This window comes from Chiloscyllium punctatum, chromosome 8, assembly GCF_047496795.1.
Source record: "Chiloscyllium punctatum isolate Juve2018m chromosome 8, sChiPun1.3, whole genome shotgun sequence".
Taxonomy (NCBI): Eukaryota; Metazoa; Chordata; class Chondrichthyes; order Orectolobiformes; family Hemiscylliidae; genus Chiloscyllium; species Chiloscyllium punctatum.
Window position 1 is genome coordinate 35541757 of NC_092746.1, and position 121896 is coordinate 35663652.

The window sequence follows — 121896 nt, forward strand, 5'->3', positions numbered from 1 at the left end:
TAACTCTCTAAGGTTGGCACAGATTCAAAAGGAGATTGAACGCAAGCTCCAAAATGACATAATCAAAGCAGGTTTCAGTGGCTCCCCCATAATAATGGTGCCAAAACCAGTTGGTGCCCAAGTTATGTGGGGACTATTGCAAAGTCAATACAGTTACAAAAACTGAATCATATCTGATTCCATATTTGGAAAGCTCTGTTGAAAAGATGGGACAAGCAACTTACATTTCTAATTTGGACTTGCTCAGAGGATTATAGGTATGTACCTTTGTCAAAAAGTTTGAAGGTAATTTCAGCTTACATAATGTCCAATGAACTATATCAGTTCGAAGTAGAGAGTGTGGTGCTGAAAAGGCACACCGGGTTAGGCAGCATCACAGGATCAGGAGTATTGATGTTTCGGGCAAAGTCCTGATGAAGGGCTTTAGCCAGAAACCTTGATTTTCCTACTTCTCGGATGCTGCCTGACCTGCTGTGCTTTTTCCAGCACCACACTCTTGACTCTGATCTCCGGCATTTGCAGTCCTAACTTTGTCCTATATCAGTTCAAAGTCCTGCCATTTTGCATGAAAAATGCGCCAGCCATATTTCAGAGACTAACCGATAAAGTCATTGCCGGATTACCCAACTGTGTCGTATACATAGAGATGACCTGGTGATTTTTAGTCACACGTAGAAGGAACATTTACAGCATTTATCAGACTTGTTCGATCAACTTCGGAAGGCAGGCTTGGTGATAAACCTGGCTAAAAGTGAATTTACCGAAGATCAAATCACCTTCCTGGGCTATGTTATTGGACAGGGATAAATGGCCCCCACAGGATGCAAAAACAAAAATAACTGGGGAGTTTCCCAAACCATCGACAAAAAGAACAGGACTACGGTTCCTGAGATTGAGTGGATTTTATCGAAAGTTCGTACCAAATTTTAGCAATGAATTGCTAAAGGCAGGCAAGAGGTGGACAGCGAACTGTCAGAAGGCATTTGACATCCTGAAAGCTGTGTTAACCACTGCCCTGGTATTAGCCATACCTAATTATGCAAAGCCATTTAAGGTGGCTATCCATGCAAATGATGTGGGTGTCGGTGCTGTGCTCTTGCAAGACGATGACAAGGTGTCAGTGCTGTGCTCTTGCAAGACGATGAGAAGATAAAAAGACCTATCGGGTATTTCTCCAGGAAGCTGAACATTCATCAGCAGAAATACTCGATGGTTGAGAAGGTGACTTTGAGCTTACTGTTGGCATTGCCTTTCAGTGTTTATGTAACCAGTAATATATCTGAGACAATCATATACATTGATCATAAGCCATTGAAGTTTATGGAGAAATTGAAGAAAAAAAAGCTAGACTGTTTAGATGGAGCTTGTTGTTCCAGCCATTCAATTTAAAAATTGTGCATGTGGCTGGATGAGAAAACATGATTGTTGATGTATGGTTGAGATTTGAATGAGAAACTGAGGCATTTGGTGGCAGGAGTACAACAGTTTGAAACAGAATACAGTTGTACATGTTTGGACGTTTATAGTCAATGTATACGTGCTTTCAAATACTAACAATTTAGGATTAAGGGGTTTTAAAATGAAGCCATCTTTGGATATTGATGGTTCATTTTTAAAAAAAAAAATGGGGGGTGGGGGGAGGTGTGAGAAAGCTCCTTCGTTAACAAGGTTATGTTGTCCTTGGCTTTCTTTCCCCAGTAGTCATAAACAACACAGACTCCAAAACATCTGGGGTGAAAGGGTTTTAGGGCCAATTTATTTATAGCTAACAGATACTGTCACAGGCAGAAGGCTTTCAAGTTATTAAAAAGAACACTTGTACAATGAAAGGGAAGTGGCCAGTTCTCCCAGCTCAGCTTTTCTCTGGGTTGGTTTGGTCTTTTAGCAGCAGTGTGGAAGAAGCTGCTGGACCCAAAGCAGGAGGTCCAGGCTGGTACTCGCACTCTTATTTCTATCCTGTAAGACAGTGTTTGATTTCTACCTTTTGTGCCAAGGGGTGTTTTTAGGGATTGTTGCAAATATTTAGAACAGTATCATCAAATTGGGATGATCTGTTGGGTTTTCAGTGAGGTTACATTATTCAGAAATCTGTTTTCTGTTGTGTGTTTCATTCAGTTAACTTGAAAATAAATTCTGTTTTGTTTAAAACTAAGTGATTTGACCAGCGACATCTCTCAAGTATCCACTTTATGTTGAAAAATGTGGTGCTGGAAAAACACAGCAGGTCAGGCAGCATCCGAGGAGCAGGAGAATTGACGTTTCGGGCATAAGCCCTTCTTCAAGAATGAGGCTGGTGTGCCAAGCGTGCTGAGATAAAAGGTGGGGGGAGGGAATTTGGGGGAGGGGCGCTGGGAATACGATAGGTGGAAGAGGTGAGGGTGATAGGCCGGAGAGGGGGTGGGGGCGGAGAGGTCGGGAAGAAGATTGCAGATCAAGAGGGCGGTGCTGAATCCGAGGGTTGGGACTGAGATAAGGTGGGGGGAGGGGAAATGAGGAAGCTGGAGAAATCTACATTCATTCCATGTGGTTGGAGGGTTCTAGGCAGAAGATGAGGCGCTCTTCCTCGAGGCGTCGTGTGGCCAGTGTCTGGCGATGGAGGAGGCCAAGGACCTGCATGTCCTTGGCGGAGTGGGCGGGGGAGCTAAAGTGTTCAGCCACGGGGCAGTTGGGTTGGGTGGTGTGGGTGTCCCAGAGGTGTTCCCTGAAACGTTCCGCAAGTAGGCAGCCTGTCTCCCCAGTGTAGAGGAGACCACATCGGGTGCAGCGGATACAGTAAATGATGTGTGTCGAGGTGCAGGTGAATTTGCGACAGATATAGAAGGATCCATTGGGACCTTGGAGGGAGGTGAGGGGGGAGATGTGGGCGCAAGTTTTGCACTTCTTGCGGTTGCAGGGGAAGGTGCCGGGAGTGGAGGTTGGGTTGAAGGAGGCTGAGGACCTGACGGAGTCACGGAGGGAGCCGTCTCTCCTGAATGCTGATTGGGTGGAGAGGGAAATATATCCCTGGTGGTGGGGTCTGTCTGGAGGTGGCGGAAATGATGGAGGATGATACAATGTATCCGCAGGTTGGTGGGGTGGAAGGTAAGGACCAGTGGGGTTCTGTCCTGGTGGCGATTGGAGGGGCAGGGTTCAAGGGCAGAGGTGCAGGAAGTGGAGGAGATGCAGTGGAGAGCATCGTCGACCACGACAGAAGGGAAATTGCGGTCTTTGAAGAAGGAGGCCATTCGAGTTGTTCGGTAGTGGAATTGGTCCTCCTGGGAGCAGATGCGGCAGAGGAGGCGGAATTGGGAATATGGGATGGCATTTTTACAGGGGGTAGGGTGGGAGTCAGTTGGTTTGTAGTAAACGTCTGTGTTGAATCGATCGCCCGAGATAGAAATGGAGAGGTAGAGGAAGGGGAGGGAGGAGTCGGAGATGGTCCAGGTAAATTTGAGGTCGGGGTGGAAGGTTAGTAAAGTGGATGAACTGTTCAACCTCTGCGTGGGAGCACGAGGTAGTGCCAATCCACTTTATACCCGCCTAAAGCAACTAGCAAAATTAGCGTCTCTGCTACCTTCTTGAAATGTTTGTTATGGACCAGACCGTCTCTCTCAATCTTCAATTTCATGAAACGTGCCACCTTTTCCAAGGCTTCCATTTAGAATTATTCAGAGGACACTTCTTGCTACAATTAACAAACTCAGTGAATCTTCTTTCTTCAAAAGTGACATTTAAGCAATCTTCACACTGGTGAATTTGTCCATCACACTAATCGCAGGTAGTTGAGGTTCGTTTTATTGCATTCATTCATGCAATGTGCATACCACTGGCTAAGTCAGCACCTATTGGCCATTTGTAACTTCCCCTGTAGGTGGTGATGAACTGTCTTGAACCATTGCAACATTTGGAGTGTAGATACATCCACGTTACTGTTAGGAAGGTGTTCCAGGATACTGACAGCAAAGGAATGGTGGGCTTGTTTCAAGTCAGAATGCTTTACAGCTTGTTGGAAAATTTTCAAATGGTGTTCCTACGATTTTGCCTTTCTTTGTGCAATATAGGCTTTGAAAGGTGCCACTGAAGGAACCTTGGTGAGTGACTTCAATGCATCTTGTCGACAGTTCATATTGCTGTCACTGTACACTAGTGTGGAAGAGATAAATGTAAAAGGCAGTGGGATTGGATGCCAGTCAAGTGGACTGTTTTGTCTGCTGCATGGTTTGGAGCTCTTACTGTGTTGTTAAAGCTATACTCATCTGCAAAGTTCAACTTACTACATCACAGTCCTAACTTGTGCCTTGTACATATTTGGCAGAAACAAAAAGTGAGACTGCAAGTTATCAGACTTCATAGCCTCTGACCAGCTGTTAGAGCCATGGAATCTTTTGGCTGGACCAAGAGTGTTTCTGGTCTATAGTAACTAACTCAGTGACACTAATGCAGTTGAATATTAGAGAGACACATTGTCTCAAAAAAGGGAGAATCTAGTCATTGCCAAGCACTTGCGCAGCATAACTTAGCTCTCACTTCCCAGCACAAGTCTGGATGGTGTCCAGGTCTTGATGGTTATGAATAGAAGCTACTTCAGCTGAAGGGTTACAAATGATGTTGAACATTGCAGTCATAAATTAACATCCTCATTTCTGGATTATTCTTCAAAGAAAGTCATTAAAGCAGCTGATGCTGATTGGATCTAGGACACTACCCTGAGATACTCCTGTAGCTATGTTTTGGGACTGAAATGATTGACAGATCATAAGAATTAGGAGTGGAAACAGACCTTTTGTCCCCTGAAGTCTGCCCTGCTTTTCTTGAAGACCACAGCTAATCCACCCCAGGCCTAAACTCCTCTTCCTTGCCAGGTCCTCAGTCCTCAACTGTCAGATTGTTGACAAATCTGTCTCTCCACCACCCACCACCCCCCACCTTTTAAATACTTTTAATGATCTAGCCTCCACAACTCTGTAGCAGAGAATTTTAGATATTCACGACTCTCTGGGTGAAGAAATTTGTTTACATCTTAATCTGAAATGAATGTTCTCTTATTCTGTAATTATGTTCCTAGTTTGAGATTTCCCCACTAGTCGAAAGTCTTAACATCTACCTTGTCAAGTCTCCTTATGATTTTATGTTACAAGAAGAACATCCTTCATTCTACTAAACTCTACTGGTGAAACTCTTCTTGCCTGAAATATCGATTCTTCTGCTCCCCGAATACTCCCTGACCTGCTGTGTTTTTCCAGCAACACACTGCTTTGAGCCCCAGCATCTGCAGACCTCACTTTACCCTGACTAAACATCTAATCTGACTCTCTTCATACGATCATCTTATTTGATGATTCATGTCTTAAAATTAGTAGTGGCAATAGGTGCACAGAATCATCCCACAAAAATAAAATATCATTGTAAAACCTTAATGTTTTGTGCAGCAGAGTGAACAAAGATTAATCTCAAAAGGGCACGTCTTTAGTTTGTGACATTGCTAGCTCCATAGCAACACGTCATGCTGCTAGGCCTGCTGCTGTAGGAAGAGGTGGAAGTATTCACGGCAGTCTACAAACCAACTAAAAGGCATATTTCTTTGTGCGAGTGGTGACCGTGCTGCTGACTGTATAATCCAGCCCACATTTACTTAAGATCTGATGTCTTAAATTTGACATTTTATTTTGAAATGTTTTATTCCAGGAAGATATTACATATGAACTGACAATCTTTGGTTGACCTTCTGCTTTTAATATTCTATGCCATTGCCATATTTTCTATACCCACTACTTTAGCTGCATTTTCACAGAATTTTCAGATGTTGTGTAAGTTGTTTGTTTTTGTGACCTGGCTTAAATTCTCTTTTACTGCCTTTTGAACATCAACCACTCTCTGTACTTTGACAGGCCTATTACAAACAGGAATTATTCACAACATTAGGATAAGCTACCCAGTGTTAAGGTGGTGTTCAGAAACTCTTCAATACCTTCCAAAAGAAAAACCAAAATCTTCAAAAATATAATTTGTTTGCAGAGACAACTGACAAAAACAGCAGGGAACGTGCCCTGTACTAGAAGGTACAAGACCTCCTGACGTATTTTTTAAAATACAAAAATGTTTATTCAAAAAATTCTAGTGTCAAATTACATATTCACAAACAGTTAATAAACTACAAATGTGGACAAATCAAAAGGCTACAATAGAAGTGTAAAGTTCACAGAATTTGAAAATTATGCTAGAAGATCAAACTTATTTCATTTTAGGCTACAATGCTCCTTTTAAATAGTTTTACTAAGTTATAGCATATAGCCTCCAGAGTGGAATTTCAGAAGCGGGTAATGCTTCAGAGCTCCGTTATTTCACATCAGTTCTTCTACACATAAGGCAGGCTATCCTATAGTTTCCATTTGATTTGGAATCAATCAATCTCTTCTACTGAAACCATAAATGCAAGGGAACAGACCCTCACAAACTAATGTTGTGCTTGGTCAAGCTCCATTGCTAATCGTCTTCACCTTCTGCTGATTCAGATTCTAGAAAGAAAAATCAAATGTATATAGTAGTTAGGTTGATTACTTTAAAAAACAATTTTGTTACATCTTATCCCCACTATTTATAATCTGAAGAGTGAATGAGAAATATTGATTTTGTTTGTAGAGTCTCAACAGCCTCCATCCTACAGAGAAACAGACAGAGGGGAGCCAACAAGCCCAGTCACGACCAACACCCCCCATTGGTCAGGAGGATGGCCCGGTCCTCCCAGACAACTGAGACGGACAGCTCCACCAGTGGTCTGAGCAGAACCTGGGAGGTGGAACGGGCCAGCAAATAGGGATCCCTCTAAGATGACACCAAGCAGCAACTATTATGCAGCCAGGAACAAGCAACAACCCAAGTAGGTGGTCTGGAGCCTGAAGAGCAAAAAAGGTCTCCTGGCACAGGTCCAAGCCCACAGTAGTCTGGGCACCAAGCTGAAGGTTGCCAATGCCATTCTGTGAATCCACAACTGGACACTGAATAAAATGTTACACTTCTCTTCTTGATGTTCAAATATATTTGAAAGTTATTTATCAGTGTAGGAAGTTAGTCATTTAAAAGTACTGCATTTCAACTTATTTGGGACAAGTGGAACATTTTAGTTCGTTTCTAAGGAAGGTCCAACGGAACTTAACTCCAATTTTGATCCAGACATTAATTGAAGACATCCCACAATCAATCAAGATTTATTTGAAAGAAAAGAATTGGTTCATCCTCGCAAGCTAGCAAGATAACAGGTCAGATAATAAGTAAAATCTGAAGAGCTTAGATAAGATTTTCCGAGGCTCCTGAAGTTTCTCCATTCCCACTAGTTTCCCCTGAATCAATTAGCTCCTGTGAAGTGTCTGCCCTGCCCCTTCCATTTCTCCATTCTTTTTTTTTAAAAAAAGGCTGGTTCTCATCAGCATCCACCAATTTTGATAGCATCTCAGTGCTTGCAAAGTTAATGAATTATTTTCCTCCACAGATACTGCCTCACCTGCTGAATACAAACAGCAGTTTTGAAATGTTGAAATTTGAATAAAACTACAGACACAGGTTGCCAACGTAATCATCCTAAAAATTGTTATGAAACAGTGATCCTCTAAGGTCAGTGAAATGGTTTACAAAAAGTCCTCGTTAAATCTCTTGATACTTTGCAGCATGGCAATGACAGTTATATGCTCTTGAACTGATGGAAAGATCAACAGTGAATCTTTGTTTTCAGCAAAGTTTCCATGGCCACACTTTCGGAATGTGGTGTGGCTTTTTTCTCAGTGCTCAGAGACATGTCTGTTCTGAGTAATCTAGATCCCCAATAAAATTTATCCAGAAATTTCTGGAAGTCATATTTAGGGACTGCAGACAAAATTTGTAGAATTTATTAAAGGACCGAATCTTGTAAATTTGTTCTTATGGGGAACAGGAATATGGGATTTGGCCCATTGACCTTACTCAACCTCTCCCCTTACCGAAGGCATGGTGACTTTCAGGTTAACCCACCACCAGTCATCTCTCGAATGAGAAAGCAGCCCTATGGTCTGCTAAGATCATGACAATTTTATCATTCCAAAGAATCATGCTTGATCTACACCAATCCTACACTCCATATCCCTTAATTCTATTAGTATCCAAAAAAATGATCAGTCTTAGTCTTCAACGAGCCTCCACAGCTCTCTGCAGCATAAAATTCTAAAGATTACCTTCTAATCCTCACTCCATACTAATGGATTTTTCAACCATTTCATGAATGCTTTTTGAGAATTTGCAGAACATTATTGGTTTCCTTTCATTAACTTCACTCATTAAAACCTTAAACTCAATAGATATGTCAAACATGATTGTTCTCTCATAAATACAAACTAACCTGTCAGGTCTTGTTGCTAATTTATAGCCCTTGGCAATAGATTTTAATCCTTCCTCTGCTACTGATGTCTAACAAACTGGCCTAAATAGGAACTATTTAGTTTTTTTGTTCTTGAATAATGGGGTTACTTTTGCTCAGTTTCAACCCACAGGAATAGTTCTCTAACCTAATCTGTTCCTCCACTAAAACTTCTGTTTGCTGCCAAGGAATCAGCAATTCCTTTTGCCAAACTTTTCCTTTGCATGCCCTGAAAACCATTTATTATCCTGTGTGTTTTGTTCATTTATCATATTCCATTTTGACATTTACCGATTTCTTTGCTTTCATTTGAATTCTAAACTTCTCCCAATCCTCAGGCTTACTACAATTTTTGACAACATTATCAGCCTCTTTTTTTAAATGCAAGATTACATTAAATTTTTGTAGTAATTCAAACCTCTTTTACAGTGGGGTTTTATTCTGTAAGAGAATATAATATATAATGAGTCAATTCTTTAAACATTTGCAATGCTTATCTACCATGATATCTTTTAATTTAGTTTTCAAATCTGCATTGGACAACTTGATCATTAATTCAGATTTAAGCCCTGTCAATATACTTCACTCTGAAACACTACGACAGTATAGAAAGAGAAGATCTAATGTCTAGAATTTGGCAAACTTGACTTCCAGTTTATACTTATACCGTCTGCATACACTTTTGCAGTTTGAGGTTAGAAAGTGCAATTATGATTGCACAGTAAAAATGATTCAACTCACACCAATGAATAAGCAGTGGCTGAATGTATGTCAAAATAATGATGATTTCAGGCTGCTAATTTGGTTCCAGCTGTTACACACTGCACCCAGCATTAAAGGTTTCTCCCCTTCCAACTCACCATCTGGGAGTTGATACTGAAGTTCAAACAGTCAAGCAATACAAGATTCAGCAACTCTGTCCAAAGATTTTCACTAATGGCAGAATCAGGCATATTTTAAAATGTCATAGCTTTATTGTTTTCACTTAAAGAAAGTCAGAGTAAACTGACTATTTAAAAAGAATAACAGCACTACTTATTTTAACATTGGTATTTGTCAAGGGTATGGAATTTGGTGCAGGGAAGTAGTGATATTCTATGGCCTTGCAAAGACACAGAAATAGACAAATTTTACCTTCTTCAGCATTTTGTAGCCATTCAACAAATTTCTTCATTTGCTCAAGAAACATACTTTTGCCTTTGGGAACATGTGCTTCCTTATACCATTTTAGGATGGCTTCTTCACTCAGGACATCAGCTGTGATTCAAAACAGTTAACACAATGTCAGTAATTTTTAAAATCTCTAGCAAAATAAAAATGCTGCCATTCTCCTTTGATGACAGCTACTGAATTCACACAACACATTAGATGCCAAGTTGATCGTCTCTTCCTAATGGACCAACACAGATGCTGGGTGATATTTAAAGGCTATTGACTCAGCAGAGTGTTCGTAATTGTGCTACTCTAACTGCAACAGCTCTAACAGATGCCCTTGTCATTAATCACTCATCCTGCAAAAGGACTTTTGCTAGGCCACACTAAGTATAGGGAGGATCATGTGGCAGAGATATTGCTCAAGTACCAGATGGTTATAACGCTATTGGTCAGGTTCATACTTTGACCTTGTTTGCTAACCTTGCTTAGAGCGATGAAAGCTCATTAAAATATTTTGATCGGGTCACAGTGACCACTTCAATTTGGATCCATAAAATAGCCTCTTTTAGCTTCTTCAGAAAGCTAACATAACAGGGCATATATAGGTGCTTGCAATCTTATAACACTTGTGAACGGTAGGCAAAGTTTCAAAGGAAGCTGAAAATTTCAGTTCATGGCATCACCTCAACCTGCAACTATTACCAGCTAAAAATGATTCAACTCATACCAATGAATGTAGGTCACAATAAAGAGGATGTTTTCAGACTGCTCGTTTGGATCCAGCTGTTACACACTGCAACCAGCACAAAAAAAGTTTCTTCCTTCCAAACCCACTGTCTGGGAGTTGATATTAAAGTTCGAACAAGATTCAGCAACTCTGTACAAAGATTTTCAGCAGCATATAAACTGCTCCAGAAATAACCTCAGGAGGCAAGTACACATTTTTAAGTGTTATCCTCAAAATGACATTGGTTAATTTTCTACCTTGCCTTTGCCAAAAACTGGAAGGATAGAAAACAATCTTCTCATGGGAAATTTTACCCTTCTACACTCCTTCCTACAACTTCAAAATTTGAGATCTAAGTAGGTATCAGTATTGGTATAGCTGGATCTTTATTAATAATGGAATCTTGTACAATACCAATTTATAGCCACCATTTAATCTTTTAAACAGCAACAACCAAGTGTGACAGGCTTTCACAGGACATTTTCTGGGAATGAATAAAGGTCCCCTGAATGGAATTTTCTGCAACTTAAAACGATGGACTCCTTTTTACAAGGAATGTTGCTTGTACTGACTTCTGCACAGTGCTGTCAGGTAGCCTAACCCCACCATTTGCACAAATCGTCCTTGAATTTTAACAAATTCAATATTTCTTCATAGATAATTACTGGGGAGCAGTTTACTGAAAGAATTATATCACGCAGAAGATTCTCACAGTGCCTTTTATAAACTGACTATAACTTAATTCAAACAACAATTCAATAGGGAAATAAAACTGATTTAGACAACTAACCCTGGCTAATTTTCTAGCACCCATTAATTTGGGTGGGTGGGGGAGGGGAAGGGAGGAGGTAGGAGGAGGAGATGGTGTTAACTATTGAACAGCAACTTAGCTGCAACAGCCATACAGACACTGTAGTTTCAACATCAAGTCAGAGATTGGGAATTCTGTAGTGAGTAACTTGCCTGATTCCCCAGAGTCCATCCTTCTTTTACAAGCCATGTCAAGAAAGTGATATAAAATTCTACATTTGGCTGCAAGAGTGCAGCTCCAAAACCATAATCAGCAGCACATAATCCAAAACAAAGTAATACACTTGGTCATCACCCATCCACTGCCTGAAATACACACTTCAACTACCACTGACAAATAGGAGCAAAAGTGCACTCTCTCTCTAAATTGTACTCAGCAGCTAATTCGACAATGCTCACTTCTGACTAAAGAACCAAAAAACCTAAAACCTTTTTGATGATTTGAAGAACAGGTGTATTTAAAGGCATACCATGAAACAAATTTAAGGGCATTGACAATAATTAAGTGTTATAATGCCACAGTACAAATGCCATTCCAAAATTAATTTTAGGATATTTGAAAAGGGACAGCCTTTCATTTCAGTCCTGCCGGTAGTGATAGGTTGCACACAAGATTATTTTAGGAATGAAATGTGCAACAATTTTGGGGAAATGGGACATCAGTAGACATTGAGAAAGGTAACCGAGAAAGTTTCTCTAGACCAGGTAGAAAATAAATCTTTAGGGTTGCTATTCAACTGCCCTACTGTAAGAACACATTCTTGGTATTGGTCGAGAACAAAGTGAGGATTAGTTTTGATGGGATTCATATATGAATAACCCGTTTACAAGTCGAGAGCTCATGCTTTCATAATGACTTCAGTGATGCACAGGATCAGGGTGATGTCACCCATCTGGTTGTATCCTACCAAGAGTTTCAGTGCAGCCTGAGCCAAAGGCAGGCAAACGGATGGAAAATCTGCAGAGATGAAAACACTTCAACATGTTTCTTGATCTACGTAATCCTTCTAACTCCAGTGAATTATGTAAGATCCTGCAATCAAAGTATTTGAAATGCAATAGTATGATTGCTTTAACACCTTAGTAGAAGTTTCAGCAGGACACCATTATACTCTCTCCTCCTAATGCTATGTTAATGAACATCTGCCATCTGCTCAAATATGATTTTCAGATTTCTATTATGATCTAATGCACTGTTTTGTCCCTTTGTTAAGTCTCTTCACACCACCTCTGCTTGACATCCAATGTATCATACTTTCTTTTGATGATTCCTATACTTCAAATCTCAGAGGTTAACAATTTCAATGCAATGTCTGAAGCTGATGACTTAACCCTCTCAAACGATACCAAAAAGCATTCTCTTGCATTTCCTACATTAAATCAGTGACATGCTTCAATAAATAAATGAGTTGGCTGTAGAGACCTTTAGGACGTTCAGGGGTCATGACTGATATTATACAAATCAAGTGGAAATTAAGCTAAAGTGAAATAGACACTAGTGCAGCATTCCTGAATCTTTAGTGTAGGGTCAATGTTTAATCAGATTCGCCAGAGAATACTGCAAAAAAGAATCCTTACCGTGCAGAAAGAGGCTATTTGCCAATTGAGTCTGCATTGACCTCCCAACTCAGACCCTAGCCTATCACCATAACCCCACATTTACCATGGCTAATCCACCTAGCCTACACAAGTTTGGACTGTGGGGAGAAATCGGAGTCCTGGCAGAAACCCATGCCGGCATGGGGAGAACATGCAAACTCCATAGTTATCCAGGCTGTAATTCAACCTGGGTTCTGGCACTGTGAGGCAGCTGTTCTAACCACTGACCCACTGTGCCACCCGATGCTGGAAAATTAAGGAAATTGTTTGCACTGCATAGATATTGTATTTGTGTGTTCTTTCAATTCTTACATTATAATTTTTTTTAAAAAGTTCAGTTGAATTGTTACCACCTGTGATAGCAACACCTCCCTTTATCTGTCATAACTCTTGCCTTTGTTCATTGATTCCTTCCATTTCCAAAAAGCTTACTTTGTCTCCTTTATGTCAAATACCTGATTTCTCCCATAAACAATTTTTAACTCTGTAGAAAAATAAGTTTGTGCAAATGAGGCCTTCAACACCAATGATTTGTCTTCTATGACCACAAGAGCTCATCTTTGCCAGTTTGTACCTTCCTCCTATAGCATTTCAAATCTAAGCTTAGCTGAAACTAATTATTCATGATTTACCTCAGTAAATCTATTAGTCAGTCATTTGGTGCTACCCACACTTGGCTCCCACATGTAAAAGTAATTAATTTATACAATCTGAAAATAATTGCAAGATGCAAGTTTATGACAGACATTAACTACTCTTAATTAAACTTAAAATATAAGCCATATGTATTAATTTAACTTGGAGCATGTTTTGTAGAGGAATAAAAACCAAAAGTGGCCCTTTGTAGAGTGATATGCTCTTCTTGTCAGATGTGGGAGTTTAGGGAGTTTACGGGTTACTGGGGATTATATCTGCAATAAATGCCATTGGTTATGAATCCTATCAGATCGAATGGATCAGCTGGAGAGGCAGCAAGAGGCAATGAGGAATTTACAAGAGGGATGGGATGTGATGGATGGCAGTTATAGGAAGTGGTGGTGGTGGGGGGGGGGGGGGGGGGTGAGAGGTGGAAGTCTCAGATACAGTCACATAGATGGGTTAACTCTAGGAAAGGTAAGAGGTAGGCAGGAGTCTTCTGGGGCTAACCCCAAAACAAGCATGCAGTTTTGGAAAATGTTGGAGGTGATGGATTCTCAGGGGAACATAGCATGAACAGCCAAGTTTCTGGTATGGAGACTGGCTCTAATGTAATGAGAGGTGAGTTGGGTTCCAAGAGATAGATTGTGTTAGGGGATTCTCTAGTCCGAGGTACAGATAGACACTTCTGCAGCCAGCAGCGAAAAATCAGAATGGTGTGTTGCTTCCCTGGTGCCAGGATCAAGAAAGTCTCAGAGGTGCAGAATGTTCGAGTGGGAGAGAGGCCAGCAAGAGGTCATTTTCCACATTAGAAACAACATAGGAAGGGGAAAGGTTGAGCTTCTGATGGGAGATTACAGAGAGTTAGGCAGAAATTTAAAAAGGAGGTCCTCAAGGGTAGTAATATCTGGATTACTCCTGGTGATATGAGTCAGTGAGGGCAGGAATAGGAGGATAGAGCAGACAAATGCATGGCTGAGGAGCTGGTGTATGGAAGAAAGATTCATATTTTTGGATCATTGGAAGCTGTTTTGGGGTAGAAGTGACCTGTACAAGAAGGATGAATTGCACCTAAATTGGAAGGGGACTAATATACCTGGCAGGGAAATTTGCTAGAACTGCTTGGGAGGATCTAAACTAGTAAGGTGGGGGGTGGGACACAGGGAGATAGTGAGGAAAGAGATCGATCTGAGACGGGTACAGCTGAGAACAGAAGCGAGTCAAAACAGTCAGGGCAGGGACAAAGAGAACAAGGTAGGACTGACACATTAAACTGCATTTATTTCAATGCAAGAGGCCTAGCAGGGAGGGCAGATGAACTCAGGGCATGGTTAAGAACATGGGACTGGGATATCATAGCAATTACAGAAACATGGCTCAGGGATGGGCAGGACTAGCAGCTTAATGTTCCAGATATAAATGCTACAGGAAGGATAGAAAGGGAGGCAAGTTGGGGGGGTGGGGGGGCGGTGGGAGTGGCATTTTTGATAAGGGATAGCATTACAACTGTACTGAGGGAGGATACTTCCAGAAATTCATCCAGGGAAGTTACTTGGGTGAAACTGAGAAATTAAAAAAAAGGATGATCACCTTACTGGGATTGTATTATAGACCCCCTAATAGTCAGAGGAAAATTGAGAAACAAACTTGTAAGGAGATCTCAGCTATCTGTAAGAATAACAGTGTGGTTATGGTAAGGGATTTTAACTTTCCAAACATTGATTGGGACTGCCATAGTGTTGAGAGGGGAATTTGTTAAGTGCGTACAAGAAACTTTTCTGATTCAATATTTGGATGTACCTACGAGAGAAGGTGCAAAACTTGACCTACTCTTGGGAAATAAGGCAGGGCAAGTGACTGAGGTGTCAGTGGGGGAGCACTTTGGGGCCAGCGACCATAATTCTAGTAGTTTCAAAATAGCGATGGAAAAGGATAGACCAGATCTAAAAGTTGAAGTTCTAAATTGGGGAAAGACCAATTTTGATGGTCTTAGGCAACAATTTTCAAAAGCTGATTGGGCGTAGATGTTGGCAGGTAAAGGGTCGGCTGGAAAATAGGAAGCCTTCAGAAATGAGATAACCAGAGTCCAGAGACAGTACGTTCCTGTTAGGGTGAAAGGAAAGGCTGGGAGGTATAGGGAATGCTGGATGACTAAATAAATTGAGGATTTGTTTAAGAAAAAGAAGGAAGCATATGTCAGCTATAGACAGGATAGATCGAGTGAAAGCAGTATGAGTAAACTTGAGAGAAATCAGGTGGGCAAAAAGGGGACATGAGATAGCTTTGGCAAATGGAGTTAAGAAGAATCCAAAGGATTTTTACGTCAAGGACAAAAGATTAGCTAGGGAGAGAATAGGGCCCCTCAAAAGATCAGGTAGGCAAAAGTGAAAACTGCTGATGCTGGAATGATGAAGGGCTTTTGCCCGAAATGTCGATTTTCTGCTCTTCGGATTCTGCCTGACCTGCTGTGCTCTTCCAGCACCACTCTAATCTAGGCCCTCAAAGATCAGCAAGGTGGCCTTTGTGTGGAGCCATAGGAGATGGAGAATATACTAAACAAGTATGTTGTATCAGTATTCACTGTGGAAAAAGACATGGAAGATAGAATGTAAGGAAATAGATGGTGATATCTTGAAAAATATCCATATTACACAGGAGTAAGTGCTAGATGTCTTGAAACGCACAAAAGTGGATAAATCTGATCAGGTGTACCCAAGGACTCTGTGGGAAGCTAGAAAAGTGATTGCTGTGCCTCTTGCTGAGGCATTTGTATCATCGATAGTCACAGGTGAGGTGCCAGAAGACTGGAGGTTGGCGAACGTGGTGCCACTGTTTAAGAAAGGTGGTAAGGACAAGCCAGGGAACTATAGACCAGTGAGCCTGACATTTGTGGTGGGCAAGTTGTTGGAGGGAATCCCGAGGGACAGGATGTATCTGGAAAGGCAAGGACTGATTAGGGATAGCCAACATGGCTTTGTGCATGGGAAACCATGTCTCATAAACTTGATTAAGTTTTTTGAAGTAACAAAGAGGATCGATAAGGGCAGAGTGATAGATGTGATCTATATGGACTTCACTAATGTATTCGACAAGGTTCCCCATGGGAGACTGGTTAGCAAAGTTAGATCTTATGGAATACAGGGAGAACTAATCATTTGGATTCAGAACTAGATCCAAGGTAGAAGACAGAGGGTGGTGGTGGAGGGTTGTTTTTCAGACTGGAGGCCTATGACCAGTGGAGTGCCACAAGGATCGGTGCTGGGTCCACTACTTTTCATCATTTATATAAATGGTTTGTACGGGAGCATAAGAGATACAGTTAGTAAGTTTGCAGAAGACACCAAAATTGGAGGTGTAGCGGACAGCAAAGAAAGTTACCTCAGATTACAACAGGATCTTGACCAGATGGGCCAATGGGCTGAGAAGTGGCAGATGGAATTTAATTTAGATAAATGTAAGGTGCTGCATTTTGGGAAAGCAAACATTGGCCAGACTTATACACTTAATGGTAAGGTCCTAGGGAGTGTTGGTGAACAAAGAGACCTTGGAGTGCAAGTTCATAGCTCCTTGAAAGTGGAGTCGCAGATAGATAGGATAGTGAAGGCAGCATTTGGTATGCTTTCCTTTATTGGTCAGAGTATTGAGTGCAGGAGTTGGGAGGTCATGTTGCGGCTGTACAGGACATTGGTTAGGCCACTGTTGGAATATTGCGTGCAATTCTGGTCTCTTTTCTATTGGAAAGATGTTGTGAAATTGAAAGGGCTCAGAAAAGATTTACAAGGGTGTTGGCAGGGTTGGAGGATTGGAGCTACAGGGAGAGGTTGAATAGGCTACAGCTGTTTTCCCTGGAGTGTTGGAGGCTGAGGGGTGACCTTATAGAGGTTTACAAAATCATGAGATACATGGATAGGATAAATAGGCAAAGTATTTTCCCTGGGGTGGGGGAGTCCAGAACTAGAGGGCAGAGGTCGAGGCTGAGGAGGGAAAGATATAAAAGAGACCTATGGGGCAACTTTTTCATGCAGAGGGTGGCACGTGTATGGAATGAGCTGCCACAGGAAGTAGTGGAGGCTAGTACAATTGCAACATTTAAGAGGGATTTGGAAGGCACTACGAATAGGTAGCTCTTTTAGGGATATGGGCCAGGTGCTGGCAGGTGGGACTAGATTGGGTTGGGATATCTGGTCGGCATGGACAGGTTGCACTGAAGGGTCTGTTTCTGTGCTGTACATCTGTTCAGTACTGTGATAGATTGCTCCTTGATTAAATCTTGCCAATTCAAATCATACCTTTGTAAAAAAGCACAATGATCTTCTGGAAAGCCTTCATGAAATGGATATTGTCATAGCAATATTCCTGAATCTTCTGCAGTAGGGTCAATTCTGACTGACCTTGGGTACTGAATACTGCAAGGAGTGGTGCATATTGCTGAAAATGATTACAAGTGTATTTAGTCATTTGTCAGCTACAGAAAGCTCTCTGTTCGTCTCCACCATTCATTATTACTAAGAAATTCCAACTTTCTCACAAATGTTTTAGATTACTAAGGTAAGTTGCAGTACATTTTTTTCTTCAAATGCTGTTCATATGAGTACTGCAGTAACATATCAGAGATTTGAATATGTCTTGCATGATTTTCGATCCATCATTTGTGTGTGTGTAAAACCAGCAACAGATTCATTGGTTTTCCCAACACATATTCCTGATGTAATGTTCAGAGCACAGCATTGAAGACAAAAATGTACTCATTTTAATTTTAAAAACAGTAATATTGTCAACAATAACATCCATTGTCCAACAGATAATTATTCAAATCCATTCCGAAATGGGTTAAATTGAACACCCTTTCATCGCTGGGGTTTGACTGAAATGCTACTTTGTCAGCTTCCCATGGGGAAACATGCAGAAAACTGGCTTGCATATACCAGCCAGCTGCTAAGTTCAGGTGCCCAGCCTCAAGATAAGGCTTGCAATCATGTACACAATTACAGGGAGCAGGAGACAAAGTCTGGAAAAGGGAGAGGAGCAACTATCCTTATCGTTGCAAGCTGGAAAAGTGGATTGCAACATTTTTAAACTTGGATTTTCAAATCCTTTAACCATAATTTTGAGAATACAATGTTCACAAGTGAGTGTTATCAAGTTTTTGTAAATTATTTAAACAGCTCACGTGTTTTCAAAATTCCACACTCAGTATATTTATGTTTTCTAGCTTCACTAGTCACTTCTAAATCAATTATCACAGTTCATTAAGAATGAAAAACTCTCAAGAATCTACCAGCTCAAGTTCTTACACCCAAATGCTGAAGAGGTTTCATTCTTTGGAGGTAGATACCTTAAGATGTTTCAGAGCTTGTTCTGTGACCAGCTCCTCTTTCTTGTTCCATTCAACGGCATTCATTACACAGGTCCACAGAAGTCCAATTACTGCCTGTTCAGGCAAGTCGTTTCTCTTCATCTCATCTTTGACATACAGGACTATCTGAAGACAATAGGTTGAGGTGAAATGATAAGTGTCTGGCAGTAGCCACTTAGATGGAAAGAGGAAAATCTTTCTCCTGATTCCCTTCCCTGAAAATTTGACTATTTGGTGCAGAACATTTTTCATGCCAGTTCCTCTCTCGAACCCCAACCACACTGATACAACCTTGGACAACACAACTTCAGGATGCATCACAACTGTGCCCAATCAAGTTGCCACATTCACATTTATTGCAAGGATCACTGGGGTTGTTTTTCCCTTCTTTTGCCAAGAAATTCTGATGCCAAATGTCATCCCTCTTGCACCATTCCAATGGAGATCAACTAATTAAGCACCTATCAATTAAACTTAGTTGGACATTAGGAAAACTACTCACTTAAAAAAAAAATTTCAGCTCAAAAAGGGCAAACACACACCATCACCATATATTCTGCACATCCCTTTTTAAGAAAGAAGCATGTAGTTTAATTAATCCACATGTTGTTGCTTGTTTTTCAGCATTCCCTTTAGGGGTTAAGGTACTATGTAGGAAACAATGTAATTTTGACAGCAAGGGTTTGGCTTTGCTTTGCTTTGGGATCGCAGTGCAGCTGACAGACTTGTGCATGTGGTTATGCTCCACAGATATTTTGAAGCTCAATGCCTCAAACTACAGCAACGTCTTAGGTTGCAGCCGAGTTTCCCTGGGCTCTGGAAATCCGGGAGGCAAATAGGACTGAATCCAGCCAGTAAGCATTTTTCCAAAAAGAAAACTTAAATGGGCGGCACGGTGGCACAGTGGTTAGCACTGCTGTCTCACAGCGCCAGAGACCCGGGTTCAATTCCTGCCTCAGAACTGTGTGGAGTTTGCACTTCCTTCCAGTGTCTGCGTGGGTTTCCTCCGGGTGCTCCGGTTTCCTCCCACAGTCCAAAGATGTGCGGGTCAGGTGAATTGGCCATGCTAAATTGCCCGTAGTGTTAGGTAAGGGGTAAATGTAGGGGTATGGGTGGGTTGCGCTTCGGCGGGGTGGTGTGGACTTGTTGGGCCGAAGGGCCTGTTTCCACACTAAGTAAATCTAAATATTACTTAGTGCCTTTAACACAACAAGAGATCCCAAATTTCAAAGATGCATTATAAAACAAAACACTGACATATTGACTGAGACACAAATTGTAAACAAAGGGATGGAAGGTCAGAAGAAAGTATGGTAGTTGGAGAGCTGTAAAGAGGGTAGTCCAGGGATGAGCACCCAGGTAACTGAAAGCACAGCCACCAACAGTACACAAAAAAGATAGATTCTGAAAAGGTCAGAATCAGAAAATATATTGCTTCGGGTTGTGGGGTTACTTATGGGTCAGTGAAGTACAAGGACTTCCCCAATTTCTCAAGCAACTCAATCCTGTTCCCATGTTTAAATCTACCTCTGCTATGAGTTGAGCAGAGCTCAAAATTACTCCCACATCCAGCCCGCTACCTAAACTCCCAAGCTCCTTTCCATTTGATTTCATCCCTTAGCTGCAAATCAAATACTCTCGACAAAAAAGGATCCCTTTCCTTTTTTAACGATATCTTCGTTCATCATAGTTCCACTTTTTAAAAAAAAATGACAAGGCTGGTTCTATCAGATTTGGAGCTATGTTTTTGAGATCTAATTATAATATTTACTCTGAATGAGCCAATTATCTGGCAACTAGAATATTGAATTTTTCAAGCCACCTCATGGATAACATACCTCTCTTATGGGGCATTCCTGAGAAAGTTTTTCTTTAAGTTCTTTTTGCAGCTCTTTGCGAGTTCCCAGAGATTGCTGGACTCTGAGAAAGTCAGATAGTTCTTTAAGACCTGCATTTGTGAAGTATGTTGCAAAATGTTCGAAGTTTTGTTTGTTCGCTGGGAAGAGTTCCTGAGATGGAAAAACATGTTACACAATTGTAAAACTGTTCACTGCCCATGGTTCATATTTATTATGGCTGATTATTGAATAAAGTCCAAAATACTTAGTTTCAGACTGTGATTTATTCTAAAATATCAGATTGTGCCAATATCTAAGATATAAAAAAGAAAATCAACGTTTTCAGATAGGTTATTGGAACCTGGTCTTTTCAGCTCCCCTTCCCAAGTGCTGAAGCTGATTGAACTTCGCTAATTTCGGCCAAACGTGATCATTCACCAATTGATCAAAGACCACGACTTCAACCTGGGAGTTTTCGGATACTTATGGCTCAGCTATTCACTGTCTTCACTAGCTGCTGCATTGAAGAATAAGCAATCTTACTTTAATGATCTCTTCCCAATGTTTTAGAGGTTTCAATCTTTAAAAGGAACTCTCAGCAGGCTTTTCACTAGCTTGAATTTAGAATAGAGTCATACAGCCCAGAGACACACCTTTCAAAAACAACCAGTCTATGCAGAACATAATCCCAAACTTAATTAGACCCATCTGCTTGCTCCTGGCCCACATCCCTCCAAACCTTTCTTATTCATATGCTTATCTAAATGTCTTTTAGACATTGTATTTACACTCTCATCCACCACTTCCTCAGCAAGTTCAATCCACACACAAACCACCTGTGTAAAAAAGTTGTCCCTCATGTCTTTTTTAAAATCTTGCTTCTCTCACCTTAAAATTGTGCCCCCTAGTCTTGAAATACCCCATCCTGGGGAAAAGACACCTACCATTAACTCTGTCTACACCTTTCATGAATCCCTTAATTCACCCATTAATATAAGGCTCTTCATTCAATATAGTGGTGGCACGGTGGCACAATGGTTAGCACTGCTACCTCACAGCACCAGAGACCCGGGTTCAATTCCCACCTCAGGCGACTGACTGTGTGGAGTTTGCACATTCTCCCAGTGTCTGCGTGGGTTTCCTCTGGTTTCCTCCCATAGTCCAAAAATGTGCAGGTTAGGTGAATTGACCATGCTAAATTGCCCATAGTGTTAGGTGAAGGGGGAAAATGTAGGGGAATGGGTTTGGGTGGGTGCACTTTGGCGGGTCAGTGTGGACTTGTTGGGCCAAAGGGCCTGTTTCCACACTAAGTAATCTAAATCTAATAGTCAAACTGAGACACACAATTTTAGAAATTATAATCACTTGATTTGGATATTCATGTGCATTTTCAAAATGTAATTAAAATTAAATATTTCAGTAATACTCAAATTATATGGGTATCTGTCTCTGTCTTTGCTAATATGACATGCAGATGTCAACTTTTCTCCACAGTAGTGATTTCTTTTTTTCCTCCCAAACTTCGCTAACATTTTCAGGATTGAATCTCAACCTGGTCTTTCATGAAGGTGCACGAATGCACAGTTCTAAATGCCTGAATCAGATATACTCACCAACAGCCTCTTGTCCAAGTTGGATTTCTTGAGGGATGAGGTAACAGCATTTGCATCTTTTTCTGCCATCCATGCTTTAAAAACCTTTACAGCAAACGATGCAGATATTCCTGTTTTAAAAGGACCAAAAAAAGTTAAGACAACCTTTCCTCAAGACCTGATAAATCAGGAAAATACAGGTTGAAGCAGATGTTCATGGGCGATAATGTCAAATGTGGTTGAGTTGCACTCTCGCCTTAATGACAAGGTTTTGGGTTCAAGTTTCATTTCACACGCTCGAGCATAACATCTTGGTAGGAACCCTAGCACTACACTACAATTTCACAGGATGTCATCTTTCAGATGAAATGTTAAAGCAAAACCCTCTTTGCTTTCCAAGCTGGACATTAAAGATCCCATGTCACTATTTTGAAGAACAGCAGAGATATTGGTCATTCTAAATTACTCTATTCGAACTTGCTGTGGGTAAATGGATGGCCAGATCACAACAGTGACTACACTTCAGAAGTCAGAGTTATCACACAACAGGAGATTATCATTTGGCCCATCAAATCTATGCCGGCTTGCCATAGAGTGATCCAGTCATATCCATTCTCCTGATCAATCCCTATAGTTTTGGAAGTTTATTCCTTTTCAAGGACTCATCCTATTTCCTTTTCAAATCTTATACTGTTTCTCCTTGTACCATCCTCAAGGACAACAAATTCCAAGTCATTATCATTCAGTTTATTGGCTGAAAAGGGCTTTGGGAAATTAAGGTTGTAAATATAAATGTGAGCCGCTTTCTTTCATATTTGACTGAATACGTCGTTTGTTTGTCGCTGTGATAGTTCATTCTCTCTGTTGGAATCAATCTGAACACAATGATTAAGTCCTGCCCGATAAAATTCTGGTATATCATATAGGAAAGGAGTATATTGCTGGAAAAGCACAGCAGCTCAGGTAGCACCTGAAGAGCAGGTGAGTCGACGTTTTGGGCATAAGTCCATCATCAGGAATGATAAAGGTCTTATGGCCAAAACGTCAATTCACCTGCTCCTGGGATGCTGCCTGGCAGGTGAATTGACGTTTTCCAGCACTGCACTCTCAACTGAGCTCCAGCATCTGGAGTCCTCACTTTCTCCTGGGAAAGGAACACGCTCCATCATATAACACTAATGTTTAATTATATCTCAAATCAAAAATAAAAAGTATAAACAATTGGCATTTAGACAGGATTGATGTCAATAATATAAAACTAATTGGCACAGTGGTTAGCACTGCTACCTCACAGCACCAGAGACCCGGGTTCAATTCCCGCCTCAGGCAACTGTCCGTTTGGAGTTTGCACATTCTCCCAGTGTCTGCATGGGTTTCCTCTGGGTGCTCCAGTTTCCTCCCACAGTCCAAAAATGTGCAGATTAGGTGAATTGGTCACACTAAATTGCCCATAGCGTTAGGTGAAGGGGTAAACGTAGGGGAATGGGTCTGGGTGGGTTGCTCTTCGGAGGGGCAATGTGGACTTATTGGGCCGAAGAGCCTGTTTCCACACACTAAGTAATCTAATCGAATTGTGTTTTGCTTGAAAGATTTTTCAATGAAAAAGTGTTACTAATTATAAGAAATGGACTAACTTCCATGCCACATTCCTGGGAGTGTAACTGAAATTTGCTAGTCAAAGAAAGGCATAGGGATTAATTGGAATGCCAGTTAGATCCTGTCTGTAACTCCTCAGTGACTTCAGTAGAGACCACAAGCAAAAGGGGCATGAAACCAATATTGCATCCAATATTGTTAGTTTTCCTACATACAGCTTAGATAAAATTTGCTCCATGTATCAGAATATACAATTATTGAGCAGAAAGTTGGGAAGGGAAAATCGCCAGAAAGTTGGGAAAGTATAGCAATCATAGAAAATATTAGAACCTTTAGCTTTCCCAAATTTCCCCTTAAACTTTAAATAGGGATTTCAGAATCTCACTAATAAGGACATGGGTTAGGCCACTTTTGGAATATTGAGTGCAATTCCAGTCTCCCTCCTCTCTGAAGGATGTTATGAAACTTGAAAGGGTTCAGAAAAGGATGATGCCGGGGGATGATTTGAGCTATAGAGAGAGGCTGAATAGGCTTGGGCTAGCAAGTTTTGAATGTAGGTTTGCTCGCTGAGCTGTAAGGTTCATTTTCAGACATTTCATCACTATACGAGGTAACATCTTCACTGAGCCTGCAGACAAAGCACTGCTGGGGTTTCCTGCTTTCTATTTATGTTCGGGTGTCTTGGAGTTGGTGATGTCGTTTCCAGTTCTTTTTTCCTCGGGGTGGTAAATGGGATCCAAGTCAATGCGTTTGTTGATAGAGTTCCAGTTGGAATGCTATGCTTCTAGGAATTCTCATGCATGTCTGTTTGGCTTGTCCTAGGACAGAGGTCTTGTCCCAGTCGAAGTGGTGTCCTTCCTCATCTGTATGTAGGGATACTAGTGAGAGGAGGTCATGTCGTTTTGTGGCTAGCTGATGTTCATGTATGCTGGTGGTTAGTTTTCTGCTGGTTTGTCTAATGTAGTGTTTGTTACAGTTCTTGCACTGTATTTTGTAAATGACATTAGCTTTGCTTGTTCTCTGTATAAGGTCTTTCAAGTTCATTAACTGCTGTTTTAGTGTGTTGGTGGGTTTGTGGGCTACCATGATGCCAAGGGGTCTGAGTAGTCTGCCAGTCATTTCTGAAATGTCTTTGATGTAGGGGAGAGTGGATAGGGTTTCTGGATGTGTTTTGTCTGCTTGTTTGGGTTTGTTGCTGAGAAATCAGCAGACTGCGTTCATTGGGTGCCCATTCTTTTTGATTATACTGTATGGGTAAGCCTATGCCCTCTAGTTCTGGGGGGAGTCCAGAACTAGAGGACATAGGCTTACGGAGAGAGGGGCAAGATTTAAAAGGGACCCAAGGGGCAATGTTTTCGTGCAGAGGGTGGTGCAAGAATGGAAGTACCAGATGTACTGGTGGCTGGTGCAATTGCAATATTTAAAAAGGAATCTGGATGGGTATATTAATAGGAAGGGTTTAGAGGGATATGGGCCAAATGCTAACAAATGGGACTGGATTAATTTAGGATATCTGGTCAACGTGGACAAATTGGACTGAAGGGTCTGTTTCCACGCTGTACATTTCTATGATTCCAAATGGTCTCTGCCTCATTTCTATGCCACTACCAATTTGTTTCTCTCCAGTGGTTAAATGAGGCAAATTACAGACTTGCAGTTTAGAGCAGGCGACAGCAATTCACTGATAGGCTTGGACAAGCCTGCGGCCAATTTGATCTTCACCACGATATTCCTGCATGCCCCTCCGACAGAATCCTCCTACGCGCTTCATCCACACACCACCAGCCTCACCACATCGCTTTCAGTCCAGCTCCCACACCAGTTCAGCCTTTCAAGACTTAGAAAGGCCCATGACTTGAGGACATCTGCCTTGATGCTTTCGGAGCATGGACATTGATACATCTTATGCATTGAGACAGGATGCACCTTGTGAAATCTGCCTATGTCCCCCTTCCTACCTCGGTCACTGGAACCAATGTGGACCATAACTTCAGACTGCTCACTTCCCATAGAAAGATGGGAATGATGGGCAACCACCGCGTGACACTTTAACCTTGGGACCAGGGAGGCAGTACACCATCCTGGAGTTATATTCACTGTCACAAATGTCTGACAGATTCCTAATGAAATCCCCTATAACTACTGCTCTCTTTCTTTTGTCTGTTCTCCCCGTCCCACCGCATGCAGTGTCACCAGTGGTACTATGGACTTGGCACTGTCTGCACCCGCCAGACGAACTATCACCCTCACCAGTTCAGTATGGAATGCCAACTGGCCAACAGGATGGGAACTCCTCCATCACCAGTACTTTTCTCTAAAATCTGCTTGGTAGCCCCCATTCCACCTCAGCCTGTACACTTCTAAATCGGTGGTGTGATTCCTTCTCAACAGGCGCTATTCACATAATTCTCTGCCTTGTAGATGCGTAGGTGATACCAATTGCTGCTTAAGGAGTGTGCTGCCTCTCTAATGCCAGGGTTAAGGATGCCAGGGAGTGGTTGCAGGTCATACTTTGACTGGAGGGGAGCAGTCAGAGATTGTGGTCCACATTGACATAGGTAGGAAGAGGGATGTAGGCAGATTTCATGGAGTTATGAAATAAATTTTAAAAATCCTCAAGGGAAGTAATCTCAGGATTACTCCATGCCACATGCTAGTAAGCATAAGAACAAGGGAATCAAGCAAATGAACATTTGGCTGGAGAAATGGTGTTGGACAGACAGCACTTCTCAAACATCTAGACGGCACGGTGGCACAGTGGTTAGCACTGCTGCCTCACAGCGCCAGAGACCCGGGTTCAATTCCCGCCTCAGGCGACTGACTGTGTGGAGTTTGCACATTCTCCCCGTGTCTGCGCGGGTTTCCTCCGGGTGCTGCGGTTTCCTCCCACAGTCCAAAGATGTGCAGGTCAGGTGAATTGGCCATGCTAAATTGCCTGTAGTGTAAGGTAAGGGGTAGATGTAGGGGTATGGGTGGGTTGCGCTTCGGCGGGGCGGTGTGGACTTGTTGGGCCGAAGGGCCTGTTTCCACACTAAGTAATCTAAAAAAAAACAGTTCCGGGGCAAGTGGGACCTGCACAAGCTGAACAGGTTACATTTTAACAGGACTCTGACTGCTATCCTTTCAAGGAATTTGCTAATACTGTTGGGATTGGTTCAAACTAGAAAGGCTGCAAGGGACACGAGAAGACAAGAACCAAAAGCCAAACAGAGTCTGCTTTGAATGCGGAATAATGTTGAAAAGACAAACTTTAGGGTACTCTGCCTGAAAGCATACAACATTTGCAACAAGCTAATTTAGCTTTCAAATTTGTTATGATATAATTGCTATTACAGAAACATAGCTGCTTGGCGACCAAGACCAGAAACTGCATGTTCAAGGATTTTCAACCTTTAGGAAAGACAGACAAAAAAGGAAAAGGAAGTGAAGCTGTCCTGATAATAAGGGCTGGGATCAGTACGTTCGTCAGGAAACATTTCAGAATGGAAGAACAATATGTGGAATATGCGGAAGGAAGACAGTATGGAGCAGTAGACATTGGTCGGACTTATTTATAGGTCACTAATATTCATGGCAGTTTAGGGCATGGTATTAAATCAGAAAATGAGAGGAGCATGTAACATGGACTACATAATGATCATAGGTAACTTCAATCTACAAATGGACTACGTAAACCAATTGAGCACGAAAGCGGTGGAGAATGCGTTTCTGGAGTACTTTCAAAGTGGTTCTCCAAAGCAGCATTGATAAGTATGGCATTGGAAAAGCACAACAGGTCAGACAGCATCCAAGGAGCAGGGGAAATCAATGTTTCAGGCATAATCCCTTCAATTTATGCCCAAAATGTCGATTCTCCTGCTCCTTTGATGCTGCCTGACCTGCTGTGCTTTTCTAGCACCATACTTTTCAATTCTGATCTCCAGCATCTGCAGTCCTCACTTCCTCCTAATCTCTCTAACGTAGGATACTGAACAGCCAAATATTGGGGAACTGCATTATAGAGCAATAATTTGGATGTTGCGACCAAACACAACATGCGAACATTTAGAGATGATAGAAAACTAAGCAGGCATGTGTTCTAAAGAAGTTGTCAAATATTTTCAGGTGGATTTGAATAGATATAGAAATCAGAGAAGAACACGATAAATGGGATATAATGTAGGAAAATGAAGTTTCCCACTTCAGTATGGAGAGCAAATGTACCATATTTCCTAAATGGGGAGAGCTTTGAAAGTGTACATGTGAAAAGGGATTTGTGGGTCCTTGTGAGAAGTGACTGAAAGCCAACATGTGAGTGTAGCAAGCAATTAAGAAGGTTAATTGAATATTTGTATCACAAGAGGAACTGATTACAAGTGCTTTGAAGTCTCACTGCAATTCTTTCAGATCATGGTTAGATTACACCTGTAGTACTGTGTGTAGTTTTGGTCTCCTTACCTCAGGAAAGATATTGTTATGTTTGAGGCTGTGCAATAAAGGCTTACCAGGCTTATTCCTGAGATAGCAGGACTGCCTTAAGATAGATTGGGCAAACTGAGCCTGTGTTCTCCAGAATTTCAAAGAAGGAGGTGACCTCACTGAAACTTAAAAAAATGCTTGAAAAGGATCGGTAAGATAGTTACAGATAAGGTGTTTCTCCCTGGTTGGGGAATTTAGAAACAGGAGATTCAATTTAGAAATAAAGGGGAGTAATTTAGGACCAAAATGAGGAGAATTGTTTCTCCAAATGGGCTGTGAAAGCTCAGTCTTTGAGTATGTTTGAAGTCCAGATTGCTAAATGTTTGATCATCAGGTGGCTTAAAGGGGTTATGGAATAAATGCCACTGAAGTGTTCAACCAATGGAACAGGCTCAATGGACTGAATGGCCTAATCCTGTTCCTATATTTTTATTGTGAAATGTCTAATGCTTGTGACAAATATAACCCACAGTCTTGGATTGAGATTCTTGGGAAATTGAAGTATAATGTTGACTACAATATCTAGAAAGTCAAAATAAAAAGTATGGACATTAAATATACAATGAAGGGAGGCCTTTCCTATCAGCACTGGTGAAATTATACTTTTAATGGCAATAAACTATATTTTAGTCTTTGAACGGGACAGAAGCTCAACAAAATTAAAATTTGAAATAATCATTATGATTATTGGTTAATAATGGTCTCCAAGTGACTGTAAAAGACTGCAGTTGAGATTGTGATTCTGGAAAAGCACAGATCAGGCAGCATTCGAGGATCAGGAGACTCAACGAATTGGGCAAAAGGCCTTAATCAGGAATGAGACTGTGGTGCCGAGGGGGTGGGGTGAAGGTAGCTGAGTGCACGATAGGTAGATGGAGGTGGGGTTTTGGTGATAGGTTGGGGATAGGTTGGAGAGAGGGTGGAGCGGATAGGTGAGAAGGAAGATGGACAAGTAGGACAGGTCATGAGGGGGATGCCAAGTTGGAAGGTCAGAACTGGGATAAGACTGCATTTCTTTACACAACTCCATATTTATGACTTTATAGCCCATTTCTGTACAATTCAGGTGATAAAGAAATCACAAAATTACAAATACCATTCTGCTTGGGAAAGATTTAAGTTTTCCTGATTTCAGATGATGACTCAATAAAATGAACACAGGCACGTACTGCAGGGGTGCAGCTTCATAAATAGTTTGTTTAAATGAAAGTATTAAAATAACTTTTCTACAAGCAGAATCTATACATGAATGGAGTTGGAGAATGATTAGAAGTTCTAAATATTTTAGATAAAATAAGTTGTTAAAAACAAGCAATCAAAAAGATCAATTTTATGACCACCTTAACTTCTTTATTTACAATTACCAATACTATAATTCCAATAGGTCAGTAGTAGTAAGAAGCTGGCTGCTGTAACTTTGTTAGCATGCATGGAAGTCCATTTAGTGCTCTTATTTTGAGTTGTACTATTTTTATGTTCATCACCAGACTCCAAACTCAAGTAATTATTTTTCATTTTTAGATACCAACTTTAACTCAAACTACTTTTCGAAAAAAAATGAATGTCTTCCAGTATTACCTTCTTTAACCAAATTATCCGAAAATAGGCTTGTTAAAATCGTAGCTGGGAGTGATCCATTGGCCAAGAGGATGCCAGTAAGCGTTGCCAACTTAGTCTGTTCTGAAGCTGAAAATGCTTTTAGGAATAGCAACAGCTGAGGAAGTATAACAAAAATAGATTTTGTAAATGAAGGCAACAATGAGAAATGTTTGCTATTACATACACAGGGGAGAGGTCACATTGGATTTGGTACTGGGTAACGAATCTCGCCGGGTATTAGATTTGGAAGTAGGTGAGCACTTTAGTGATAGTTATCACAATTGGGTTATGTTTACTTTAGCGATGGAAAGGGATAGGTATACAGTATACCACAGGGCCAGAGATTTGCCGGGGAAAAGGCAACGATGATGCGATTCGGCAAGATTTAGAATACATGGCGGGGGGGGGGGGCAGAGGAAACTGCAGAGGATGGTCACAATTTAAATATGGAGCTTATTCAAGGAACAGCTACTGCATGTCCTTGATAAATATGGCCCTGTCAGGCAGGCAGGAAGTGGTCAAGCAAGGGAGCCGTGGTTTACAAAAGAAGTTGAATCTTGTCAAGGGGAAGGCATCAGCTGATGTTAGGATGAGACATGAAGGCTCAGAGCACTCAAGAGTTACAGGTTAGCCAGGAAAGACCTAAAGATAGAGCCAAGAGGAGCCACGAGGGACATGAGAAGTTGTTGGTAGAGAAGATCAAGGAAAACCCTAAAGCTTTCTATTGGTATATCAGGAAGAAAAGAATGACGAGAGAAAGATTAGGGCCAATCAAGGATAGGAGTGGGAAGTTGTGCATGGAGTCCAATGAGATAGGGGAAGCTCTAAATGAGTTTTTTTCGTCAGTACTCACACAGGAAAAGGACAACATTGTGGAGGAGCATACTGAGAAATAGTTTATTAGACTAGATAGGATTGAGGTTCACAAGGAGATGGTGTTAGCAATTCTGGCAAGTGTGAAAATAGATAAGAACCCTGAGCTGGATGGCATTTATTCTAGGATCCTCTGGGAAGCCAGAGAAGAGATTGTGGAGTCTTTGGTTTTGATCTTTATGTTGTCATTGTCGACAGGAATAGTGCCAGAAGACTGGAGGATAGCAAATGTTGTCCCCTTGTTCAAGAAGGGGAGTAGAAACAACCCTGGTAATTATAGACCTGTGAGAGCCTTACTTCGGTTGTGGGTAACATGTTGGAAAAGGTTATAAGAGATAGGATTTATCATCTAGAGAGGGATAAGTTGATTAGGGATAGTCAACACTGTTTCATGTTGGGTAGGCCATGCCTCACAAACCTTATTGAGTTCTTGGAGATGGTGCTGAAACAGGTGGATGAGGATGAAGTGGTTGATGTGGTGTATATGGATTTCTGTAAGGCATTTGAGAAGGTTCTCCACAGTAGGCTATTGCACAAAATATGGAGGCATGAGATCGAGGGTGATTCAGCAGTTTGGATCAGAAATTGGCTGGCTGTAAGACGATAGAGGGTGGTGGTTGATGGGAAATATTCATCCTGGAGTTCAGTTACTTGTGGTGTACCGCAAGGATTTGTTTTGGGGCCAGTGCTGTTTGTCATTTTTATAAATGACCTGAATGAGGGTACAGAAGGATGGGTTAGTAAATTTGCAGATGACACTAAGGTTGGTGGAGCTGTGGATAGTGTTGAAGGATGTTGCAGGTTACAGAGGAACATAGATAAGCTGCAGAGCTGAGCTGAGAGGTGAAAAATGGAGTTTAATGTGGAAAAATGAGGTGATTCACTTTGGAAGGAGTAACAGGAATGCAGAGTACTGGGCTAATGGGAAGACTCTTGGTAGGGTAGAGGAACAGAGACAGATAGGTGTCCATGTACTTAGAACCCTGAAAGTTACTACCCGGGCCAATAGGGTTATTAAGAAAGCATACGATGTGTTAGCTTTTATTGGTAGAGGGATTGAGTTTCAGAGCCACGAGGTCATGCTGCAGCTGTACAAAACTCTGGTGCGGCTACACTTAGTGCACTGCGTACACTTCTGGTCACTGCATTACAGGAAGGATGTAGAAGCTTTGGAAAGGGCTCCAAGGAGATTTACGAGAATGTTCCTTGATATGGAGGGAAGGTCTTATGAGGAAAGGCTGAAGGACTTGAGGCTGTTTTCATAAGAGAGGTGGTGGTTGAGCAGAAACTTAATTGAGACAGAAGATAATCAGAGGGTTAGATAGGATGGACGATGAGCGCCTTTTTCCTTGGATGGTGATGGCTAGCACAAGGGGACATAGATTTACATTGAGGGGTGATAGATATAGGATAGTCAGAGGTAAAGTTTCTTTACTCAGTAGTAAGGGTGTGGAACACACTGCTTGCAATAGTAGTGGACTCACCAACTTTAAGGGCTTTAAATGGCCATCGGAAAAACATATGGATGAAAATGGAATAGTTTAGGATAGATAGGCTTCAGATTGGTTCCACAGGTCAGTGCAACATCGAGGGCTGAAGGGCTCATATTGTGCTGTTATGTTTTACTTTACACTTATTTTGAACTTCCATATTCATCCATTTATTTTAATCGACAAGACTTCACACTTTCATGCCTATGGATCTTGGATGTGTAGATATAATTAAAATTGAGAATATGAAATAGACTGCTAATTCACTTTCACTTGTTTTACATATTGCAAATTGAAGTCTGCACAATCTACTTTATGATAATGATCTTAGTTAACACAATATAGATTTACTAAGTACTTTTATGACTTTATGCATCCAAATGTACTGCTTTATAACCACCCTTGAAAATGTTATTGCTGTTTCAATATCTTTATTCTCTTTCCAAGTTCTCATATTTAGTCTAAACAATGCTCTCACATGAACATATTCTCCACAAGAGTTCTTACGATCTGAGGCTGTAACTTCACCAGAAAGCTTGTTCACAGCATTGTTTCTGGTGTTCTTTAGAAAGTCTGGCAGAAACTGCCTGGTGGGAATTCCAGCTCAATATCCTTTACAAAAAAAAACTGAGCAAAAAGATGGCCTAAATAAAAATATGCTTTTGCAAAGTAGAGACCTGTATTCAGCTTCCCCTCTGATTTTTTTTTACATTTAGTGCATGATAGCAAGTCCCAGAGTACACTCATTCATACTTAGCTACCTTATTTTGAACCCCTCCCCCACCCCATCTTTGAAGCTAAGGTACTACATTCACTCCAAACACATTTTTGCCCCCTCTCAACAGATACTCTCAAGTCAGTCGCTCTCCCATGTCTTGAAGTCACCTGAAACGGGTTGCAAACTGGTCCATTCCACAATGCTGTCTTCTTCACAAATGAGCTCAGTGAGCAGTGGCAGATTACTGCTCAAAGCTGAACCTTAATCCTGTCCTCACCTGACATCCATGCGTGCAGACTTACAGCAAGTACCACTTGACAGCAATTAAAAGCAAATATCCCGCTCAGTCCAGAGGTTTTGAAACCAACTGTGGTGCCCCAACTGCTAACCCAGTGGAATTCAGCTAACTCAGCAGTGACAGCGGATGGAACCTCAGATATTACAGTTTGCATGATTAGCTCTTTATCAACCTTACAGGCTTGATTAAAAAGTTTCTAGCATTATGATGGATGAACTCAAACTTTATTGTTTTTCAATACGCCAAAGTTGGAAAGAAAGTTGTGACAATTTTTCAGTCTCAGAGTTTGGAGATTATGTGGAGTCTAGCTTGTTTTGCGAGGAAAAAAGTACCTTCTTAATTGAATCTTCAAATGCTTTTTCCAGATATTTGTAGCGCCTGATAAGCTTATTGAAGACCTAAAGGAAAAGCAAAAACAAAAAAAATTAACATCTCTGAACGTTCAGTCCATTGATAAAATTAAATTTATAATTTTTTTGAATCTCAAGATTAAAAACAAAAAGTACCTCGTATTTAACTATATTGTCAGCCCCTATTCCTGTCTAGAAACACCAAGGCAGATTATGTGGAAGATTTTACATTGGTGGATGTGGTTCTCTGACCCTATAAGTGGCACAATTATGGGACAGATTGGAGGAAGTAATGCTCAGCCACAAAATGCAGTACAGTCATACTTCATATCAGCATCAACAATGTTACTGAATGGAAGGAGCTGCAGGCAGCTTTGCAAAAGCATAGATTAAAAGAAGAAAAATCTTTTTCACTAGCCATAGGTGGACTGTGATGGAAGACATCACTCTAAACTGCAATCATGAAACTGTATTTCTGGCAGCACAGACATGACCACTTTCAAACTGACCTGTTGTCCAAACTGGGACGAGGTGACCAAAGTTGAAATGGTAGCTGGCAATCCTGTCTTCTTGTTGACTGGCTCAGTCTCTTCATTGAAATGTCAGTTACGGCCATTTATGAAATAAACTTACTGCACTGGGAGCTGCACTGAATGCAAAATGTTATCTTTTTTAATTAAGAAAAAAAAAGGATAGGTTTGCTTTTATCCCTGAACTAATTCATTACAATAAATGAAGCGACATTTAAGTTGATAAATGGTATTTTTAATGCACGTTGCCTGATAGATGTTATGCTGCAAGGTTTCAGACTGGAATCGGTTGGTATTACCCAAAATAGGTGTTAAGCTGGTGCCTGCTTCACAGCCATGTGCCAAAGCACGTACTCACCTGAGCATAGTTTCGGATGATTTGTTGATCCTCAGTGGCACCAAACACACAGTATTCAGTCACCTTGGTGCTGTCTCCATCATCAATACGTGTTCCGCCTGGGGCTACAAGATGGGAATAAACATTACTTTGTTTCAAGAGTGTCACACACTAATCACTGCCAGTCACATCTTTGAAATTCAGAACAGTATTCAAGTCTCCTTCATATCATAGATTAACTATTTTAAAAAGTTGTGTATTTGAACAATCTTGCATAAACTGTCCAACTGTGTTTCCATTTGGAGTCTTTCCAAATGCTGCACATTTTATAAGGCGGAAAAAATTCAGCAACTAAACTCACCAACATTAGCAGCTTCATCCCAATTTATTCCAGCAATTTGCATTTGTATAGCACTCTTTAAACAGTAAAATGTTCCCAAGTGCTTCCTAGGAGTGTAAACAGACCACAAGAAATGGTACAAAGCTAAAAAGGGTATACCAGAGCAGAACTGTTAACTTAATAGAACGCAGAACAGGCTCTTCAGCCCTCGATGTTGCACCGATCTGTGAACTATTCTCCTATACTATCCCAAAATCATCCATGTGCTTATCTAAGGATTGTTTAAATCTCCCTAATGTGGCTGAGTTGACTACGTTAACAGGTAGGGCATTCCACACCCTTACCACACTCTGCGTAAAGAATCTGCCTCTGATATCTGTCTTAAAATCTATCACCCCTCAATTTGTAGTCATGCCCCCTCGTACACACTGACGTCATCATCCGAGGGAAAAGACTTTCACGGTCCACCCTATCTAATCCTCTGATCATTTTGTATGTCTCTATCAAATCCCCTCTTAGCCTTCTTCTTGCCAATGAGAGCAGGTTCAAGACTCTCAGCCTCCCCCTCCCCCGCCCCCCACACTGCCCACCACTCCACTGACTCTAGTGTCATCTGCAAATTTACTAATCCATCCACCTATGCCTGCGTCTAAAGTCATTTATAATCATAGAAATGGATTTTAAAGGAGCATCTTAAAAAGAGAGGAGGTTTTGAGAAGGCATTCAAGTGTACAGTTGCCTAGGTAACCACACATTGTCACCAATAATGGAGCAAATCTCAGGGAGGAAAAAGGCCAAGATTGCAAGAATGTGCAGACTTGAGCATTGTAGGGCTGACCAAGTTTGAGAGATAGGGAGGTCAAAGGCATGCAGAGATGAGAACACAGGGATGGAAATTTAAACTTCAAAGTGTTGAAAGGCCAGGAAGCAATACTCATCAACAAACAATGGTGACAAGTGAACTTGACTTGTTATGGATATAGACTTGCATTAATTCAAGTTACAGATGATGGGTGGTCAGACAGGAAACATCGAAAAGTTGAGTCTAGAAATAAATGAAGCCAGAGTGAGGATTTTAGCTGAAGAGGACTTTCAGCAATCATGGAGACAAATAATATTACAGAAATGGACATGGGTGGTCTTGTTGATTGACAGGACCGGGAGTTCAAAGATGAGCCAAAAGGTAAAGAAGGAAGACCAAAGTTGTTGACTGTCATTAGGCAAAGGGAAGAATTAGAACAAGTCTCTGACCTTGTACATGGTGCCAGAGCCACAGCCTGACAACACTAAATGCAATGGAAGGATCAATAGGTATCAGATCCTGCACATCTATGCCGCTAACACCATTCCAGCAATTATATTGAAAATGCTCCAGGCTGTGAATGAGAGCTGTTTATCAGCAGTATATGTGCAGAATCTAATATTTTGGTTTTCAATATGTTGTTGTCAAAGACAGCATCTAAGTGAGGGGTCCAATTGGAGAATCAGGGAGCAACGTTCACTCTAAGCTGCACAGTTGCTGCTTCAAGAATCTCTACAGGTCAGTGTGCCAGCACTATTCCTGGTTTCAGAAGTCACTGTCATGCATCAATTTCAAAGAAATGAAAATTAGAGACAATGTATTGGAGAGGTGATTGAGGGAGCAGACATTTTATGGCTACATCTGAACAGTTAGGAACAAAGTGATGGTGGGCAGTCTCACTCAGCTGCAGAATGGAGGTATAATGCAAGAGGGGGATGATATAGTTCGCTAACTCAAAATCCTTAGGTCAAGGATCAGGAAAGTATACCACACTCAGACATGGAAACTCATTTGTTGTTTTGAGTAGAACAATTTCAGTGTTGTGGAAGAGACTGAAGGTACTCAAGATATTTGACATCAGCCAAGATAAAGCATGCCACTTGATTTGCGCAAACATTCACTGCGTCCACCACCGACCCTCAGTAGCAGTAGTGGGTACCACTGACAAGATGCATGCACTAATTCAAAGATCCTTAGACAGCAACTTCCAAACCCTTGGCTACCAATACCGAGAAAGGCAAGGGCAGCAGATACATGGGGACACAACAAGCTATGTATTTCCCTCCAAGTCACTCGCCATCCAGACTTGAAAAAGCTTTCCCTTCCTTCAAAGTCACTGGGTCAAAATGCTGGAACTCCCCTCTCCAACACTGTGTATATACCTAAATCATATCGACTGCAGAGATCAAGGGTGGCAACTCACAATCACCTTCAAGGAATGGTAATAAATGCTGACAGAGACAGAAATGCTCACACTTATGATTGGATTTTTAAAAAAAAATCCATATTGCCAAGAAGATCTAGATTGTAACAGGACTAGAACAGCTTGGCCAGAGGGGCAGCTAGTTCTGGAGCATTTTCAACATAATTACTGGAACGGTGTTAGGGGCATAGATTTGCAGTTTCTTCATATGAAGTGAACTAATGAGAGGTGATGGGGACTTTAGAAGGAAGCCAAAAAGGGATCACTTGCCTCTTCTTCTGTCTAAAGATTGATGCAAATGCTTCAGTCTTGGCTTTGTTTGCTCATTCGGGGCTCCCCTTATATTGAACATGGGGATATTTGTGCAGCCTCCTCTATCTACTCATTGTACAACTGCCCATAACCATCCATGACTGGATGTGGCAGGACTGCAGAGCCTAAATCTGATCAGTTAGTTATGGCATTTCTTAGCCTTTCCCATTGCACGTTCCTTCCATTGTTTGACATGCAAGTAGTTCTGTATTACAGCTGCACGAGGTTGACAAGTTTTAGGTGCTGCGCCTGGAAAGCCTTCTTGCAGTCTTCATTGAAAGATGTTTAATTGTCTGACTTGGTAAAAATGGGAGAGTATGGAATATACTGGGCCATGAGGTCTCAAGTAATAGCTAAATATTCTGCTGATGGCCCACAACATTTCTCAGATGCTTGCTCGAGTTGCTAGATCTGTTCTAAGTCAGTGGTAATGATGGATGTCATTAACGTCAACATCAAGATGGGACTTCATCTACTCAAGAATTTTGCAGCAGTTACTCCAACAGGAATAGCCATGGATTGGTGCTTCTTTAAAAGGTTAGGCTGGTAAGGGCTGAAGAAGGGCTTATGCCCGAAACGTTGATTCTCCTGCTTCTTTGATGCTGCCTGACCTGCTGCGCTTTTCCAGCAACACATTTTAGAGCTCTGATCTCCAGCATCTGCAGTCCTCACTTTCTCCTGGTAAGGACAAGGCCAAGTAAGATTGTCCCCTCACTATCTGACACAGATCCAGTTGAAGAAGGGTGGACATTGAAGACTCCACTCACTCTGTGCCCCTGCCACCATCAGTACTTCTTCCAAGTGGTGCGCAACATTGAGGTGAACGGATTCATCTATTGAGGGAGGAGTGGGAGGTAGGTGTTAATCAGTAGGTTTACTTGCCCAATTTTGAACTGATGGTATGATTCTTCTTGGGATCTGGAGTCAATGTTAAAGACCTCCAGTGCAACTGCCTTTCCATTGTATGCCACTGCATGACCAACGGGCCAGTTCATAATTGAGGATGGTAATAGCTGGGTCTGGATATCATCTGTTGTGTATAAAGCACTGCTGCCTCAGTGCCAGGCACCCAGGCTCGAGTCCACCCTTGGGAGACCATCTGTGCTGAGTTTGGACATTCTGCCTGTGTCTGCACAGGTTTCCTCTGGGTACTCCAGTTTCCTCCCATAGTCTAAAGGTATGCAGGCTAGATGGATTAGCCGTGGGAAATGCAGGGTAACAGGAATGGGGGGGGGGGGGGGGGTGGTGGGGGAAGAGAGATGGGTCTGGGTGGGATGCTCTTCGGAAGGTTAGCAAGTAGGAACTTCGCTGGAACCACTGAGTTGCATTTGTTATTGCTGTTTCTTGTACCTTGTTGAACCATTCAGTTTCAGATCTTTTATTAGACTTTGTAGCTGTTTAGTACAATTGACTGGCCTATTAGGCCATTTCAGATAGGAGGTAGCTGATGAGCAATGAGAGCTGAGGAGCCGAAATGTTTAGAAAACTAGCTCAAAGTCTCAGACAATTGAAGCTGCTTAGAAGGCGCACCTTGCCACAGATTTGAGAAAGTGTCAGTCTCTGAACTACAAGTTTTCCACCCACTGATGCGGCAGGCAGAAACTGTTCATGGTCATTCCTTCCTGGAGGGAGATTGCACAGCCCTTTTAAGAGATGTGTCTGTAACATCAGCAAAGTTCATTACTCAAGCTACCCAATTCGGTAGTGAAAATATCATGTTTCACAATATAAATTTCAAGTTCTGAGAATAAAATGAGGTTGCCATCAGTTTCATTCCAAGGTAGAGATAATTTTTTTATTTTTTGCAATGCTAAAATGGACAGGTAACTCCGTGGGTGAATGTCACACTATTCTCGCTCTTCAGAATGATGAAATACTGTTTTAGGTGAAACACAATACTTGTTCAACTGGTCAAAAACATGGTCATATGTCAGATGAACACACACTACCTACATCGTGACTGCCCTCATTTTGGGCTCCTATCCAATAGCATCACTTTACACATTGCACCAACAGCTCAGTCATTTCTCAAGAATTGATCTTTGCACCCTGCTTGTCCACTTCGCGATTTTCTCACATATTTCTGTTTTTAACTCCTATGTTTGCATGTCCTCCACTACCTCTGTGCTCTCATGATGCTTTTCTGATTTATCTTGGAATAACTGCAATTTCAGCCTGTTAAAGGCAGAAGCCATTACTTTCCCACCAAAAAAATCAAATAGTTAATAATCTGCTTTGTGGTTTTCTACACATTAATCAGCCTAACAAATACCAGAGTGTCATGGGCCCATGTTGAGACAGATGTCTTGAAGTTTATTAACAAAACTAAATATTCACATGACTACAATATCACAGACCCGAGTTCTCTGTTAACTGATGTCATATATTGCATATGGATAGCTGACCATTCATAGACATACACTGACTCCATGACACAGAGGTTGACTGAAGGGGAGGTGGTGACAGTTAAGATTGGAATGTCACATGTCATGCTGTTGTGCAACACAAAGTTACAGCATGATATATGCTTGAAACTGCCATAATACAATCTGCCCCATTTCCTCTTGCCCTGCTTGACGACTCAAACTAAACCAGCATTTATTACCTTGGCATTCTAGAGCCGCAAAGTTTTCAACACCATATCCTTTTTGTAATAAAGGATGCCCATCTCAACATCACCCACCTCTATCCCTTAGCTCAGGAGGCTGTTAAGTCCACACTCATTCAACTTTCAGACACCAAGGTAACTTCACTTCCTGTAAACTTCAACTCATTCAAAAACTTTGTTACCCATATATCTTTTGATCCAGCATGCCCGGTTCCCCTATCATTCCTGTCTTATTTACCTTCAATATTGTCAATTTCTTCAATGTTTTAAAAGTACCACTTCTAATCCTACCCTATTTTGTAAACGCAAATCAAGGTACAACTGGAAGTCCTTTGTCTGGTGCTTCCTGCCCACAGTCTCCATTTCATCTCACCACTAGTGGGCATGCCTTCAGTAGATATAGTTTTACATTCTGAAATTTTCTCCATAAAAAACTCACTCTTTCCATCTGCCATCCTCTTTTAAGATACGTAGTAAAATCCATTTCTGATTACTGTTGTAAGACTAGTAGTAAAAACATAACTAACTTAATCATGCAATGTCAAAATATGGCAATTAATGAAATACATATTAAACTCAACTGTAAGCAAGGAGACTTTAGTATTTTAATATCATGTGACTCTGCTTAGCTTCATTTGGTGGTGAACAAAATGAAGGTAACACATTCGTGGGTTTCACAAATTATAGGACAAATACCAAAAGCCCCTGATTAGCTCATTTCCATTACATAGAGCCACAATGGAACAATGTGCAACCTTCTTTGAGCTTATTAATTCCTTATTGGGCAGCAGAGGAAGGAATCTGGAGAGCTGGGAGAAGAGAAGACAACATACCAGTTTTGTTTTAATGTGAAGTGTCAAAGAGAAACAATTAGTTTTAACTAAATTGAGTCTTCGTATGACTTTGTAACAAGTTTGTAACTGTATAGTCCTTAAAAGTTTTATTCCTCAACAACGTTTCGATTGAATGCATAAGGATGTCTCACGACTTCAGTCTTGACACATTCTGTACAATTTGTTTGTATTAGTACCTTGTAATCATCTGTATGAGTTTCAAAATAGTTTTGAAGTTTTAGGCAACTTTCCCACTATACCTGGTCTTAAAATAAATTAAGAAACTCATTCCAGGCATCCACAACCACAGAGATAAAATTATCACTTAATAAACTGCCCCTAAAAGCAAATGTTTGAGCATTTGATCTAATGGGGATCTTGTGCCAATAAGAAAGAAAAACTAGCAAGTGATGGATTCTTAGCAATGAAGCAAAAAGTCAATGAGCTCAGTATCAATCATGGGGGCCTGAAAACATGTGTCACTATCTTAAATCAATTATCAAATAAGATATCAAAAAAATTCACGTGTCTTAGTAATGAGTCATTACATTAGACATTAAACTAACAATAATGAAGAGAATGGGTGCATGGATAATTGAAACATTAAAGCATCAGGAGATAGTGGGAAATGATATTATTAGCCATCACCCTTAAGAATCAGATTGATCACTTATCCCTGAAATCATTTTGAAATGAATCTTGCCTTACCTAGGCCAATTAGAATGTAATATCGATGATTGTGCTGTGGGTTGTGGCTGGACAGAGCTAACAAGCAATGGTTTAGAGCAATCGAGGTACACACTAAGTTTAAAATTGGAATTAGTGAAGCCTATTCTCCAATCAGAAGATCCCAGAGGTGTTGGAGAGAGACCAGAGACAGAGTACTGACCCCACATCCTAAGTTGCACTGAAAGACAAGAGCATCGTTGGTACGTCGGTAAAATCACTACCCTGCTTTAAAGAGTTATATTATGACTTCAGTAAAGTTTCTTCAGTTACCTCATCAGACTGACTGCTGCCGCCTTAACGATTCAGGTTTCAAATAGACAATCATGGCAAATCATTCAGTTTTCATACACCTCTGAAATGCCTTGGGATATTTTTCTATACTAAATAAATGAAGTTGTTCTTGTGGCAGCTGGGACAGCTTATTTAAAAACTGCTCAACAAAATATTTTCATTTGCTACCAGTATTTTGAATGAATGCTTCGTTGGTTTAAAGCATGACTTCTTTTTAAAAAAAAATCATCTGGGAGTAAAAAATACCCATTAGAACACAAAGTGATTATCAAAACATACGAGCTTTTAGATTCTCGTCTGAATCAGTGAATAAGTCATTGTGGTTTTAGACAAAATCCCTTAACATTTATATTAAAATGACATTTTTCTTTTTGTTACTTACTGGTCTATTAAAGAAAGTTGAATCCATATTTACCGAGCATGCTCCCAGCTATCAATATATCAAACAGTGTGTCTGCATAACGACGGTAATCTAGTCTCGATCCTGTAACATCCAGAAACTTGGAAACCGCTTCAAGGTCATTCCCAGCCTCATTGAGACCTTGAATGATTGTGTCTCTGAAGACTGTTGGTTCGAACTTCTCCTTTTCATCTGCACAAGAGATAGCATTGCAGTCACACACACACCTCCAGTCTTCCTAGATAACAATTATGCAATTTGCACCATACTCAAGTCAGTCTTTTCAAATAGCAGAGACACTTTGTAGCAAGGGTGAATGGATTAGCTGAATGAGTCAGAGGAGTTATTTTTGTGGTGATGTCATGTTGAAAGCAGTAATTTTGGTATCAATTAATTATATACTTTATTAGGTTATTGAACAGTTGAAAGCAAATCTCTAATTGATCATGCAGACAAAAGATTTAAGTGGCATTTCTCTCACATTGTTTTAAGCAACCAGGTTCTTCAGTATTGTAAACTGAAGATAGTTATGCAATTTATTCCACAGATGACATTAGAAGTTCCTTGGATTGTATGTTGCCACCACAAAAATGTCAGTTTATCTGCCAGGAGTGGAACGCCTTTAAATGAATCCATACTATTTCACAAGGAAAACAGCCAGGCGAAAAAGCTTACCCCTTTTCCTGGTTTTGAACCGCTGGCCTGTTAGCACTGGCTTCTGCAACTTACTCATAAACTTTCTGTAGAATTGAAGAATATAAATTAGACACAGTAGAAACCAGAATGAAAACAAAATTTTCATTAATTCATAAACTAACATACAGAATCATTCAGTTGTAAGTTCCCAATCTGACTTGCGGTTCTTGGCAGGAAGCTACCAAATAGAATTCAGGAATCTGGCCACAGAGCAAGAAACTGAAGGAATGTTATCCCTATTTCACACTTTCAGTTGCCACAAAGCAGCTACTGTGTGAAGGTAGCCACAGAAGAATTTTTTTAAATACAAAGTTCTACACTGAAAGCTTTAATTTTACAAAGAAAAATATTTTCTAAAGGAATTGGGCAGCAGGATGACACAGAGATTAGCACTGCTGCCTCAGCGCCAGGAGCCCGGGTTCAACTCCACCCTCACATTCGCCCCACGTCAGTGTGGGTTCCCTCCAGCTGCTCTGGTTTCCTCCCACAGCCAAGTGATGTGCAGGCTAGGTGGATTAGACTTGGGAAATTGCAGGGTTACAGGAATAAGGCAGGGAAGTGGGTCTGTGTGTGATGCTCTACAGAGAATCAGTGTGGACTCAATGGGTTGAATGGCCTGCGTCCACACTGTAGGGATTCTATGATGCTACGACGATATCCTTTAAATCTTGACATCTTGCTATCAGAGAGGCTTCTTGCCCCACTCCTGCCATGTGTCATTCATTTAACATTGACGTTTCATGAGAAGATCTTTGCTCATCTAGAACCATAGATTTCAGAAATCTTTAACAATGCCTGATCAGTTTGACTGATTAATTTATTATCGACACTGCTAATAGTCATCAGTTCAGTTAAAAACATTAAATATCAGGTTACATCAACTAAAACCTTTACTCACTGCTAACACCCTGCAGAACACTAGATCAGCTCTAGACTCCTCACAGATTTAGATTCCTAGAATCCTTGGACAAATACATGACTGGCACAGATTCTATTCGTTATCTGCTGCTGGCTTATTTTCCCAAAAACCACAGGCATTCATAGCTACAGTATACCTTCCTAAATACATCCATCATATTCATTTAAAACAATGAATAACAGCACAGCAGTTCATATATCGTACATCTCTAGTTGTACTTAAAAATTTGGCAGCAATCCTTCTTCTTGATCCACTGCAACTCATGAAACAAAAGTAATCCTATGATACTGTTAAGTCAGAGACTTCGTGGATTTCGGCCTAACAGTATTCCTATGCATCTGATCCCTTGTCCTTCAAAACAGCAGAGGTCACACTGTCAAAAACAGCTTTGGCAATATACTGCAGTGCATCCTGTAGGTAACACATTCTGACCACGGTGCATTGGTGGAGGAGAGATGAGAGACTGAAGTAGATAAATGGGCTGATCATGCAGCTTATGAAGCAGCTGCCACCATCTAGGCAAGTGGACAATATTCCATTAAACTCGAACTTGTGCCTTGAAGGTAGTGGAGAAGCTGCAGCATGTACATAGCTGATCCGGATGATTCGAAACAATTTCTCAATTTACCCTCCTTTGCTGTTCAGACTACACCTGGAGGCTTCATCCTTCAATATTCTCCAGTTGTCACTACTGTATGATTGTTTGGAATTTGTAGATTAAACCTTGTCATTAAGCACAATGGCGGACGCACGTTACCAAAGACCAAATTTTGCCATTCCAAATCAAGCTGGAAATTTTGGCAATCAGGAAGGAAATGACAGCTACATCTAACTGCTGGAGGAAGCAACTTCTCAAATCAATTTCTACCTTATTTTCAGTGCCAGTGGTTTTTGAGAGAACAGAGGAGGTGCCAGGCTTGGAACTAACCGGTGGCTAGGCAGAAATGGGAACTGCAGATGCTGGAGATTAGAGTCAAGATTAGAGCGGTACTGGAAAAGGACAGGTCAGGCAGCATCTGAAGAGCAGGAAATTCGATGCTTTGGGCAAAAACCTAACCTGTGTCTGCTAGGCCAAATCAAACTACAGAAGGGTTCAATAAAAGGCTGCCTTTGAGACATTTTGTAACTTTGGTAGAAGCAGTTGGCCGTTTGGACTCAATCTTTCAGGTATGAAGATGACACACAGCAAGCTGAAGGGACGTCAGGAGAGAATAAACCTTAAGGAGTTCATGGCATGGTACAAATGTCAGAGTCACTTTCCTTGCTTAGAGTAGTAGACAATGAGGAAAGAATAGAAGAGCTATTGAAGGCCTGGGAAAAGACATAAGTGTGGCTGTCCATATGGGGTAAATATTAAGGAAAAAATAATCGTGACATCTTATACAAAGATTGCATTAAACCTCCTGCAATAAGGCTGCACAACAATGTTTTCTGGGGTACTAGATTTGGGAATGGCAGAAAGGAATTTACCAACAGTACAGGTTATGACTGATGATTTATATACTACAGAAACAATTCTACTGTTTTCATATACAGGAAGCTTAAAGAATCCTTTTACAGGTTCCCCTTGTCTTGCTCAGAGGCAGGCCCCCTCCATTCTCATGTAATTCAAAGGTAGGCCATTAACAAACCAAGGCTTGAATAGCAGAAAACAAAATGGCTGCTAGCTGCATTTATGACAAAGGTAGGTTTCTGACTCAGGAGCAAACCCTGCTCGTTTCCCATCTTAGATAGGAAAATCCAGCCCTAAAGTATCCAGATGAAGTCTATGAATTTCCACTTCTGAACACCTCAGAATCTCCACTTTGCAAAATGTCATTTTCCACTTTCAGAGCAAAGCAAATACAGATTTAAAGTAATATTCCATTTTTTAAAAAGTAGACCCTAGTTTGGCATGGTGAATTTTAAATATCCTTACGTGGGAATCAGTATTTGGTACACATCTCATTCTGTTCCTCAAATTTCTCCCTCCCACCTGCAACAGAGTCTTTGCCTGCAAACAACCCCCAAAATGAAACTCTAAATAATTTATGTTCACGATGTAAATTATGTAGCCATTACTAAGGCACATTTCCCACACTTTCTTTTATCACTTAATTATTCCAATCACCATGGACATAAACAATTCCATGCCCCTATTTGAGAGCAGTTGGTTCTCTAAATGTACTGTCTTGGTAGTCTCTCACCTGAAGAGAAGGCAATACGCAGAGTGCTTACCTCTACAATAGCTATTTTAACGCAATATTATTACAATTACACAGGTCTTCCTGGAGATGTTTCCTTGCCTGGTTAGTGCTGGACAACCCAAAGCGTATAAAGAATAGTTTCATCAAGAGTTTCCCCTCTCACTAAAAAGACTTCAGGCCAATCCATATTAAAAAACATGTTCAGAAAGCATTGGACATCTGTGACATTCTGCCACGTTGCTGGAACAAATGAAAACCTTAAAAAAAAACCAACCAACCACCAACATTCGAAACAAAGTTGACAACATTTGTAAATATTTATAAAGATTGATTCACTTCACCTTCCAAAATTTATGGGTCCTTTAAAAATTCCAGGGAAAAGGATCTGAATCATCTATTAGTAAATAATCTCTCTCAAGCTAAATATAGTCGAACAAACAAGAGCAAACACATTATCTCCACCCACCTTCAATGTATTTCATGTATATCACAGTACCTTGGAGTATATTGCTGCTGCACAACAGTTTTCAGAAAGCCATTGTCATGCCTACAGAAAAGCAGTCACTGCACTTCACAAAATACTGCAGTTTATCAAGTGGGGTTATTTGTGCTTTGCTGAGCATTACATAAATTTAAATAGACGTTTGCCAAACACGAGTGCACTTATTTAAGTATCACATCTTGGAGATCCTCAAATTATTATTATTGGCATACCTACAAAAGCAGATTTTGGAAATAGACATTTTTAAATACCACTGCATTCTGCGGAATTCATTGCTGCAGAGTGCAGTGGAGGCCGGGACGCTAAATGTCTTCAAGGCAGAGATTGATAATTCCCCGAGACAACAAGAATCTAAGGGCTACGGGGAGAATGCGGGTAAGTGGAGTTGAAATGCCCATCAGCCATGATTGAATGGCAGAGTGGACTCAATGGGCCGAATGGCCTTACTTCCACTCCTATGTCTTATGGTCTTACGCTTCAAGCTTTTTTGGACTTCACTTTATTATCACTGACCAAACCAAAGTGCCCTGAAATCTGCCCGGCAAGTATTCAGGTTCTTAATATTTACAGGAAAAGTATTTATACCTTCTCAATACAAATGTCACTTCTTGTGTTTACTTATTGTTCCTATATCAGTGGTTTGCAAACTAAAATTTTGAAAGAAAATTTCAAAACAGGATTAAAGACCTTCATCTCATTTCCATCTAAATATTCCACAATTGTGAATCTGATATTGCTGAAAGAGGCACCAACTGGTTTACAAAAGTTTTCACTAACGTCACCACTCTGGCATATTCAAACTTCAATATTTATGTACAAAAAACTAAAAACTTATTTAAAACACTCATTGGGGCAAACTGACAAAATTTTGCTGTGCAATTCAGCTTTTAATAAAGTTGCGATAAAAATTGTGCAGAACTGATCAAGCATAGATCAACTGACATTAAAGAAGACTGTGTACAGACTGTGGATTAACAGTATAAAGTTTTGAATATGTTTGAATAAAAAAGGTCAATTCTAATTACGCAAATCACCATATAGTATGTCAGCAGCCCAGGTAGTAATTCTGTGCCTGACAATTGTGTGCTTACATTTGTTACAAGACAAACGTATCTATTCAATGTAAAAGTACAAATGTGTTTTAATAATGGGTTTAAGAAAACAAGTATTATGCTTGATGAGATGGGTGTGCCAGTTTCTCATTACAATCTTTGTGAGCGAAATGGAGAAGGCAGCAGCACGGACTAAGGAGAATATGAACTGAGCAATAGGAGAGCAAGAGCACACCTCTGACCACCACTCATTTGATTATCCTTGGACACAGCTGCTCAAATGTAAAGTCAGCCTGAATGTCAGACCCCTGTAAATATTTATAGAACCTTTTGAGAAACGTGGAACTAAATATAAAAAGATAGGAGAAACTTACTTTCATTTTGAAAAAAATATATTCTTTCAGGGAGGTGAGCATCACAAGCAAAGCTGACATTCATTGCTCATCCTATTTGTGCCCTTGAACTGAAAGGCTTGCTTAGCCACGTTAAAAGGCGGGTAAACGTCATCCACATTGCTTGGATCCAGAGTCACATGCAGCCAGATGAAAGGCAGCAGACTTCTTTCCCTAAAGGACATTAAACCAGATGGGTATTTACAGCGAATGATTTGTTTATCATAGTCATTACTGACTTTAGCCTTCAATTCCAGATTTTAATTTCCTTTAAATTCCACCAGCTGCCATGGTGAGATTGGAAGCAGTGTCTAGAGAATATTAGCCAAAGCCTTTGAATATGACCAGTGCAGACACAAATTGTTCAACAAGTCCTTTTCTGTGCTTTTTAAAAAATTCATTCATGGGATGAAGTAGTCCCTAGCTAGGTAGCATTATTGTCTAGAGGGCAGTTAAGAGTCAACCACATTGCTGTGGGTCTGGAATCACATGAAGGCTAGACTCGGAGGATGGCAGTTTCCTTCCCTAAGCAACATTAGCAAACCTTTTCCAACTATGGATTCATGGTCCATCATTAGACTCTTAGTTCGAGATTTAAAAAAAAAAATTGGAATTCAAATTCGCCCACCTACCACGGCTGGATTCCAACATGGGTTACCAGAATATTGCTTGGGTTTCTGGATTAACAGTTTAACAATAATACCACTAGGCCATTGCCTCCCCGTAGATCACTAGAATTGATCCATGAGTATCCATGGGGCGGCACGGTGGCTCAGTGGTTAGCATTGCTGCCTCACAGCACCAGGGTCCCAGGTTCAATTCCAGCTTCGGGCGACTGTCTGTGTGGAGTTTGCACATTCTCCCAGTGTCTGCGTGGATTTCCTCTGGGTGCTCTGGTTTCCTCCCAGTCCAAAGATGTGCAGGTTAGGTGAATTGGCCGTGAAAAATTGCCCATAGTTTCAGGTGCATTAATGGGAGGGAAATAGCTCTGGGTAGGTTACTCTTCGGAGGGTCGGTGTGGACTTGTTGGGCCGAACGGCCTGTTTCCACACTGTAGGGAATCTAATCTAATGATATTATATCATCTAATTTAATCATCCATTCTTATCTCATGCATTTTTCTTCTTGCAGTTATTGATTTTTCTTGCACAAAGCCTAACCAAAAGATTATTTGCAAATTCTAAAATATCTTCCAACAGAACAGCTGTGCATACTAGACGATCAATCTGTTCCTTTAACATTTGCAATAAATGTCATTAAGGAACATGTAGAGAACAAACTTGTGCTGTAATGCCAGTGTTTCTTTTAAAGCACTAATTGCGAAGTTTTAAAAATTTGAGGTTGACCAGTTCTCGTGTTTGCTTCTTCTGAAAGATCTTTGTAGTAACAATTGCAGCTGTATCAACTTTTTATGCTTAGCAGATCAGGCCAGCAATCAGTCTCAGGGAGCATATGAAATCAAAGTTAAAAAGACTGTCATACCTTGTTTTCTTTTTAAAAAATTGATATTGTAGCCTTTGTAGACATGAAGACAATGCTGAGTAGAGAAATTAATTGAAAAGTCAAGGGCACACATTAAATTCCTGCTTAATACCTTTCTATTAAATTACATATTTGATAATGCCACTGAAACCAAACTTTTTTTTGGCACTGCAGAAGCATGTTCTCCGACTGGCACATCTCCAGAAATGTGATTTATCACCAGCACTCACTCAATAGATCTCAAGAGGACGTACAGTACAATGAATATACACAGCAACATTCCAGCTCATTTTAGTCCAGCTTCCCACCGATGTGGTTCATTGCCTTGTGACTCAAACTACACAACCAGATTCTTTTTGAAGGACTGATATGCATGACTTTCCTCATACTCCCCAAACTCACATGCATATATAATAGTTTTAATTATGGTTTTCAAAAAGTAACAGGCCATGACATCTGATGTAAGAGGTGGAATTGCTGCAAAGCAAACATATAAAAGGCTAAAAAAGTAAATATCTGTAAATGCGTAACAAATGTAAAATTTTTTATATTTGAATGAAGATTTCATAAATTTTCCAAGGATTACTGTTCAGCAAAGTAGTGAAATAAAATAATGCTCTTCACTTTTCCATTCAAATTGCTAAATTTTAAAAGGAAACTTAATACCTGAATACGGTGATTAACCTTTGCTCAAAATCTGATGAAGCATAAACTGTTGAGAAACTATAATCACTGCATTACCAGACTTGCATGTTCAATTCATTGATCATACAAAGTTTGTAAGCTTAAAAAACATCTTATCCAAAACAATGCATTGCTTACTGAGTTAAAAGAAACAAGATAAGCTTTCATTCTTACTAAAGTTATTCCAGTTAACAGAATGGAAAACTGAGCTGGTATATAACATTTGGCAGCAGCAAGTGTATGTGAAACACTTTCACAGTTGGATGTGTTGTGCTGCATTGTATTATGTAAGGTTTACACTTGAATCAATGCTTTTTGGTAACTTTTGGCCACTTAACTAGCAAGCAGTTTTTCCAAACTTGATCAAAGCTTGGACTTGTGTAATATAAAATGGTTTCCATTTTTAGACTACATCATTTCCAAATAATTTTCACATCAAGAAAACCCTGAAGAATTTGGTCACATCACAATGAATTATTCCAGGCATTTGTTGGCTGGAGATTTGACAATAGTCATGTATACTGCCCTTTTCATACTTGTTAACGTGGTATATTTAATGTCCAATCTTTTAAAGAAATCTTGGTATAGGGCCACGAATCAGTTGTTGCTACTTAATCAATACCTCCATCACCTTGCATTGAAGTTAAGATCAGTGCTCCAATTTATTAATTTTACTGCCAACCTAATCAAAATAAAAAAGTTAAAAATCACACAACACCAGGTTATAGTCCGACAGGTTTAATTGGAAGCACACTAGCTTTTGGAGCAACGCTCCTTCATCAGGTGATTGTGGAGGGCTCGATCATAACAGAATTTATAGCAAAAATTTGCAGTGTGATGTAACTGAAATTATACATTGAAGAATTGAAGCCTTTCATCTGTGAGAATACAGTGATAGTTTCACTTCTTTCATGTGTAAATCACAAAACCCTTTTTTTTAATTAAAGTTGCATTCTCGGGTTAGCTGATAACAATGGTGATAGCTAGACAATATGTTGACAGTGTTAGCCCCCTGTGTTCTCTGTCTATGACCTGATGTTTAGATTGATTCATAGCTAGATTGGAATCAAGAACCTCTTTTCCCCCCACCCCAAATCCACACACATACTTGTCTCAGAAAACACCTGAAGGAAGTGAGATCATCTGCACAAGGTTGAGCTTTCAGCTTCTAGAACTAAAGCTACAACTGGAGTCACTGTTGTGCATCTGTAAGGCAGAGGACTACATGGATACTACTTGGAGAGATGTGGTCACACCACAGATGAGAAGCGTACAGGCAGAGAAGGAAGGGTAATGACTAGGCAATTTTGGAAAACCGGTCAGGTAGTGCAGGAGTTCCCTCAGTGTATCTTGCTTGCTATTTGGCATTACATTTTAGAAGCTGATGGCATCATGGGGAGGGGGAAGTAGAATAAACCAACAATAGTTCCAGACAATTCTACATTTTAGGGGACCAGGCAGGCACTTCTGTGGTAATAATTGTGAATACAGGATGGTATGTTGCTTCCCTGGTACCAAAGTCAAGGATGTCATGGAGCAGCTCCAAGTCATCCTTCTACAGGAGAGTGACCAGCCAGGTTTTGTGGCCCACATTGGTACCAGTGACATAGGGAGGAAGAGGGATGACAGCCTGAATGCACATTTCAAAGAGTTAGGAACAGCAGTCATCTCAGGATTATATCTTGCGTACATAGCTATGGGGGAGGGCATCAGGTTTCTGAGGAATGGGATCAGGACAGATAGGAGGATCTGGACAAACTAAACAGGTTGCACTGTAATGGAGTGGGGACTGATATCCCTTCAGGGAGCCTTGCTAGTGTCATTAGAGTGGGTTTAAACTCGTTTGCCAAGGGATGGGAAACGGAGTCCAAATTGGAAGGAAGTGAAGTTGGTAATCAAAGTTTGAAAAAAATACTGGTGAGATTTGAAGACTGGAGAAAGAAAAATGTTGAGCAGAGTATGCTTTATAAGGAGAAAAGGCAAAAAAGACAAATTCACAATAAGGTCGATGATTTAAGAGATACAAGCATGTGATCCAATTGCAAGTATGGAAACAACTGCATGGTGACGAGGACAATTCAACGATATTTGACTTAAGGACAGGTAAGAAGGTAAAAGGTGGATGAGTTATCTCTTTTAATAAAAAAGAGGATCTCACAGAAGAACAATGTAGAATCTGTTTGCGTTGAACTAAGAATCAGCAAGGGGCAACAGTCATAGGTTGGAGTTATTTATAAACACAATTCAGGATTTTCTCATGATTAAAAGAGCACGCATAGAAATTGCCCAAAACAGCAATAATTCTGACAAAATACAACAATGTAGGACTAAACAAAAAACTGATAAGCAAAGTGAGAATATGTTAGGAATATAAAGTATAGTAATGAATAGGAATGTAACGTGGCAAAGAAAAAAACAAATTGACAGCAAAAGCTTCCACAGCAATCAAAATTATGCAGTTTTTTTTTTAAATTGCAAACTATGTACTAGTTATTTAAGTGCTAGACACTACCTGTCCACGAATGTATGTTTTAACAACAGGATCTCAAAGCCCATGTCAGAGGGGAACCAATTTCTCTGTCAAATAGGTCTGGGGCAAAAAAGAAATATTTGTTAAAATGAATGAGTGTCCATTACAGGCAGAGTCTCTAATGGGGAATAGAGAAATGGAAGAGAAGCTAAATGATTACCTTGCAAATGCTTTCAATGAGGAAGATGCCAGAAATCTCCCAGAAGAGGAGATACTAGTAGCCTGGAAGAATTAGGATTTGAAGGAAATTAGCATCTGCAAGAAAATGGTACTGGTGAAATTAATGGGGCTGAAAGCTGATTAATACCCAGGAAATGATGGTCTACATCCAGAGAGTTGAAGAGGGTGACTATAGAGATAGTTGATGCATTTGTGATTGTCTTTCAAAATTCTATAATGTTGCAATTTCTGTAGATTGGAAGGCAGCAAATGTCATCACACTATTTAAGGGAGGAGATCGAAAGAAAACAGAACTACAGACCGATTAGCCTAACATCTCTAGTAGGGAATATGTTAAAATCTATTATAAAAAATGGAATAAACAGGCAGGTCGTCAAAAATGATTGATTGGGCACAGTCAACACGGATTCATCAATGGAGGATCACGCTTGACAAACTTGGGAATTTTCTTTTCCCTGGAGATGCTACAAACAACATTGATAAAGCAGGACTGATGAACACAATACCCAAAAGCAAAGAAACTGCATTCATTAGTTCTTTTTGCTACTTCACTAGTCACATCCTCAGAAAATCCAAATTTAATCCATGTTGACTCTGGTCAATCCGACCATCATTGTTACATGTCTTGCTATTCCATCCTTTGTTATAGATTTTAACATTTTCTTCATGTCTGGTGTTAGACCAACAGATCGATGGTCCCCAGTATTTCCCTTTTCACCTGTTAAACAATAGAATTACATTTACACCTTGCAATGTGCAACCATCATTCTGGAGAATATAGAATTTTGAAAGATGATCTATTTTGAAAGAATATCTATCATCTCTACAGCCACCTCTTAACACCCTCAGCTATCAGGAATTAGGCCCAGAGAATCTACCTGCTTTAAAATTCATGAATTTCTCTAGCAGCATTTTAAAACCACAATCCTGCAGTTCCTCATTTATACTAGGAAGCTTTTAGCATTTTTCTTAGGGAAGGCCAACTGTTTTCTTAGTTTTTGCCACGCATTTACTTCCCATTAGAAACTCCCATCTTTGTTTGCAATGGACTCCAATTTGTTTTTACTGTTTAATGTCCTCTTTAAAAGCCGATTGGAACTTTAGCAGTCAGTTTGTGGTTTTCACTCATTTACTCTCATTGCATTTTCCCTTCCTTCATTTTTTTCTTGATTCTCTTTAGGATTTTTAAAAAATTCTTCAAACCTTCAAAACCAACTTTGTAGGCCTTTTCTTTTGATAAAAATAATCCTGGATTTATTTTGTTAGCCATGCCTGTACCATTTGCCTTGCTGAGCTTTTTGTGGATTTATGTAGTTTTTTTTTAAAATTGTAAACTATGCACTAGTTATTTAAGTGCTAGACACTACCTGTCCACGAATGTATGTTTTAACAACAGGATCTCAAGGCCCCTGTCAGAGGGGAACCAATTTCTCTCTGTCAAATAGTTCTGGGGCAAAGAACAGGAAACGTCGCTCAGCTTCCATTGGTCAGGTACATGGTTGGGCTTCAAAGATGCTGCCGGTGCCAAAAGTCCCAGGAAATCCCAACACATGCCAACATTTACACCTGTGGCAAGAGGGAGAATACAGCAAGTGGGGAACAATGACAAGGATTCATTGGTAATGAGGAGAGTTTGGGAAAGTATCATGAGAAATTTCACGAAGGCTCACCAAGAGAAAATCCTCGATGAGACTTGCTAAAATTGATATTTAGCCATTTTGAGTACAAGTCCACAGTCATGCTCAATGAATGGCAAGTCACTAGAAAGTTCAGAGGAATCTGATGTACTTTCCACAGATCCTTGAAGGAAGGAGAACAAGTTAATAGTGTCATTCAGATGACACAGGGGACACTTGCCTTTGGATTAGATTATAAGAGCAGGCAGGTTATGTTGGAATTGCACTAAACTTTGGTTAGGCCATAGCTAGAGGACCATGAACAGTTTGAGTCATCACACTATAGGAGGGATGTGATTGCACTGGAGGGGTTGCAGAGGAGATTAAACAGGATTTACCTGGGATGGAGCACAGTAGCTCCAAAGAGATGCTAAATAAGGTGGAGCAGAGAAGGCCAAGAGTGAACTGGATTGAGGTGCGTAAGATAATGAGGGGTGGGCATAAAGAGATAAAAAGCAGCGGCTCTCAGTTGAAGGGTCAATAACAAAGGGTTATAAATTTTAATGTGAAAGACAGGTGATTTGAGGGAGGATTTGAGGAAACATGTGTTTTCACTCAGAGGTAGGTAGGAATCTGGAATGCAGTGCCTTGATTGTATGGTTTCCTGCCCTAACTAATCTTTAAAAAGCATTTGAATGAGACTTGAAATGTTATTAAAATTCAAGGCTACAGACTAAGTGATGGCAAGTGGGTCCAGTGGACATTGTGCTGATGTTGTCAGTGCAGATTCAATGGCCAAAGGGCTCTTCTGTACTGTATGATTAGTTGATTATTAGGGTACCGACGAGACCACATCTACAATACTGTTTTAGTACTGGGCTCTTATATAAAAGTAGTATGTAAATTTATTGGAAACATTTCAGAAAAGGTGTAGAAAGACTAGCAATTGGCTTAGGTGGTTTAATGAGAAAAGATTGGACAGACTAAGGACTTGTAAACAAGAATAAGGTGAAACGATTGAAACAGTATCCTGAGGAGATTTGATAGAGCAGATGTGAAGAGGTCATTTCCTCTCGTAGGAGAATCTCAAACTAGAGGTCATCATTCAAAAACTACAGGTCGCCCACTTAAGATGGATGGTAGTGATCTTTTTTATCCCTGTGGATAGTGAGTCTTCATAATTACCTCATTTAAAAGATGGAAGAAACACAGTCTTTGCATATTCTTCAGGGTGTGCTGGATAGATTCTTGGTAAGCAAGAGGCAATAAGTTCCTGAAAGGAGAGATGGGACTATGAAGTTAGATTACAATCTGATCAGTTATGATCCTATTAAATTGTAGAGCAGGTTCAAGGGGCTGAATAGCCTGCTTCTGCTCCTCTTCCTAAATTGGATGCTTGTAGTTTGCTGTTTGGATAGGACGGATCTTTGGAAATTTTGTTTTTCAAAAGGTTTCCTGTTTAAACAAAAACCAAAGAGACCATAATGACACATTCAAAAAATGATGCAGTTGACTTGTGAAATATGTTGGGAGGCTTGGAACAGTTTTAATCTTATTTCACAATTGTGAAAAAATCCCCATGAAATATACATCACACATTGCAATTGCTTATATAATTTAACAAACATCGCCATATATGGCAGACTTCCTCAATGGCAAGAGCCTGCTTTGATAATATTATATTACTAAGAAAATAAATATGAACAGATCAAAGGAAACTTGGAATTCTGGCTCCAGATGCCTTCCATTAAATGGTCCAAGTTGTGACTCTATTTATGATGTCCTCAAATGCCCCTGTTACCAATAGAATATTTACTATTGAATAGTGAATATTGAACATATTCTTAAATTCAGAACTACAAATGAATTTCCTTTTCAAAAGCTGCATTAAGATTAAGGTAGCCTCACTTTCAAGCAAAGAAATCTCTCTCCTTGAGCTGCTTCTTTCCCTCATGAGCTAAAGATTACATTTGGCTGACCTTCTGCAAGATAAGCCATTGTCACATCAGCCCATGTCTAGCTGGAGCACAATGAGTTTTGAAGGTTTACTTCTGCTTCACCTCACTAATATTTTCTCAATTGTTTTGAGCAGCAAACCAGTTGGCAACAAATCAATTGAAGGTCATACATGACTTAATTTTATATACACATAATGGAAAAAAAAACAAGAAGAAATTAATTTCTGAATGCATTTCCTACAATATGTTGCATCTTAATTTGTATTTGGCATGGAACTTTCCCTACACAATCTGCTCTTGCTGTCATTATCTAAGAATGCTCTGTACAAATGCCATGTTGGCTAGTACAAATCATTATTACTTCCTTATTTCGAGTGCACGAAGTGCACATAAAATCCAGGTGGATAAAAAAAAAAGACAGGCTGAGATATCTCTTACTGCTCTCTTCTGTCGTAGATTTATACATCACCTTATACACTTATGGTGAATGCTATTTCTATTCACAATATGTGTTAATGATTAGATGAGCGAACTAAATGTAATATCTCAATATTTGCTGATGACACAAAGCGGGCTGGAATGGCGAGCTGTGAGGAGGATGCAGAGATGTTGCAGTGTGATGTGGACAGACAGAACGAGTGGGCAAACGTATGGCATGTGTCGCATAATGTGGTTAAATGTCAGGTTATCCACTTTGAAAGCAAAAATAGGAAGGCAAATTATTATTTCAATGGCTGTAAATTGAGAGAAGGGAATGTTCGGCAAGACCAGAGGGTCCTCATGCACCAGTAGCTGAAACTAAGTGTGCAGGTGCAGCAGGCAGGTTGTGCATTAGCCTTCACAGTGAGGGGACTCAAGTACAGGTACAAGTAATTATACAGAGCACTGGTCAGGCTGGACCTGGAATGTTGTGAGCAATTTTGGTCTCCTTATCCAAGGGAGGTCACCTTGCTGTAGAGGGAGTGCAGCAAAGGTTCTCGCAAAGGCAGGACTGATGTATGAGGAGAGATTGAATTGGCTGGGAGTGGATTCACTGGAGGTATAAGAATGAAGAGTGTGATTTCATTAAACTGATAAAATTCTAACAGGAATAGACAAGTTAGATGCAGGAAGGGTATTCCTGATGGTATGAGAGCCCAGAACTAGGGGCCATAACTCAAGGAAAAGGACTGCAATCTTTTAGGACAGATGATAAAGGAGAAATGTCTTCATCTGACATGGTGAGGCCGTAGAATTCACTACCATAGGCAGTGGTTGAAGCCAATAAATTGTGCTTTCAAACAGCAAGTAGATATAGCTCTGTGGTCAAAGGGATGAAGGCGTATGAGGGAGGGGACGTGGATTAGCATGTTGAACTCAACAATCAGTCATAATCATACTGAACGGCAGAACAGACATGAAAGGCTGAACTGCCTACTACAGCTCACATCTTCTATGTCTATATTTCTGTGCCAATACAATACCACATCACATTTTGGAAATAGCAAGAAGTTTAAATTCACCATAACAGCACTGTTACTAATAGGTAGTGCAGTTCTGGATGTAGGCTTGCTCGCCGAGCTGGAAGATTAGTTTTCAGATGTTTCATCACCATACTAGGTATCATCATCAGTGAGCCTCCGAATGTATTATAAATTGCAGCTGGACTCAACTAACAAACCCACTACATTAAAGGGCAATAAACCCTTGAGGGCACATTGTTGTGTGAGGCAGTGGAATTAGCAATCTCGGGGTGGCTTCCCTCTCCTCCCTTTGCCACCACAGAGCCCGGCAGTGCCTCGCGCCTGGTTTTATCAGGAGATGCAGTACTGAGTGGCTTTCTCCTCCCAAAGAGCATGACAATACCTCCATGCTTTAGGGTAACCTTGAACATATCCTTTTACTTTCTCCTTTGGCTGCCCTTTGAGTGCTAGCCAGATGACTGGAAGATGAGAACTTGCTTAGACAGCTTGCTTTTTGTACATCCAGATGCAATGGCCTGTCTATCAGATTTGGTTCTTCAGGAGAAAGGTTTCCAAGCTGGTGGACTCTACTTGATGACAAATGGTTGAATTAGTCCAACAGTTCTCCCATTTGACCAGGATTCAATATAGGCAATGGTGGTGAAAACTAAGCCAATCATGTTGTTGTTGGCAGGCAGAAAGCCTTTGTCATTGAAATCTGGTCACCAATCACCAGACCAATCAGGTACTTGAGGATGGCAAAATCTCTATTTGTACCCACCCCCGGCTCAAGCTTGTCTGCAGTAGCCTTCCCTGCCATTGATTGAACAAACAGCAGTGTAAACACCACTTACAATGAGTGTCAGTAACTTGCTTTTAAACCGTGCATCAATCTCTTCCACTCGCCTTGATTTTTAAAATAGTCCTTTTCCCATGTCACTCCACAATCCAAAGTACAGAAAAATAAAAAGACATGGTCATTACCTGAAATATGGAAAGTGATACACATAACTCAGTCACCCAGTTTGTGTGAGACACATTGGATGCCCAATTGGCCCAGAAAGGTTGTTGGAGCACCTTCACGTTGGGTATGTTTATAGGACAGGCTAAGTATCAGTGATCAACTGGCCTTTGCATATCCTACAGAGTGAGCTATCATGCAGTCATCTACAAATTGAATGCCATGCTTTCCCACAGTGGCAAACTCTGATTTCTTCAAGTGACCACAGTTGAGAAGTTCCCTATCCAAACAGCATTGGATGGTAATACCAATTAGTAGGTCATCTTAGATGAGGTGACTGATGACGCTTTATCTCCAGCCTGACTTGGAACTATGCATAATTCTGCAGTCTTGCAAGTAGAATCTGATGCCAGCTCATTTTTTGCTCATTGGGATTCCTAGTTAACTGCTGTCCCTTGACTCTTCTATTGAGGAAGCATTTGCCAAACACTGAAATCTACCAATTTGGCACCTTGATAGGGCAAATGTTTGCAGTTGAACCAGCATGCCTCACAGATCCCAGGTAAGTTGGAAGTGGGTTGGATTTGACCTCTTGCAGACCCCTTACCAAGCCTTACCCATTGTCCTGCACCAAGTAATGTTTGAAATGCTGGGAGGTTGGTCATACCCAGCTGTTGATAATTCATGAGTACTCAATAGCCCAGTTGAGTAGGGGCTGCTGATTCTGGTAGAAAGTATTCCTAGAACATTGATGGTGTGCTGTTCTGATCACATGGTTTGGATCAGTTTCACCATCTCACATGCTTTCTAAAATGTTTATAAGGATCCCCTGTAGTTCACCAGCAACTTCCCTGAGAAAAGTCTCAAGCAGCACAGAGGCCATTTGGTAGCAGTTGAAGAGGGGAACCCGAGGACCAGGAAAGAACAAACCCATCTCTTCACCCCAAGAATGCAGTCTCTTTCCCCAGTGCACTTTCCACTTTTCTTCTGCCCACCCAATTGTAATCATCCCAAGAGTTCAACTTCCTTCTTCCCCTGGAGTGTCAGAAAGTGAGGGGTGACCTAATAGAGGTTTATAAAATCATGAAGTGCATGGATAGGGTGAATAGCCTTTTCCCCCAGTGTAGTGGAGTCCAAACCTCGAGGGCACAGAGTTAAAGTGAGAGAGGGGAAAGATTTAAAAAGGTCGGAAGTGAAACTTTTCACACAGAGGTTGGTGCATGAATGGTACAAGCTGCTAGAGGAAGTGGTGGAGGCAGAACAATTACAACTTTTAAAAGGCACCGAGACAGGGACATGAATAGGAAGGGTTGAGAGAGATATTGGCCAAAAGCTGGCAAATGGAATTAGGTTAGATTAAGATATCTGGTTGGCACAAACAAGTTGGACCGAAGTACCTGTTTCTGTGCAGTATATTTCTATGACTTGAACTTCAGGCTATTTTCTGAGCCTGACTCCTTTTGATGGCAGGTCCTGGTTTTTTGTGTCATGGTTATCTTTTTACCCCAGCATCCGTTTCAGGACTTACACTTGCCTATCCATGCATCAAGGAGCCAACAGGGTACTTCTACAACTATAGATGCTGAATAAAGAGATCACTAGTTCACAAAAGCCATCGCTTTAATATGTTGCTGTCATGCAATTATCTGCTTGTCTGCTATTTAGAAACATAACCTCACTTGAATGCAATGAAGGCCATCCATTGTTAACGTGTCCATGCATATGACACCTTAGGGGGAGGGAGGATCCTGTCTATTATGAGCAAAAGTCCCAAATTTGTTGTTAAGTGCTGATTTTTTTTTTAGAAAACCGGTCTGACCATATATGCCAATTAAACTAATGCCTTTGGGAAACAATGAGAAAATTGGGAAGAACATTTGCACTTTAGCCCACTATCACTAAAAACATTTCCAACCATGTTAAATCAGTAAAACTCATGATTGCACTGTCATGTTCCTTGAAGTAGCCTTAATAGGTGGACTAAAACTTTATCTAAAGGAAAACTGATACCAAAACATTACTGACTTGCTTTCCTCCCCCCCACTCAACCTGCCACTTCCTCACCCTGACATCCATCACAGCCAAAGACATATCCACTCAGTTTTAACAGATTACTGTCAACTCCATTAAGTTACATGGTTAACTGAGGAATTCCTCAGTTTTCTCAATCAATCAAATCAATATACATCCTGAACATTCTGATTATTTTAAAAATATCCAAACAATTTGATTCTATTCAACAAGACACCACCTGATCAACATAAGAGATCACCACAAATAACAAAATAAATCTGATTAATGTTACATTGCATTATGCATGGGGAATACCAACTCATTGTTTCCACAATCATGAGACATGTGCGGGGTGGAGAATTGAGACTCTGTACAAAACAGTAATTCAGACCATGGTTTTAATTTTCTAAAACGCATTAGATTTGGGGAAGGTGCCTTTAGATTGTAAAAATGGCTAATGTAACTCCTTTATTCAAAAATAAAAGGAGGGAGGCAAAAACAAACATATGATTACAAGCCAGTAAGCTTGACATCTGTCGTAAGGATGTCAGAAACAATTATTAAATTTATTCTAACAGCAGTTGGATAAACTTAAGGTTATCAGGAAGAGCAGAGTTTTGGGAAAGGAAAATTATATTTAACTAATTTATTGAAGTTCTTTTGTTTGAAGTAGAAAATACCCTGTGCTGTGCAAAAATGGGAACCAATGGATGTAATGTCTTTAGATTTCCAGGAGGTATTTGATAAAGTGTTACATCAAAAGGTTATTGTAGAAAACAAGAGCTCATGGTGTTGGGGGTAACATATTAACACGGACAGAAAATTGGCTAGCTAACAGGAAGCGGACAGTAACAATAAAAATTGGTCTAATTCAGGCTGGCAGGACATCATAAGCGTTATGCCACAGGGGGTCAGTACTGGAGCCTCAACTCTTTACAATTTACATCAATGATTTAGATGAAGGAGTCAAAGGTATGGCAGCTAAATTTACTAAATGGAACCAAGGTAGGTGGGAAAGTGAGTTGTAAATAGGACAAAGTGTAAAAAATGTTATAAATAGGTTAAGTCAGTGGGCAAAAATCTAGCAAAGAGAGTAGATTCAGAGGGTGTGAAATTATCCACTTTGGCAGAAAGAACCTATTATCTAAGTAGGAGAGGTTGCAGAGCTCTGAGATGCAAAGAGATCTAAATGTCTTCGTACATGTATCACAGGTGGTTAGTATTCAGGTAAAGCAAGTAAACAGGAAAGCTAATTGAATGTTGCATTTAATTCTCCTCACAATAAAATACAAGAGTAGGGAGTTTACACTTCACTTATACAGGGCATTGGTGAAACCACGTCTGGAGGACTGTGTTTCAGTACTAGTCACTGTACTAACAGAAGGATTTTAATGCACTGAAAGCAGTTCAGATAAGGCTTACGAGTGAAATACTTTGAATTAGAACAGTAGACTGCTTTATGAAGAATGGCTAGGCATGCTAGGCCTGTATCCTCTAAGGTTTGGAAGAGTCGAAGGTGACTTAATTGAAATAAATTCCTGAGAGGACTTGACCTTGTGGATGTTGAAAGGATTTTTTTTTGAGAGAAAATCTAGAACTAGGGATCATAGTTTTAAAATAAGGAAAGCATTTTTCTCAAGAGTTGCATGTCTTTGGAATCCCTTTCTCAAAAAAGCTGTGGATGTAGAATCTTCAATATTTTTTTAAGTCATAGGTTGATTCTTGATTACCAAGGGGATGAAAGTCTATCAGGAATATATAGCAGTGGAGAGTTGAGGTTGAAATCAGATCAGTCATGATTTTATTGAATGGCAGAGAAGAGTTGAAGGACTAAGTCACCTACTTTTGCTCTTTGTCTGTATGTCATTTAACCAAGTAACTTCAAGGGTTGATTTTGGATATTATGATGAACTTTTAAAAATAAAATACACTGGCATTGTATCAATTTACAACAGAACACTCATAGCATTTTTACCCTCCCCATCCATTCACCCACATAACCTTTAGTCAAACTGCCTCCATTCCAACCTCCAAGAAGCATCCTTACTTTCCTCAATACCACATTTTCATCACCTACCATCTGCATTTATTGACTCTAATCATTTCTGCCTTCTTAGAAAGATTGGAGAAAGCTGGTGAACAAGAATCCTACAAGAACTGGACTGTGACTTCGCATATTCATTTTAGTTGAGGGACAACCTTTATGAACAGACTGGCTATGATGCAATTGAAGCAATTAGCCTGAAATTATAGCATAGAATAAAATGAGTAGATGGCCGGTAAAACCGACTGTACAATTACTGATTCCAGTCAGAATACATAATGACAGCATCGATGAATACTCATTTAAATTAAAATTACCAGTAAAGTGATGAATGTTTTTTCTGTACTTCAGTCAGGGTTTTCTGGTACCTACCCAGTTGGTCTCTGGTTTTTATTACAATGGCAGGGTGTTTCACACTGATGATACTATATTGCATAAGACAAGGATTTGACACATTTGAATATCAGTTGAGAGGACTTAACCATCTCCAAGCAAATCTGATGCAATTATTTCTGTAATAAGAACAACTGTCACCCTGCACACAATTAACTGTGTTATGAATTACCATTCATATAAGTATTGGTTATGAGAGTGACTTACATTGGGAAACAAACATTGAAATACAATAAAACATGTCCTCGTTTAACGTTGGGTGTATCAAAATAAATAAGCAACTTTAAAAAGGTAAAGATTATAAAAATGCCATTAAATAGCTTGAAGTTTAACTGAAGATCTCTGAAGAACTGAAGAGTTATTCACTTTTTTTAAAAAAAAGTATCAAACTTTTAATTGTGACATGTGCCTTACTTACACTATATTTATATATAGAGGGAATTGTAAAAACTGTCCTGTTTTACACAAAAAGTTTAAAGAAGGCAAGTCTCCATTTTGAATTCTCTCAAATTTGAAACTCTCCTAAATACCTTTTAGCAAGTAATGTACACAAATAGAAACACAGGATTAAAATCTTGGTGAATAATTAAAAGCATTGTCTCAACCTACTGTGTCACAAAATTATATAAATGTGCACCATGTTGACTGAGTGCTACACTTTCGGAGAGGTGGCATTAATCTGAAGAGATATTTGAAGAGTGGAATAAAAGCAAAATACCACGGGTATTGGAAATCTAAAATGAAAAGGGTGGCACGGTGTCTCAGTGGTTAGCATGGATACCCCACAATGCCAGGCGCCCACATAAGATTCCAGCCTCGGGTGACTGTCTGTGGAATTTGCACATTCTCCCAGTGTCTGCTTGGGTTTCCTTCAGGTGCTCAGTTTTCCTCCCACAATCCAAAGATCTGCATGTTAGGTGAATTGGCCATGCTAAATTGCTCAGAGTATTAGGTGCATTAATCAGAGGGAAATGGGTCTGGGTGGGTCACTCTTCAGAGGGTCGATGTGGACCTGTTGCCACACTGTAGGTAATCTAATCTAAAACAAAGTGCTGGAGAAACTCAGGTCTGGCAGCATCTGGAGACAGAAACAGAATTATACTGGATGCAATCATTCTACTTCAAAACTGAAAGCGGTTAGACACCGAGTATTTTTATACCTTTGAGAGGGGCAGTGGAGGAGCAAGGGAACAGATGTGAAAGCACATCATCTTCACATCAGAATAAAGATAAGGGATGTTAACTGTGGTGAAAGGTAAGTAGAGATATCAAATAAGTGTAAATAAAGGCATGGAAAGGAAATAAAAACGGGCTGTTTCTTGACAGCCAAGTGTACAAGACAAGGCCACTGCCAGGCATGTCCCAACACACTTCCTTGGATTAGGGTATCATACTTACTCTCTAATCCTCTGGCATCATCCACATATCTCAGGATGATTGGCAGATTATGGCAAGCCATAATCCATATGAAGCTTTCATCAAGACTATTTCCTTTAGAAACCTGGGATTATAAACTCAATTTATCCAATTTAAGCATAACTGGCCTTTCCATACAATCTTCTTCTCAATTTACAATCTACCATTATTTTCACTACCTCCAATTTTACTGATATTTTGACAGCATCTTGTTCGATAAACACTTCGAGCATTTTAGCCTGCTCTGTACTTCAAAAGAATATATAACCCTCTGTCACCTACAGAACACATCCACTGTCTTAGTACTCACTTGCTATTTAGAAGCCAATACAAAATTAGATTCCCTTTGTTTGTTGCGATTGTAACAAAGTCAGCCAGGTGGACCTCACAGAACAAGTCCCCTGATTGGGCCAGACTAACATCCCCAATCAGAGAGCCCTGGCTAACAGGCAGAAACAGGAATGCGAAAAATGCCGTTCACTCAGAGCTGGAGCAGTATCAAGGACTTTCCAAATTAAATAAAAGGGTGACGGGACATTAGCCTCTGAAGTTATTTCAAGGTTAACTGCCACTCTATTCTCACTTTCCACGTTTCCAAATGAAACACTGTTTCATCAGGTAGAATTCAAAACAAAAAAAAAAATCAGCAAGGGGTTTCCCTCCGTGAGAAAGTAATCCTTGCTGCTCAAGTCATTATACATGCAGAACGCCTCTATGCCCTGCTCTCATGCTCGTTTGTGTTTCTCAGCTGTGGAACTACTCACCACTACTGGGAACTTGCAGGATTTCCACTGATTGCAGCATATTTATTATGCAGTGGTGCACAGGTCAAACACTACTATACAAACAGCCCTTGACTGTACATGTAGTGGGATAGAAACAAACAGAGAAGCTTCCGAGGGCACATAGGTGGCATGGATAGCACTTAATTGGAAACAGAAGTTCACACTCTTAAATCTATTGCCACGTCACATCATCTAGCTGACTGTCCGTGCAGCTGCAGCTGCACGAATCAAGCAACTCAGGCAACCCATCATTCATGATACATTATGTTTGAACACCAAAGGGTGTACTTTTGTTGCCCAATGTTCAGTGTAGCACAACATCTTGGAATTATTCAGGACTGACCGTGGCCCATTCCCTGGACTGCAAGAATTGAAATAGGCACAAAGTGAATGCAGTTCACTGGACTTGTCACATTAGTCCAGAGCAGGACAAAGGCGAGGAATGCAGTGGTGAGTAGCTCACCTATTGACCCCCCAAAGCCTGTCCACCAATTAAAAGGCACAAGTCAGGAGTGTGATAGAATAACACACTTGCCTAGATGAGTGTAGCTCCAACAACATGGAAGCAGCTTGCCACCATCCAGGACAAAAGCAGCCAGCCATTTTGGCACCATATCCTTAAGCATGCACTCCCCCCCCACCACTCACGCTCAGTCGTACACACATGATTCACTGCAGAAATTTATGAAAGATCTTTAGACAACACTTTTCAAGCCCACAACAACTTCCATCTAAAAGAACAAGGGCAGCAGATATATTGAAACACTACCACCTGCAAGTTCCTGTCCAAGCCACTCACCATCCGGATTTGGAAATATAATCACTATTCCTGCACTGTTGTTGGGTCAAAATCCTGGAATTCGCTCCCTAATGGCATTGTGGGTCTACCTACAGTAGATGAATTGCAGTGATTCAAGAAGGTGACCACCACCTTCAAGGGCAATTAGAAACAGTCAATGAATGCTGGCCAGCCAGCAATATTCACATCACTTCAGTGAATTACAATATAAAGAGGCTGTTACTGACCAGGAGCATATCCTGAAGTGGTGGGGACTGCTGGCCAAGCTGCAGAAAATGGCAAACTAGAGTCATTAGGTGAGTACCCTTCCACCGACACTCTCATTCGTTTGGCCAAACTGGTCCTCACCCTTAACAATTTCTCCTTTGAATCCTCCCACTTCCTCCAGACCAAAGGGGTAGCCATGGGTACACGTATGGGCCCCAGCTATGCCTGTCTCTTTGTTGGCTATGTAGAACAGTTGATCTTCCGTAATTACACCTGCACCACTCCCCACCTCTTCCTCCGCTACATTGATGACTGCATTGGCGCCACCTCGTGCTCCCGCGAGGAGGTTGAGCAATTCATCAACTTCACCAACACATTCCACCCTGACCTTAAATTTACCTGGACTATCTCTGACACCTCCCTCCCCTTCCTGGACCTCTCCATCTCCATTAGTGACGACCGACTTGACACTGACATTTTTTACAAACCCACCGACTCCCACAGCTACCTGGATTACACCTCTTCCCACCCTATCTCTTGCAAAAATGCCATCCCGTATCCCCAATTTCTCCGCCTCCGCCGTATCTGCTCCCAGGAGGACCAGTTCCACCACAGGACACACCAGATGGCCTCCTTCTTTAGAGACCGCAATTTCCCTTCCCACGTGGTTAAAAGATGCCCTCCAACGCATCTCGTCCACATCCCGCACCTCCACCCTCAGACCCCACCCCTCCAACCGTAACAAGGACAGAACGCCCCTGGTGCTCACCTTCCACCCTACAAACCTTCGCATCAACCAAATCATCCACCGACATTTCCGCCACCTCCAAAAAGACCCCACCACCAGGGATATATTTCCCTCCCACCCCTTTCCGCCTTCCGCAAAGACCGTTCCCTCCGTGACTACCTGGTCAGGTCCACACCCCCCTACGACCCACCCTCCCATTCTGGCACTTTCCCCTGCCACCGCAGGAACTGTAAAACCTGTGCCCACACCTCCTCCCTCACCTCTATCCAAGGCCCTAAAGGAGCCTTCCACATCCAAAGTTTCACCTGCACATCCACCAATATCATTTATTGTATCCGTTGCTCCCGATGTGGTCTCCTCTACATTGGGGAGACTGGGCGCCTCCTAGCAGAGTGCTTTAGGGAACATCTCCGAGACACCCGCACCAATCAACCAAACCGCCCCGTGGCCCAACATTTCAACTCCCCCTCCCACTCTGCCGAGGACATGGAGGTCCTGGGTCTCCTTCACCGCTGCTCCCTCACCACCAGACACCTGGAGGAAGAACGCCTCATCTTCCGCCTCGGAACACTTCAACCCCAGGGCATCAATGTGGACTTCAACAGCTTCCTCATTTCCCCTTCCCCCACCTCATCCTAGTTTCAAACTTCCAGCTCAGTTACTGTCTCCTTGACTTGTCCGACCTGCCTATCTTCTTTTCCACCTATCCACTCCACCTTCTCGTCCTTGACCTATCACCTTCATCTCCTCCCCCACTCACCCATTGTACTCTATGCTACTCTCTCCCCACCCCCACCCTCCTCTAGCTTATCTCTCCATGCTTCAGGCTCACTGCCTTTATTCCTGATGAAGGGCTTTTGCCCGAAACATCGATTTCGCTGCTCGTTGGATGCTGCCTGAACTGCTGTGCTCTTCCAGCACCACTAATCCAGTCATTAGGTGAGTAGTTATCCCCATCTAGTTTCACTAAGCTGTATATCATCCAGCCAGCCTTAGTTTTTTTCTTGCATGTTTAGACCTTATTGGAATGCATCCAGCCTCTTCCAGAAATATCTTCCCCAAAGATAACCCATTTCTCTTCAAGTGTTTTCCCCCATCAAACCTTTGGCTCATACCATTGCAATTGCTTTCTGCCAGTTCATAAATTCCATTTTCGATTGGTTTGCCTTTCTCAAATAGTAACATAATTAAAAATGATAATCATCTCCCAAGATTTAAGTGCTCCCCATCAAACATTTGGTTCATCTCACTCCTCTGAATCAGATTGAGCAATGTTTCCTTCCTATTTGGACCACTGTTGAAATCTTCATTTCTTGCATTTAATCATCAGTTCCACATCTGCTCATATTTTCTCATACCTCTTCTTTTCAAAGAACCAATGCCTTACTGCCACATGGATAGTGTACTGGTATCTTTTGTACTCAAAATAGCAACATGTTTGTTCTTAATACAGAAGCCTTACAGACACTGTCAGCAAACATTTCCAGCAAGGTTGGACAGCAATAAGAAACATGAGCCTCAGAATATTTTCTTCTTCCTGATCCTGGAGCACGGAAGTCAATTGGCCAAGCTAAGATTAGCTAGCTCAATGCCAGTCTGAGTCATATGCTATTTGTGGTAAGTATTATCTCACACATGCACATGTGGTAAAAAGATTATTTGGATAACATTCTCCTTGAAGTAAAGGGAGAAAGAGAGTAATTTTTTATCATCCCAAGAAGTGGGTATTCCTAACAATTAAAATTGACTTAGGAAACAAGCTTCCAAGAGGTGTGTAACTTTCATAGTCAGGTGACCATATGCCATTGAGTAAATTCACAAATCCTTGCAAACTACAAAGCTATAGCTTTGTAAGGATTACAAAATGTTTCACCTATCAATTTTATATAACAGTCAAAAAAAAGCAGCAATTTCAATTTTATTAAAATCCTATTAATTGAACGCGGTAGTTAATTGACTTTGCTTGACTGCGTTTATGTCCAGCAATTTCACAAAAACATAAATGAACTTTTTTTTCAGTAAGACCATATTGCAAGTAATCTGAATGGATTTTCAGAATCTCCAAACAAACAACTTTTCATCCTTTATTTCAATCTTCATCAACTTTGTTGTTGTCTTATCCACTTGTAAATCTCTCCCTCATTTAAAATTCCCACCTCACATTCACAATCACCAAGATAACTCTGCCACCTTTCAGGACTTGCTACTCACCTCAAGCAGGACATCTCAAGTCACTTCCCTGCAGAAGTCTCCATCCATATTTTCATTCCACATCCCAACCCACCTTCCTTCCATGTCCATTCATGGAAAAACTATCCTGGCTCACTTAAAACTGCAGTTAGAATCCAAACCAACTGACATTTGACATGTCATGCTTTGTTCAACGAAACCTCACCTCAACCTTTGATGCCCCAGTCCCCAATAAAACGGTCCAGTCTCTCACTCCACACTTGACCTTTCAATAGGCTTTACCCCCCACAGTTAAAATATGTTAATGCTTGTATGCCTTGTGTTTATGGATAACTGGTTGAGCCATTCACTGCCAAGAGGTATTCCAAGTCCTTCGCCAGCCTGCGACAATTGCTCACTATTCCAGCATTATTGTAAAATAGAAACACAATCTTCAGTTTCTTTTCTCAACTGGAAAGTGTGTTTCAAACTCTTCCTTCAAAAAAAAAATGAACGCGCAGCTCAAGGACTGTATTAGCAAGACTTAAATCACATGGTCATTGCCTCTTCCACTTTCTTCCTTTCAAAGGGTTCACCAGGTCAAACTTTCACTGCAGATCTCTCCACTCTCCAAGCTTTGAATTCATATCTTCCTTTTCTTTCCCTCTCAATCTGACCTCTTGCTCCCTCCAAGCTCAACTAGCCCATAAGTCCCACCTCTTGCTCTCTTCCCTGCTCCGATTAAATTGTTAATCACCAAACTTTCTCCATTCACCATCTTAATGATACAAACAATGGTTCTTCAGCTACTGTCCTCTCTTCACACCTGTTACCTCCTCAAAACAATCTTTGAAGCCTATCACCTCTACAAACTACCAGACGTTCTCTAACCTCCCTTTCCTCGTCAAAGGTCTTGAGTATGGTGTTGCCTTCCAAACGTATGCCTGTTTTTCCTGAAACTCAATGTTTGAAACCAATCAGGCTTCAGCTAGAGTATTAGAGTAGACAGGTTTGAGGTTCATAAAAGGAGATCGTGTTAGCAATTCTACAAGGTGTGAAAGTACCTAAGTCCCTTGGGCCAGATGGGATTTATTCTAAGATTCTCTGAGAAGCTAGGGAGGAGATTGCGATGTCTTTGGCTTTGATCTTTATGTCATCATTGTCTACAGGAATAGTGCCAGAAGACTGGAGGATAGCAAATGTTGTCCCCTTGTTCAAGGGGAGCAGAGACAACCCTGGTAATTATAGACCAGTGAGCCTTACTTTGGTTGTGGGCAACATGTTGGAAAAGATCATAAGCGGTAGGATTTATCATCTAGACAGGAAGAAGTTGATTAGGGATAGTCAATACTGTTTCGTGAAGCCTCACAAACCTTATTGACTTCTTGGAGATGGTGATGAAACAGGTGGATGAGGATAAAGTGGTTGATGTGATGTATATGGATTTCTGTAAGGCGTTTGAGAAGGTTCTCCACAGTCGGCTATTGCACAAAATACGGAGGCATGAGATCGAGGGTGATTTAATGGTTTGGATCAGAAATTGACTAGCTGTAAGATGACAGCTGTTGATGGGAATGGTTTATCCCAGAGTTCATTTACTAGTGATGTACTGCAAGGATCTGTTTAGGGGCCACTGCTGTTTGTCATTTTTATAAGTGACCTGGCTGAGGGCATAGAAGGATGGGTTAGTAAATTTGTGGTTGACACTAAAGTCAATGGAGTTGTGGATACTGCAAGTTACAGAGGGATACAGATAAGCTGCAAAGCTGGGCTGAGAGGTGACAAACAGAGTTTAATGCAGAAAAGTGGGAGGTGATTCACTTTGGGAAGACTAACAGGAATAGAGTACTGGGCTTCTTGGTAGTGCAGATGAGCAGAGAGATCTCGGTGTCCATGTCATAGATCCCTCAAAGTTACCACCCAGGTTGATAGATTTGTTAAGGCAGTGAAAGGTGTGTGAGGTTCTTTCAGTAGAGGGATTATGTTTCAGAGCCATTAGATATGTTGTATCTGGACAAAACTCTGGTATGGCCACACTGAGTATTGCAAACAATTCTGGTCACCACATTAGAAAAAGACTGCAGAGGAGATGTACCAAGATGTTTCCTGGTATGCAGGGAAGGTCCTATGAGGAATGACGCAGAGACTAGAGGCTGTTTTCGTTAAAGAGGTGGTTAAGAGGTGACTTAATTGAGACATACATGATTATCAGATGATTAGATAGGGTGGACAGTGAGAGCCTTTTTCCTTCGATGGCGATGGCGAGCATGAGGGGACTTGAATTTGCTTTAAATTGAGGGGTGATAGATATAGGAAAGATGGCAGATGTAGGTTTTTTTATTCAGAGTAGTAAGGGCATGGAATGCCCCACCTGCAACAGTTGTAGACTCGTCAACTTTCAGAGCATTTAAATGGTCATTGGATAAATGTATGGATGATAATGGAATAGAATAGGTTAGATGGGCTTCAGATTGCTTTCAAAGGTCAGCACAACATTGAGGGCCAAAGGGTCTGCACTGCGCTGTAACTTTCTATCATTGATGCCACAATTCTTAAAACACTTATTAAAATTACAAATCACATCCTGTGAGAGACTGAGACAAAGGTTAACTATTCGTCCTCATTTTAATTTAAGTTTTTGACAAGCTTGATCAAGTCTTCCCCCTTTACTATCTCCCAACTTGGGACTACTCTGATATGGTTCTATTCTTATCTACCAAACAGTAACCAGAATATCATTAATAACAAATCCTTTCCCTCATCCCTATCCAATGCGTTTGGTGCAGTACCCATCCCTTAAAGACCATCCACCTCCTATATTTATCTTTAGACCCCAATTTCTCATCTACCTTCTGTCACTCAAATGAAAAAAAAACTGCTCGACATACACCTATGCTGGTATCATCCAGCTGTGTCTTACCTCTCTCATCTCGGCCACTATTGCCAAAATTGTCAGACTACATATCTGACAGTCAATACTGGTCAAGTTGAAATTTTCTCCAATTAAATATTGGATAAACTGACACCATCACCTTTCATCTCCATTCCAAACCCGGTTCCCAATCGACCAACTCCAACACATCCTCCAGCTGTCATCAATTGAACCAAGTAGTTTTCTACTTTGGTGCCATACTTCACTAAAATCTGAGCCCTCAACCACACATATATACCATAAATCAATCTTATTTCCAACTCCTTCACCACCCAACTTAAAACGATCATAGCTTACCTACTGCTGGAAGCTCAATCCATGTCAACTGTTTCATTACTCTATCACAATCTTTGACTAATTCAATGCTCTCTAGTTGATCTCCTACATCTTATCCTCCATAAACTGAAGGATATACAAATCTCTTAACCATGTCATTACTTCTAATAAAGAATATTCACCTGGCACACCATGCTTGCACAGAGTCAAGCAAGACAGCAGTATTTAAACTCAGATTTTTATTTTTTTAAAAAATGCCTCCAAGGTGCCATCCCTCCATATTTATAATTACCTCCAGGTCCTACACGTTTCTAACATTATGGTACTCATTTAATTTTAACCTCTTAAAAATTAAATGGCAGAGTTCCAAGGATGACACAGGAAAAGAATGGCCTGGGAATTCATGTGAATATATATTTCCACGTGTCATGAACATATGGAATTGAAAGCTTCATAAATAGAAGCACTGAGTACAGAAGCCCAGTGTTCATGATGCTCTAGTTAGTGACAGCTGAGCACTGCACCTAGTTCAGGTCACCACAGTAGAAGGATGAGAGTGTGCTTGGAAAGGTCAGAGATGTACAGCACAGAAACAAACTTTTGGGCCAACTTGTCCATGCCGACCAAATATCCCAACCCCATCTAGTCCCACCTGCCAGCACCTGGCCCATATCCCTCCAAACACTTCCTATTTATATAGCCATCCAAATGCCTCTTAAATGTTGCAATTGTACCAGCCTCCACCACTTGCTCTGGCAGCTCATTCAATACACGCACCACCCTCTGAAAAAGTTGGCCCAAGGTCTTTTTTATATCTTTCCCCTCTCACCCTAAACCTATGTCCTCTAGCTCTGGACTCCCCAACACCAGAGAAAAGATCTTGTCTATTTATCATAACCATGCCCCTCATGATTTTATAAACCTCTATAAAAGGTCACCCCTCAGCCTCCGACACTCCAAGGAAAACAGCCCCAGCCTGTTCAGCCTCTCCCTATAGCTCAAATCCTCCAACCCTGGCAACATCCTTGTAAATCTTTTCTGAACCCTTTCAAGTTTCACAAAATCCTTCCGATAGGAAGGAGACCAGAATTGCACACAATATTCCAACAGTGGCCTAACCAATGTCCTGTACAGCTACAAAATGTCCTCCCAACACCGATACTCAATGCTCTGATCCATAAAGGAAAGCATACTAAACACCTTCTTCACTATCATATCTACCTGAATCTCCACTTTCAAGGAAATATGAACCTGCACTCCAAGGTCTGTTTGTACAGCAGCACTCCCCAGGACCTTACCATCAAGTGTATAAATCCTGCCTGATTTGCCTTTCCAAAATGCAGCACCTCACATTTATCTAAATTAACCTCCATCTGCCACTCCTCAGCCTATTGGCCCATCTGATCAAGATCCCATTGTAATCTGAGGTAATCTTCTTTGCTGTCCACTACCTCTCCAATTTTGTTGGCATCTGCAAACTTACTAACTATACTTCTTATGCTCACATGCACTGGAGACATGACAGAATGATTCCCACCAAGAGGGATTTTCGTTCCAAGCCACACGAGATGCAGCTCTCCTTAGAGCAAAAGGAGATTGAGTGCAGATTTTATTGAGGTGTACAAGATTATGATAGTTTTTCTGTCTACCTCAAGTCAACCTATTTCCATTAGCTGAAGATTCAAAGGCCAGGGAACTAAATTTAAAGGTTTGAAGCTGGAGATGTGATTTTTTTTTAAAAAAAGCAATAGGATAGGGAATAGACTGATTGATTGCTCGACAAGAAACTGCCATAGACTCAGTGGACCAAATGGCCTCCTTTACGGCAACAATACTGAAGCATTTCTGAAATTAATTGTTGCTCCACTGGCGGCTGTGCCTTCAGCTGTCCAGACCTTAAGCTCCAAAATTCCCTTCCAAAACACTTAAGACCGCCTTAAAAACAAGCTGGCTTATGCAGTTACGTATCATGTTGTGTTTTATAATGCTCCTGCAAGGCATAATGGCGTGTTTTATTCCATTGAAAACATGTTGTCATTGTCAGAGTAAACATTCCACTTTACTGAAACATCTGAAAACAACCAGTGACATTTCTCAAACAGGATTAATAGCAGCTAAGTCATTCTTTTCTGTGTGAGGCTTTCTACAGTCCAAATGGATTTAGGGACTGGCCAACGCTGATAATTAGGATGTCATTTTAGTAATCTGGGACACAAGCCCAAACTGCAAGAGAGAATATAAATCCAGGTAATCCAGTGTTAATTGATTGCTATATCTTGTTTCATATTCCACTTAGACTATCTTTTCGCATAAACCAAATCATCCGCCGACATTTCCGCCACCTCAAAAAAGACCCCACCACCAGGGATATATTTCCCTCCCCACCCCTTTTCACCTTCCGCAAAGACCGTTCCCTCCGTGACTACCTGGTCAGGTCCACACCCCCCTACAACCCACCCTCCCATCCTGGCACCTTCTTCTGCCACCGCAGGAACTGCAAAACCTGCGCTCCCACCTCCTCCCTCACCTCCATTCAAGGCCCTAAAGGAGCCTTCCACATTCAAAGTTTTACCTGCACATCCACTAATATCATTTATTGTATCCGTTGCTCCCGATGTGGTCTCCTCTACATTGGGGAGACTGGGCGCCTTCTAGCAGAGCGCTTTAGGGAACATCTCCGGGACACCCGCACCAATCAACCACACTGCCCAGTGGCCCAACATTCCAACTCCCCCCTCCCACTCTGCCGAGGACATGGAGGTCCTGGGCCTCCTTCACTGCCACTCCCTCACCACCAGACGCCTGGAGGAAGAACGCCTCATCTTCCGCCTCGGAACACTTCAACCCCAGGGCATCAATGTGGACTTCAACAGCTTCCTCATTTCCCCTTCCCCCACCTCATCCTAGTTCCAAACTTCCAGCTCAGCACTGTCCCCATGACTTGACCTACCTGCCTATCTTCTTTTCCACCTGTCCACCCCACCCTCTCCCCAACCCTGACCTATCACCTTCATCCCCTTCCCCACTCACCTATTGTACTCTCTACTCTCTCCCCACCACCACCCTCCTCTAGCTTATCTCTCCACGCTTCAAGTTCTCTGCCTTTATTCCTGATGATGGGCTTTTGCCCGAAATGTCGATTTTACTGCTCCTCTGATGCTGCCTGAACTGCTGTGCTCTTCTAGCACCACTAATCCAGAATCTGGTTTGCAGCATCTGCAGTCATTGTTTTTACCTGTCTTTCCTAAATATTAAGGTGAACGAACTCTCAAATATCAAGATATTCTTCAAGAATTCAGCTATTTACAACCAGTACTTGAAAATTTGCTAGAAAATGCACTAATATGTATTTTAGAAGCATAGAAAATAGGAATAGAAGTGGGCTATTCAGCCTTTCGAGTCTAGTCCACCATTCACAGCTGATCACCCAACTCAGTCTTTTATTCTCATTTTTTCCACCTAACCTTTGACCTTGTTAGCCATAAGGATCGTTTCTAACTCCTTGAAAACATTCAACCGTTTGCCTCTTTTGTGTTAGAATTTCACAGGCTCACCACTCTCAAATGAAATTTATCCTCATGTCAGTCCTAAATAGATTATGACATAACCTTGACTGCAACCCCTGGTTCTGCACTCCCTATTCATTAGGGACATCCTTCCTGTGTTTACCTTGTCTAGTGTTATTAGAATTTTAGGTGCTGAAATTCCCTAGGTGAAGAGTGAGGACTGCAGGTGCTGGAGATTAGAGCAGAGTGTGTGGTGCTGGAAAAGCACAGCAGGTCAGGCAGCATCTGAGGAACAGGAGAGTCAAGGTTTTGGGCAAAAGCTCTTCATCAGTCCTGATGAAAGGCTTCTGCCTGAAACGTTCATTCTCCTGCTCCTCGGATGCGGTCTAAACAGCTGTGCTTTTCCAGCACCACCACAGATTCCAGTTCATATGTCAGTTCTGCTATGCCAGGCATTAGTGTGGTAAACCATGGTTGCACTCCCTCCATAGCCAGAACATCCTTCCACAGATAATGGGACCAAAACTGCACATTTTGCTCACAAAGCGAACCATTTCATATTTATTCACATTTTACTTCATCTACCCTGCAATTTATCCAGTCAGTGAGGCATCGCTGCATCCTCCTCATAGCTCATGCTCCCACCCTTTTTTTGGTGTATAAAAATTTGCAAATATTACACTTACTACCCTCATCCAAATAATTGATGTATATTGCAAACAGCTGAGGTCCAAGCATTGATTCCACCAGCCATTTGGAAGACAACTGTTTTGTCCCTATTCTTTGTTTCCAGGCTGCTGACCAGTTCTATCGCCATCTCTATCAACTTTCTTAATCAGCCAGACAATTTAAAATATAGTACCTATAGAGTCAGAGATGTACAGCATGGAAACAGACCCTTCGGTCCAACCTATCCATGCCGACCAGATATCCCAACCCAATCTAGTCCCACTTGCCAGCACCCGGCCCATATCCCTCCAAACCCTTCCTATTCATATACCCATTCAAATGCCTCAAATGTTGCAATTGTACTAGCCTCCAACACATCCTCTGGCAGCTCATTCCATACACGTACCACCCTCTGCATGGAAAAACTTGCCCCTTAGGTCTCTTTTAGATCTTTTGCCTCTCACCCAAAACCTATGCCCTCTAGTGCTAGACTCCCCGACCCCAGGGAAAAGACTTTGCCTATTTACCCTCTCCATGCCCTTCAATTTTGTAAACCTCTGTAAGGTCACCCCTCAGCCTCCGACGCTCCAGGGAAAACAGCCCCAGTCTGTTCAGCATCTCCCTATAGCTCAAATCCTCAAACCCTGGCAACATCCTTATAAATCTTTTCTGAACCCTTTCAAGTTTCACAACATCTTTCCGATAGGAAGGAGACCAGAATTGCACGCAATATTCCAACAGTGGCCTAACCAATGTCCTGTACAGCCGCAACATGACCTCCCAACTCCTGTACTCCATACTCTGACCAATAAAGAAAAGCATACCAAACACCTTCTTCACTATCCTATTTACCTGTGACTCCACTTTCAAGGAGCTATGAACCTGCATTCCAAGGTCTCTTTGTTCAGCAACACTCTCTAGGACCTTACCATTAAGTCCTGCTAACATTTGCTTTTCCAAAATGCAACACCTCGCATTTATTCAAATTAAGCTCCATCTGCCACTTCTCAGCCCATCGGCCTATCTGGCCCAAATCCTGTTGTAAGCTGAGGTAAGCCTCTTCACTGTGCACTACACCTCCAATTTTGTTGTCATCTACAAACTTACTAACTGTACCTCTTATGCTCGCATTCAAATAATTCATGTAAATGACAAAAAGTAGAGGACCCAGCACCGATCCTTGTGGCACTCCACTGGTCACCAGCCTCTAGTCTGAAAAACAACCCTCCACCATCACCCTCTGTCTTTTACCTTTGATCCAGTTCTGTATCCAAATGGCTAGTTCTCCCTGTATTCCATGAGATCTAATCTTGCTAATCAGTCTCCCATGGTGAATCGTGTCGAACGCCTTACTGAAGCCCATATAGATCACATCTACTGCTCTGCCCTCAATCTTCTTTGTTACTTTAAAAAACTCAATCAAGTTTGTGAGACATGATTTCCCATGCACAAAGCCATGCTGACTATTCCTAATCAGTCCTTGCCTTTCCAATACATGTACATCCTGTCCCTCAGGATTCCCTCCAACAACTTGCACACCACTGAGGTCAGGCTCACTGGTCTATAGTTCCTTGGATTGTCTTTATATATGTCTATATACGAGTAGAAATCAATACTGATTTCCTAGTTTGCCAATGCAAGTTAGCACTCAGTTCAAATGAATTTTCTCCACATTGCCTCAGTGTTGAAAAGTTCAAAGATACCTTTTTGTGGTACCAGAACTACTACATGCCAAAGCTCTTCAATGTATTACTTTTTAAAAATTCAGATTATAATAAAAAAATATGATTTTGTTTTTCTCTCCATATTTTAGTACAGAAAAGCTGTCATTTACTGTAAGATTATCTTCAATTTTCTGCTCCTCTCATTCGCTATTTTTATTCTGCAGCTGGCATATCATATACATAGTATTACAGTATATACTCTGCTGCAAAACAAAATGAGATCATAAATGGGATAAACTGAAACACTTTCAGAAGTATCAGGTCTAGTAATTAACCATTTAGCCACAACATGCTCTCCCCCAAAGGAAGTGGGACACAGAATCATCAGAAAAAAAAAACTAGATACAACAGAATAATACATGCCATTCACAACGTAGAATACACATGACTTATCACTAAGGTCTTCATGGCAAGATAGGCTCCAATTGCCAAAACAAATTTCAATATTTCTCCTGCACTTTATGACAATCACAATCCCAGCCCCACCCAGTTCCAGACAATATTCCTGCATTTTTTAAGTATCTCACCCAGATGGCCAACCTTCATGTAAAAACACAGATTGCATCATTAAAAAGTTACATGACCCATAGAAGGCATTGTAAACTGAGTGTGATTACATTCGCCTCAGCTATTAGTCTCGATTGCACTTTTCAGCAAGAATCAAATGACAGCAATCTGCAACTCCAGACTAATTACTTTCATCTGACTAACCCTAGAGTTCGAAGACCAAGCAAGCTCTCCAATTCCACCAGTTGCAATTAGTTATCTCATTATACATAAAGCACACTCTGGAGTTTCCTATTTTGTATTGTCCGTACTTTGCAGATACTGTAATAAACTTACCCATTGAACCTCTGAAGTGCTCTCAAATATTTTATATTTTTTGTTTTCAACTCACGGTTTTCTTTGATCTTAAAAAGCAATTCATGTTCCCAGAATCACTTCTTGACTGTTGGCAAGAAGTTATACTTTTGCCCCTTCGTGAAAAACAATTATTTTTACAGATTTTTGTTTTAAACATGCATTGTGTATAGACATTCATTAGCTGGGCCAGCATTTTTTCCTCATCCTTGGCTGCCCTATAGAAGATAATGCTGATCTGCCTTCTTGAATTAGTGCAGTCTGTTCTGAAAGTAGAACCATGATGCCATGAGGGAGGAAATTCCAGGATTCTGATCAGCGACACAGAAGGAACGTCAACACATTTTTCCAAGTCAGGATAAGGCGTGGCTTGGAGAAGAACTTTCCGATCTTGTAAATCTGCCCATGATTTAAATACAATTCTAATAAATGGAAAGTCTATACTAGCATCTCATACATACTCCTAGGTGGAGAGCAAAACAAAAGTCCAAATGCTCTGACGTTTTTCCTCACGCCCCACATTCATACGATAGGTACTACACTCTAAACTTGGCTGGATTTTCCCAAACATTAAATGCATATAATTGCCCACAGAAGGTTTCTCCCCTACCTGAAAACATAGTCATAGTCTCTCTCCACCCGCCACCCCCCCCAATCTTCTTCAAATCTCAAAACTGAAACTCCTGTTCATCTGACTTAGAATCACAGAATCTCAACTGTGTGGAAGCAGGCCATTCAACCTACCAAGTTCACCCAACTCTCTGAAGGGCATCCTGCCCAGACCTACCACTCTATCCAATCCCTGTAATCCTACATTTCCCATGGCTAATCCATCCTACAGATGGCTCGACACCTGGACAATTTAGCATGGCCAATCCACCTAACCTGTACATCTTTGGACAGAGAGAAAACCTGAGCACCTGGAGGAATTCCACAAAGACACAGAAAGAACAGTGAAACTCTGCACAGTATGCAGCTAGTGGAATCAAACTCTAGTCCCTCACATAGTGGTTAGCACTGTTGCTTCACAGAGCCACCAAGACTTCAGACTTATAAAGTCTAAGAGTAAGCAACAATGAATTCTTATGTTAACTTGCCCTCCCTCCTGCTCTTTCCAACTTTGGCAGCAGCATGTACCATCATCACAGCCCTTAATAGCCAGGATGGTTTAAGAACTGTTGCTTCTATTATTTCATGTTGTTATGATGTTAACTTTGCAACTAATTTACTAAATTCTACTTGAACCTCGAACAAGAATGACTTCAAATACTAATTTTAGAATAAATTCATTTACAAGGAGTGAAGAACTTCAGTCAAATGGATAGATTTGCAAAGCTGTGGATGTTCATCTAGTAGACAGAGAAGTTTAAGTGTGGTTTAATTAAAGTATTCTAAAATCTAAGGGGTCTGGGCAGAGCTGGGAGAAAGATCATGAACCAGAAGACACTTTTAATCTCGGAAAAAAAAAGCAGAGAGATGAAGAAAAACGTTTTTACACAGCAAATGCCAAGATCTAAAATGCATTGCCTGACAGTATTAGAGACAGATACATTTGTGGCAATTAAAAGGGAATTGGACAATTATTAGGAAGGGGAATATTTCAGGGCTAAAGGGAAATAGTAGGGCAGCACAACCAGGTGAGTTGCCCTTGCAGAGTTGGTACAAACACAATGGGTCAAATGGTCTTCTGTGCCATAGACATTCTTTGGCAGTTATTTTTAATGACATCAACGTGTTGCTTTTCACGATCTGACATTTTCATGATTGGTTAGTTGAGTTCAAGTGAGCTCAAATACAATTCACATGTTTTCAGCAAACAATGATGTTTCAGTTCTAAAAATTGTGATCAATTTTCATTACACACAGTTGCTGCAGTTCAAGTGCACGATTCACTGCTGTCCATCTGGCACAATGAAGTCAACATTAATTTATCACAAACAGCCTAGCAAAATACAGCTAGAATGGTTTGGAGTGATCTAACTTTTTCCTCTACAAAGCAATTAACTTAAAATGTCTTAAGAGCACATATAGATAGACAATCGTATACATACGTTAACTCTTCACTATTAAAAAATAATTTCTATCAATCCTAGTAATCAAATTGAATGCTTATGGCTGAAGTCTATATTAAAATATCTGTTAAAATATGCCTTTATTTAAACACCGTATTAATAATTGATAAATTGGCACTCATTTGCACATTCGGTGCAACCGCATTAAAAGATTGGCAGCGTTACGCCCAAAATTGATTTACAACGCATTATATCCAATTGTCTATTTGCCCAATTTGTGACTGGTAACCACCATTGAATATACTTCCAATTCGGGATAAATCTACATTCATCATAAACTCAGAGAGAGAAGATAAAAGGGACTATGAGCTCAACTGTCTCTGGGGAGAAATTTTGCATCAAGCACTGAGAAAATGGAAGACATCTGTGATTTATAAAGTCAATCGTAGTTACAAGTGTATCGAGGTCATTCGGTGCCACTAAAACTACCATATGCCTTGAATCAACTGAAGTGTAGAAAAATATTCCACAGAATGACAATCTCACTGCATTTTCATGTGTCGACTTAATCTGCAAACAGCGAATAGTACCTCCCTAATTGACATTCACTCAAAACCACGCTACCGTCAAATTACATTAATGTATCTGTTGGGGCATGTACAGCAACTTAATAGACATTAGAAATAATAAACCGATGTTCTCATTACAGGTACGTGACATCAGCGAGATATTATCTTTAAAATACACAAACGATGTCAAAAACATAATTTGTTCTATTATCAAACAATGAAAATACATTTTGGTATCTGCTTACCCGTTCTGTTAATGCAAACGTGCGCCCTAGCTAGTCTAGCACCAAGATTTAAAGACTACAAAGTATAGCCTCTTTCCAATATAATGTGAGCAATTTGGTACAATTTAACTATGATTCGAAAGCTCCCTGAAGCCTGATTTTTCTGTCCCCAGCGATATTTTAGAGAACACTCGTTCGAATCTTTTTACTGTTGTATATTTTTGCCACACAGAGTTACATACAACATGAGCATTACTTATGATTATGATTACAAACAACGGCTCCCGCGAATCCATCCCCCACCTCCCCAAATCGTGAAGTTCCGAATCTCCAAATGAGGACTGTCCTCTTCTCTCATTTCCCCTCCACTCCACACCCCGCTCTCCCTCCCTCTCTGCCCGTACTTTACCTGCTCGGGTTAGCTGCACTTGCTCCTATTAGCCTGCTCTGTACTAGGGACACAATCCAAGCGGGCGAGCTAATCGATTGTTACTCCACGTTCCAACCGGCCAGCTCAACGTTCCACAGCGCTCTGAACAATACAGCCTGATCAGAGGTAATGCGCATGCGCGGAAGGCCGAGCGGGCGGAAGACGGCGCTCAAACATTATAGGCGCTACCAACTCATCATGGAGGGGAGGACGAAAAACAAAACAAAACAAAACGTGCGTTGGTCTTAGGTGTTCTGGTCTCTGAGGATTGAATGACATGTTTAATTTTTTTTTTATCGATATGTGCTGAAACCTCTGACTGTTAAGTGAAAGTTGATCTCAGTGTTTGGTTGGAACAATCAGAGACTCCTCTCCAGGCAGTAGGTTTGCTCCAGATTGCGGTCATTTTGTCTGGAGTGGGGCCCCGCCGCCTGGCAGTGCTCAGAGTCGCTGCTGACGGGGGCGGGGTGGGGGAAGGGTGTGTGTGTGAGAAAGAGAGAGTGCGTGCGGTGTTTTATAACCTTCCCTTTTAGACAGCGAGCGCCATCGAAGAGAGAAGCATGGCACCTCCCAAGAAAGGAGACGTGACAGCGGAGGAGAGCGAATTACTAAAAGTCATTTCTGAAGGTGATATTTGTGGAGGGAGGCTGCTCTTTCTCGGAGCGATTACCGTTAACGGTTTTGGGGGCGGCACGAGCCGGGGGGGGGGGGGGGTCAGTGACGCAGGTGATTATTGAATGTCGCTGATCGATTCAGGTGCGGGTTTGAAAGAGGGGGGGGGGGGACAGTTGGGAAAGATTCCCCGATCAATGAGGCCCCGGCAGTCAGGATGAATGATTCACGCGGCAGCATCAGATAATGGGGCACTTTTCTGCGTGCAACAGCGTGGAGATTGTGTGTGCCCCCGCTCTCCTGGACTTCCTTCCTCCTCCTCCTCCTCCTCGTGGTGCAGTTGCTGGGCCGGTTGTTGGATGTTTATCTCCGCCGTGCTGCACTGGTCTCTGCTGTTGTCGTGCTCTGTCATTGCCCACCCGGTAGATTTCGCGTATTGCGGGGGTGGGCTTGTCAGTCGTTGGTCACTTTCAGGCTCTCGAAGTGTATTTGCTGTTGTGGCATTTGAGGAGGAGGAGGAGGGGGGAAACAAAACAAGCCCTGTGCAATAAATAAATGGGAATGTGGTCTGTAATGTTTCTTCCCCCCCCCCCCCCCCCTCATTCGTGGGATGTGAGCTTCACTGACTGGGCCAGCATTTATTGTCCATCCCTTGCTAAGGTGGTGGTGAACTACCATCTTGAGCTGTCACAGTCAATTTGTTGTAGATATACCCATGGTGCTGTTTGGGGGGGGATGTTCCAGGTTTTGACCCGGTGACACCAAAGAAACCGAGACAGGTTTCTAAGTTAGGATGGATTGGAGGGGGACTTGCAGATGATGTTATTGCGTATTTGCTGCCCTTGACCTTTTTAGCTAGCAGTGATCATGGATTTGCTGCCTGAGGAGCCTTCGCAAATTCCTGCAGTGCATCACATGGATGGTGTGTTCTCCTGTCACTGAGAATTGGTGGTGGAGGGAGTGGATGTGGTGCTAATCAAGTGGGCTGCTTTGTCCTGGATCGTGTCAAGTTTTCTGAGTGGATACTTGGACCTGCACTCATCAAGGCAAATAGAACATAGAACAATACAGCACAGAACAGGCCCTTCGGCCCACGATGTTGTGCCGAACTTCTAACCTAGATTAAGCACCCATCCATGTACCTATCCAAATGCAGCTTAAAGGTCGCCAATGATTCTTACTCTACCACTCCCACGGGCAGCGCATTCCATGCCCCCACCACTCTCTGGGTAAAGAACCCACCCCTGACATCTCCCCTATACCTTCCACCCTTCACCTTAAATTTATGTCCCCTTGTAACACTCTGTTGTACCCGGGGAAAAAGTTTCTGACTGTCTACTCTATCTATTCCTCTGATCATCTTATAAACCTCTATCAAGTCACCCCTCATCCTTCGCCGTTCCAACGAGAAAAGGCCGAGAACTCTCAACCTATCCTCGTACGACCTACTCTCCATTCCAGGCAACATCCTGGTAAATCTTCTCTGCACCCTCTCCAAAGCTTCCACATCTTTCCTAAAGTGAGGCGACCAGAACTGCACACAGTACTCCAACTGTGGCCTAACCAAAGTCCTGTACAGCTGCAACATCACTTCACGACTCTTGAATTCAATCCCTCTGCTAATGAACGATAATACTCCATAGGCCGCCTTACAAACTCTATCCTTCAAAGATCTATGTACATAGACCCCAAGATCCCTCTGTTCCTCCACCTGACTAAGAACCCTACCATTAACCCTGTATTCCGCATTCTTATTTGTTCTTCCAAAATGGACAACCTCACACTTGGCAGGGTTGAACTCCATCTGCCACTCCTCAGCCCAGCTCTGCATCATATCTAAGTCCCTCTGCAGCCGACAACAGCCCTCCTCACTGTCCACAACTCCACCTATCTTCGTATCATCTGCAAATTTACTGACCCACCCTTCGACTCCCTCATCTAAGTCATTAATAAAAATTACAAACAGCAGAGGACCCAGAACCGATCCCTGCGGAACTCCACTTGTAACTGGGCTCCAGGCTGAATATTTACCATCTACCACTACTCTCTGCCTTCGACCGGTTAGCCAGTGATTCCCTCACACTCCTGACTTGTGCCATGTAGGTACTGGATAGGCTTTGGGAATTCGGGAGGTGAGTTCCTCACTGTAAGATTCCTAGCCTCTGACCTGCAGTTGGAGCAACAGACTTCACAGATTTTTTTTTCAAATCAACCTCTTCAGCTATGTTAGCCATGATGTGGAGATGCCGTTCTTGGACTGGGGTGGACAAAGTTTAAAAATCACATGTCACCAGGTTGTAGTCTAAAGGGTTTATTTGGAAGTGCAAGGTTTTGGATCTCTGCTTCTTCATCAAGTAGCGAGTGGAGTAGGATCATAGGACACAAAATTTATAGCAAAAAAAAATTCTGCTATAAATTGCCCAATGATCCTAATCCACTGGATACCTGACAAAGGAGCAGCGCTCTGAAAGATTGTACATACAAATAAACCTGTTGGATTATAACTTGGTGTAGTGTGACTTTTTAAAAATAATGTTATGACACACCTTAAGAACAGGTGAGACTTGAACCCAGGCTTTTAGTGCAGAGAATGGTTTGAGATATTATTCTCAATGTGCCAACAGTGTTGCTGCATTTACGTGGCTAGTCCAATTCAGTTTTGGGTCAATTATTGAAACTCACTCGCCTCCCCTTACCACCCTTGCCTCCCACCTCAAAGAATATTAATAGTTGGTTTATGATGGTAATAAACATTGCCCCTTGACATTCAAAGGTAAGTTATCTTGTAGGAGATAAAAATTGCAAATGCTGGAATCCAAGGTAGACAAGCAGGAGGCTAGAAGAACACAGTAAGGCAGACAGCATCAAGAGGTGAAGTCGACGACATTTCAAGTGTAACCCTAATGTTACTTGACACTTGTCAGTGCAAATCTGGATATTATCCATGTCTTGCTTCATTTGGATATGGTCAGCTTCAGTATCTGAGGAGGAGCGAATGGTGTTCAAAACAGTAGTCATCAGTGAATATCCCCACGTTTGACTTGAGGATGCAGACAGGGTCGTTTGGACAGTGGAAAATGCATCAAACCTTGAATATATGAACACATTTCTAAGGCTGCAATTGACAGTGTGGCATCAAAAAACCCCAGCAAAACTGGAGTCAATAGGAATCCGGTGGAAAACTGTCCAGTGGTTGGAGTCATATCTTGCACAGAGGAAGATGGTTGTCGTTTTTGGAGGTCAGTCATCTTTGCTGAAGTTGTTTCAGGGAGTTTCCTAGGCCCAATACTATGATGAAGGCAAGTGTCTTGTATGCAACCTTAACTGTCACTGCCCTGTCACCTTCGGGGACTAGTGGACAAGCACCCTGAGATTCCGAAGTTCTTCTAGGCTTTCTAGTATCGTGTCATTTGTTGAGTACTCTCTTGTTTGTTTTTCCAAAGAGTATCACCTCATACTTTTCAGGATTAAATTCCATCTACTGCTGGTCTGCCCTTTTGACCAATTTGTTTATATTCTCTTGCAACCTGAGAAGTTCCTCACCACTGTCAACCACCTGGCAAATCTTGTATCTTGTCATTCACAAACTTATCACTCTCTCTCTCTCTTTCTCTCTCGCGTCGCCTCCACAATGTCGACATGCTTACTTACATTATTTGTTTGTGATCTATAATGTAAACAAGGGATCCAACACCAACCTCTGTGGTAAGCCACTGGACGCTGGCCTCTAGCCACACATGCATTGCCCAAAGATCATTATTGTGGGTCTGGAGTCACATGTAGACCAAACCATATAAGGATGGCAGTTTCCTTCACTAAAGGACATTATTGAACTAGATAGGTCTTTCCTGACAATTGCCAATGGTTTCATGGTCATCTTCAGACTCATAATTCCAGTTTTGAGTTCAAATTTAACCATCTGCTGTGGCAGAATTTGAACCAGGGTCTCTAGAAAATTACCTGGGTGTCTCAATGAATCATCCAGTGATAATACCACTCGGCCATCACCACCTTTTGAGGTACAGTCTGCCTTGGTAAACTTATACAGTTCTTCATGGTACATAGGAGTGGCATCAGTGGCAAGTCCATGTTCCTATCCTTCATGATATTAAGGATTGACAATAGACTATTTCTTTGCTAACTACTTGCTGCACCTGCATTTAACATTCTGTATTGTGTTGAGAAAGGCACCCATGTACCTTTTGAATGCAAACATTTCCCAATCTCTCAGTTTACCCAGGAGCTTGGGGAACAAGTAGCTCATTGCTTTCTCTGTGACAATACCTCAGTTAATTTGACAATAGGCATATTTTATCTTGTCGTGTAGGCTATTATTCGTTTGAAATTCAGCATGCTTGGTTATCCTGGAGTGCAGAACCAAAGATTTCAACAACGTGTCTCTTTTGAGCAGTATTGGAGTCCTGTACAATCAATAAACCACTTTCAAAGATTCTGCTTTTCTAAGGTTTTCTACCAAAGTGGGTAATCTCAGATTTCTGTACATTAAGCACGAATGTTGCAGATGGACTGTAATCATTGAACCTGTCTAAATCCTCTTACAGCTTCTTCACATCCTCCTGCTTTCTTTCCCACTTTATATTGACAGCAAACTTGCTTATGTTTCACTTGGATCTTCATCTGATTCATTGATATAGATTGTACTTAGAAGATTGCTCCTTGCAGTAGCCCTACTTGGAGCTTACCAGCTCATTTATTCCTCCTGTCTTCTGTCCAGCTTTCCTCAATTCATGCTTAATTAATATGTTGCCCCTGATTTCAGGACTCTAATTTTGTACAGTATCTTAGATATTTTGTAGCCACAAAACTCCCCCCTCATTTACTCGTGGTTTTGCATAAAAACAATCCTGTCAAACATAATTTTCCTTTCATGAATCCCCATGTTGACTCTGCAGACACATAATGATTTTTGAAGTGCCCCAAAGTTGCATCCTTAATATTTTCCGAGTGCTGATGTGAGGTAATTGGTCAGTAATTCTCTGATTTTCCTGTCATTGCTTACCTGAATAGCAGAGTGTTTTCATTCATGCAATGTGGATGTTTCTGGGAAGGCAGTATTAGTAGTCCATCCCTAAATCGGAAAGAGGTAATAATCTTCTCAAATTACTGTAGTCCTTGTGATATGTAGGTAATAACCCATACTGGTTGTTATGGAGGAGATTCCACAGTTATGACCCAGGATAGTGGGAAAGAGATTTTCACTAGTTTAGCGGTTCTAGAAGATAGCTAACCACCACCACCTTTAAGGGCAGTCTGGAATGGTCACTAATGCTGGACAAGCCAGTGGCACCTGTATCCCATGAGTGAATAAAAAAAAACAGGTTTCTAAGTTTACAGGACTGGAGCAGGAATGGAAATTAGGTAACTGGATTGAGTGAATAATAGGTAGATCCCATGGACAGGAAGCTATGAAAGAATGAGTAGAACTGGGAAACTAGAGAAAAGTTCCTGACGAGGGCAATGCTGTAAGCAAGTTTGACCCTGTTGCCTATTGTAAGGGTGAGACATGTCATTGGCTGCTGATCTCAGTCTTTGTGACCAAATTAATCCAAGAGGTCCTCTTGTTTTTGGGGAGAGGGGTTTGATGAACTGGTTTGTAGAAGTGAATAGAAGCTGTGGGTTGTGTTCCAGAATGAAACTGGAATCATTGGATGTGAGCAAGACCTGGTGATGTCTTCAATGGTCCAGCCAGGTCTGGTGGTGGATGACCAGATGATTAATCACCATATCCTTTTAGTCTGTATCTCTTGCATTGAGATGAGGGGCAACCCATGGACAAAGCTCTCACACGATCTATAATTTTATTGTGGACTAGGATATGAAACGTGCAAGTATGGATTTGGTTGAACCCATCTGTAGCTGCACAATCTGTATTAACTTGCACGGTTCAGTTCATCTTAAATGATATCGTGTATGTTAACATAGACCATGTTACCCTTGAATGTCCTCCAGGCCCAATTATTTTCAGTTTCCATGAGAAACACATTTCAATGACCTAACCACCTATTCCTTACATCTTCTGATCCATAGACCTACAGTGTTGAATACAGCTGCATCCAAGACTTTCCTTGTACACCTTAATTAGATTCATTCCATGATTAATTTCACCTTTTTTGAAGCAATTGAATGAGCTTTTCTTGGTCTGCTTGGTTCTCTCACTGGTTAATATACACGTTGGAATTCCTACAGCTCCAAGTGCTTTGGAATGGCCTTATCAGAAACCTCTTAAATCAGGCGTAAACCATTTGCTCAGCCTTGTCGTTTTATTATTACTTTTTGATTTTTATTTTCTACCTATTTAAAAATCCTCTTTAGTATTTTTGTTATTCAATTCCCAGGACACTGATGCCAGCCTGGTTCAAGTGAATCCTGTTCCAATGGAACAGCTTCCTTACTTCGAGTCTCATTAATCAAAACATGTGGATTGCACACAATTTGGATCAGAACAACGGGACTCTCTACTTACCACTCCAAATTCTCAGCTTGTGAGGAGATGTTCTGACCCTGGGATCGGAAATTTGGCTTTCATCCTTCACCATACTGATCCTCTGTCACTTGTGTGTTTTTTTTTCCCCCCCACGCCACCAACTTGAATGGCCTTCTGGAGAAGGCCCTAGGTATCAGCTCAACACTTCTGAATTTATTTTGTCAAATGTATATACTTACTGACTGTGTGAATGTCCAGAAATATTATATTTTCCACAAACTACCACTTTTCCTGTCATGCCACATGACTGACCCTGATATCCCTATGTCCTTGTTTTATTTAATTAGTTAACACTGCTTACTTGATAACGTAAGATGTTACAGCACAGAAGCAGGCCTGGTAACATTACGAGAATGACACCTGGGCTTCAAGTGTTAAAGTAAGGAAAATTATAATAACCAATGATTTGATCAAAGGTTTAATATATTGAGGGGAACAAATGAGGTACAAAACAATTATTTCCACTGGTTGACAAGTCGAGGTCAAAGAGGTTTGGTCTAAAATTTAGGCCAAAGCGCTTGGGAGTGAAATTGGGAAATACCTAGGAAATTCTGAAATCTCAGTCATAAATACCGATTGTAACTGATTAAATTCTTCACTTTAAATCTGAGATTGATTGATTGTTTTTTTTTGTAACCGCATGTGTTGAAGAATATAGTGTTTACGAAAATAAAACAGAAGTGCAGATGCTGGAAATCTGAAACAAAAAGTGCTGGAGAAACTCAGGTCTGGCAGTACCTGTGGAGAGAAAGCAGAGTTAATGTTTTGAGTCCAATGACCCTTGTTCAGAACTTGTTGGTGTACACTAGGTTAGGTTGCAGACTCGTCCTGAACAATGAAACAGGTTTAAGATACTAACTGAACTAATTCTATTCTTCTGTCCATAATGATTCAAATTTCAGTTGCAGAACAGTGGGTTCTTGTTGAAGTGCTTAAGATATAGAATCGTGGGAGAGTGTCTACTTTAGACAAATTAACATTTATGAACTCCTGGGTAAACGTATCACACAATGATTAATTACATCCTCGTAGTAGTGGAGATGCTATTGTGCTCCCAATAGCAGGATGTAGTTACAGTAACTTATTCATGAACATTTATAAACTTACAGTAGACTATGTAAATAAAGTTGGAGTGCATGAGATTAAAATCTGAACAATATGACATTATGTCCAATAATTTCCAGGTTTTAGACTTCCCTCACCTGAAGGTTATGTCTGGCGATTCTTTTTTTTAATCTGCCTATTAAAGATGTAATTACACAACACTGGAGCCAGTGAACCTGTTCCTGATTGTCCTGGCTCAGCGATAGCACCACTACCACTGCACCACAAGCGCCCCGGAGGCTGTGTTTTATTACAGATCTCGAGATGCCATGATTTCCTTTTTCATAAAACCATGTTGACTCTGATTGCATTAAGCTTTACTAAATGTCTTTTTATTTCACCTGTGATAAGGGATTCTAACATTTCCCAACACAATTTTAAGCTAACTGGCCTATAAGTTTCCTACTTTCTGTCTGTCTCCCTTCTTCAACAGAAGAATAACATTAGTGATTTTCCAATCTGCTAGAACCCTTATGGAGTTGAGTGACACCTGGAATATTTTGACCAATGCTTCCAATATTTCTGCAACCACTTACTTTAAAACCATTGGATGCAAGTAATCAGATCACAGCGACTTGTCTGTCTTTACTCCAGTTAGTTTGTACCTGTGATAAAGACTGTTACAAGACCAGGGTTGGAGGGTTTGAGCTATCGGGAGAGGCTAAACAGGCTGGGCCTGTTTTCCCTGGAGCGTCTGAGGCTGAGGAGTTACCTTAGAGGTTTACAAAATTGAGGGGCACGGATAGGGTAGATAAGCAAAGTCTTTTCCCTGGGGTCGGGGAGTCCGGAACTAGAGAGCATAGATTTAGGGTGAGAGGGGACAGATATAAAAGAGACCTAAGGGGCAACCTTTTCACACGGAAGGTGGTTTGGGTATGGAATGAGCTGCCAGAGGAAGTGGTGGAGGCTGGTACAATTGCAACATTTAAGAGGCATTTGGATGGGTATATGAATAGGAAGGGTTTGGAGGGATACGGGCCCGGTGCTGGCAGGTGGGACTAGATTGGGTTGGAATATCTGGTCAGCATGGATTGGTTGGACCGAAGGGTCTGTTTCCATGCTGTACATCTCTGACTCTTTCGGTACTATATTTTTATTCATGAGCTTTATCTGGGCAATGGGACTTAAATTCTTTATTTTAAACTTACTGCAGGAAATGTTCAGGAAGCTGGAAGGTTACTGGGCAGTAAAAATGTTCGTGTCAACTGCTTAGATCAGGTAAGATTACTTAATTTTTTTTTGATTTAGTTAATAACACAATCGCATACAATAGTGATTGGTCTGTAATTCCCAGGGTTATCCCTATTCCCTTTCTTGAACAAGGGAATAAGATTTGCTACCCTCCAATCATCTGGCACTACTCCAGTGGACAGTGAGGCCACAAGATCATCGTCAAAGACGTAATAATCTCTTCCTGAAGTGACCTATCCCATCTGGCCCATGGGATTTATCTATCCTTATATTTTATAAAATTTTCAGCGCATCTTCCTTCCTAACGTCAACCTGTTTCAAGCATATCAGTCTGTTTCACGTTGTCCTCAGAAACGTGAGGGTCCATCTCAGCAGTGAATACTAAAGCAAAGTATTCATTAAGGACCTCTCCTACTTCCTCTGACTCCAAGCGCAAGTTCGTTCCACTATCCCTGATCAGCCCTACCCTCATTTGGCCATCTTTGTTTTCCTCACAAGTGTAAAACATTTTCGGATTTCCCTTAATTTTACTTGCTAAAGCTTTTTCATGCCCCCTTCTCGCTCTCCTACATCCATTCCTCAATTCCTTCCAAGCTACATGGTAACTCTCTAAAGCCCTGCCTGATCCTCAACTTTAAGTTCCTTCTTCTTGACTAAGTATTCTACATCCCATGTCACCCAAGGTTCTTTCACCCTACCATCCCTTGCCTCAGTTTTGGACAGGTTTGTCCCACTGTCAGCTGGTGCTCCCTAAACAACCTCTACATTTCTGTCATGCATTTGCCTGAGAATATCTGTTGCCAATTTACGTACCTCAGTTCCGCCTATTAGCATTGTAATTCCACAGGAGTGTCTGTCCAGTGAAGAGTAAACTGGGTCTGTATACAACAGGGTTTCGAAGATTAAGAGGTGATTTCTTTGAAGTTCATAAGATGGTTAAAGGGATTGACAAGGTAGATGATTGCAAGTTAGTTGCTTTCCCTAGGACCAGGAACAAATTTGAAAATAAGGGGGCTACCACTTGGATCCAAGATGAGAATTTTTTTTTTAATCAAGTCATAGAGATGTACAGACTTATCCATGCCAACCAGATACCCTAAATAAATCTAGTCCCATTTGTCCCATATCCTCTAAATCCTTCCTATTCATCTACCCATCCAGATGCCTTTAAATGTTGTAATTGTAACAGCCTCTGCCACTTCCTCTAGCAGCTCATTCCATATACTCCCCACCCTGTGTGGAAAAAGTTGCCCCTTTGGACCCTTTTAAATCCGACCCCTCTCATTTAAAGCCTTTGCCCTCTAGTTTTGGACTCCCTCGCCCCAGGGAAAAAAACTTTGTTTATTGACCCAATCTGTGCTCCTCATGATTTTATAAACCTCTAAGTTCACCCCTCAGCCTCTGACACTCCAGGGAGAATAGCCTCATCCTGTTCAACCTTTCCCTTTAGCTCAAATCTTCCAACCCTGTAAGTTTTTTCACAGGTTTCACAACATTCCTACTCAGATGTTGTGAACCTTTGGAATTCTTAAACTCCATCTTAAGAATGTTTTGAGGTAGAGATTTGCAGATTTCTGATTGGGGATGAGATAGGTAAAAGGCTGTTTGAACACTTCAGTGCCATGTTAGTATTGAATGGCAGGGCAGGCTTGACTTACTCCTGTTCCTATATTCCACTCTTGATTTCTTATGTAAAGTGAAAAATTCTTCGTGAAAAGTTCTTTTTGCATTATTGTGTATACTTTTAACTTTGAAGAAAGGTCATTGGACCCAAAGCGTTAACTTTGATCTCTCTGCTGAGCTTTTCTTGTTCCATTTCTTGTTACATTTCAACTTTCCTTGTTTTGGGCCTCGTTAATATACCCGTTCTGTGTATGTCGTGAATAGAGTAAAACCGAATTTCAGTACTTATTAATGACAGTTTCAGAAAGCTGTTAAACAACACAATGAGGAAAGTTGTTACCATATGACTGAACTTAGCAATAATCTTAATTTTAAAAGTCAATATATGCAGACAATTTACAGTGTATCTTCTGTGGATTTGGGATGCTACCAATTATGTTACAAACTACTGTAAAGGTACTTGTCGCTAAGGAAATTTCATACAGGATTGCACATTATCATCATCCTACTAGATATGTTAATTGCTTTGACCACACAGTTTTGAATAGCAATCAGGTTAGAAGTCAGCATTGCTCCATTCCACATATATTAATAATACTGATAGCTATTGCATTATAGAAGAACTATGTTCTTATGCATCCCTGCATTACAGAAAATCACACTTTAGAAATTATGCTTAAAGTGTTGGTGATTTAATTGTTACAGCCAACACAGGTTTTAAGAGTTTGTGCTTTAGAAATGGAGTACCCAATCCACCAATCGTGTTACAGTGAATTTGTGTTGATGGGCAGCACGGTGGCTCAGTGGTTACGACTGCTGTCTCTCAGCGCCAGGAACCTGGGTTCAATTCCAGCCTCGGGTGGCTCTCTGTGTGGAGTTTGCACATTCCCCCTGTGTCTGCGTGGGTTTCCTCTGGGTGCTCCGGTTTCCTTCCACAATCCAAAGATGTGCAGGTTAAGTGAACTGGCCATGCTAAATTGCCCGTAATGTTCAGGGATGTGTAGGTTAGGTGCATTACTCAGGGGTAAATATGGAGTAATAGGGTAAGGGAATGGATCTGGGTGGGTTGCTCTTCGGATGGTTGGTTTGGACTTGGTGGACCAAAGGGCCTGTTTCTATACTGTAGGGATTCTATGATTTAATGAAACTCATGTTAAAGCACAATAACCTGTATCAACAAACAAACTTGAAGCTACAAAGGAAAACTTCTGACCTATACTATTTTTCAAAGCCAGCCAGCAACCTGTATTTGCTCTCTGCAAGTAGATATTTTGTTATTTTTGAATAAATTTTTTTTGAAGAAGTGGAGTTTCCTACAATTTCTTCGCTAGTTCATCAGCCATTACCACAGATGAATTCCAGGCTGCTAACACCTGTTTCACCTCATTGTGAAAAGGAGATTGTATCCTTCGATTGTTCTTGTACACAAGTTGTTACTCGTTGAATAATCCCTTTTATCCTTTTCAATTCCAACTCTCTGTTTTGTAAGCATGCTTGTAGTGCACCGTGCTTTCCCCCACGGATATGGGTTGGGTGCTAGCAGATGGGACGAGGTTGGCTTGGGATATCTGGTCAACATGGACGAGTTGGACCACTGGGTCTATTTCCATGCTGTACATCTCTATTATTCTGTGTGAAATGAATCCTACTTGTGGTACAATGTTTCCAGAATGCTGTTTCCTTAAAAGGTCAGAGGCTATTGCCTGAGGGGTTGGGGATGTTTGCCTGCAGTGTTTAATGGGGAGAAAAGGAAAAATATAAAGCACAACCCCTCTCTGAATCGGTAATGAGAATAGGGAGACATTTGTTTTAGAACTTACAATCTGCCTATTAATAACCCTCATATGTTATCCGATTTTTTTTTGTTTTGGCAATATCAATTCAGTCAACTTATATACTTCGTTCTGTATGCAGCTGAGCATGCAATTTGCCCCATCATTTCACTTTGTAGGAAGGGAGTGTAACACTTGGAGATGTTGATATTCACACACCACTGTAATCTAAGGTTCCATCTACCCTATGGGTGAGCTTTAACAAATTGTCCCAAAAATTGATTATCTGCTTTTTTTTGCTGTTTGTGTCCTAACCAGTTATAAATTGTCACATTTCTCTTCATTACAAAGTTAAGCGTATACCAAAATACTACTTTAGCTATTGAGCACTTGGGACATCTTAAGCATATGAACAATGCCTCGCAATATTGTTTTGCTTTCGTTTATAAGAAAGAAGGTATGAGGTTGTTTGCACTGGCTTGGAAATCTAGAACACAGGGCCACAGTCTCAAGATAAAGAAAATGAGATGAAATAAAACATCTTTCAAAGTATTGTGAATCTTGTGATTATTACTGCAAAAGGTTGTGGATCCTTTTATTATGAAATATATTAAATGCTGAGAGGCAGATTTTTGGTGTCTCTGAAGTGAGGATTTAGAGAGCAGATAGGATAATGGAGAGTTCTAAGCAATGCACAGAAGGTATCCAAGGACTTTGAGTATGTACTGGAAAGGTCTAGAAGAATGGTTCCAAGGTTGAGGAATTTCAGTGGATAGATTTGAGAAACTGTGCCTGTTATCAAAAAGAGAACAGTTGGGTTTTTTTGAGGTACTCAAAATCATGTCTAGAATAGGGAGAGAATGTGCTGTTGGTGGCAGAGTGTAGAACTAGATGATACAGATTTAAGAAAGGTAAAAGAGGCATTGGTGACATTTGAGGAAAAGCTTTTTATCATGCAGAAAGTGTTTAGAATCTGGATTACACAGCCTGTGCGTATGGTGGAAGCAAATTCAATTGAAACCTTCAAAGGAGAATTGGATAGTTAGAGGGGCTAACTGGAAAATGTTGGGAGATTGGAACAAGTGTGATCTTTTTGGAGATTGGATATGGACATGATTGATTAAATAGCCTCCACTGTGCTGTAAATATTGTGATTCCATTCTCGAATTCCCCTCTTCCTTATTGGATTTGGGATTAATTGTCCCAGCTTTTCCTGCAATTAACTCCTCAAATTATTCTTCAGGGTAACCTGTTGTCCAGTTTATCAAGCAGGTGTCAAAGCTGTTTTCCTTATATCATCTCAAGACATGGCTAATTGTTTTCAGTTTCTGTGTAGCAATTTGTCCTTGTCCTTTTTCATCTCAAGAAACAATTTATTCTAGAAAGACTTATTGCTGCTTTCAGTCCATGAAGTCACTAAACTTGAGAAGTTTGTTATCACAACAGTGTGGATTTTGCATCTCATCTCATTGAGAAGGCATATAAAAATGTGGGCAATCTTCCAGCTTGGGCTGACCAGTAGCAAGTAACATTTTGTATCACAAATGCCAGGCAATGAACATGTCAAATAAGAGACAATCTAACCACTGCCCTTTGATATTCAATGGTGTTACCATCATTAAATCTTCCACTACCAACATACTAGGAGTTACCATTGACCAGAAACTCTATTGACTTGTCACATAAACACAGTCTCAACTCAGAGACTGTGAATTCCAAAATAAGTAACTCCCCTCCTGTAGCCCATCTACCTCTACAAAGCACAAGTCAGGATTGTGATGGAATGCTTTCTGTTAGTCTGGATGGCTACAGCTCCAACAACATATGAGCTTGACACTATCCAGGCCAAAACAGCCTGTTTGCTTGGCACCACATCTGTGAGTGTTCACATCCTCCATTGTCGATGCTTAGTAGCATTGTGCATCATCTATAAGATGCCCCACAGAAATTCACCAAAGATCTTTCGGCAGCACCTTCCAAACCCATGACCACTTCCATCTGGAAGGATGAGAGCAGCAGATACATGGAATCATCACCACCACTTTAAAGTTTCCTTCTTTATGACATTGAGTCAACCTCTGGTACATGGACTGCAGTGATCCCAGAAAGCAGCTCACCACTACCTTCAAACACCTAGGGGTGCAGGTACATAGTTCCTTAAAAGTGTCAACACGTTTGCCGTACTTGCCTTCATTAGTCAGAGCACGGAGTACAAGAGTTGGAACATCATGTTAAGACTATACTAGAGATTGATAAGACCACATTTGGAGTATATTGTACAGTTCTGGTCACCCTGCTATGGGAATTAAACTGAAAGAATTACAAGGATGTTCCCACCTCTGAAAAGTTTGAGTTACAAGGGCTGGGACATTTTCCCCCTGGAGCATAGGCAGCTGAGGTGTGACCTTATTGAGGTTTAAAAAATCATGAGCATGAATAAGATGAATAGCCAAATTCTTTTCCCCAGAATAGAGGAATGCAAAACTAAAAGGTATAGGTTTAAGCTGAGAGGTGGAAGATTTAAAAGGGACCTGAGGGGCAACCTTTTCATAGACAAGGTAGTGCATACATGGGAAAAAAACTACAGAGGAAATGGCACAGGTGAGTACAGCTGCAACATTTAAAAGACATTTGGACAGGTACTTGGATAGGAAAGCTTTAGAGGGTTATGGACACGAGCAAATGGTACGAGTTCAGTTTATGAAACCTGCTGGCATTTTTGAGTTGGACTGAAGGACCTGTTTCCGTGCTATATGACGCTGTAACTATGGATGGGCAATAAATGCTGGCCAGCCAGTGACTTCCTGAGTGAATTTTTAAAAAGTCTTCTATGTAGGAGTGATTTAAAACTGGATGAATTCCATGAGCTTCTGCTTCATAAAAACAACCACTTCATCTGTTAGCTTGAAGATCTAATTATGCCAATACTGTTACCTTGCCTACCATGTTTTATGTCTACTCAATAAGCAACAAGTTTCTAAAACATTTTCAGCAACATTCCTGGAAACCGGATTGCTCCCAACTATACAGATGAGGGCAACAGGTGCTGGAAACACCATCTGCAGGCTACAGCATCTGATTTATTTATGTATTGTTCAGTCTTGTTTCACCTGAAAGCTTTGTGCAAATATCACCAGTACATGGTACGCAGTGATTCACAAAGATTCTGCTCCACTGTCTCCGAGGTTAATTTAAGGTTGGTGTGTACCAATGTCAGTGTCTTGAAAACCTCTATTTTGTTTTAAAATCTAATGCTGGAAGAAATGTTTTCTGTCATATACTTTGCCCTGGGTGAATTGCATTTGTCTGACTTTTGTAACCTCTACTGTGTCAGATGTCAATTCCAGATAAATGGCTCTAAGGAAAGTAATACGAAGTACTTTTTTTTTCAGGAATTGAAGCAAATGTTTTTGACATTTGATACTTCAGTTAAGTATTCATTTTCAGTGGAGGGTGCTGTATTAAGTAACAAAATACAATACTGGAACATCTGGTGTGGATTCTCCAGTTTCACATGTTACATCTGTGATTTTAAAGTAGCTTCCACTATTTTACTATTAATGTAGTCAGTCCAGAAAAGTTACTTTTATTTTAAGTTTTGTTTATGAACTGAAACAAATTCTTGGGACTTGAGGTAAATCATTTGCTTTCTAATGTGAAATCTTGTTTGGAATACTTATCATGAAAGGTCTCCTTCATCTTGTTTCAATTTCTCCCATTATCTCATTCTAACTTGCCTGTGTTTATTTTTATTGGGCCTTTCCCACAATTATCAACAATTTAACTGTCAAGTAGTTTTTATCAAAGACATATCTCCCCTATTACTGTTCAAATTTCTTTTTTCCTTATTAGATATTTTGATGTGTGGTTTTTCAGTGGCTACAGCCTCAGCTAACCCTGGCTAAGAAATCTGTTCTGTATTGCCGAGAGCGTATCATAGAAACATAGAAAATCTGGTTGAAAGTTTGGTTGCTGAACTGAAATGTTTGTTTTCAGACATTTCGTCACCATGCCAGGTAACCTCATCAGTGAGCCTCTGGTGAGGCGCTAGTTTTATATCTTGCTTTTTATTTATGTGTCTTGGTCTCTTAAGGTGGGTGGTATCATTTCAGGAAATGTTTTCAGAACATTAAAAGGAGCAGGATTGGGCAATTCGGCCCCCTGAACCTGATCCACTAGTTGATATGATCATTGCTGATTTCATCTCAGACTCAACTCCTTTCCTGCCCATTCACCATAATCCTTCAAACCATTATCAATTAGAAATCTGCTATCTCCTCCTTAAATCTACTCCATGTCCTTGGATTCATTACATTCTGGAAGAGTAAAATTTCATAGATTCACAATCCTCAGCAATTTCTCCTCTTCCCTATTTTAAAACTGGTCACTTCACCTAACAAAGAGTAGTGCTCCAAAAGCTTGTGCTTCGATTAAACCTGTTGGATTATAACCTGGTGTTGTGACTTCTGACTTTGTCCACCCAAATCCAACACTGGCACCTCCACTTCAAAGTAATTGATACATGTATATGTATTTTAAAAATGCAATTATGTAACCATTACCTGGAAGCTGATAAAGTCACAGTTAATGTATTTTGTTGTGTATGCATAAACCAGGAACATTTTAACATGTCACATCCTGTCCTTTTCAGTGCATCTCTGATCTCAATCCCAAATCCCACTCTGAGCAAACATGGAGCTGAGTCGAAGGGTGGAGATCCAGAGATGATGTCACAACTCAACATAGACTTGGCTGCTCAGGAAGCAGGTTTGCAGACTGAGTAGTGCCTGGAGAGAGTTAGAGAATGTACTTTTTGGAGTTGTAGTTTGCTAGGCATAAAGAGTGGGAGACAAAGGTCTGAGTTTGATGCTGAGTAGGTAATCAGTTCCTGGATTATTGTCTGTATTTACTAAGGTTGATTTAGTCATTAGGTTTGAAATAGCAAGAGAACTCTGCCTCATGCAGTGTCCACCCTGCAATATGTGGGAACACAGGGACCCTCCCAACATCTGTGATGACTATATATGCAGGAATATGTTCAGCTGCAGCTTCTGACTTGCTGCATGGAGCGCCTGGACATGTAGATGGATTCCCTGTGCTGCATCCATGAGACTCCATATGCTATCCATGACATTTAGCAAGCCAAGGCACATTACCAATAAGGACCACATAGACAAGTATTGAGTGACGACCAGGAAGATGAGTAAGCATGGGCAGACAGTGCAGGAATCCTGTCTGGCCATTCCCCTGTCAAAAAGATATGCTGTTTTGGATACTGTTGGGGAGGGGTGGTGTGGCCCCTCAGGAAAGTAGCTGCACAGCCAGATCAGTGGCACCATGATTGGCAGTGTTCTACAGCTGGGAGGCTCCAAGTGTAGGTGAGCAGTATTAATGGGGACTGTATTGTAAGGAGCAGAGATGGGCTTTTCTGTGGTTGCAACTGTGACTCCAAGATAGTGTGTTGCCTCCCTGGTCACAGGGTCAAGGTTGCCTCCTGAGCCAGCATAGGATATTCTCAAGAAGGTGGGTGAGCAGCCAGAAGTTGGGGTACAGATTGGTGAAAAACAACATGGACAGAAAGAGATGAGGTCCTGTAAAGGGAGTTGGGTAGGAAGTTGAAAAGCAGTACCTGTAGGATTATAATCTCTGGATTACTTCCTGTGCCACATGCCTGTGAGGCTAAGAATCAGAAGATGGTATGGTTAAATATGTAGCTTAACAACTAGTGTAAAAGGGAGGATTTCAGAAATGTGCATCATTAAAATGTCTTCCAAAGCAATTAAGACCTCCACATGAAGAATGGGTTACACCTAAACTGTAAGTGCCCCAAGCTCCTGGAAGGGCGGTTTGCTCATCCACTCAGGAGATTTTAAACTTTGTAACAGAGGTGCATGAATCAGTGTTGTAGGATAGCAAGGTTGAGAGTGTGGTGCTGGAAAAGCACAGCAGGTCAGATAGTATCCAAGGAGAAGAAGAATCAATGTTTTGGGCGTAAGTCCTTCAAGTAAAATGACTGAGGAGGAGTCTGCGACTAAGGCCAGAGTCTACAAGGAAGAAGAGACAGGGAGACGTAACTGAACACTGTGTGACTGGCTGTCTGAAGTGTACTTGTAATGTGAGGAGTAGGGCAACTTAGGGCTTGGATTAATCTGTATGGTTATGATGTTGTAGATGTTACAAAGATTTAATTAGGGAGGGATAAGACTGGCAGCTGAACAGGATTTCGATGTCTCCGGCAAAATAGTGGGACATATAAGTGGTGGTGGAATTGCATTACTGAGGAGGGATGCCTTGCATGGCTCATCCAGTGAAGCCATGTGGCAGGAGCTCAGGAATAAGAAGGGTGTAATCACTTCAATGGGATTGGACTACAGGCTTCTCTCCAGCCAGTGGATAATAGAGGAACAGATATGTGGGCTGACTATGGAACCATGTAGAAGTACCAGGTGGTTGTGGTGGATGATTTTACCTTCGTCAATATCAACTGGGAAATTGCTTAGTGTCAGGGGTTTGGATGGGTGTGGAATTTGTTGGGTGTTTTTGCTGAAAGTGGAAACACAAGTAGATAAGGCATGCTTGTCTTAATCAGTCAGGGCAAAGGGTATTAAAAATTGGTAAGTCGTGTTATAACTGTATAGAACTTTATTTAGGCCACAGTTGGAATGTTGCATATAGTTCTGCCACTTCGGGCTGCACTACCAGAAAGATGTGGGGACTTTGAAAAGAGTATGGAAACAGTTTACCAGGATGTTGCCTGGTTTGGAGAGTATTAGTAGTGAAGAGAGCTTGGCAAACTTGGTTTGTTTTCTCTTGAATGTTGAAGGATAAGAGGTGATCTGGTAGAATTTACAAAATTGAGAGGCAAGGATAGTCTTTATCCTAATATAGAAATGTCAGTAACTAGGGGGACATGGGTTTACAGTAAAAGAGGCAAAGTTTAAAGGAGAATTGAGAGGTGTTTTTATTTAGCACGAAGTGTAGATAAGTGCTACCAGAGGAAATGGTGGACACAGATAAAATAGCAATGTTTATGAGGCATCTTGACAGGTATGAATAGGCAGGGAATAGAGGGATACATAGTAAAAGGAGGGATGTGTAAGGTTTGGGAAACTGAAGAGAAACTGAGCCCAAAAGAATAGAAAGATGGAAAAGAACTTGAACAAGCAGTAAAGAGGGCTAAAAAGGACCATGAAATGTCTCTGGCAAACGGGATTAAGGAAAATCCCAAGGTGTTTTTGCAAGAGGATAGCTAAAGAGGCAGTCTGCTCAAGGACAAAAGAGTGAAGTTACGTGTGGATTTGGAGGAGGTTAGTGAGCTCCTTAATAAAAACGTTGCCTCCTTCATGAACAGAGATGCAATCATGAGGGTTGGTAAGTCTCAGGTGGGTATGTTGATAATCCAAGGCATGTCAATATGTTAAAGGAAGTATTGGGTGTTTTGAAAAGCATAAAGGTAGTCAAAAAGTGATTAGTTTAGAACCCAGGCTGGGTGGACTGAAGGGCCTTTTCCTGTGCTGTTCTCGCTATCGGGTTTTTTTTTATTTATTTGTGGGATGTGGGCATTGCTTAGCTGACCAGCATTTTATTGTCTGTCCATTGTTGCCCTTGAGAAGGTGTTGGTGAACTGCCGTCTTGAACCACTGCAGCCACATGCTGCAGGTTCACCCACCATGCCATTAGGAAGGAAATTGGTTGTCTTTGACCCATCCACAGTGAAGGAACTGTGATATATTTCTAAGTCAGGATAGCAAGTGATGTGGAGGGGAACTTTGCAGTTGGTGGTGTTCCCATGTATCTGTTGCTGTTGTCTTTCGAGATCAGTAATCATGGATTTGAAAGGTGCTACCTAAGGATATTTGGTGAATTTCTACAGTGCATCCTACAGTTAGTATACACTGCTGCTACTGACCATCAGGGGTGAAGGGAGTGAATGCTTCTGGAGGTGGTGTCAAGCTTCTTGAGTGTTGTTGGAGCTGCACCCAGTTACACCAAGCAAGTGGGGAGGATTCCATCACATTCCTAACTTCTGCCTTGTGGGTGGTGAACAAGCTTTTAAGAGTCGGGAGATGAGTTACTTGCTGCAGCATTCTTAACCTTTGACCTACTTTTGTAGCCACTTTGTTGTTGTTTGAGTTTCTTGTCAATGGTAACCCCAAGGATGTTGATAGTGGGGGGCTCAATTATGCTCACATCATTGTGTCAAGGGACCATGATTAGGTTGTCTCTTATTGGAGATGGTCATTGCCTGGCATTTGTATGCTTCAATGTTACTTGCCACTTGTCAACCCAAGCCTGGATACTATCCAGATCTTGTTGTATTTAAACATGGGCTGCTTTGGTATCGGAGGAGTTGCGAATGGTGCTGAACACGGCAATCATCGGCAAATATCCCTACTTCCGACCTTTTATGATAGAGGGAAGGTCATTAATAAAGCAGCTGAAGATGGTTGGGCCTAGGACATAATCCTCAGGAACTGCTGCAGAGATGTCCTGGAGCTTAAATGAATGACTTGCAACAACCATAACCATCTTCCTATGTTCCAATAGAGAGTTTGATCCCTGATTCTCATTGATTCCAGTTTTGCTGGACTCCTTGATGCCACACTGTCGAAAGTGGCCTTGCTGTCAAGGGTTTGAGAAGGTAATCTAATAGTTTCCTTCTCACTGTTGCAAGACTGACTGGTCTGTAATTCACTGATTTATCCGTACCACCTTTCTTCAAATTAGCTTTCCTCATCTTCCATGCAGCCTGGGATACAACTCATCCGGATATGGCAATTTTATCCACTTTTAAGCCCACAAAACCTCTGATACTTCCTCACTACATAGGTCAAACCTTGTTTATCACCTGACATGGCTGACAGAAAATACATGCACACAATATCTTTGAACAAGTCCTCTATAGTGATTAATTTTATGACAAACTTAACACTCTTATGCTAAACTATTGATGCATATCCTCTTGATAATATGGAAGCAAATGGATAAGTCATTTCAAGGTTAATTGAAGTTAGTTTAGGCTGGAGATCAGAACTCTGGTTTTGATTGCACAAATATTTCCATTTCTTAAAAATAGTGTATCTGATTAAAAATTAATTATTTGGTTTCTTTATTCTTACTTGCTGAAGACTGACACACAGTGGCCTTGGACAGGGTTTGCCATCAAAATTGTGATGGGCTTCTGAAAGTGTGATGAACAGGACATTCTTGCATTAATATTTATCAAGATGTGAACAAATCTCCAAGGAGCTGTTCAAGCTAAGTTAGAAAATATTGGTTCATGAGATTGGAGCACCATACCATGCAAAACACAATGTTACGTTCTTCTAAATGTAGACATGTGTCTCTTTAAGGACATAACGCCTGATTGATGTGGAGTGTATATTGGAAGAGTTCTTACATATGTTAATTATGAAACAAAATCTCTGAGCCAGGATAGATGTAATCCTCTATTATTGGGCATTGGAGGTGGGGATTAGAGTGCAGGGAAAGCGAGAAACGAAAATCCTCTACTCTGGATCTCATGAGATTCCCTAATCGGCATGTTCAGTCATGTGGAAACCCGTATCAGAAACTTGTGACCTGAAGTAGACATCATCGTCAAATCAAGGGATAGTCAACCATGATTAGGAGGCGCATTCTGAATAGAACATAATGCTACTGAGAAAATAATGGAGAGCACTTCTAAAGAATAGAATAAAATATCCTTTATTGTCACAGTGCATTACCATTGTGAATAAGGAAACAGGTACACATTCTTTCAAATACTTGCTTCAGTTGTCTTAGTAAAGGTTTGTTGTGCAATTTGAAGATTTTAAAGCTCTGAAATGAGATACAAACAGGAACAAAGTACAGTTTGCCTCTCCCTCAGCCGATGGTACATGTGATGAGTTAATAGGGCAAGAAATCAGATTATTGGTATGGAATTAGAACTGGCACTGACTTTCCTTCCACCATAAGTAGCAAGATCAAATCTTGGGGTTCAGGCGTTGAGATGTCTATTTTGTATCTCATTTGCATTTCATTAACTACACAGCGCTCGATATCAGCTTCCTTTTCACATTTAACTTTTCTGCAGTCAAAAAACACACGCTTCAAAAACTCAAAAGTAAAAACCAAGTGGGTAACTTTTTGAGTTGGGTTCTCCAATTTGAGTCTGTCAGCTTGCAGCTGTGCCAGTCGTCTTTCTTCTCTTTACATTACTTTACTTTAGATGGAGTTGCTACAACTGACAGCTGCCCTCATTTCAAGGAACGTGGACCATTTGGGCAATCTTACGCAAGGTATGGATATATCACACTAAACTATTTATTAGAGCTTTAAATTTGGTTCCTTCCAACTGCCACTCATTCCCTTTTGTAAGAATACATTCTTCACGATGAAACTGAATGCTGCCAGGGCTCAGGCATCCCTTTTAATAACATCTCAATTCTTTTTCTGTCTGATTAGTTGCAACTAATCTAAGAAATAATGGCTGTGAGAAATCGAACTATTCAAACTAGTAGTGCCTCAATAAGAAGTGTGCAAAAGAGTCAAAGAACAGTTTCTACATGCTCAACACAAACAGAAATAGCCATTTCCTGCTGCATAGCCTTGGCAGAGAGAAACAGCAGGATGTGACTCACCAGTGAGGTTGAAAGTTCTGACAAGGAACTTATTGACAGACTTCAGTGCAGCTCTCTGCAATTAAGTCCCACCCAGTGAAGAATAAGACTGACAATATCTCAAGCTGTACCCTCACCTATGCCAACTGTTGAATAAGGACCTTGTAACAGTTGGATCTCTTGGTTACATATGCCTTTCTTTTGCAAACAGGTCATTTCAGAAGAATTGGGAACCTCTCTAAGATTTCACAGTCCCCTACACGTATGTGTATTCAGATGTCACTAATGCAATATTTGCCAGAGCCCACCTATCCAAAATGTCCTTTCTTGACACGATCAGTCAAGCAGCAAGGGCACTAGGATTTGCATTGATCACTGGATTCCTGCAGTTTCAGGTTACAAACAATTGCATGAACGTGACTCAGAGTAGCCATAGATTACAGAAGAGAATGCCAACCTTTAATATTCAACTTATTGTAACCATGACAGTCAGATTGTGGAAACGTGTGCTAGATACCCAGGGAGCTGCCATGACTCAAGAACCGGAGTGATCGCATATATCAGACAATTTCCCATGTACGACCTGTAGAAGGATGGTTGGTGGATGGATGATGAGAGAGATTGGCTTCAAACCTGCCTTGTGGCATTCTTTTTTATTATTATTATAAAAGAGAATCCTCAGATGACGACAAACCAAGTGTACATTGTTGTTCACACTTAACCCAGGGTGATCATGACCCAGACCATGAGTCTCCTGGAGGTAAAGTTTCAATGCCTGGACCAGTCATGCTGTACATGTTGTATACCCCTGCAAGTCTCCTGCACCATAGTGGTGTTTTGTGTCCACCACACCTTGAGTCACCAAAGAGGAGAATACATAGCATGAAGACAAGATGCAGGAGAAGAATCCTCAGAATAAAAATGAGGGTGAGAATCCTGAAATGCACCAGAAGCAATATGGAAGAGAAAGATGATAAAATGGGCTAGGGTGGAGATTAGAGCCACCAGCTTCCAGGATGGTTGTCCCTGTGGCATTCTGTTTATTGGGCCTTTGACTGCTGATGTTGTCCTTCCCAGATACAGACTTGCTGTCCTTGGCATGACCAACTGCAGACATAGTGGTGTCACTGGTAGTAGGGAGGTGGAAGGGCATAGGAGTGTCTTGGGAAGAATCTTCCTGGGTGCCCATCTGTCACTACTCCTCCTTTTGATATCTTTAGGCACCACCCTGTTTCGTTGAGTGGAAGGGGCATCAAATAAGGTGTAGGGCCAAACATATTTCTAGCGATCACTGCGCATTCTGTTGAATCTGGGTTTCCAAGGTGACCACTGCATTGTGCAAGGAGGCATCCAACGAGGCAAACCCATGGTGAAGCCATCACAATGAGGAGAACGTGGAAGAGTTCCTCTGTCTTTCGTTCCAGATGATTGAGGGCTTCTGGCAGATCTGCCTGGTCATCCTGCAGAGGAAGATGTCACTTGTGCTGATTACAAAGCTGTGTCTTTTGTATGGTGCTCAGCGGTGCTTGGTTTCTGGTAGTCTTAACTTCAGACACCTGAGGCATTCCTTCCTTAATCAACTGTGCAAGTATATCAGTGATATGTTCACCTGAGCTGTATTGTCCCTGAGTTTAGTCTAGATAACAAACACTTGGAGGTGATTATCATGGTGATGGTGAAGGGTGCAGGTGAATACCTTGCTGGTGTTTTCCTGAGGGTTCACACATTTGCATCCTCTGAGGTGGTGTTGTTGCTTCTTCCTGACTAATGATCCCTAGTGCCTACAAAAGAGAAAACAACAGATTTGTTGTAGATGAAGGTAGCCACTTTGGAAACCCAGGTTCAGCATAATGCTCAACAGCTGCTAGAATAACATATGCATAACAATATGTTAGAGTGGTTGGTCATGTGAATGATGGCTTTGTGAGAATGAGATAACAAAACAGATGGATCCTTGTGGAGCATAGGAGATCTACTACTGACTACTATTCACCACTTCTGCCTGTCACTCTTTATTGGAGTCACAAAACTGACCATGCTGCAATCTTTTGCCAGGATTGACGAGTCTGACGAGATGACCGCCATACCCAATCAGCTGGGAAGTGTTCTGACCTTTTGATGCTCTCCGTCAGCACCCAGGCAGTGCTTGGGGTGTATTTTGCTATAAGCTAGAGTTTGCTGCCTTAGGATTTGCATTCAATTTTCAGGTGGTCATCACAGGCTCTTGGCTGCAGTAATTGGAATGGTATCCAGGTCACCTTTTAAATATGGTACCAAGCCTTCAAGACAGGAAGTGGGTGAGAGCTTCTGGTCTGCTCGCCACTCCATTTGCTGAGTAACTTGCACAATCATTTGCTTGTGTAGGATCTGCTGGAAGGATAAAAGGAGCAGTACACAATCTGTCAACATCATTTACCCCAAACCATACAGAGTTTCATACATCCAAAATGCATCATAATTTTAATATCAAATTGAAACATTCCACCTACATTGTTTAGGAGCTTGTTGGAAGAACAGATCATTTTAAGAAAAGAGGGAAGAGTAGCAGAAACAAATTGAGTACAAGGAGGAAATCAATACTCCGTAGTCCGAATGCAGAACAAAATACAATTAATGTTTCTGGTTAATATTTTATCAATTCCTACTTTACTTACATTTCTACCTTTTTTCTATTCTGATGAAGGGTAACTGACCTGAAACTTCAAATCTGTTTCTTTCTCCATAGATACTGTCAGATCAACTAGTTTTCAATTTTTATTATGAATTTCCAGCATCAGCAATATTTTGTATTTAGCAGCTATAGTTTTCTCCTTACTGTATAAGTACCGACAGATGGCTGGAAGGAGCTGCAAGAGTAGTAAACAAACAATGCAGTTCTGAATTCTGTATGAAAAAGTGTCAACCCACTGATTTTGTAGCAAAGTCTTTATTAGCTAATGTTGTAACAGCATTCATACTGTATTGAGGATTGTAGTCTTGGAAGCAATCAGTCCACTAAGTAGTGTTGCACATATTAGATAACACCCAGTTCATGGTTTTAGCCCAGTTCATGATTTTGCAGCATGGTGTATATTTCCAAGATCTGATGGCAGAATGAAACAGTAAGTTGTGGTCAAGCCACTGAAGTGAGAAGTTTCGGGGGCCAAATAGGCTATTCATCCATGTTCTTGTGAGAGGGGATGGAACAACGTTGAGTGATTAGCTGAGTGTTGATATGTTTTGAGTAAGGTAATGTTGTAATGTGCTCAGTTGTCTATCCTCAAGGTGCAACCGTCATTTGGATGGTAAGTTAGTTTTGTAGATATATAAATCGATAGAATGTTTTCCTACTGTCATCTTATGAAATTGAACTGTGATCTCAAGAAATACTGTCAGAAAAAAAAATAATTGGACTTTCTGTTTATGCTTGTGCAAATAACAAGTCATTATTGTTGTCATAAAGAAGATGAGTGGATACTGCATAGGAAGTAAAGGTGAAGAAACTGAGGCACAACTAATAACTTTTGTACATTGAAGATAGTAAGAAGATGGTTTTTGAAAGAGGATTTTAGTATGATGTAGTTACACGAGGTTATTCCAATCGTGGAACGGAGTGTAGGAATTGAACAGCAATCTAATTTGACGGAACTCAAGGTTAGTGTTGGGATGTAATACTGAAAAAGATTTTCTAAGGAAAAGGATCTCATTATCAATTTGATTGGACATTGGGAGCCTGTGAAATTTGCACGTAGGGGTAAGGAATCATGAGGTTCTGTGTTTTCTTACTCGAACTCTCCTGCACAATTGTGCTGAGTAACTCCAGTTTTTGAAGCACAGCAGTGGAAGATTATTTGACCGCATTTTAAATATATGAATTGTATGAACTATGTTTTTTAATTTTTTTGCTTTTTTTGTAGCATGGAATGACTCCTTTAATGCATGCTGCATATAAAGGCAAGGCTGAAATGTGCAAGCTGCTCTTGCAACATGGCGCAGATGTGAATTGTAACGAACATGAGCACGGTTATACAGCCCTTATGTTTGCTGGACTTTCAGGTAACCTCTTTGTTTTGTGCTGCAGTGTTACATTGATAGAACCCTTGGTGTCTGGTGAACGGGTTGACTTAAAACAGGTGTTAGTTCAGCAAACCTTTTTTTCAAACCAGAACCTTATGAATCAGAACTCTTAATAAACTAGCAAAAATTATATTCCAGAATTTTACTGTATCTGTATGATATCTAACTAGTCAGTTGAGGGTGAGTGAAAAGACAGTTTGCGGGAAGTTTTATTTAGACAAATTGTATTATTAAGTGATTCTTGCTGTAAATAAAATTTAACAATGATGTGTATAGCCCACTGAATTATGTTTCTATTACTTAATGTGTGATTTTACATTGTTTACGTGGACCTCTTGAACAACCAGAATATTTGATCAACCAGCATACTCCTGGTCTTATAAGTGCCAGTTAATAAAGCGCTTGCTGTATTCTCTTCCCTCTGCATAGCATAAATTAAAATGTTTAAATAGTACTGTCTAAGTTGTGGAATCAGCAAAAATGAACTTTCATTGATCTAAAACATGGAAAATGGGGAATAGGGGGTTTCTCAGGTAGACAGGAGTGGGGAATGACCTGTACAGATTACACCAACTCTTCTCCTTCATACCTGCTGAATTTCCTACTCCTTCCTCACCTGCACCCGCTTCAGGCTTCCACTCTTTCATTCCCTTGCATTCCCCTCACAGGCCATCTTGGAACCCTTCCATGAGTCTTCCCCTTCTCCACTGTCTCCCAGGCCTTCTGTGGGCCAGTGCTAGACCCAACCTCAGGGTTGAGAGAGTCCTACCATTGTGGAACCTGACTGTGGAGTCCTGAGCACATCTCCCCCTCTCCCTCTCTTTTCATAGAAACTACAGGCGAAATCTGTTTTGTACGCTAGACCATTGTGCTGTTGTACACCACTGAGTCATGGCATTTATCAAATAGTCTCTTGACGCAATATATTTTTCAAGTTTTAAGTTTCACATGTCAAAGAACTACTTGACGTTATGGTAATTTTGTTAGCCAAATACATCCATTCACCAGTAAAACAGGACAAGGCAATTTGATAATGTTAATTAGCTCTCAATTTTTAAATGTGAAACTAAATAGCAGAGCCACACAGACTGAAACATTAATCAAGGTCCCTCAGAGTTAGAAGAATCATCATCCACATCATTCACTCTCTAATCTTTGAAGTCATTCCATCAAACCAATGGAAATCTAATTAAAACATGATCATAAAACTACTTTTGTGCATTTTCTTGCAATTGACCAGAGTGCGCTGTCTGAACATAGATCAATCACTTGTATCTTCAGTAAAATGAATAGGAGTAAGCCACTGAAATCTTCAACCCAAAAGAGAAAATGCTGGAAAAGCTCCAAAGGGTCAGTTAGACTCAATGTCAGCTCTTTTCTCTCCTTACAGATGCTGCCAGACCTGCTGAGATGTTCCAGCATTTTCTCTTTTGGTTTCAGATTCCAGCATCCGCAGTAATTTGCTTTTATACTGAAATCCTCAAGTCTGTTTTGCCAAGTCAGTTTATTCAGCAATTATCTGAAATTGCAGTTTCTTTGCATCCAAAACCTTGTGGAGGGAATCTTCTTGATATCACTTTTAAATAAGCTTTTGATTTTTAAGGTTTGTTTGTTTGTTTGTTTCTCTCCCTTGTTTCGGATTTCCCCACCAAAGGAAATGGTTTACCTGCATGTACCCTGTCAAATCTCTGTATGTCATATCAAATAGATTGATGAAATCACTTCTCTGTATTCTACTCTTGAGGGAATATAGAGAGATTCTGTGACCTGTTTGTCGAAGCCCAGTTTATTTGGTATATCTGCAATGTGCTTTTTCCAAGCCCACTATATTTCTCCTTGGGTACTATGCCAACGATTTCTAAAATTTATTTTTCTTGGCATGTGGGCTGTACTGGCTAGATTGGCATTTAATGCCCATCCCTAATTGCCTGTGAGAAGATGGTGATAAACTGCTATTTAAACAGTGCAGTCTGTGTAATGTGGCTATCTCCAGAATGTTGTTAGGAAGCTATTTTCAGGATTTTACCAAAGCAGTAGCAACACAGTAGTGATATTTCTAAGTTAAGGTGGTGTGTGACTTGAAGGGAAATTTGTATGTGGTGGCGTTCGAATGCGCTAGCTGCTCATATAGTTCTCGTGGTAGGGGTCACGTGTCCGTACTCAAAGTGGGTCCTAGTCAAGCTTCAACATCACGATTGCATTTCAATCTCCATGAGATGAAGGCAAATGTTCCATTAACCTTATGATCACCACTTGTACCTATGGTCTAGTTTTTAGCAAATTGTACACAGACGCTCAAATCTATTTGATTTTCCACAGTTATTAATTTTTCACCATTTACACAGTATTCTGATTTTCTCTTCCATGAATCCAAATTCGTTGTCCTAAATTAAAATTTAATTTGCCATAGTTTCACCCACTGGTATTGTCTATCTTTTAGTAAATTCCTGTATCCAGCGATACAACTTTGTCAATTCATTACTTGAAATTGTTGATGTACTAGCAGAGACCTATAAATATTTGCACTATAATAATATTTTTATTGCAACAATACTTCTTCACATTCCCTACTACTTTGTCTTCCCTATGCATTCCATCTTCTGCCAAATTCAACTTACTCCTTTATATCCCAAATCCTGTCTATTTATATGTGGTGAAAAGCCGGTAAACACATAGGAATGATCTGCGGCAGACGAAACTCATCACACCCTCAAACTCTGGTAACAGTAGGGATCATAGTAATATTCTCCACCTCTCAAACCAGTTACCACACCCTGACACAAGATTAACACCAATTCCTTGTGCTTTTGTTTTTCCTAATAATTGCATGCTGAGTAGGGATGTCATTAATAGCGAGTAAACAATTGGGATATATTAAAGTCTTCAGGTGATAATAAATGCCCTTGGCAATTTAGTACTTTGTACTTTTTTAAAAAACAACTATGTATGTTCTATTTATATTCATGTTTCATTTGCGGGCTGTTTTATTTGACTATAGGTAGTAAAGAGATAACCAGGATGATACTGGAAGCTGGAGCTGAAATAGACGTTGTAAACTCTGTAGGTCGAACTGCAGCACAGATGGCTGCCTTTGTCGGTAAGTTATTGGCATGTACAATATTTAACTTCGGGCATATTTCTAATCTATAAGTTTTTAGTTTTTTTATATATATGTACAATTTTCTTAATTCTGAAGTATATCTCAGGTGCCTAATCAGTTTTATTGACATTATCTGACTAAATGCTGCAAAGTCCCAATCCAGTAGCTCATGTACCAAGTATATGCTCCAGTAAAACTAGTTACTATTGAGAATCTCTGTGAGATTTCGTTATGGAAAGCTTTTAAGTTAAAATTATATGAATGATCAGCAGTACAATCAAGTCACTTTGAAATCTTGCAGTCTATCCTTGGTCCTCCTTATTTATGAACATTTGAAATTGTGTTGCCACACTTTATAGACCACTTCCCAACTTCTATACATAACTTATATTCCTGGAGATTTTGACAAATAAAAACCTGACTACCCCAGTGTTGTTATGGATATTTAGGTTTTGAATGAAACTTGATCGTGGACTTTACGACTTGAGATGTGGGCTTTCCCAAAGGATGGAGGCACAGTATCAATTCCAGTTCTGAAAGATGTAACATTGTTGTATTTATTTTTTTAAATGAATCAGTGATCATGTTTTACTGAAAAGTATTATTGATGTTTGATACTGTTTTTTTAGGTCAGCATGACTGCGTAACTATTATCAACAATTTCTTTTCACGTGAAAGACTGGATTGCTACACAAAACCACAAGGCCTTGACAAAGAAGCGAAACTTCCAGTCAAATTAGCAGGGCCTTTGCACAAGATCATCATAACAACAAACCTTCACCCAGTTGCGGTGAGAAATCTTTGCTCATAATCCATGTGAAAGTTAGACCATGCTGCAGGTTTTATTTTAGTACTTATTTTCTCTTTTATTTAAATCTATCTTTGCCCCTTTTAAATTTCTGTTGATTTGCAGAATATTTCCAAAGTGGAAAGCTGCTGAGTGCCCATCCACAACATTTTTCTTGAAACAACCTTGAGGTTGTGTACAATATTTAACTTGCAACAACTTTTAATCCCTTTTAAGTAATTTTTATTTCCTGCACTGTTCGACATGACTGAATGGTTAGACTTTGTGAGATTCGGGATTTGTCGGAACAAATTTAGGCTTATTTCATGGCATAGTCCTAGATCATTCACTTGTTTTACTTCAAAGTGATTTATTGGCCATTCTTAAATCCCTGTTATGTTGTTGCATTTTCGAAAAAGAATTCTGCAATGGTACAGAAAAAGTTGTAATTTAGGTGTATTCTGTGTAACATTATAAATTTTTATTTATTTATTTGTAGAAAACTTTAAGTAGACCAGTTTATTGAAATTTTAACTCCGGAACTGCATTATTTATTTCTGTTAAATTTGTTTTGTCTTGTACCAGGCCGATGTAAGTAATCATGTAAAATAACAGTATTATCTGATATGGAAGATGTGTTGGCTACCTCATTATAGGGGGGGTAGTTAATATTTGAAATAAATACTTTTGTAAGATTGTGATTTGATTGTGGGAGGATAATTTACTGGGGGGAGATAGGTAGAGCTCTGGCTTTTATATCAAAGAAAATGAAGTTCACCAGGACATATAGTTCAGGCTGAAACACAGTTCTTATTAATTGTGAGATGAAATTTGTACCGAGGAAGAGAAACCAGAGACAATAGCAAAGAAGCTTCTAGTTTGTATAAAAAACAAATAATTTTTTCAAGATTAGAGTGGTGCTGAAATAGCACAGCAGGTCAGGCAGCACCCTGCTCCTCAGATGCTGCCTGACCTGCTGTGCTATTTCAGCACCACTCTAATCTTGACTCTAATCTCCAGTATCTGCAGTACCCACTTCTGCCTAAATAATTTTTTCAATCCATTTGATTTTCCACTTTCTCAGATTTTTTTTTGTGTCCTGATTTCTGATTTTAAATGGAAGAATAAATTTTCTTAAAATATATTACAGTGTAGTTAGGGTTGATTTCAAATCCTGATCAATTGACCAATGAAGAGCTATCCTACACTTTCAAGATAACAACCTAGAATTTAAGATTCAAGAGCTTCTTGTATACCATTTTTATTCTTTGTGTTTCTACTTATTGTCTGTGTTTCTCAAGATTGTGCTCATGGTTAAGGAAAATCCTTTACTGGCAGATGTTGATGCATTGCGCAAGTGCTATAGAGTACTGGATCTTATCATTGAAAAATGTATGAAACAGAGAGAAATCAATGAAGTGCTGGCAATGAAGATGCACTACCTCAGTTACATCTTCCAGAAGTGTATCAGTTTCTTAAAGGAGCATGAAAATAAACTTGATGGGCTTGTGAAAAGGTAAAAGATTTTGTTTTGGGGACAACAAATATTTGTTTGGTAGCACAAGTGTTGAGCATTGCTAAGGCACATTTTGTCAAAGCTATTGGTCTTCTACTCAGGACAATTCAAAAGAAATACCAATTTGAAGAATACCAACATTTTTTTCTGTATAACTAGAGTGCTGATTGGTTGGCAAGTGAAATCTGATTGGTAGAGACACTAGTTAATGATTGATCAGTTAACTGCCTGTGTTTGGTTAAATTTTAAACTGAAGTAGGTTGACTGATGGGTCCACAGCAAAGTGTCTAGCAAATAGTCAGCAATTCTCGCTCATACATTATAAATGTGGCTTTTCCCTTTAAATTTTTATTTTTGCACATTGTCCTGAGGAGTAATAGTGTTTTTTTTAATAAAACTCAAAAAGAAAGTCTTGCCCAGTGTGTAATTCATTAATAATGACATAATGTATAATTGAGTAGATTTTAATTTCAATACATCTATCATCAGGGGCGACATGGTGGCAGCACAGTAGTTAGCACTGCTGCCTCACATTGCCAGGGACCCAGGTTCGATTCCAGCCTTTGGTGACTATGTGTAGTATGCACATTCTCCCTGTGTTTGTGTGGGTTTCCTTCGGGTGCTCCAGTTTCCTCCCATAATCTAAAGGTGTGCAGCTTAGGTGAATTGGCTGTGCTAAATTGCCCATAGTATTCAGGGATGTATAGGTTAGATACAGGAGTCGGGGGTAAGTATAGGGGAATGGGTCTGGGTGGGATACTCTTCAGAGGGTCATTGTGGACTTAGTGGACTTCTTTCCACACAGTAGGGATTCTAATTCAAGTTTAGAATGTAGTAAAGAGATTCCTGCAGCGTTGGCTTCCGAGCAAGGAACACCGAACCTGTTTGGCAATTTATGTTTGATTTGTAGCGTCTCTGTTTCTATTTCCTGCAGTTTAATTATAATCAAATAGTATCATGGTTTAAAAAAAATTGTACAATATGCCTAAATGTATACTTTCCATTCTGTTTTGAAACTGCATGAAGTAGCATAGAAATATGAAAGGCATGTGGCATTGAAAGATTATATTGCAGTATACTTAGGGTTGATGTCAAATCCTGATCAATTGACCAAAACACTGGCTATTCTTCACTTGCAAAATGACAACCTAGAATTTAAGATTCAAGAGTTTCTTGTATATCATTTTTATTATTTGTGTTTCTGTTTCTTATCTGTGTTTCCCCATTGACTCATCATGTAGTCAAGGATGCAGGCCTTTGATACTCTGGACTGGTTGTTCTGCAATTTGTGGATAATGAGTGAAATGCCAGTTGTAAATCTCTTTAGATCTTTCACTGAAATAATGTTGGCTTCTAAAAACTGTTTGTGAAATTTATATAAACTTTAAAAGCATAACCACTTGTTATGGCAACCATATATTCAGCAATAAACAATGTGTTAAGATTTTTATGGTGGACTGAATTAAGTTCTCTTGTCCCTTTATTATTTTGTGCAGCTTATTAAAAGGGCGTGATACAGATGGTTTTCCATATTACCAAGAAAAATTTATAAGAGAATGTATCCGGAAGTTTCCATGGTGCGAAGCTACACTTCTGCAGCAGCTTGTCAGAACCATTGCTCCTGTTGAAATAGTAAGTTATATTGACATTGTTGAATCATATTGCTAAACAATATTTTATATGAATATTATATAATGTTCTCAGATCTTTTTTAAAAAAGAATCAGTGACATGTGTTGATATATGATGATCATTATTCATGTGCAACTGGTAAACTGAATTGTTGATGGACTGTTCAACTGTGGTGCATCAGGAAAGTTGACATCGAATGCCATCCAATCTACATATTTTATATTTCCAACAAGGCTTGTTGAATTGCAGACAACCCCAATTAATGAAAGCCATTTCACTTAAGAATAGTGAATATTTGTGATCAAATCTAGAACCACCTGTTCTCGAATAGTTTTGTTCCACAGAGGAACATGCTTTCAGTTGATTGTTATGGATTCATCAATGATTTATCCTCCATTTTAGCTTTTATTCTTTAATTATGAGTTTGAAACTGTTTTCCTGTGGCTTGATTTTTTGTGGTCTGTCTTCAAGCAATACCACTGTCAACTGGTTTCTAGGAAAGCTACCCACGGCACTGAATTTTAATTCCTACTTTTTCGAAATTAGATTAAATCTGATATGTAGTTAAAATCCAGTTATGTGAAATTAAATTCATCCTTGCAGGTTCTCAAAGTTGTTTTTTTTAGATTTCCTACAGTGTGGAAATAGGCCTTTTGGCCCAACAAGTCCACACTGACCCGCCGAAGGGCAACCCACCCAGACCTATTTCCCTATATTTACCCCTTTACCTATCACTATGGGCAACTTAGCATGGCCAATTCACCTAACTTGCACTGAACCTGCTGCCCATTGTTATCAGGTTCAGTGGCAGAATGCAGAAAACTTTGACACTTTCGCCATTACTACCACAAGGTCTGGACCAATGCAGCTCTCCCGACTGCACAAATAACCCAGTGAACCTCATTGTAATTTGTTTTTTGCCATACTGATTTACTTTTGTTTTCATTTAGCTTCGTGTTAAATAAATCCTTTTTCAAGGTTCTGAATTTTGTTTAAAAATTGTTTGTTTGCAATCTGCAGTTTTGTAATAAGCTGAATTTCTATCAACACCACATTCACACTCTGTAGACTCCAGTTCAAATGAATTCATATTCTTTCATAATGAATGTCAAATTAAAAATCAAGTATTCATATGCCCTAATAATTCAGAAAATTCAGAACGTGTAGGTTTAAGATTGGACTTTGTCTGGTGGAAGAAATGTTTGCATATTAATAAATAAAATTGCTGGAAATGCTCAGTAGATCAGGAAGCATCTATGGAAAGTTAATATATCCAGTCATAGACCTAAAACACGTGATAAAACTGTCTAAAAAATATATTCATTGTTTTCATATGTGGTCATTGAAATTTACTTCTTTTCCTTTACTCTTTTCTTTCCCCCAAACTCTAAACATCCATTTGTGCAAACAAAACCAGGGCAATGATCCAACAGCTTTATCTGTATTGACCCAGACCATAACTGGCCAAATTGGCTTCATGGATGCTGAGTTTTGTACTGCTTGTGGTAAAAAAGAGGCGGATAAAAGGTGCTCAATCTGTAAAACGGTAAGAATGTTTGGATTGGATTTATCTTTAAGTTAATAGAAGAAACCTGCTCACAGATAAGGATCTATTAATATGTTTAATAATCCCTGCTATTGTTTAAAATTTTGGCTGAAATTAGTACTGTTTTTCGTATTATGGTCAAAGCAATGAGTAACATAGAATTGCATGCAATTAACCTGCTGACCTAACTGTCCTTTAATGACAACCTTCTCTGTTCATGAGACCTCAGGTGATATATTGCAACCAAAACTGTCAGAAGATGCACTGGTTCACTCACAAAAAGGTGTGTAAAAAACTGAAAGAGTCAAGAGAGAAGCATGAAGCCAAAGAAAAATCAAAGCAGAAAGGTTAGTTTTTAAGTAAATGGCTCAATATAAAGGCTTTGTTTTTGCGTTGTACTTTTTTATTTGTTTGCTTTTGCTTTTTCGAGGTGCCCGAGGCTGCTTCTAGTGCTGCAGTGAGACTGACTGCTGCGGGCCATACTCAATCTTGAATTGCATTTTTAGGGCAGAATATCTAAACTTCACTGTGCTTAGCCAAATGTTATAAAATGAATTATGATTGCATTATTTTTTAAATGCGTTATTTCTGATATTTTTAATTCTATTTCATCAGTCCTAGTAAGGGGGTACATCAATTGTAACAAGTTATTGTAAGATCGACGTTCTTGTAACTTGCATTTGGTTTTCAGTTAGTGTATTCAATCCAACTATTTTTAAGCAAATGTACTTACTTCTATTGTTTTATGGCAGGAAAACAAAACACTTCTGAAACCAGTGTAGGTGAAGCTGAAACTGTCCCAGAATCTACAGAGTACAGCAGCACTATACACCCAACCTCCAAAGATGGTTCAGATTCTGGGGATATTGGTACAGGGATGATAGCAGAAGCTAAAACTCCACAGGAAGACCTCACCACAGAAAAACAGTCCAGCCATCCTGTTGCAACATGCACAGCTGAAGAATAAAGTAGATGTAAAATAGCTCTGATGTTCCTCCAGTTTTTAGTGTACAACCCATAAACCAATCTACATCAAGCAACAAGGTAATTGCTCCTTGCATACGGTGAAATACAAGGGACTGCACTCTGTTTATTGTGCACTAAATTCGTTTCATGCTTTGATCCTTGCCTGTACTAAAGTAAACCGGGCGAGGAAGCAAAGCAACCATGAGAAATAGAAACAGGAATAGGCTGTTTGGCCATCAAGCCTGATTCAATGGAATCATGGCTGATCTAGCACTCGTCATTTCCACTTTTCTCAGTTTCCCTGTTACCCTTGATTCCTCTACTGATCAAGAATCTGTTTATCTCAGCCTTAATATACACAAGGAAACTCTATAAAGAGTGGATAGGACTTGCTATCTCCTCTGCTTTATCTGTTAATTGCAACTCGAAAAAGTGGGCTGTTCCCTGCTTAAGATAGCTACATGGTTGGACCTAAAATTCATTCGATCAATCCACAAAATTTGCAAAAATAATTCAAAATATATATTTTAAGATTTAGCAAAAAAAATAGTGGTGTATGATTTGCTTTACCGTGATCACACAGCTAAGATCAAAATAAAACAAACCACCTTCACCTGAAAAAAACATTAAACATTCCCAAGAGTGTCATTTGAGGGAAAATGTCAGTTAAGTAGTTTTGCTCGATTGTGAATGATATTTGTGTTAGATTTGTATTTTTGTGAACCTAACCCTTTTTTTCACATCTAATGTATACTTAAGATTAACACAGATTCTGGAACTAAGTTCAAATGGATGCAATTGCATGTTAACAGTAAATTTGATTTTTTCTTTTGTTGCTTCCACACTAATACTCCACCCTCCCCTTGTCGCCTTCAATTAAGCCCAAAAATAAAACTACACCCTTAAATGATAAATTTCTTAATATTGTATCACAGATATAAACTTGTTTTTTACCCCCCACAACTGGTAAATTATCTCCATCCAAAGACTGCAGCCAGAAGTTGTGAAGCAATTATTGCAGAAACTAATTTAATATGACCCAATTAAATATTTATTTGTAAAACAATTATACACCATTAAGTTTTTTTAAAAATGACAAAACTGATTAACATTTGCTAAGAGGGAGCAAGGTATAACTTCACATCTACCAGGATACATGATATAGGGATATATTGCTCAAACTTGCATTTCCACTATAGGAAAATATATGACTCCAAACAAGAAAAAAGATTCCTTACTTTTTAAGTATGACCACTTGAAGTGAACATCTCTAAATGTTCTCTTTGGCCTTACCTTGAATTGAAACATGACAAAACTGTCCAAAAATGCATAGTTTCAATTTGTTATCTCCTTGTAGATAATATCCATATAAAAATAGTAATTTGTTGAAGTTTTCCTAAACACACTGACATTCATGGACCAGGTAATAGAACAATGGTATAATGCAAAAGTGTTTTTTTTAAAAAGTCATATAATTTACAATGCATTATAGTTTTATTTCTATGTTTGGTGTTTTCAAAATAATCTTTGCTGCATTAACTGGAAAATTATAAATACCATTTTTAGGTAGATTGTCTGTGACTATCCTGTTGCTTTGAAGTGTTTGAATATATTGTGATCTGATTTAAAATGTATCCTAAATTCTACCTGACCATTTTACTTATTCTTTACACCACACTAGTGCTTCTTCTGAGAAAGGCAAATGGAATGTACTGTATTTGTGATTTAGCCTTCCAAACATGTACTACTGGTGTAATTTGTATATTTTGTGTTTCACATTAGGATAGTTCACAAAAGTCTGTGCAGTTGGTTTATTACACCATTTTGTAACACTTGACTTGTCATTTAAAATCTCTTGCAACTGTATGTTGAAACATTTTAGCGTACTTTTCATGGGAGTTAGTCAAACAAGATGAGAACTCTAATAATGTTGCAATTTTTTTTTGCAATTTGACTGCCAATTTTTAAATTTAAACTTTGCGGCCTTGTTATGGTTCGAGATTCTCATAAAATGTATTCATTTATTTTATTTCACCAAATATATTTTTGTGCACTAAATTTCACTTGTATTAATACTAGAAAATGCCATTACCTGAGAACAAATGAATGTGTTTCATTTTTTAAAAATAAAGTTTGATGTAAATGATATTTACTGCCTTTGTTTTATTTGGTAAAAGAATAGCACAAGTTTTTTTTGTTGGATATATAACAATGGATTCCAAACTTTAAACCATAGAATCATATAATATTGCAGCATGTAATGTCTCTGTAGGCTCTTTGAAGGATACACTGTTGGTTCCACTTGCTTACTCTTTTCCTATAATACTGTAAATCTTCCCCCTTTAAGTTTTATGCAGTTCCAGTTTTGATGTCTTTTCATAAATTTTCAGTCAATACATTTAAAAATTTAGTACAAGCAAGCTGCTGTAAGATGGCTGCTGTAA

General features: G+C 40.5%; 2 protein-coding genes across 5 annotated transcripts; one reads left to right on the forward strand and one right to left on the reverse strand.

Moving 5' to 3' along the window:
* Positions 1-6056: 6056 nt before the first annotated feature.
* On the reverse strand, positions 6057-82566 carry bzw2 (basic leucine zipper and W2 domains 2). The gene is made up of 12 exons (XM_072575370.1): positions 82419-82566; positions 42738-42802; positions 42078-42254; positions 34346-34449; positions 33440-33505; positions 29708-29843; positions 22097-22206; positions 20484-20654; positions 18625-18771; positions 17579-17717; positions 9497-9619; positions 6057-6494 (listed from the first exon to the last, which is right to left on the reverse strand). Exons 2-12 carry the CDS (start codon positions 42793-42795, stop codon positions 6463-6465), a joined length of 1263 nt encoding a protein of 420 aa, XP_072431471.1. The 5' UTR covers positions 42796-42802; positions 82419-82566; the 3' UTR covers positions 6057-6462.
* Positions 82567-82863: 297 nt separating this feature from the next.
* ankmy2a (ankyrin repeat and MYND domain containing 2a) lies at positions 82864-121600 on the forward strand. Of its 4 annotated transcripts, none has more exons than XR_011961303.1 (10): positions 82865-83066; positions 91814-91878; positions 109747-109885; positions 112905-113003; positions 113636-113796; positions 115095-115309; positions 116806-116941; positions 118358-118486; positions 118709-118833; positions 119239-119396. XR_011961303.1 is itself a non-coding variant. In XM_072575371.1 (10 exons), exons 1-10 carry the CDS (start codon positions 83000-83002, stop codon positions 119451-119453), a joined length of 1344 nt encoding a protein of 447 aa, XP_072431472.1. In that variant the 5' UTR covers positions 82868-82999; the 3' UTR covers positions 119454-121600. The 4 variants fall into 4 exon arrangements, 3 of the variants coding, with proteins under 3 accessions (XP_072431474.1, XP_072431472.1, XP_072431473.1); XM_072575371.1 differs by having other exon boundaries at positions 82868-83066; positions 118716-118833; positions 119239-121600; XM_072575373.1 differs by lacking the exon at positions 119239-119396 and having other exon boundaries at positions 82864-83066; positions 118709-118834.
* The last annotated feature ends 296 nt before the right edge of the window (positions 121601-121896 follow it).

Coding starts and splice junctions, on each gene's coding strand:
- bzw2 (XM_072575370.1), bottom strand. CDS start 42,795: ATGAGTAAGTTGCAGAAGCCAGTGCTAACAGGCCAGCGGTTCAAAACC. Junction 34,450..42,077: donor GATAGCTGGGAGCATGCTCG/GTAAATATGGAT, acceptor CCCATCTTGTAG/CCCCAGGCGGAACACGTATT. Junction 17,718..18,624: donor AAGCTCTGAAACATCTTAAG/GTATCTACCTCC, acceptor AATCATTTTCAG/CAATATGCACCACTCCTTGC.
- ankmy2a (XM_072575371.1), top strand. CDS start 83,000: ATGGCACCTCCCAAGAAAGGAGACGTGACAGCGGAGGAGAGCGAATTA. Junction 113,004..113,635: donor ACAGATGGCTGCCTTTGTCG/GTAAGTTATTGG, acceptor CTGTTTTTTTAG/GTCAGCATGACTGCGTAACT. Junction 113,797..115,094: donor CAAACCTTCACCCAGTTGCG/GTGAGAAATCTT, acceptor GTGTTTCTCAAG/ATTGTGCTCATGGTTAAGGA.